General features: G+C 38.9%; 1 protein-coding gene and 1 non-coding gene across 2 annotated transcripts; both read left to right on the plus strand.

Moving 5' to 3' along the window:
* Positions 1-7,941: 7,941 nt before the first annotated feature.
* HIBADH (3-hydroxyisobutyrate dehydrogenase) lies at positions 7,942-116,743 on the plus strand. The gene is made up of 8 exons (XM_040259721.1): positions 7,942-8,149; positions 18,799-18,959; positions 32,339-32,448; positions 35,397-35,518; positions 99,127-99,260; positions 100,895-100,971; positions 107,781-107,937; positions 115,775-116,743. The coding sequence occupies exons 1-8, from the start codon at positions 8,059-8,061 to the stop codon at positions 115,931-115,933; spliced, it is 1,011 nt and encodes a 336-aa protein (XP_040115655.1). The 5' UTR covers positions 7,942-8,058; the 3' UTR covers positions 115,934-116,743.
* Positions 25,234-25,304, plus strand: LOC120878289. Its single transcript, XR_005724498.1, has one exon. It is a non-coding gene; the product is annotated as a small nucleolar RNA SNORD56 (small nucleolar RNA).
* Positions 116,744-144,179: the final 27,436 nt, after the last annotated feature.

Raw genomic sequence — 144,179 nt, forward strand, 5'->3', positions numbered from 1 at the left:
ATTTCTGGCAAGTCACTGGAATCCAGCAACATGGGTGGATTTGGAGAGCATTACCCAAAGTGAAGTAAGTCAGAAAGAGAAAGAAAAATACTTTATGATATATATCACTTATATATGGAATCTAAAAAAAACAGCAAACTTATGAATGTAACAAAAAAGAAGCAGTCTCACAGATACAGAGAGCAAATTAGTGATTAACAGCAGGGTGAAGGAAGGGAGGAGGGGCGATACAAGGGTGGGGAATTAAGTGATACAAACTACTAGGTATAAAATAAGGTACAAGGATATATTGCACAGCACAGGGAATATTGCCAACATTTTAAATATCTATAAATGGAGCAAAACCTGTAAAAATTGTGAGTCACTATGTTGTATACTTGAAACTTATATAATGTTATACACCAACTATACTTCAATAAAAGAAAAAAAATGAAAACAGATGAAGTAAAAATTCCCCGAATTTACTTCCTGCTAATTTCTCCTTTCCTTCACGGGCCACATTTCCTGGGGGGGCGGGGGGTGGGGTGGGGGGAGACAATATTCATTGTCTCTGTCCGTCTGTCATTGTCCCATAGTGTATTGGGAGCTGGCCCTATCATTTCACTGCAAATGTTCTTCTTTACTAAAGGCAGCAATAATTCTTAGTTGCAAAAGCCTACAAAGACTTCTCTGTGCTTATCATATCTCTCACTCGATAAGCACTGGCATTGGAAATATTTTCTTTGAACTGTTCTATTTTAACTTCTCTGACATCTCTCTGTCCTCATTTCCTGTCTTCTCTGGACTCTCCCTCTTGGTCTTTATATGCTCTAACTCTTCTTCCACTCCCTAGCGTGTTCTCAGGATTTTTATCCACTCTAGAAATGTTCAGAAGGACCCCATCTACACTCATGACTTTCATTATCATCTGTTAGCCCATGACTTCCAAATATCTATGTCTAACTTCAACTCTCCATCTGGCCAACTGCCCCTGGACACATCAACTTCAAACTCAAAATAACCCAGTTCTCTATGTGGTGGGAAATGGCACTTTTGTCTAACCAGTCACCCAAGTCAAAACCCTAAGAATCTACCTCGATTATTACTTCTCTCTCTCTCTCTCTTTTTTTTTTTTTTTAGCTGCACCATGCAGCATGTGGGATCTTAGTTCCTCAAAAAAGGATCAAACCTGTGTCCCCTGCAATGAAAGCAAGGAGTTTAGCCACTGCACTGCCAGGGAAGTCCCTTTCTTTCAAATCTCCTCCAGTTTTCAGAAGTAACATTTACTATCAGTTTTACCTCCCAGACGTCCCTCCTACTTGTCCCTTTCTCCCTATGCCCATTGTCATTGTTAGCATGACTAGTTCCTGAACATCTCTCATGTCTTAGATAGCTTTACCTTATAAGGCAGCCGCTATCAATGCTCATTCTGTGGCAGAACTATTTGAGAAAATTAAAAAATAAAGGTAAATGCTCAATGACTCACCCCAGAAATTACTTTTAGTTGCGTCCTGGGCTTTAGTATTTTGGAAAAGTTCTAATATGCATTTGGGACTCCAAACCACAGTTTTATGGTCTTCATAGATGAATTGGACCATACAGAAATAATCTGACAAAGAAATATCAAAATGACTGAAGGCTACCAAAATTATGTCATGGGTCTGTAATTATAGCCTTAAGCAAAACTAAATAAACAAAAGCAAAACCAAAAACCTCTGTTATTTTTGTTATAATTGATATATTGGATATAGAATCAAGGTGATGCACTGCATCTTCAGTCACGAAAGGGTCAATAGGTTATATGAGCACATGACGTGAATATTGGAGAATGCATGACTTGTTCAAAAGGCATTCTGATGCCACTTTTTTAAAAGCAGCTAAGAATGGCTAAGTGACTAACTAAGTTGTGGCCAGTAGGGAAGGGAAATTGTGGAGTGGCTTATAAAGAAGAATTCTGAAAATGACCATCCACCACCATATTCCTTTCCTTTACCTTTTCTCCTCCTTTTCTTTTATGCGGGACCACCAGCAGCCACCTTGGATGGTGAAGTAAGCATGAAGCCAGAAACCAGTGGCAGACAGTAAAACAAAAAGAGGAGTTTTTGATAACTCAAGAGTTGCCATAATGATCCTGGTTTGTCTATGTTTAGACTTCTTTTATGCGATGATTAACCAGACTGCTATCATTTGGCCTCTCTGTTTCATTCAGCTAAACCTGATGATGTTACAATTTTTGAAGGTACCTTTAGGTATCGTTTCTTAGCCAGACTTTACCATTTTCTTGACTGCTTATTTATTGTTGTGGAAAAGAAAGAGAATGAGAGAGGGAGAGAGAAAGAGAGAACCTGGTATTTCAGAGTCATCTGGTAAGAGAGTCAGTATCATTTTATGGTGGAGGTGAGTGAATAAGAAAATAGATTGGAGACAGATGTAAAATGATTAGATAGCCTGGGTCTTTTGGGGGAAAGCTTTTTTTTCCCTCTCTTTCCCAGATTCTGAGGACATGAATGTTAGATCTTTTGTCACATGGATCCCTGAAGCCAAGGTTTTTTTTTTTTTTTTTTTCAGAATATTTTTTTCTCTGTTGTTGAGATTGGGTCATTTCTGCTGTTCTAGCTTCTTGCTCACTGATTCTTTCCTCTATTCTGCTGTAGAGCTCATTTTTTTGAGGGTTTGTTTTTTCTTTCAGTTATTACATTCTTCAACTCTAAAATTTTCATTTATTTCTTTGCTATATCTTCTATTTTCTTTCTTTCTTTTTTTTTTTTACTGTGCTAATGTGCTTACTCACTCAGTCATGTCCGGCTCTTTGCGACCCCATGGGCTGTAATCTGCCGGGCTCCTTTGTCCATGGAGATTCTCCAGGCAAAAATACTGGAGTGTGTTGCCATGCCCTCCTCCAGGGGATCTTCCCAACCCAGGGATCAAACTCAGATCTCCCACGTTGCAGGCAGATTCTTTACCATCAGAGCCAGCAGGGAAGCCTATAAATACTGGAGTGGGTAGCCTATCCCTTCTCAGGGGATCTTCCTGATCCAGGAATTGAACTGGGGTCTCCTGCATTGCAGGTGGATTCTTTACCAGTTGAGCTACCAGGGAAGCTCTTTCCCCCGTCCCCCCATTTAAGGGTATTCTAACTGCTTATTGAAACATTTTTTGATGGCTACTTTAAAATGTTTTTCAAATAATTTTAACTTCTCTGTCACCTTTGTATTGACATTTTCTTTTTATTAGTTTGCAATCTTCCTGGTTCTTGGTATGATGAATAATTCTGATTGAAGCCTGAATGCTTTGGGTATTGTGACACTCTGGATCTTATTTTAATCCCCTCTTTTAGCTGGCTTTCCTGACACTGCTTTGGTGAGGGAATGGAGGGGGGCATTGTCTTTGTTAATGGCAAGTGGGGATAGAAGTCTAGGTTCCATTTTTTGCCTCTGTTGATACCTATTGGGGGGTGGGGCTGGGGCTCCTCATTGCTGTTAAGTGGTAGTGGGAGTTTCAACTCCCCATTGGGCTTCCACTGATATGCCCCTAGCCTAGAAGGGTAGGAGTGTTTCCTAGGTGGCCTCCACTGACACCATGGCAGTGAGGGGTGGCCTCCTTACCTCTGATGGTGGAGGAAGTCCAGTCATTCCACACGGCCCTCTGACTCTTATTGTCAGGTGGGGGAGGAAGGCTCACCACGTGGTTTCCAATGACATCTTGGGGATAGGGGAGAATGTGTGAATGGGTACTTGTTACCATCCAGCAGTGGGAAAAATCCTGGCTCTCTACTTGGCTTTCTCTGAAACACATGAGTAGAGCTGAAGTGTAGAGAGATTGGGCTGTTAAGATGTTGGAGTGTCTCATTATGGCTCTGAAGGTGTGGAAGTTGGTTCCTCACCTGGCCTTTACTGGCATGAGTGCGACTGGGGCCGTAGGTTATTATTATATGGTATTTGTCTGCAGTAGTGTGGTTATTTTCTAAAGGTTTTCTATCTTGCTAGGCTGCCCCTTTTTTTGGCCCTTTGGCTAACAAGAGTAGTCTTTTACTGGGGCATTTGGGTTTGTGCTTCTTGGGGTTTCTGGTTTGGGGATTCTCTAGTACCCAGTAAGTGATATAAAATGCTAAATGAAAATCCAAGAACTTGCCTCTGTGTTCCTATTTGGATCTTGAGGTCTTTAGCTAGTATCCCTTCTTTTTTTCACTTTTCAGAGTCTTCTTATTGTAATGGAGCAAGGACTTGTGTGCCTACTGTGCGGAAAACCAAACTCTGACAGTGAGTGTTTGCAGTAAAGTAAGGGTTTATTTGCTGGGTGCCAAGCAAGGGAAACAGGCAGCTCGTGCTCAAAACACCTGAGCTTCTTGACGGCTTTCAGACAGGGTTTTTAAAGACAGTATTAGGGGAGAGGGCTGTAGAATGCATAATCAGCTTGTGGACCTTCACATCAGTTGATGGTGAGGATGACGTTTCAGGAATCTCAACTTTCTGATTCCAACCAGTCTGGGGTCTACCTGCTTGCAGTTAGCACGTAAGTTACCATCCTCTATCTGGGTGAGGGTCTTAGATTCTATTGAGCAACTCAAAGATATGCATCAGGTTGTTATCAATGTCCCATTAGGAGGGATTCCTGTGATTAATCATTCATTAACTGCTTGAGCCTGCTCTTTAGAACTCAGTGAAGGCCATGGAAACTAAAGACTTTTTTCCTTTCAAATAAGAAATGGGCGACATGCTGGGGCTTTTGTACCTGGGAAGACCCCTCAGGGTCCTCATCAGTTTCAACTCCCCTTTTTCCTCCCCTTTTTCTTTGACACTCCTCAATTTTGAGGGGTACAGGGGCAGAATAAGAAATGGAATAAAGTTCTGGATAGAGAGATTAATTATAGACCTACCAAGGGAATTTGGTTTTAGAGGGACTTCGTTCCAGTATGTTTATTTTAGACGTAATGTCCAGAGTTTTCAGTGGTACTGTGTGGGAGGAAAAGAGAAAAATACATCTACTGCATTTTCCCAGAAGCAGAAGTAAAGATCCTATAATGCACTAAAACACACTTTCAAGCAAAACTACACGGCAGTGACTTAGGGAGAAGTTACAGGGCCTTTCCAGAAAAAATATCAGGAAGGCAATCAAGTAAAGCCAGCCACAGGAGTAACTGTTTTTTCAGATACATTAAGATCTGTAAGCACCTTTAAATAGGAATAGTTACTTTAAAAAATCAAGGTGCTTATGAGAAAACTTCTATGAAAACCTCAGAGCCTTAATTTATGAAGCAACATAGGGCTTTTAAGAAACTATACTAAACTACATGATGTAGGAATATGGAGAAATTATAACTTACCCCTGGGTGCTAGTTGAGCAAAATGAATCAAACTTTCCATGCCATTCAGTCCCTTTTCAAAACCAGCACATTCATTTTTTTTTTTTAATTAAGAAGCCCTCATGTGCAACTTTAGGTCTGCTTCCTCTTCTTTCTGAGTTATTTCTTCTCTTCCTTTTAGTCCTAGGAGAAAGCAGTTCATAAGAGGAGACTTTTGTAAAGAAACATTCATTTTCTGAGAAGAGAGTCCTACAAACAATTTAGAGAAACAAGCACTGTAGCTCACAATAAAAATGACAAAAATCCATCTGATTGGATATAAAATCTCAAGAGGACTGGGATATAAACTTAAGGAGTTGGGAGATCAATTGATATGTGGGCCTGTTTTCTAAATACCTCTGCTATGTAGGCTCACTTAGTTGAAAGGCAGACTGCATGTCAACAATTGGGAAATGGCAACCCACTCCAGTGTTCTTGCCTGGAGAATCCCGGGGACGGGAGAGCCTGGTGGGCTGCTGTCTCTGGGGTCGCACAGAGTCGGACACGACTGAAGCGACTTAGCAGCAGCAGCAGCAGCAGTGCACTAACAGTTGTAGTTCATTGTTTGCAGGAGGTCTATTCAAGCTGAAACCTAAATAAACCAGCAATAGATGATCAGGTATGAAATGTTCCAGAAACTAGTAAGTAGATTTGGGTGGGGACCCAAATCTAGGAGACTGTCCCCATGGCTGAAATAATTTTTTCTTTCCTATCTTCCTCCTTTCCTTGGTTTTGGTTTGTGTGGAGTAGAGGGCTGGAGTGGAGAAAAAGTCAAAGAAAGGAACTGCTTCTCTCTCAGTTACAAATATCTCGCACTCTGTACCAGTTTTTGGAAACACTGCTACCATGCCAAGAACCTGAGAGAGCATACTTGGAAATCATCCAATTCCTTTAGATACTTTGAACTCCTGTTGTGGCTGCAGTGAGGTTAAAAAAAAGTCAAATCTGTTGATTCTGCTACTTAGATCAAAAGGCTGGGTAAAAACAACCTAGGCAAGTGAATAAATAAAATGAATTCAGGGGAGTGGTTTCTATTGCCCTAGTCTATTCTTACTCTCTTTCCTTCTGTATTGTGCAGTGCGCTAAGTTGCTTCGGTCCTGTCCAACTCTTTGTAACCCTATGGACTGTAGCCTGCCAAGCTCCTCTGCCCCTGGAATTCTCCAGACAAGAATACTGGAATGGGTTGCCATGTCCTCCTCCAGGGGATCTTCCTGACCCAGGGATGGAGCCTGTATCTCTTACCTCTCTTGACTTTGCAGGCGGGTTCTTCAATACTAGTGCCACCTGAGAAACTCCTTCCTTCTGTGCTACTTTTTGATAAACAAACAAACAAACAAAACCCCAAAAGCAGCAAGTCTTTGTTTTGGGTGTCCATGGCTCCCAAACCTTCCATGGGGTCAGTGAGGAAGTGAAGCCCTGTAATCATCACCAAAGGTTTCAGAGATTCAAATATGTTCACCAAGCACAGATAGAAGAATGAATAAATCTCCTTTCTGACACACAAACATACTTTCTGCACTTTCATTTGCCTTTCAGTTCAGTTCAGTAGCTCAGTTGTGTCTGACTCTTTGCAACCCCATGGACTGCAGCACTCCAGGCTCCCCAGTACATCACCAATTCCCGGAGCCTATTCAGACTCATGTCCGTCGTGTTGGTGATGCCATCCAACCATCTCACCCTCTGTCATCCCCTTCTCCTCCTGCCTTCAATCCTTCCCAGCATCAGGATCTTTTCCAATGAGTTGGCTTCTTGAACCAGGTGGCCAAAGTATTGGAGTTTCAGCTTCAGCATCAGTCTCTCCAAAGAATATTCAGGACTGATTTCCTTTTCGATTGACTGGTTTGATCTCCTTGCAGGCCAAGGAACTCTCAAGAGTCTTCTCCAACACCACAGTTCAAAAGCATCAATTCTGGCACTCAGCTTTCTTTAAATGAAATGGGTGCAGAATTTTCAAACATTAGAGAAATATATATTCGAGGAGCAAGTTCCTAGCAATTCTATACTTCGAACAAAACAATATTGTTTTCCTACAATTTATCAAATTTACGGGGAAACTATTCGGCAAATTAAAATCAACTGAGTCTGATAAAAATATTGCATTCATAGTAGATTTCTGTGCAATGAATAGACACTAAAAACACAAATGCTAACATCAAGAGGCCCACGTTTTATTGAAGTTAAAAACGGATCACTGTTCTTGGAAAGCATGGGAATTTCTGCTCTTGCTTAAATACTGCAGCAGCTGCCGCGAGCCAAAGTTCTGTCCTTGTCTGCATGGAAGCAACACGTGCATTTACAACTCAAGGGGCAGTTCTGAGGGGCAGGTGTTACAAGGAGGCTCTGAGTGACAGCCACCGCCTCCCACACGCCCTCTGCGTTTTGGTAAACAAGGAGACTCCAACCCGCAGTCCGTAAATGAGGGAGGAACTTGGGGGCGGGGTCAGGGAGCAGGTATGCGCCTTCCTATTGGTGGCTCACAAAGGGCGGAGAGACCTGGGATTTCTGATTGACCTCCTTCCCTGTCTGTAAGATGATTGACGGCGCTTTTCCCGCCGGGCCACGCCTCTCGGCTCCGTGCTCCTCCCCTCGCGGGTAGGTGTCCGCCCCGAGCAGCAGAGCGCGTGCGCATGCGGCCCCACGCCGTAGCGTAGCCCGCCCGTCGTACCACGCACCCTGGCAGTCAGTGGGTGAGCCGGGAGCCGCGGAGGTCACCGTGGGGAGGCGGGGCGGGGGCAGCATGGCAGCCTCCTTACGGCTCCGTGGAGCCGCCTCCGGCCTCCGGTATTGGAGCCGCCGGCAGCCTCCGGCAGTGGCCAGCCTTGCAGCGGGTAAGGACCTCGCTACTTCTTCCCCCGTCCCTCCTCCAGTCGCCCGCTTCTCGCTCGCTGATCGGAAGAGGTTTTTTCACCGGAGACGCTGCGATTAGATCGAGGCTTAAAACCCAATATTTTGGCTGGTTCCAAGGCCTAGGCTTGCGCCGCCAGTGCGTCTCCCAGCTCTCCCCACCTGGATCTGTATGAATAGTGTTTAGCGTCCTTCTGGGACTTAGTAATAGGAAGAGCTTGGGATAAACGGAGGAGTGTTTGGGTCCGATTCGTGCCTCTTTGGAGTTAGGACTTTGAGGACAATTGGAGGGCCCAGCCCCACGGGCGACCCCTTACCCACGCCGGCGACCCCTGTCCTTGCAGCGCTGGCTAGCCTTTCAACGCCCCGGGTGGGCGCGCCGTCTGGCCGCAGGACCTGATTTTTGTTAAACGACCTTAACTGTTTTAGATGTTTTTACACAAATGGAGTCTATACAAACCAGATGATCAGTCTTTCCAGCAAAGTTTTAAGTCACCCTTGTGTGGCCAGGCGGGCTCTTTACCCTTCCCGCCAGCCCCCCAAGTTCTCCGTAACTTTGCCACCTGAAGATGGCACTTCTGTCAATTTATTAACCAGAATACTTTCTGTGTCCTTAAAATTGTGGCCTGAAGCTCTCCTGCTTCCGTCCCCTTCTACCCTCCGTATCATTAAAACTTATGGAAGCTAACCATCGATTTAGGAAGAAAACAGGTTTTTTTAGATCCACAGAGAATTAATAGTCTTTTCATTTTTTCAGAGGAAAGAACCTAAAGCCTCTCGGATAAGTGAATTAAGATATTACAACAGGACCTAGAGAGTAGTCCTTGGTTCTTCCTGATTCCTGCATGTTTCTTCTACAGCAGGATTCCTGTTTAACTGAAAAATTGGTTTGTTCGGACACTGCCATTGTCTTCCTGTAAAAATTTTTAGTTTTGACAGTGCACTGTTTAACACTCTCATACTTGAGAGTTTTGAGAAAGCCTTGGTATTAATTTTTTTCTGATCCTCACTGAATAAAAATGCAGCAGGCTGAGAATTGAGTTCTTAACAGACTCCCTTCTTATACCTCAGTAAAAACCTAAGCAGAAGAGTGGATTTCTTTCTGGTTTGAAAAAAGAAAGCTCCCTGTGATGAGAGAAAACAGATGACTGATACAGAATCACACTAATAAGATACAAACTCACAGAATTTGTCAAACTTGAGTGTAACCACTGCTTGATCTCCATCTATTGAACTACAGACAATGCCTTCCACATTGGAGATATTAAAAAAAAAAAAACAACACTTTCCTGCAATAGTAAATGTAGCACCAGTTTTCAGATGAATGTGTGATTCTTTCAGTTTTGATTAGTCAAAGAAGACAGATGTGCTGTTTAGTGGTTTTACAGGGTGTTCTAATGATATTTTAATGAACCCTTGAATTACCTTTTAGAGTTACAAAAGTTCTTAAAATTCATGGAAGAGGAGTCAGAGCCCTTTGACTATAATGAATGCTTCTCTAGCCTGGAAAGGCCTACCTTGAAACGTTGATAGACTACTTTGGCATATAATGTTGTTTACCCAAATACATTGTAATAATATAGATATATGACAAATTTTGAATTTTTCTTTTTGGTGTGTGTGTGATGATTGTTTAAAATGCTTCAGTATTCTTACTCTGCAATTGTTTTAAATGTTTTTGTTAGTTTACTACAAAAGTGTTAACTTTTTTGATGTTGGAGTCTTAAAAATTACATGCCAATTTGGAGTCTAGAGACATTAAGAAAAACAGCCAAGTTCAAATAGTAACATTATTTAGTGTTCTAAATTCTGTAGACTGTTTGTCTCCATGGTATGTTGAACATGTTTATATCATGTGGAGGGTAATATTATAAAGATCTGTACAGTTATTTACAGTTTGAAAAAAATAAGATCTAGTAGTTACTGGTTAATAGCTTATCTTAATTTTAATATTTAAAGCATTAAAAAGTAAATAGAAAAGTGAGAAGCATTAAACTAGCCATACATTACTATTGCATCACCATTTAATAAAAGTAAGTTTTGTGTCTTATCTTAAAAGGCAATTAAATTTAGTTTCAAACTTCTTTGTACAGACAGAAAAAATTACAGATGTTGACCCTCTACAGCCATTGTGATTCACTAACAAGTACAAGTAAAAATATATTTGTAACAGATCATCTTAAAGTGACAACCTGAGCAAAATTGGAATGGGAAAATTAGCCAGAATTATAGACAGAAATGGGAATACATTTCTTTATTATTGCCGCTGTGTGTGTATGAAATCTGCTTTTAAAACAGCATAACTCCTTGTGTAAATAAGACTAATGGCATTTTTTTTTCTCTTTGCATTAGCTTCTAGGGTTGCACACGAAGCTCTGAGAAGCTGCACATGACCTTGGGACCAAAAGTTGGCCTTAATATTGCATAAGGAAAATACAATTGACCTTTGAACAAAATAGGTTTGAACTGCAAGGGTCAGCTTAAAAATGTTTTTTTTTCAATGAATTTGTACTGCAGTTGGTTTAATCTGCAGATTTGGAACCATGGATGTGGAGGGCCAGCTACAAATTATATTTGGATTTTGTGAGGAACGTCACAAAACCCCCACTTGTTCAGAGGTCAACTGTATTTCTAAAATAACTTGATCCAAATAATAAAGGTCTTTATAGAGTCACTACCCTTAGCCTAGTAATACTTAGCATTAACACAAAAGGAATGCTTATGACATAATATGTGATAAAGTAGGACACCAAGTTGTATATACAACATGTCTCATGATATAATCTAAAAAATGCATTCAGAAGACTGGTAGGGCTATACAAAAAGCTAACTGGTTATTTTTGTATAGTGAAATTAACTTTTTCCCATATGACTTTATTAGTTGTTGTTCAGTTGCTAAGTCATGTCTGACTCTGTGGCCCCATGGACTGTAGCACACCAGGCTCATCTGTCCATGGGATTCTCCAGGCAAAAATACTGGAGTGTTGCCATTTCCTTCTCCAAGGGATCTTCACAACCCAGGGATCTACCCGTGTTTCCTGCATTGGCAGGCAGATTCTTTATCACTGAGCCACTAGGGAAGCACCTTTTTCATATTTTCCAGTTTTCTACAATGAATTACTTTGATGCAAGGAAAAAAAACTTTTAGAAATATAATTAACCTCTTACCAATTTTTGCATTTTTATACTTGGAGTAGCCTGATTTGGGTTGACAGTGTTAACAAGATGTGGGTAATTTTGTCCATGTTCCCTTGGAGAAAGAGGTCGTAACCTATAAATTTACAGCTATCAATTTAGAGATTAACTTTGCCAAATTTTCTGGCTATTTCCTCCTCCTATGTGGTGGTACTGAGAATCACAGAGGTTTGCTGATTAGATACAATTGTTTCTTTAATCTCTATTTCATTTCCTAGTACATGTACGTATTTTTCAGAGCCTCTCTAAATCTTTTACTCAGTGTTACCAGTCTGTGTACAGTCAGTTGCAGAGAGATGGCAGTACATAATTGGTTTAGATAACTTGGAGGTTGACTCTAGGTCTGGGAGGAGAGGATATTGGAGAGTAAACCTGAAATGTTTGTTTAATGGTTGCTATAATACCAATTAAATTAATTCTTTGCTGGATCCATTTTATCATTATCTTTTGTTTTAGCATTGATTTTTATCCCCATTTGATGAAACCTCTCTCTAGTTAGTAATTCGTTCATATAACATTATTAAACAAACTGTGTGCCACCAGGGCACATTTTATTATAGAAGCAGTTATAAAAGTTATTTTACCATATGCACATGGTAAAAACTCAAAAGGTGATAGAATGAAAAGTGAAACTCTGTGCCATCAGTCCAACTCTCTAGCTGTAACTACTGGTTCTTATGTGTCTTACAGAAATTTGAAAGAATTTAATGCATGTGTATTCTTTTTTTCTGACTTCTTACTTCCTTGGTGGCTCATGAGTGAAGAATCTGCCTGCAGTGCAGGAGATGCGGGTTTGATCCCTGTGTCTGGAAGATCACCTGGAGAAGGAAAGGGCAACCCACTCTAGGATTCTTGACTGGGAAATCCCATGGACAGAGAAGCCTGGTGGGCTATAGTCCATGGGATCACAGAAGAGTCAGACACGAATTAGCAACTAAACAGCAATTCCTTTTTTCTCCTCAAACGCTATATATTACTACATATAATGTTCTGAATCTTGCTCTTTTGCCTTAACATATCCTGGAGATTCTTCCCTTATACTTTTAGATAGATATACCATGTTCTTGCAAACATTACATAATATTTCATTGTGTTGATTTTCTATGGAATATTAAGGGCCCTATTAATGTATGCTGCTGCTAAGTCACTTCAGTCGTGTCCGACTCCGTGCAACCCCATAGACGGCAGCCCACCAGGCTCCCCCGTCTCTGGGATTCTCCAGGCAAGAACACTGGAGTGGGTTGCCATTTCCTTCTCCACTGCATGAAAGTGAAAAGTGAAAGTGAAGTCGCTCAGTTGTATCCGACTCATAGCGACCCCATGGACTGCAGCCTACCAGGCTTCTCTGCCCATGGGATTTTCTAGGCAAGAGTACTGGAGTGGGTTGCCATTGCCTTCTCTGCTATTAATGTACAGTTAGTTATATAAATTAAATGTCCTATTAATATGTATTCAGTTCAGTTTCGTTGCTCAGTCATGTCCGACTCTTTGCAACCCCATGGACTGCAGCACACCAGGCCTCCCTGTCCATTGCCATCTCCCGGAGTTTAATCAAACGCATGTCTGTTGAGTTGGTGATGCCATCCAACCATTTCATCCTCTATTGTCCCCTTCTCTTCCCACCCTCAATCTTTCCCAGCATCTGGGTCTTTTCAAATGAGTCAGTTCTTTGTCTCAGGTGGTGAAAATATTGGAGTTTCAGCTTCAACATCAGACCTTCCAATGAAGGACTGATCTCCTTTAAGATGGACTGGTTGGATCTCCTTGCAGTGCAAGGGACTCTCAAGAGTCTTCTCCAACACCACAGTTCAAAAGCATCAATTCTTCAGCACTCAGCTTTCTTTACAGTCCAACTCTCACATCCATACATGACTACTGGAAAAACCCTAGCCTTGACTAGACGGACTTTTGTTGGCAAAGTAATGTCTCTGCTTTTGAATATGCTGTCTAGGTTGGTCATAACTTTCCTTCCAAGGAGTAAGCGTCTTTTAATTTCGTGGCTGCAGTCACCATCTGCAGTACTAGTTATTATATTTTTGTGTTTTTCAGAGTTTATATATAGTAGGAGTCAGCACACTGTGGCCCAACAGCTGGACCTCTGTTCTTGTAAATAAAGCTATATTGGAAAATAAGCACAACCACTTGTTTTTATGTTGTCTATGACTGCTTTAAAACTGTAGTGGATGAGTTGAATAGTTGTGACAGAGGCCTTATGGCCCCAAACTGGAATTGTTTACCCCTCACCCTTTAGGAAGAAGTGTGCTGACCCCTTACATATAGTGTGTATTCCTAGAAATGTAATTACTGTTTCAAAGAGTATACACATTTTAAATTTAAATTTTATAATGAGGTTCAAATGTAGATCTTTTTTTCAAATTGCTGTCTATGGTTGACATAAAATACAATTCTACCGTGTACAAGGGTATATGTTTTTGTCAGTCCTTCCTAACCAGTTGTGCGTTTTATCAGAGAAACACATTTGTCCAGCTGATAGGTGAAAATGATACTACATTGCTTTGTTTGCATTATTCTAATTGTGACAGAAGTTGAACATTTTTTAAAAGTTTTTTTTTTTGGTATATTCTGTTAACTGTCTTTGTGATTTTGGCATACTTTAAAACAATGGGTTATTTAAATTTTTCTTATAGATTTTAAAGTTATTTGCATATAAAGTAAAAGAGCCCTATTTCTGTCTTGTGTTTCAAGTGTTCTTCCTAGTTATTTGTGTTTGGTCATGTTTTTGATTTTTTTTGTATATAGATTTGGTAAGTTTTTCCTCCATGTTTTTTCATGAAAAATTTCAAACATAAAGTATTGAAAGAATAATGCCACAAACATCTATGTACTCTTTGCTTAGTGTCACTAGCTGTTAACCTTTTGCCAGGTTTGCTTTATTTCTTTCCAAACATGTTCATATCCCACCTGTATTATTTGAAAGTAAAATGCAGACGCCATGACACTTTCAACCCTAAATGATTCAGCGTGAATCTCTTAAGAACTGTCTCCTACATAACCAAATTACCACTATCTCAGACAATTAGCGGGCTTCCCTGGTGGCTCAACGGTAGAGAATCTACCTGCCAATGCAGGAGACGTGTGTCCGATCCCTAGATTAGGAAGATGCAAAGATCCCTAGGTCAGTGTTGCAAAAGGAAATGGCAACCCACTCTAGTATTCTTGCTTGGGAAAATTCCATGGACAGTGGAGCCTGGTGGACTACAGTTCATGGGGTTGCAAGGAGTCAGACACGACTTACTTAGTGACTAAACAACAACAAGGCAATTAGAACTTCCCTGGTATCATCCTAATGTACAGCTTATGTATAAAATTTCATAATTTTCCTTAGAATGTCTTAATGCTTCCTTGGCACCTCCCCAATCCAGATCCATCCATGTTTCACATGTTGCATTTGGTTGATATATCACTTGAGTATCTTTGGACTGAGGAATGTTTTCTCTTCGTTGTTTTTTTGTAAACATGTTGACTTTTTAAAAACAGCTTTATTGCAATATAGTTGACCTACAATAAACTACACATATTTAACGTGGAGAGTTTGATGGGTTTCAACATGTGGGAAACCATCATGACAATCAAGATAGTGAACATATCCATTCACCCCTTTCCTGCCGATTTCCTCATACCCCTACATACGCAGGTTTCTATAATTGTACACTCTCACTGGCTAGATAAATCCTAGCTTGACAGTCATTTTTTATTTCAGTCCTTTAAAGATGATGCTCTCCTGTTTTCTCACTCATTTTGATTTCTGACAGTAAATCTGCCTTCATTCTTTGTTCCTCTGTACATAATGTCTTTTTTCTGCTGGTTGCTTTTGAACATTTTGATTATGACATGTCTTGTTGCAGTTTTTTTTTCATGTTTCTCGTGGAGTTCATTGAGCTTGGATGCGTGGGGTTTATGGTTTTCATCAGATTTGGAAATTTTTCCCGTTAGTTCTTCACGTACTTTTCCTGTCCCCACTTTGCGTTCCTGTCCTTTGAGGATTGCAGTTTTGTTGTGTATTTGGCTGGTTGAAGCTGTCTCGGCTCACTGATGTTCTTTTTTTTTTTTAATTCTTTTTTCTCTCTTTGTGTTGTGTTATGGATAGTTTGTTGCTTTGTTTGCAAAGTCTTTTCTTCCACTGTTTCTTCCATTATTACATTATAATGAGGCCTATTACTGTGTCCTTTTATTACTATATTTGAAATATTTTTCATATCTGTATTTTCTATGGCACTGCCCTTTATTAGTTCTGAACTTAACTGTGGACTGAATGTTCGCAGCCCTCCAAAATTCATGTGTTGAAATCCTAATCCCCACTGTGATAGTGTTAGGAGCTGAGGCCTTTGGGAAATATAAGGTTGGAGCCCTCATGAATGGGATTAGTGTCCTAAACAGAGGCAGGAGAGCCTGTATTCTCTCTCTGCTCTCCAGAGATATAAGAAAACGGGTCATCGACAAGCCAGGAAGTGGGCTCTCACAGACACTGAATCTGTGGCCTACCTCATCTTGGACTCCCCCAGGTCCAGGTCTGTTAGAAATGAATGCTTGTCATTTACGCCACACAGTCTATGGTTTGTTTGTTACAGCAGCTAGAATGGACAGTCACTTTTGTATTGGTCCTTCTGCCTCCAGGCTGCTCTTACAGCTTAGTATTTGTACACTGCTGCTGTTCTCTCCTTCTAAAGTATGGGTTTGATCAGGTCATTTATCTCGCTCAGCCCTTTAACTACCTGTTTTAGTCTGTTCGGGCTGCTATAAATAAATACCACAGACTGGGTGGCTTATAAACAACAGAAAACTATTTCTCACAGTTCTGGAGGCTGGGAAGTCCAGAATGAGGGTGTTGGTATATTTAGCGTCAAGTGAGGGTTCAGTTCTTGGTTCAAGGACAGCCACCTTCACTGTGTCCTCACAGGGTGGAAGGGCGCTCCCTCCCTGCGGCCTCTTTTGTAAAGGCATTAATGCCATCCTGAGGGTTCTTGCGTCAGGACCTAATAATCATTGCTTCAAGACCCCACCTCCAAATACCCTCACACTGGAGGTTATTTTTTCAGCCTAGAAATTTGGGGGTTACCAAACAGTCTGTGGTACCACTACTTGCTTACGGAAAGTCAGAGTGTTAGTCGCTCTGTGGTGTCCAACTCCGTGCAACCCCATGGGCTGGAGCCCACCAGGCTCCTCTGTCCATGAGGTTCTCCATGCAGACATACTGGAGTGGGCTGCCAAGAATACAGTCAGATAGTTTGTAGCATACTTCCCAGCCATGTTATGGCTGCATTTATTTCTTTCAGTCTTAATCTTGCTCTTTTGTTTCTGTGTGTGTCCAGTAGGAAGAGTGGATGACAGTTAAAAATGAAGAATCTAGAGTCAGATTGGCTGGATTTGAATCTTGGCATTACAACAACTTGAATCTGCATTTTATTTAAACTAAGTGTCAGGGACCTGAACTGGAAGATAGGCTTAATGATGGGATGTAATGACAGTGCTATATATAAAGTGCTTAGTACAGTGTCTGGCATGTAATAAAATTGCCACAACTATTAACTTTTATTATTCATTTTTGCTTGCCTTCCCTATTTGCTTGCATACACTCAGATGCATACTCATTCCTTTTTGGAACTCCCTTTGTTTCTACTCTCATTCCATTTGAAAGCCTACCCATCCTAAAATACTCAGGTCAAATGCTGTTCTTTTTCAAGTTCTCCTTGAGTATCAGCATTGTTTTTCATACTTTATCTTTTACTTTCATGTTTTAGTGTCTGTGTACCTAGTTGTCTTCTTGTTTTTTAAGCTGGTTGAAAGCAAGGACTGTATGTCATTTATGTCTTTGAACGCATCTGGCATGGTACAAATGATTGCTTCATGTTTATTGAATGTGTAAATAAATCATGGTTCTACTTTGCCATAGTTATTGTTTGCCTTAGAGTGAGTTGCCTGTTAAAATTAACTGCATTTAAATAATAATATTTCTAGTTTCTAATGTTTTTAGTTAAATTATACCTTCTCAAGCTTAATACAGTAGTCAGGCACACTAGTTACTAGTATTTATGAGAGTTCTCTTATAAAGGGTACTTATCAAAATAAAAATAAAATATCAAAATAAAAATTCAGTGAGGAGTCATTTCTCTGTCATTAAACCCCTTGTGAACCAGAAAGTTAGGCACAGGACTCCTGTCATGCCCAGATGTTAAACTCAGCACTGGTAAGGTGGTGATGCACAGGAAGCACTTTATTTCCATTAATGGTAGAGACAGACATGGAGTTCATAGGAATTAAACATGCTTCTGACCCAAGATGACCTCTTTTTCTTAAGCATTAAGGCTTCAAATAATCTGCTTCTAGGAAATCTCATTACATTGAGATTAAGTTGAAGGAAGAGCAGGGATCCTTCAGTTGAGAGGATCTGAAACTTAAAAAGTGTTACTGTGATTAGTCAGTATACACTTTACTAAACACTACACACTTTTAAAACTGGAGTCCTTGAAAGAAAAAGAAATAATAAAGCTGGGAAATGATAGGAGAAAAGGCAAGTGGAATTATTTTGCTTTCTTCTTTCACTGGACTGTGAACTTTTGGAGGGCAAGGACCATACGATAGAACTTCATGCAGTAAACACTTGAATTGAGTAGTAACACTGTCTAATGCGGAGCTTCTCTGCTGTGTTGCAAAAAGCATTGCCTTGAGTTGTATGCCCCAGTGTGATTTCACAAAGTCTTTTATGAAAAGAAAGAAAATCAAAAACTGTCTACAGATTTTGAAGAACAATTTTCTTTTTCTGTGAGTGAAAATGCCTCTTCCCTGAAAGTGCCTGGAGTTGTTAGCCCAAGGTCCTGAGACTGTTACCGTTGTCATGGAAAGCCCATGAAAGTGACCCCTGGACTCACCTAGGACCCCGTTTATAAACTGGTGACTTTTAAGTTGAAATACATTCTTCTGGATTTTATTCAATTGTTTTTTTTATACCATTGGAGGGAGTAGTTTCAATAAATGTGAAGGTGGGAAGCTAAAAAGTGTTTCCATTCTTGGTGCTTGTCCAAGATACAGGTTTTATTGAATACTTCCAGTTTTTTTGTACACATTTTTAAAGAAGATAATCTAGATAAGAGAATTTAGGATACTTCACTTAACGGGCAATGCAAATAGGTACATGGTAACATTATTAAGTTTATTGTTAAAATAGTAAAGGGATGTTGTAGAGGTAGAAAGTAGAAGGGATATTGCTTAAAATTTTATGATTATTCCTAGAGAACTGTATATTCAGAAGTTAGTCTGCCTGTACATTGCGGATATCTTTAAATGATCATTAGCTTAAAACTCTCCTTTAAAAAGTTTTTTGAATAGAAAAATATCAAGATAACAATGACTTATTAATATTGAGTGAATATTTAAAATAAAACGTTGTCTGCTCCTGTTAAAAATAATGTGTTGAAATCAGTGTGTTCTAGGTCAATGGCCTCTAAGACTCCAGTTGGATTCATTGGAGTCGGCAACATGGGGAATCCAATGGCAAAAAATCTCATGAAACATGGCTATCCACTTATTATTTATGATGTGTTCCCTGATGCATGCAAAGAGTTTCTAGATGCAGGTGAACAGGTAAGGCCTTTTCTTAAGTTTCTTTTAAGATATTGATGTTTAAAAATGTTTTTCAGATTTTGATATTTGACATTCAAGTAAATAATAGCTGCTTGGAAGTATACATGATGGATTTATAAAGTTAACTCATTGTTAATTTTATTTCTTTATATGTAAGATTACATATGTATATATTATATAATATGTAAAATACATGTACACACACACACATACACATGGGAGACTGTGTACTAGTAACTAGTAAATTTAGAGGTTCCCCCCCCAAGATATGCAGGAAATTCTTGTACAAGGTGTAGAGTGGCAACTGACAGCTGCATGCAATCCCAGAGCTGGGTGAATACTAAAAAATACTGAGAAAGAAAGAACAAAGTTAAAGAACAAATAAACTTCTAGATAACAGACTTGAAATAAATACTGAGAAGATGCAGTGTGTATGCAAAGAGCAGGTTTAGGTAACTTGTAGGCCGTTTGTAGAACTGGATATCCTCTGTCTCCTTCTCCCTGCGGTTTGTGTGCCAGATGGGGGTGGCTGCAGTGTTGTGTGAGGATGTGTGAGTATCATGTTGGAACTTTTCAGGGTAGGGTTGCAGCTGCTTATGCCCATATAGTCTCTGGATGTTGACAGTGTGCTACCAGTGCAGCAGGCTTACTGATGCTCTTAAGTAGTTTAGGGACTTGGACTTGGAGAGATTTGATCAGTTCTTTGTTCTGGGAAAGGTTGGCTATTGCCATCTTCAAGGGTGGACAGGAGTTCCAAGTTGATATTCAGTCTGGGGTGAATTAATTGTTTTTTTCAGGAGATGAATATTAACTTTTTGGGATAACACATCTATTTGATGTTGGCACTTTCCAATAGTTTACATATTTATTTGTAAAAATAACAATGGTACATAATCTCTAAACAGAGGAAGTATCTATTAAATACAGAATTTAATCAAAGTAACAATAGGAAATTCTTTTGGCATTTTGGAGACTAATGTTCCAGAAGTTTTCATGTGTGTGTGTTTTTATGAAAAATCCCATGAATTCCTCTTCCTCTTCCTACCTCTTCTAGTAATAGAGAGGTAGAAATTGAATGGAAGCTGATTTACCGTGGACTGGCAAAGCAGATGCTTAGGGCCTTTCAGATTGTTTCTAATGCCTTTACTCTTCTCTCTGTTCCTGTAGCACTGAACAGCTTGCGTGTGGAGAACTGAAACATTCATCATCCCTTTGTGAATCTCTTTGCTGCTGCTTCCCAGATTGCTGGAGCTTTCTGATGCTTTGCCTAAATTGCCTCATAGTCTGATTTTTTTGTGTTGCTAATTTTGGGTAGATGTGAAGGAAGGTTACCTTAAGAATAAGACTTATACTTGAATGAAGGAGACATTTACATTTTAAAAGGGAGAGAAAAGAAACAATATTTAATGAGTACCTACTATGTGTCAGGTCTCTTACTAAATATTTTGTACATATTATCTAATTTTATCTTTGCAACAGAAGTATTTTCAGGAAACTGATGCTTGGAGAAGTTAAATAACATCCCCAAGGTTACATGGTGAGTGAATGGCAAGAGCTAGGATCTGAACAAAGGTCTGTCTTTGACTTTGGAGTTTTAACTCTTAATTATATGACATGTAGTCACTAACTAATGAAATTTATGTATGAGACATTTTTAAGTGTATTTGTGGTGTCTTCCTTGATGATTCTGAAATAAGCACCTGTTAACCTGTCTACAACCTAGACTATTAGACAATAAAATGCCTAGATTTCTTTTGGATTAGAGGATGTCAGGGCAATAATGATTATATACCACACCCTACTTAATGTATTGTTCTGTACCCATGAAATTTGTTGAAAGTAAATAGTAGTTATCTATTATGATAGATAATATAGTTAAGTGAGTATATAGTAGGTTGAATAGTAGTCCCCAAAGAAGTAACTTAGAAAACTCTTAAAAGAAAACATGAGGGTAAATCTTTATGACACTGGATTTGGAAAAAGACTTTTAGGTATGATACCAAAGATCATGAGCAACAACAACAACAACAAAAAAGACTTCATCAAAATTAAAACCTTTTGTGCTTCAAAGAACACCAGCAAGAAAGTGAAAAGATAACCCACAAAATGGGATTAAATATCTGCAAATCATGTATCAAGAAATACCTGGAGTAACAGGCAAATTTGGCCTTGGAGTACAGAGTGAAGCAGGGCAAAGGCTAATAGAGTTTTGTCATGAGAACGCACTGGTTATAGCAAACACCCTCTTCCAACAATACAAGAGAAGAGTACACATGGGCATCACCAGATGGTCAATACCAAAATCAGATTGATAATGTTCTTTGCAGCCAAAGATGGAGAAGCTCTATACAGTCAGCAAAAACAAGACCAGGAGCTGACTGTGGGCTCAGATCATGAACTCCTTATTGCCAAATTCAGACTTAAATTGAAGAAAGTAGGGAAAATGACTAGACCATTCAGGTCTGACCTAAATCAAATCCTTTATGATTATACAGTGAAAGTGACAAATAGATTACAGGGATTAGATCTGATAGACAAGAGTGCCTGAAGAACTATGCACGGAGGTTCCTGACATTGTACAGGAGGCAGGGATCAAGACCATCCGCCAAAAAAAGAAATGCAAGATGGCAAAATGGCTGTCTGAGGAGGCCTTACAAATACCTGTGAAAAGAAGAGAAGCAAAAGGCAAAGGAGAAAAGGAAAGATATACCCATTTGAATGCAGAGTTCCAAAGAGCAGCAAGGAGAGATAAGAAAGCCTTTCTCAGTGATCAGTGCAAAGAAATAGAGGAAAACAATAGAATGGGAAAGACTAGAGATCTCTTCAAGAAAATTAGAGATACCAAGGGAACATTTCATGCAAAGATGGGCTCGATAAAGGACAGAAATGGTATGGACCTAATAGAAGCAGAAGATATTAAGAAGAGGTGGCAAGAATACAAAGAACTGTACAAAAAAGATCTTCATGACCCAGATAATCACAATGGCTTGATCACTCTCCTAGAGCTAGACATCCTGGAATGTGAAGTCAAGTAGGCCTTAGGAAGCATCACTACCAACAAAGCTAGTGGAGGTGATGGAATTCCAATTGAGCTGTTTCAAATCCTGAAAGATGGTGCTGTAAAAGTGCTGCACTCAATATACCAGCACATTTGGAAAACTCAGCAGTGGCCACAGGACTGGGAAAGGTCAGTTTTCATTCCAGTCCCAAAGAAAGGCAATGCCAAAGAATGTTCAAACTACCACACAATTGCACTCATCGCACAGCACTAGTAAAATAATGATCAAAATTCTCTCAGCCAGGCTTCAACAGTACATGAACCATGAACTTCCAGATGTTCAAGCTGGGTTTAGAAAAGGCAGAGAAACCAGAGAGCAAATTGTCAACATCTGTTGGACCATAGAAAAAGCAAGAGAGTTCCAGAAAAACATCTATTTCTGCTTTGTTGACTCTGCCAAAGCCTTTGTATGGATCACAACAAACTGTGGAAAATTCTTCAAGAGATGGGAATACCATTCCACCTGACCTGGCTCATGAGAAATCTGTATGTAGGTCAAAAAGCAACAGTTAGAACTGGACATGGAATAACAGACTGCTTCTAAATCAGGAAATGAGTAAATCAAGGCTGTATATCGTCACCCTGCTTATTTAACTTCTTTGCATAGTACATCATACGAAATGCTGGACTGGATGAAGCACAAGCTGGAATCAAGATTGCCAGGAGAAATATCAGTAACCTCAGATATGCAGATGACACCGTCCTTATGGTAGAAAGGGAAGAAGAACTAAAGAGCCTCTTGATGAAAGTGAAAGAGGAGAGTGAAAAAGTTGGCTTAAAACTCAGCATTCAGAAAACTAAGATCAAGGCAGCTGGTCCCATCACTTCATGGCAAATAAAAGAGGAAGCAGTGGCTGACTTTATTTTTGGGGGGTCCAAAATCACTGCAGATGGTGACTGCAGCCATGAAATTAAAAGACTCTTGCTCCTTGGAATAAAAGCTATGAGCAACCTAGGCAGCATATTAAAAAGCAGAGACATTACTTTGCCAGCAAAGGTCTGTCTAGTCAAGGCTGTGGTTTTTCCAGTAGTCATGTACGAATGTGAGAGTTGGAGTATAAAGAAAGCTGAGTGCGAGGAATTGATGCTTTTGAACTGTGGTGTTGGAGAAGACTCTTGAGAGTCCCTTAGACTGCAAGGAGATCAAACCAGTCAATCGTAAAGGAAATCAGTCCTGAATATTCATTGAAAGGACTGATGCTAAGGCTGAAACTCCAATACTTTGGCCACCTGATGCAAAGAACTGACTCATTTGAAAAGACCCTGATGCTGGGAAAGATTGAAGGCAGGAGGAGAAGGGGACGACAGAGGATGAGATGGTTGGATGGCTTCACCGACTCAATGGAGTTGAGTTTGAGTAAACTCCGGTAGTTAGTGATGGACGGGGAGGCCTGGCATGCTGCAGTCCATGGAGTCGCAAAGAGTCGTACACAACTCAGCAACTGAACTGAACTGAAATCATGTATCTGATAAGGACTTGTATCTAGCATGTGTAAAGAAGCCGGGCAACTCAAACAGAAAGCAAGTGACTCAATTAAGTGGGCAATGGATCTGAACAGACATTTCTCCAAAGAAGGTGTTCAGACAGGCAATAAACACATGAAAAGATGCCAGTATCGTTCATCATTAGAGAAATGCAATCAGAATCACAATGAGATTTCCACACCCCCTAGGTTGGCTAGAATCACAAAGTCAGATGACATGTGTGAACAAATTGAACTATCACACACTGCTGATGAGAATGTAATTCTACTCCTAGGTATATGTGAAAGAGAATGAAAACACATGTCCACACAGGAACTTGTGTATGAGTGGCAACATTATTCATTATAGCCAAAAGACAGAAACAACCTAGATGTCCCATCAGTGATAAGAAAAATGTGGTATACCCATACGATGATAAAATTATTCCACCATAAATAGGAATGAGGCAGTGACAGATGAAAATCCAGAACAGAGAAATCTATAGAGACAGAAAGTGGGTTTGTGGTTGCTTAGTGCTGGGTGGGAAAGAGGGAGGCAGGCACAAAAATTATGATGGTTGCACATATCTGCAAATACCCTGGAAACCATCAAATTATACACTTTATGTGGGCAAATTATATATCACAATAAAGTTATTGGAAAAAAAGATAAATGTCCACATTCTAACCCCAGTACTTGTGACAGTGACCTTAATTGGAAACAAGGTCTTTGCAGATGCAGTTGGGTTGTATATCTTGAGATGAGGTCCTCCTGGACTTTGCATGGGCCCTAAAGGCAGTGATGAGCATCCTTATAGAGAGACATGAGGGCAAGCTAGGGCAGGTCCTTGCTGACTTCAGAGTTAATGCTGTAGCAAGCCAAGAAGCAGCCAGGGCTACCAGAAGCTAGGAGAGGCAGAAGAGGCTCTTCCTGTGGAGATAGCGTGGTGGTGCCTACACCTTGATTTCATCCTTCTGGCCTCCAGAGCTGTGAGAAGGTTCTGTGTTTTAAGCCACCATGCTTATGGGAACTTGTTGCGTCTGCCACAGGAAATGGAACCTGGAACATGACTTTACCACTTAGTGTCTGCAATCCCAGGACAGATATTTAGTGTCTCTGTATCTCTGTTTCTTCCTAAGGATAATAATAACAACCTTTCTCAGAGAGCTGGTATAAGGGTTATATGAATTCATATTTGTAAAAAGCTGAAAGTCATGCTTGGCATGGTAAGTACTGTGTGTGTTAGGTCTAAGTTCCTAGAAGCCTTTGTTTCCCCTCTGCTGTGCAGAGCTGTAATTCCTTTTCTAATGCTCTCTATTCACATGACAGTGTCAGAGTCTCTTCTTTGTGAAGAGAAGTTACTTTGATCACTGCAGATTAAGGCTACCTTAGACTCTCCTAGCAAAATAAGGGATAGGACCTTCATTTATTTGCTACTTCGACTGATGTTTCTTGAGTACTTTGTGCTGGGTATGGGTATTATAGCCTAGAACAAAATAGTTTTGCCTTTGGGGACCAGCAGGAGATATTAGATAATCAGATCACACAAATATGTGATTCCAAATTTTGATGTGAAAAGAAAAAGTAGCAGCACCTCAGTTTTCAGTAAAAAACCTGCATTACATTGGTTGAGAGGGCAGTTAGGGCTGTTTGCTGAAGACTAGCGTTGTAGGCAGACAGCTTAAGAACAAACAGGGTTTATCCAGAGAATAATGGAGACAAAGGAGCAGTTTTCTTTAAAAGTGGAAGGCTCTACAATGATGGCAGTATTTTTTGTCAACAACAGTTTACCTAGTGAGTGTTGATCCTTTGAGACTGAGAAAAGCTGAGGGTAGAGGGAAAAAATAATACAAGTGGAACGCTTCCTCTCTAGTTTCTAGAGATTTCTACATTAGGTCAACAAATAGAGATTGAGTACCAGTATGACTCAATTCTCAAGTCCTTCTTTGGAAGGACTGATGTTGAAGCTGAAACTCCAATACTTTGGCCACCTGATGCGAAGAGCTGACTCCTTTGAAAAGACCCTGATGCTGGGAAAGTTTAAGAGCGGGAGGAGAAGGGGACAACAGAGGATGAGATGGTTGGATGGCATCACTGACTCAATAGACATGAGTTTGAGTAAACTCCGGGAGTTGGTGGTGGACAGGGAGGCCTGGCCTGCTGCAGTCCATGGGATTGCAAAGAGTTGGACATGACTGAGTGACTGAACTGAACTGAACCAGTATGTCTAGCAGTCCAGCTAGTGCTGTGGAGAATAAAACAGGTTGAATGTGGCCATGTTTTAGATGTAGGTAGCCAGACTAAAATTAGGAGGGAGTTTCTATTAAAATTGCATTTTGACAATAATGAAGTGCTGAAGCAGGTTTTGAGGGGAAAAAATAATAAGTAACTGTTAAGAGCCATTTCATTTCTGATAGAAAACTACATAAATATTGCTTTTAAGGTTTGCTGACCTGCAAACAGAAATGCTGTAGTCTGGAATGAAAGTCATGTAGACAAGATCTCTCAGACTCCTGAGTAGAAATCAGAGTGTTCTAGGGCATAGGCTGAGTCATTAGATTTCCCTTCTTTGCGTCTTCCTTGAGATACTGACCTATGAGGAAGGAAAGAAGTTGGGTTCTGGGTAGCTGCCCTCCCCAGATTAGTGAATAGTGAAGACACGTCCTAGCTTCATGCCTGCAGCTCCCACCCCTGACCACTGCACGCGGTGGGAAAAGTTCTGTGGATGCTTCACTATAAGGTGGCAAGCCTGGAAGGCAGGCTCCACTTTGCCCACGTTCTATCTCTGCTTCCCCTCAGAGTCTTGACTCTAAGGAGTCCTATGTGTATTGATTGTAACAGCAGTAGAGGGCAGGAGGATGTGAAATTTAGATGACTGAAGGGAGAAGGGTGAAAAGTAAAAAAAGCTTTGGGCCTGAGGGGGAATATTCTGTCGTAAATATCATAAAATGAAAATATTTGTTGATAAATGATTTATGCTGGCAGCTTAAAAACCATTTTGAACAGTGGCAGTGTCATTCAAACAAGTGTGATTTCTTAAGTGTCCTACTTTAAATTTGGATGAATGACTTCTGATATGTTAAAATGGCAGTATTATTTCATAGCTATATTTAGTTTTAAATGTTTGATAAAGGGAAAAGTAAGTTTCATTTTACCACTAAAAGATGAAGATAAGACTTGGGATTAGATGGGAAAATACAGGTGAAAACCTTGAAACGTCTGGCTGTTGTCCACAGTAGTACAATGGATGGATTAAGAATTCAAAAATTCAGAGTATATTTGAGTTGGTGCTTACATTTTAAGGACAGATGTCCCTTTCTTCCCTTAATGTTACTATCTCAAGGGAAGTCCATGAAATGGCAGCCGAAGGAAACATAATTTTTTCCCCTCAAAGTTTGTGGAAAGCATGGCTAGTTGATTTCTAATGTCAGCTGTGCTTTCAGTAGGAAATTTGCGGGGAGAGAAAGTACCGAACTAGACATATCTGGAGGATCAAAAAGCAATCACCTGGTTTTAAAGATCTTTGAACATCTCCTTGAAGAAGTGCTTTTTCAATTTTTAAAAAGCAAAAACTGAGAATTTGTTTTTTCATGTAACTGAAGAGTTGGGGAGTGGTCTGAACCTAAGCATAGTTGAATTTTGGGTACAGATGTAAGCAGATTCATTTCTGTGTCTTGGCTCCCCTTTCTGCAGGCCAGCTCCTCCCTCCCCTCAAGGTGCAAGGTGGCCTCCTGTAGCTCCAGGTGCAGAAGTGCTTTGGATGTGACCACCCTGGAGGGTTTCCTTCCAGCTGTACCTAGCAGTAAAAAACGCTACTGGGTTATGAAGGAAATTTGTACCTTTACATGTTAATGAATTCTGTTTGGACATTTACAACTGGTTTAATACATTATTTGTGGCCATTCCCATTTAAAAAAAAACCTATGCCTTCCTCTTGCAGTAACCCTTTGTTATGTCTTTATTTCTGTTGGAAACTCAGGTTTAACCTGGGCTTCCCTGGTGGCTCAGCTGGTAAAGAATCAGCCTGAAGTGCAGGAGACCCGGGTTCAATCTCTGGGTTGGGAAGATCCCCTGGAGGAGGAAATGGCAACCCACTCTAGTATTCTTCCCTGGGAAATCCCATGGACAGAGGAGCCTGGCGGGCTACAGGTTTAACCCTGAATGCATCTTTGCAACTTAGAGCATCTATTATAAGAATATAATCCTGGTAATCATCAGCCCTTTGGGTTTTAGAAATAATGAATCAATAAATGGTGAATGTAGTGGTTTAAAAGCACAAACCTAGGAACTTGACTGTCTGGTCTCAAATCTCAGCTCTGAGTGACTTTAGACAGATTAACGTCTTTCTATCAATACTTAAAGTGTCTCATAAAATGTCAATAGCAATAGTATCTTCATTTTAGTTCTAGAAAACCTGGCACATAGGAAGTGCTATTATTGCTGCCACTGCTGTTATTACTGTTATGGTTGTTGCTTTAATATCTATACTGTATTTCTCCCAAATTTTCATCCCTAACATCACACATAGAAGTGCACCACTGTCTTGCCTGAGTCACTGAGTCCAGAGCTCCTTGGAAGAGAATTTAGACATGTTTTTAAATCAAAGAATGATGATAAAAGTTAAAACCAAATTAGGAGACAAAGAGGAATTTGACCGCATCCCTGCTTAAAAATATATTCTGCAGAGTCCCTTGTGTCCTGGACACAGAAGATACCAGTTTCTCTTTTTAAGCATTAGTATCAAGGGCATGTGACTTGTGCTTTATTTTCATTTTCATTGTCTAGGAATTTCCTTGGAGATGCCTCCAATCGGTGCCAAAAGTCTTGAGACTTACACATCATTTCTGTGTGAGTTTTCTGGTTGAATGAGGCTTAATTGGATTCTCTCTAAAAACTTGGAAGCCATCTTGTTGTTCCTAGATTATAAGGCTGAACATGTTTGGTTAAGAAAGTCTCTTGGGATCTAATCTGGCATCCACTGAGGTCTCGTTAAATGGGAACTTTAAAAGCCTCTTGCTGAGTGGGCTTCATCATTGTTGACCAGATGTTTCAAGATGTAGGCACAAACCATTTCAGTCAATTTTTTTAAGGGTGGTGCAATTTTGAAGCAACAATATGCTTTTCTACTTGGAAAGATGAAAATACACAGAGTAGCATGTTTAACCAAGGTCAGGTTCATCTTGTTTCTTTGCAAATATCTCTGTCCCACTTAGTTTATTTGGAAGCAGTGCTAAGAGCTTGACTTATGTGACTGTTTTGTCTAGAAAAGACAGCGAGATTTATCTCCTTATGTAAAATAGCTAGGTTAATTGTTGTCTCCTTCCATTGATAATGTAAAAAGGAAACGTAATGTAATGTAAAATGTAAGTAAAAAGGAAAGTAATGTAACTGTAGAAAAAATCCACAGTTACTTCAGATTACTGTGGACCCTGATGCCCGTCATCCCCCACCCCACCACCCAGCAAAGCAGATTTTGTCTTCCATCTGTCCATTCATCTACCCTTTATATTGTACACCTGCCATGGTACTTACTAGCATATGGATGAATCTGATTGCAGAAATGGTTAAAAACTAGATATTTTGAAGGGAATCAATCTCCTGTAATCAGAATTGAGATAATGGAAAAATTGTTGTTGTTTAGTTGCTAAGTTGTGTTTGTTTTGTGACCCCATGGACTGTAGCCTACCAGGCTTCTCTATCCATGGGATTTCCCAGGCAAGAATACCGGAGTGAGTTGCCATTTAGTAAGGTCATCTTAATTCACAGTGGTGTAAGAAGGAGGCAGTTGAAATTGTCAAGAATTTCCGGAATGGGCATGACAGAGCAAAGCCATGGTCCAGAGTCAGCCAGATCCGTGACCACCCACACATGTGGAGGTGCAGAAGAGTCCTGAGCCACTGCAGATGCTCCCTATCCTATCAGTCCTTTTTCACAGAGGCAATACCTTCCTAGAATTTAAATTTACTCATGTGAAAAAATTTCCTTGCCAGAGTTTCCTTTCTACTTTGGAGGTAGAAACCCTTAAAGATAACCCAAGTCAGTTTTCTTATTTTGGAGGTTCAGAAACTGAAGTCAGAGAGGTTAAGTGATTTGCACAAAAGCATGCATGACTTAGTGGCTGAGCTATAACTAAACCCGGGTCTCTGCCTTCTAAATTAGTGTTCCTTTCACTGATCCATGCTGGCTGTCTGTGCTTATCCATTCAATTAGCAAATGTAATTGAAGGGACTCTAATTAGTTTGGCTCCTAAAGGCTTTTGTGGTTAGTGTCAGATTGGCAATAAGGTTTGTTTTTTTCCTGCCAGCTTTTGAGTCGTGGCCAAATTTTGTTAGTCAATTATTTCAGAGTCTTGAAGTCATCACACGGAAGGCAAGATGATTTGAATAACTGGACACACATGTCTGTCTTATCTGTCTAATAAACATGCCTTTTCTGTAGTGCAAATTAGAGACTGTTAAAATGTTCCGAATGTATGTAGTCATTAGATATGGAGCAGTTGTGGCCAGTAGAGTGGTGACATTCCAGCTATCACTATCATCGTGTGTTTTTTCCGGCCCTGTGAGCTTTGACACTACTTTCCTATATAATTGAGGGGTTAGCAGCACTCTGGCAACCCAAGCATCCCTAGAAGCAGGTGCTAAGGATGCAGGGGGCTGATTGGCCACCCCATGCACTTGGCAGTTGTATGAACTGGCAGTGCCAATTCATGAACATGAGAAGCTTGGAGGTGCGAAGTATTCCTGGAGCTAATTGTCAGGGTCCCTGAAGGCACGTCTCAAGGAGCTATCTAGATGGAATTGACTTTCCTTCAGTGGAAGAGACTCAATTCCTAAGAGAAAGTTCGAAGTTGACTCTTAGAGCTCAGGGCTGAGGTCTTAGAATACAGGCCCTGAAAGATCAAGCGAGATGGAGCTGTGACAGAAGGAAAGGCCACTGAAAGGTACGCCACCGTTTTGTCTGTGTTTATTACTTCATTTAAGTAGGGTGAATGGGTGGGGCTCTCTCCATGTAACCCACATTCTTGACACAGTCCAGAAGTAGAGAATTACAGCTCCTACAACCTTTCTTTTTCTTATGTTCTCATCTGACTGAACTTTTTTTTTTTTTTTTGCTTGAATAAACTTGAATTGTTTGCCAGGAAATAGTTGCCTCTTTTCCAATCTCAGTATTTGTTTGAGTGTAGGAATGGTTTTCACCTAACTTAAGTATTTCTTTTGTCTTTGAATGGAAAAAATTTTTTTTCTGGAATGATTTGTGGTAGATCCCTGCTGCTGCTGCTGCTGCTGCTGCTTCTAAGTCGCATCTGACTCTGTGGGACCCCATAGACCCCACCAGGCTCCCCCGTCCCTGGGATTCTCCAGGCAAGAACACTGGAGTGGGTTGCCATTTCCTTATCCAATGCATGAAATGGCAGATCCCTACTATATATCAAAATGTACATGTTGTTGAATGTGCCGCATTGTAGATTTGAAAATACCGTGTTGCCTTTAGAATAAGCGAGACTATCTTTTTTCTTTTCTTTTGGTTTTTAGAGTCTGTGGAGTTTCACTTAATGTTAACACACAAAGTGACAGGATACTTGATTGTCTGAAATTTTGAAGTACAACATAGGAAATTCTGTTAAAACTTCCTTTATGTAGACTTTGATTTAGAAGCTGATGGTCTCCAATGGAAAATTGAAATGTAACTGCTTCTAGTTCATAATATTTAGATTGCACACTGTGTTTGGCTTCTCACTCTTTCCTCAGCTGTACATCAAAGACAAAAAGAAAACGTTTTGTATACTTCCACTGCATGGAAAACAGAGTCATTCCCATTCCCAAGATGCTTATGTGCCAGTTGACATTTCCTTGTAGAAAATACGTTTGTTTCTAATGCATAAGTAAATCATCCTTTGGAGAAACCTTTGATTATCCTCTTGATAATCCTTTGTCTTTTTTTAAAGAGGAAAAAAGGCTTTGGACAGGAACTTATATGACAGGGTGATGGATTCTGTTAAAGGGGAGTTTAGTCAAGAAGTGATTTCCCAGTCTCTTGGCCTCTTTGGTGGCTAACCAGGTGTATCATGGTGTATGAATGCGAGAGAGCAGAGAATGTGGAGGATGTGAGTGAGGGCAGAGACACCCACGCTTGTATGCACGTATGTTCAGCGGATGGACAGAGCAGCTTTCCTGTGTCGTATGTTCATGGTCATCGTTAAAACAGAAGTCAGGGTTGCTGAGAGGGCGTACCTTGATGCCTGTTGGCTTGTCTTCCTTGCATGTGTGGTTTCCACAGGAGTCCTGGCAGCTCACGCTCTCAGACTTTCATGGTGGTCTCAGTCAGCGCAATGCCTGCCTGTCCTTGTTCTGACTTTAGTGAAGAGGCTTAAATTTTTTTTTTTTTCTCTTGAAAATAGAGGCTAGAAGATAGTGGTAATGGGGGCTTGAGAATTTTCTTGGGGATTTTGCTGCTCATTAAATAACTGGTGAATCCTGTACTTCAGCTACCAGCTGTTATACTAGAATGTTTTTCTTAGAGCATCTACCAAGAAGTATGCTGTTTTAAGAGTCCAAGTTGGAAGAATCCATGAGAAGTGTGTCTGTTCCCAGGACTGTTGGGTTTTGCCCTTTTCCCCCTCAACTCACTTCACACTTTTAAAAGTAAACAGTGGATGTGATTCCATAGAAACTGCATCTGTGTGTGTATAAGTGATGGATTCTCTATTTTAGGCAGTAAGGTTTTTTTTTCTGTCATTTGAAAACAAGTATTGGTTTTTATTCACTGTTACTATTACAGGCATGTATAAAAAGTGGGTCCTACTTGTGCTCTAGAAGCATTTGATTTAAATAATGTGCCTTTGCAATTTTTTTTAAAGGTAGTGTCTTCCCCAGCAGATGTAGCTGAAAAAGCTGACAGAATTATCACCATGTTGCCCACCAGCATCAATGCAATAGAAGCTTATTCTGGAGCAAATGGAATTCTAAAGTATGTATTTCTCAACTGTAGATATGTTCTTTCTATGATAGTTTATGAATTTTACATTTGTTAGAACAGTTGTGAAATTATGTTTGTTAAGTCTTCTTGTACTGTTTTCTTATGTCTTAAAAGTGAATAGTGTGGTTTCTTTCTCATTGTAAAGGGTTTATTTTTTCACTGAAGTCAAGTATGTGACTTTTGGCAATGAATTTTTTTTTGCTTCTCTTCCTTTAACTCTTGCGTTAAACTTACACTTTCATTGGTAAGCTGTTTTAAGAGAGTTTTTAAAGCTTGACTTTAAACTGTACACAAGTGGTACAAGCATACTTTTCTTATGGTTTATAGAAATTCAGGAAAAGATTTCTATGAAAAATAAAACCAAACATTGGAAAGAACACTATTATTTAAAATTTATTATGAAATTTAAAGTTACTGTATGTCCTCTGGGTTAGTACATTTGTAGTAAGAACTTTGAGAAGCTGGAATTAAAGATTAGCAGTTGCTCCCTGAATGATATATTACTGAGGCCAGCATTCCCTACCCAGTGCCTGGCTTCAAGAACCTTTTGGTTAATTGGTGCCCGCTGCCAGACCTTTGTGGTTATATTAGGATGGCAATGGTTGAATTCTCAGTTTAGTTTTCTGGTCTTACTGATTCCTGTACCTAACTTGTTTCGTTGTTGAACTATAGCAGAGAGCTAGAACAAATTGGTAGGCTCAGTAGACACATGAAGGGCTGAAAGAAAGGGTTTTAATTTCATGAAGCTGTAATGCATGGAATTTGAGGTTTTGGGAAATGGAATTGCTTTGGAAAACTAGCAAACTTAGAAGCAAAAGACACTTGACTATTAGGCAGAAAACTGATAAGATAAATGTTTAGATTTCAGAGAAGGCTGAAAGACACTCATTTTGGATGAAGCCCTCAGGCCCACAGTGTGTGTGGTCCTGAGGTGACCTAGCTGTGTCCTTACCTAGTCTGTTCCAATTATGGCCCTGCTTTACCTCTCAGGGAAAAGTTACTAAAAACTTTGTGTAGACAAAATCTTATGTTAATTAATATCCTTTATTAGGAATATGGTGGCCACCAACCAGGGTGGTTTTGTCTAGGGAGTGCTTTGAAGGAGTTTGGCTTTACACTGAACTGTAATTTGCTTCTCATGGGTGGTTCTTTATTTTCTCCTGGGTCAGGATCACTTGCCCACACCCAGTTGCATGTGTAGTTCTTGAAATGATTTCCCATTTGGCTAAAGATTTAAGATCTTAAAAATACTAATATCACAGAAGACTGGTAAACTTAATTGTCATGTTTTAGGATATATACATCCTGGAGTGATCTATAATAGAGTATGCTATTTCCTTTCTATGGAACATACTCAGTTACTGCACTTAGACCAGATCAATTCATATGTCAAAAATTGTTGCTTAAAGCATTTTATGTGCTATTTTTTTTTCTGTAGAAAATTTTTTTAATGCTTCTAGCAATGATTTTCTGTTTCCCCTTTAATATTTATATTTATTCAGTTTTAATTTTCCAACCATAGTTATGATTAAATGTCTTGTGTGTTAGTTTATCTGAGGTAAAAACTTTGGGAAGGTTAGCCATAGCCCTGTAAAAAAACTATAATTTAGGTCTGAGTTTCTAAGCCAGTGACAATAGCATAGATTATATACTGTAAGGGAACTCGACAGGATATAGTCTGCATTTAGAGTGCAAACAAAACTATTACTTTAAAGTGAAAGTGAAGGTCACTCAGTCGTGTCCAACTCTTTGCGACCCCGTGGACTATATATTCATGGAATTCTCCAGGCCAGAAACTGGAGTGGGTAGCCTTTCCCTTCTCCAGGGCATCTATCCAACCCAGGTCTCCAGCGTTGCAGGCGGATTCTTTACCAGCTGAGCCACAAGGGAAGCCCTTTACTTTAAGAATGCTTTTTAAATATTGATGTAAAATATGATATATGAAAAGACTGTTTCCCCCTTTTACCAGTATATATATATATAAATTTACCATAAAGAACAAGAAGACTCTTTGAGATTTCTAGGTCCATTCCTATATTTTCCTTAGTATCTGTTTGATGTTTTATTTTATCTTTACAAAGTTATAATTATTAAAGAATATGCCATTCTAAAGCAAATGGCTAAATTTTAATTGCTTATATTTTTTCTACCTAGTGGAAATAAAATGGATATGTGAAATTTGCAGTATGGCTTGTTAAAGACAAGTAAATTACTTTTTAAAGAGACCCAGCTATTTTACAAACAAAAATTTAAATCTTACCAAATAGCCCCTTTAAAGTTAATAGGTGTTTTAAATTGCTTACATCTTAGCTAACCTACATTATTATGGTTAATGTGTATTTCACGTGAAACCAGAATTTATACCATGTAGTTTATTAGGTTACTTTAGTTTGTTTGAAATACTTTGAGTTTACTTTGAACTGTAATTGATCTGAAAGTGAATTTGAGATTTTGAACCAGTTCTAATAATGAGCTTTTTAAAAATATAATTTATTTCTGGCCGCTCTGGCTCTTTGTAACTGTGTAGGCTTTTCTCTAGCTGCAGCAAGCCGAGGCTAACTCTCTAGTTGTGGTGTGCAGGCTTCTCAGTGTGATGGCTTCTCTTGTTGCAGAGCACAGACTCAGTAGTTGTGGCACACGGGCTTAGTTGCTCTGCAGCATATGGGATCCTCCCTGATTAGGAATCTAACCCATGTCTCCTGCATTGGCAGGCGGATGCTCTACCACTGAGCCACGGTGGGGGGTGGGGGGGGGAGTCCCTAACAATGTAACAATGTTTCTGATATTTACATGGGAGACTTCCTTGATATCTGGCAACTTTTAGCAGCTTCTGATTCTATAAGTAGTTGCATGAAATAGTTATTCAGAGTTGTAAACTATATTTTTAAAACTATAACACTGTACTCTTTAAAAAACTATGTTTCTGTTTGTTTACTTAGAAAAGTGAAGAAAGGCTCACTATTAATAGATTCCAGTACTATTGATCCTATGGTTTCAAAAGAACTGGCCAAAGAAGTTGAAAAAATGGGAGCAGTTTTCATGGATGCCCCTGTTTCTGGTGGTAAGTGGTAGCTAAAATAGATGCACACCTATTCAGTTTGTCAGAAGTAACAATTAGACAGTTTTTTGGTACCCAGTATAATCCAATTATTTTTAGAGTTATTGCAGATTCTCAGTTTCCTCATTACAAATAAAAACAAAGCAAAACTGACTTATGTTATTTAGCCCTCTCAAAATACAGTGCTTATTGTAAACTCAGATAAAAGGATGTTACAGCTTTGAAGAGCTGTGAATTTTTGATCCAGATTGCTGTAGGTAGGGCTAGATCAATTGCTAGAAAATTTTAACTTTTCAGAACAGATTCAAGAAATAATTAGCCTGAATAATCTTCTAACTATTAAAGAAACTGAAGAAGTAGCAAAAAAGAGAAAATGATTTCATGAGGAAAATACTAGGCCCAAGTGATTTTACCAAATGTTAACCGAAATTTCAAGGAGCATACCATCTCAACTTTATATGGACTTTCCCAGACAATAGAAAAGAGGAAATGCTTCCCAAATCATTCTGTAAGATGTGTATAACTCTGATAATTAAACCAGTTAGAAACATTATGAGAGAGAAAAACTATAGGTCTACATCAGTCATGAATATAGAAGTAAAAACTTTATAAATTACATTAACAAATGAAATACAACTGTTTATGAACGAGATCAAACACTGCAGCCCAGATTCAGGTTATCTCATGTACGTATAGATAGCTGAATATTACAAAATTTATAAATAAATTTTACCACAATCTCAGAGGACAGGGAGCTAATAAAATTCTAAAAGCTTAATATTATATAAAATACTAATGGATATCTAGGTATTTTAGAATGGCAAGATTATGATTTTCTATAATTTACAAATTTTCCAGAGTTACTGTGTAATCAAATATATATGCATATATATATACATATGTGCATACATATATACACATACATATGTAATTATAGCAATATGGCAGTAGACAATGAAATAGCAATTTTATTCCTATTAAACATGATTGTTGGCTTTGGAATTAAAGAATAATGAAATGTAATAATTTAAATCAGTTTCTTTTTCATAAAGAACCTAGTGGGCTTGTAAAGGAATCTTATATCCCAAACCCTTTTGAGTATAGAAAGTGAAAGTCACTCAGTCGTGTCTGACTCTTTGCGACCCCATGGTCTATACAGGCCATAGAATTCTCTAGGCCAGAATATGGAGTGGGTAGCCTTTCCCTTTTTCAGGGGATCTTCCCAACCCAGGGAGCAAACCCAGGTCTCCTGCATTGTAGGCGGGTTCTTTACCAGCTGAGCCACAAGGGAATCCCAAGAATACTGGAGTGGGTAGCTTGTCCCTTCTCCAGTGGATCTTCCACTAGAAGGAATCCAGCTGGGGTCTTCCACATTACAGGCAGATTCTTTACCAGTGAGCTATCAGGGAAGCCCTTTTAGTACAGGTGGAGGTATAAATAATTTTTAGCCCCTATAATTGTTATATTGAATCATTTAAGTAGGATTTTAGGTGTTAAGATTTATAATGTGGTATGGATCTTTGATTACGAAATACTGATAAGCAATTTTAAGCTTGGTATTGGAATTTATTTATAGAATAGATTCAGTAAATGAATAATTCTTTGTTCTTTGAGTGGTTCTGTAATTTAATTTGAAAATTGATATGGTGGATATTTATTAGTTGATCTTATTGATTGATCTTTTGCTTCAAGAATATAGCCTAAAATTATCATTTGATAACAAAAAATACTAACTTGATTTTTAAATGTTATTTTAACATTTAAAAATAGAGTCTTCTTTGTGATAAAACTTTGAGATTACTCCTCATCCTTATCAAGTTATTTTTATCACAGTTTTTTGGTTTTAGAATATAAAAATGCTGATTTGTCTGATCTGTATTACAGATTGAAAATTTTGTGTAGAGACGGTTTGTGATAATTTGTTGCTTGACACATCATCATTATGAGAGTGGCTAGCATATAATAGAAACTTATGTTTGTCTTCTCATTGTTATTATTTTTATATTTTTAATATAGGTTAAAAATGTCTGCACTTTCTCAGTTAAAATAGAGGGAACTTTCTGTAAGTTAGAGTTAGCAGGTTTAAAAATCATAGTATTTTAACTAAATAAAATTTAGGAAAAGGGACCTGGGAAAAGTCTGGGTTAGGCACCCAAATGGGCTTACAGTTTTACAGAGGTTCTATATTTGTCAGTTTTAAAACAAATATTGAGGTAATTGTAATAAAATCTTTTTAAAAATTCCCCCAATTTTGTCCTCCTCCCCCCACTCTTTGTTTGTTTCTTATCTTAGACTTAAAAAATGCATTTCTGTGTAATTATATAGAGGTGTTACCTACAAATACAGTAGTATTCTGTAAATTAAAATGGGAACACATTGTTCTCCCTATTCTGTGGTTAGCATTTTAAAGAGAACCTTTTTTAAAACCCAGATGAAGAATTTGAAGTTGTACAGATTTTTAAGACAGTGATTTCTTCAGTCCAGCCCCTTCTGCTTTCTGCTAGCTTTTATTCAATTTTATTTGTTTCATATAACTTTAAAAAAAAATCAAAAGCAAATGATGCTTAAACTGTTCTACTTATCCTGAAACCAATGTAAATAACTATTATATGCTTGTACAGTTATCGCTTTGTACCCTAGCTACTACTTTATAAAATATTTTGACGTGCCTCAACCAATTTTGGTGCATACTTTTTTAACTTCTCCAGCCAGGGATCGAACCCTTTCAGTGAAAGCACAGAGTCTTTAACCACGGGACCACCAAGGAAATCCTGATGCTTCCTTTTGAAGCTGTGAAACATGCCTTTATTAAAGCCTATATTACATTATATTTATAGGTGTTGATTCTCTTCTTCCTGTAAAGCTTAATCTTTTTGAGTGCAGAGAGTAGCTTTTTTCCCCAAATTTTTATTAAATATGAATTTATATACAAAATATAAAATTATAAAGGTGCAAGCTATAAGTGCCTATCAGGCCCATGTGTTCCCCCCTTCCAGTTTAAGAAATAAAGCCTTACTATTACCTTTGAAGTTCTTACATGTTTCTCCTACTCTTTGTCCTATCTGGGGTGGGTATTAATACTTAATTTGACCTTTCTGGATATTTAAAAAGAGGGTAACACCAGATCTGAATCATACACCTGATTCTAGGCTAGTGAAGGATTTTAAGTTCTGGAAGTGGAACATTTATGTTAAAGATCAGCTGGAAACGTTGTAGATGATTCACAGATCCAAGGAGGATCATTGGAATTTGGAATTAGATTTGACTGTTTTTAGTAAATACTCTTTAGGCAAGGAAGAAAGGAAATTGGTTAGTTCATATAATTCTACCACCTTTAGTTTCATTTTCTGTTGTACTTCTGTTGATAAGTTGAAAGACCTTCACTTTTAAGTTCCAGAGAGCCTGGAACTTAAATATAAAAGTGAAGGTCTTCATTTTTTTCTTCAGTGGAATGTCTTATACTTAAATTATTGTATTTATATAATCCTTACAGTGTTATATACTGTTTTCTGATCATATATTCTGATATTCTCTTTTATGCTGACGGGACCTTGATTGCAAGGGACATGCTTCATTCTTCCTTTCATGCAATAAACATTTATTGAGTACTTGCTATGTACTAGGTATGTTCTAGATACTAGAGATAGAGCTTTGAAGATACTCAACATATTTTGTCTTATGGAGCTTATGATTTATTTGATCGGAATAGAGAGGATAAACAAGAATAATTTCAATAATAAGTACTATAAAGGAAAAAACACAAAGTAAATAGTTACAGAGACAGACCAAGGGGAGGGCCCTTTTACGTCGAGTGGACAGGGAACCTTCTCTGGGGAAGTGACATTTAAGCAGAGATCTGAACACACAGGTCCTTCAGTGGAGAGAGGTACTCTGTAAGGTAAGAGGTGCTCTGTACCTGTTCTGAGGCATGAACAAACTTGGTATGCTTGTGGAACATTTGTCTTTGTACTGCTAGCACTTAGCAGGTAGTTTCACTCGGAGTTAGTTAAACTGGATCACCTGTATATTGATTCCCTATATGTCTAATGCCATGCCTTTGTTTGACAGTTTGTGTATTACAGTAAAGCTAACCAGGATCTCTGTCTGTTGGCCATGACACTGGCCTCATAAGTATGATGCCCTAATCTGTTTATCTGTCTTGCGTAAATCACATCTTTATGAAACTTGTAATCCTTTAATGTGAAATGTTGTTTAGTGACACCATTTTGGACACATGCATTTTTTTTTTGCAGGGGGTGTGGTCTGCTACCACAGAGTTAATTCCAGTTTGATCAGCTCTCTTGTATAATGAATGCTAGATATAAAGCAAATTAAAAACTATTGTTTGTAATTGATATCTAAATACTGTTCTTTCTGTGCCAAGGGCATAATTATAGCATTTAACTGTACTTGAATAATTGAAGAATAAGATCACTGATTACATAGTATGTCTGTAGGTTTGCACAGAAACCTTGAGTTGAAGTGACTCTGAAATGGCTCTTATAGATACCCCAAGGCTTTCTGTGCTGGCCAGCCTCGTTGATTTGCTAAACTGTATTGCCCTGGTTAGGATTAATGTCAAAATTAAATAATTGAACTTGTGTGTATGTGTTTGTATAACAGTTCCCGACCAGGAAACCAGATTTTATACTCTACTTGGCTGGGTTAAATTTTAGTAATTTGTTTGAGGTATTCTTAGAATATGGAATAGTAAGCACAAGACCTATTAAGGAGTTTCTCTTAGAGTGCTAGACTTGCTTGCTTAATTCTTCAATGAAAGTCTCACATAGACTCCATTATTGTTTTTAAAATCAAATGTGGAAGTCTTGGCCGTTACCGCTCACTGAATTGGATACCTACTGTTTTTCCACTCGACCTGTATCTAATTTATGGTAAAGGGAGCACAAAAACAAAATTTATTTATGTTTTGGCACCTAACACCACACCATTATGGTTAAGGGTCTCTTGGCATTTCCATTAAAACATTTTCTTAGAGAGGTTTATAGCTTGGCAATTTTACTTTGCTTTGGGCTGAAACATTGCTATTTCTGTCCAAAAGCAGATTCTTTTACCAAATTTCATATAACTTAATTTACAGTGGTTTGTAATGTGAGTGTTGGGGGGAAGAGCTCTCATAGGAGGTCTTTGGTGCTCTCATAAGCTGTTTGATTACACAGTAGTATTTTGTACAGTACTCATTGTTGAATTTTAGTCTTACCTCAGTAATATTGTTTTCAATGTTTTAAAATAAGTTGGTTTAACATGATTCAGACAATTCATTTTCATGGGTTCTTTCCTTTAAAGAATTGTGTTATTTGATGATTTTTAGTTCTTTTAAAATGATCAGTTTCTATTTTTTATTATAAAACTTAGAAGTACTTTGTGGCATTGACTTCTGTATCAGAGACTTGGATTATTCTATCTTAAAATGCTAAAGTAAGCCTTTCCTTGGTCTGATTCAATGGTATTTAAAACTTTAGTAGTAACTCAAATAATTAAATTTTTCTTTAACTTGATTTAATGGATAAATCTATTTCTTTAGAAATGACATAAGATTCATCAGTACCAGTATACCCAGAAATGAGTTAATTATGTTATCCATTTACATTTACCCATAATTTTACTTATCATCTTGTATCCGTTAAGTATCCCTTCTGTCTCTGGAGAGTACATTTTGCCTGGGATTTTCTCCAGTTCGCACAAAGTGGTTCAGAGATGTTTGGTAAATAAATTCCAAGGATTTCTTTGAAATTAGTCCCAAAGAAGAGGTGCCATAAAAGCTTCTTTTTACATTCTTTGGCATGTCTGAAACTCCCTTACAACAGTTGTTGTGGAGAGTCCCTATATAAGGTGTTAATGAGTTCTTAACATGTTTAGAAAAGACTGCTGACTCACTGCCCAAGATAACATGGTTGAGGCAGCGTTAATAATTTGTCTCCTAAGAAAATAGAGGAGGAATGGGATAGAGAATGCAGAGTGATCACTTCATTCAGTGTTTGTATTATTACTATCACTTATTGTTGGTAATACAACCTAGTTTATTTCTAAGAATTTATTCTCTTGCAGTTTGCAATTCCCTCATCTCCAAATCTGCAGGCCAGGTTTTAACTACATCTCAATTTCCAGTCAAGTAACTATTACCAGAGTTGCTCTTGCCAGGCTCTATCCTGTGGTGGAGCTGTTCTTTTCACATGGTTTTGTTGGAAAGCGCATGGATAAGGCAGGGGTCCTGCCTTAAGTAATCCTGGGGTATTTTTAATGTCCTTTAATTGCCATTCAGGATGTAAGTCAGACCAGACACAATTGGGTCTGGTCACATAGTTTAGAACTGCCTAGCAGTGTTTATATAAAGATGAAATAGATTTGGTAAAGAAATCTAAGTCTATTAATTATATATAATTTATTTTTCATTAACATCTATTGATTCCTTAGCAGCATGAAATTAATTCCAGTACCCCTGATGTATTATATATCTTTATTTTGTTTTGCTTGTGATCACTGGATAGCTATTGGGGGGAAGTGAGAGGAGGCAATGGAATTAAGAATTTGACAAGGGCTTTGTCGTCACAAACTGTTACCAGATTTATTTGCAGTTTTATAGTTGTCTGATTTTCTTAAAGTTTGATAACATCAGCTGATGAAAAGTATATTACATTGAATACCTTCTCTGTATATATTTGTCATACAATTCTATTTTATTTTACAGTCTTTGGGATATTTTAATTGTGAAAAATTTAAATTTACATGCACATTTCTTGGTAGCCATCCTCCCAACATGGCCAATGAAGGTTTGATAACCAACTCACCATCTCTCTTCTGCGTTAAGTAATTGACCTGAAGGTAGAGAGTTTTTGTTGTTATTTTGTGTTTAGCTTAGGTTATATCCAGCAAGGGAGAGTTATGGACTCTTTTCTAAAAGAGTATTAAGAATTTTAAGATTTGCACCTGACATCTTTTTTTTATATATTAAGTTGTTGACTATTAGTTGTGGTCTTCAGAATGTTTATCCATTGCAGTCTCTAAGACAGCATTGTTCTTATGGAGTTGTGAAACACACTCTGAGGCCAGGCATACAAGTGGTTTTATCATTAATTATGTTTGTTTTCCACTAATTCTTATGTGTGAGGGTAATACTTGTTCTCAAGTGGCCAACATTTTAATGTACTATGTACATATAGTAAAAGTAGAAAAATAATCTTGGCAGACAATTGAAATAGTTAATTTGCTTTTCTAGCCAAGATAGGTTTATAAAACTTTCTTTAAGAAATAAGAGAATTTTTCTTTGCATTAATGCCACATTAACCGTTTACCTTAGGCTATAAAAATTTTCTTGCAGCATTTTTTTCATTAGATAAGCGGCTAGAGGAAGAAGGATAGTTGATTTATTGTAATTGTGAAATATCTGCAGACACTCAGATAGTTGAATTATTTTGACATAAAATCCTGAGAAGAGATGAGATTTTTCTTTAAAAGTAAATGATAATTTTGAGAACGGAATAGAAGCAACAGTATGGTTCTGGCTTTGAGATCTGTAATCTTTAGTAGCAAACATTTAAAAACAGCATTTAGAAATTTTTGATGGTATCTTATGGGCTTTAATTGGGCTGTACTTTTATATTCTTACTAGTACTCGTATAAAATCAACAACTCTTCATGATCGGGCATTTACAACTTAAATCTTACACCCTGCTCTGTTGGGAAATAGATCTGGCAACACTGAGTATTTTGAAGTTAATAGAAATAGCCTACTTTTATGCAGAAAAGTTGCTTTATGTAATATTCAAGGGCTGGTGGACAAGGGTGAGAGTGAGGGTAGGGAGGCTGGGTAGGTGCATGTCGGGGATTGAGAACGCTGACATTGTCCTTCGCCATTTTAGCTGGTAGTTTGGAATAAAACTGCAGAATTAAATTTTTTGGAATCATTACTACCCCAAATGGGAATGTAAACTATATTGAACACAATTTATGTAGCCTGTTAAGAAGTCAACCGAACACTAGTTAATTAGTTTACATTATTACATCACTTCTAGTAGAGACTCAAACTGGTACCGAGTAAGAGGAGCTCTATCAGGTGAGCTGACTGCTGCCCATATGGGGCTTTAAGATAATGATGAGTTTAAATTTCCTCTTAGAGCTAAGTGAGAATAAAACTGGAGGCAATAAATACTCTGGGCCAAAGCCATTAAATGAAAAAGCTGGGAATTCTCCAGCTCTTGACTTAAATTGTTTGTTTATCAGCTGGCGCCTAGTCTGGAGTCAAGAGCTGGAGATTTCTATCTGTGACAGAACTTTGAAACTCTTGCAGGACACTTTCATTTCAACTTAAGGTAACTTGAGTTTATAGCTTTGGCTTTAAAGATTACTAATGATTTACTCATTTCCTTACCATTTAACCAGAGTGGACTTTTTCCCAGGAAGGGATCTGTGTTTATTTAGGGCCTTTGTCTGCGGAGGGATTAAAAGGCAGCCCACCAGCATTGTGAACTTGATGGTAATAAAAGGTCACCAAAACACACCATAAAAACATTCTTACCATGGAATTAATTATACAGTGTAATTTTACAAAGCAGTTCGGTTACTCCATCCCTACACCCCCAGTTCTTAAGTATTTCATCTTTTAAAAATTAGAGCTTTGGTACAGTTTTAGGCTTTTGAAAAAAGAAAAAATGTTTGGCTTCCTTTGATATTTAAACACTAAGGACATTGTCACATGCAGTTAATTGCTTAAAATTTTTAAAGTTTTAAAATAAAAATTAGTTATTATTAAATGGCAGGATGAATAACTTGCTTAGGAGGAAGGTAGAGGAGTCTGAAGGGGTAGTTGGTGTTTTCATAGAATAGCTAGCTCAGTTTCTAAAAATCTAAGCTTCGTTAAAAAAAAATTTTTTTTTCTGTGCCACCAGGTGGCATTACATCCAAACCTGCTTGTGATAAAGGGAGGATTTTAAAATATTCTTTTTTGTTCAGGAGAGGTCATAATACTTTCTCTAGATTTTGTTTTTGAAGTTAGCTTAAAAATACATCTAATAGCAAGGTTGATTAAATGTCACTCTCCAAAGAGTGTTTAGGTGGTTAATACTGAAAGTAAATTAAAACGTTGAGACATTTGCAGAGAATTATTATTATTTTTTTAATAAAATGAACATTTACCAGTTGGATATTTTTTTAAGTTTTGTTTTACTTGTCTAAATCCTGGAGAGAGGATCCTGCCTATAAAAAACCCTCACAAATGTTGCAAAAATCCGCTCGCCCCCCACAATGTGGCAAATCAGTGCCCTCCTCCCCTCAACACCCACCCCAGGCCTTATAAAAGCAGTGTCAGCAGGTTTCACTGTATGGGAATTTTTAAAAAGAGGGAAGGACCTCTGAAACGTGCAAGTTGGTCCTTTTCACAGGCCTAACTATGAGATTCATTAGGCAGTTCACGTTCATGTCTTAAAAGCTGTTTTTGAGAAAGTAAATTCTTGCAGTTTCCTGTACTGATTTTGAGGGAGTCTTTATAGTCTTTTGAGTCAGCCCATTTTAAGAAAGTGATAATGTAAAAGCAGGGAAAAAAAGGCTCATTATAAATTTTAATAAAAAAGATTCTTTCATTAAAATATATTAATGTTCTATTTTTATGAACCCATATATAAGTTAATAAACTCTTCAGAAAAAATTGTATGATACAAGTATTCAGGTGCCGTAATATTTTGTCACAATAAATAAGGTTCAGTGTACATTCTGTTGATTTTTATACTTTTAAAATGTTCACTGTACAGAGAGATGTTTAATGCTTAGCTTTGATTATTTATTAAAATGCTTTATGAAATGTTACTCAGTTTATATTCTCACCTCTTCCTCTGTGGCTTCTTAGTGTGTACAGCCTGATTAAGAAATGTGTATGTTTTCAAAGTAAGTGTTTGGCCTCCCACTTTGATGTTCCTGCTTTTATATAAACACACAGACACACAACATAACCCTCTCCTTCTCTATATTTTGAATAACTTGATTGTAATGTGTGTTGTACTAAAACTAAATACATACAAACCTTCAGGATTATCAGGAAAACTTTGTTTTAAAACCTAGGAAAATTTCATATTTGAAACGACAAAAGGTGTGCATGACACTTAACACTGAATATTTTACTTTTAAACTTGATACAACAGTTTGCTTCTTGGCTTTGTTGTATGCTGATATTTCTCCTTATTTAACATCAAAAAGCTGTAGTGGTTTTTCTTTATAGATTGTGCCTGTGTTCTGGAATTGCCTCCTGCTGTCCATGAATTGCTTCTTGTTTTTTTTTTGTTGTTGTTAGAATTTCTCACCAGGGTTTTTGTGAGCTATGTAGCTAACATTAACGGGGAGGCAGGGAGAAGAATTTGATAACAGTAGGTTGGATTAGTAAAAATTATACTATTTATAATTTTAATTGAGTCAGCCTCCTGGCTCAGTATATCAGTTTTATGTAATAAGAATAAGCACATTCAAATCTTCTGTAATAATATGCATATGTAATTACCTACAATGATTGTTTTTTTATTTATTTCTAAAATACTAAATGACTTATTTTGCTGAAATTCTAGAAATCTACTTTTTCATTAAAAAATGATAGAAAAAAAATCCTTACTCTTAGGGTGTGTGTAATTTAGTAACGAAGCATTAAGATTTTGGCTTCTTTCATTTCAGTTGGAAATAGTATTGGTGTAAGTGAGTGTTGCCATGGGAACCTCCACATAGATATAAAAGGCAAGACTGTCTAACTGGAGGAGGAGGGGCGATGTTCTCAAATACCACTGGCTTAAATGATCTATTTTATGTATATGTTGGGGGTCTAGAGGGAGCTAGGATGAGAAGGGAAGAAAAGTAGTGTAGAAAGTAGACATTTAAAGTTTAAAACCGTGTACTCGTACTTTTGGAGTCTCATAGATGGAAGTGTTTTAAATTTTAAATGGATGAAATGTGATTCCTAATTATTTGTATCATTTGCATATGTTGGGGAGTGTCTGCATATCTTATTTTAAATTGTATTGATGGAACATGTTTAACTTATTTGATTTTAGATAAAATATTTAATTCTGCGAAATTTTCTTGGTTGGAAACTGAGGATTTCAATCTCTGAGATGGCTTTAATTATAAAGTTTATTAAAGAGTGTAACATAATTTTTTTCAGATATCTGAAAAAAAATTTTTTTAACTGTAACTTTGCTGATGAGCAGACAGTTAACGTGGGCTTTCAAAGGGAAACTGACTTTTAGACTTCATAGGATTTTTTTAGATTTTTTAAAATAAAAGAAGTTTTTGCTTTTCTATAAATATGGGTCAAGGAAACAATGATTTACTGTATTTACATGTATAATATTGTATGGTTTTCTAAAAGAATAAAAATAGCAAAAGCAAGCATCAAATCCTTTTATATCCTCAGGAGCACATGTAGCTGCTGACAAATAGGTTTAGAGAACAGCCAGTTTCACTGTTATGTAATGGTTTTTGTTTTTTGCATATTTATGCTACAAAAACCAGTGAAATTGTGCCAAACAGGAGTTAGTGTGGTAAAGTGCAACATTACTATTGCAGTTCTAACACTATGGATTTTGGTTGTCATATATCCGTGTAAAAAAAAGACATTAACCTGACAAAAACTGTTTAAGCTTACCTTTTTAGTCTTTCCAGAGAAAAAGTAAAGCTGCCAAGGTAATAAAACATCCGGAAGTTTTTAAATTAAAAAGGGTAATTTAAATTTTTTTTAAAAGGAGGGGGGAAACCGGAGCAGAAAGAGGGGGGAAAGACCGCACACTGCTCCCCAGGCCTGGCCGAATCGGATGTAAATTAACCAGCAGTGGAAGTGTATTGTTTCCAACTCCACACAAACAATGCTAGCAGCTCCTGGGGGCGGGTGGGTGTTGCGGTAGAGAAGGGGTGTTGAGAAGTGAAATGGAATGCAGAGTTTAGTCGTCAGTGGATTCTGTGGCTTAGAAAACAACGCGGTCGAGAGTAAAGGAGGAGAAAGTATGTTGGCATATAAAATTAATCAAGGGAAACCTTCAAGGGGTGTGAAATAGTTCATAACTCTGAGAGAAGTCTTAGTTGTCAGTACTCTTCATTTATTTTTTTTTTAAGAGATTGCATGAGGCCCTTAAACTGTAAAATGTTCAGCAACCAAAATATACGTCATGCTCACTCTTAGGTGTACTTTTGGCATAGAGTGTCGGCTTACACTTGATTTCTTATACAAAAAGATGAAGAAAAACTGTCTTGGGAAAATAGATAAGAGTGATAAAAAAGTCAAGTTTATTTTAAAAAATACTTAAGAAAATGAAAGGGCAATACCGTCTATGTTGTTTTTCTGTTTCAGTTTGTGTCTGCTACCTCCCTTCCCCCTCTTAGAAAAAATCTGACAATCTTAATGGAGTGAAGCGTAATGAAGTGGAAAGCACATAGCCTTATCAATAAGTAGATTCAAAATATATTTAACCTCCTTAAAATTCATAATACAGAAATTTTTAAAAGGCAGATAATATTGATTAAGTACCTTTGGTGTGTCTGGCTATCATGCTAGGTGGTTTGTGTATTTTAAATCATTTAATCCTTATAGCAACTTCGTGAAATGCAGGCTGTCCTCATTTTTTTTTTAGTGTGAAAGTTGAGGCTCATTTTGGAAGGTCTGATACAACAAGGTGTGATACGGAATTATTATAAGAATTGGCCTGATATAGCAAGAAGACATTTTAGGTAGAGGGTTTTATTATGAAAAGAGTAGTACTTTCAAATTTGGAATTTCTTTGGTTGCTAGAATAACAAAAGGCTTTTTTTTAATTTAAAAAAAATCAGCGAAATACTTTTTCACATTCCATTGATATCACCATTCAGTGACTTCCCCCCTCCCCTTGCCACCCCAATATAGAAGAAATTATTACCCAGCTGAAAAAATGTCGATGATTTAAATCAGTTTTGGTTTTGGTCTTTTATGCTTGAATCTAGTCAATGACAAGAATAAAAGGGACAAGAAAATGCAAAACCAGAAGTGAAAGTCAGAAGTTTTAAACCCTCTAAAATAACTTCCTTGGAAAGAAGATTAAAAGATGCCAGAGGGTATCTTTTTAGCTATGTGGTTGAAGTATGAGTGCACAGAACAGTTTTATAAATGTTCACTCTTTTAACTTGGGTTTTAAAATTTTTATTTTAAAAAATAATTTATTTATTTAAGTGTACTTTTACAACTTTTTAATCACCAAAAATTGGCCTTTACAAAAATAATGTTTAACTGCATGTATACCTTTTTTAGTATGTTTATAGTACTCAACATTAAGCCTTGAGATTAACAGTGTATCAAAGTTTATTGCTCAATAATAATAAAGTACAGTATTTAGTCTAATTTCACATTACAGCTATCATCATGTGTTTTACTGAAAGAATTATAATATATTGGGAGTTAATAGTTTTTATCCTGTCATATTTTTATACCCTCTCAGTATGCACAGTTCTTCAGTCATAATCTGTCCCAACAGCTTTTGCAGAAGGCCTTTAAGAGTTGTGTGTGGTATATGAGTGTGTCTGTCTTTCAGTAGTTTTATTCTGATTATTGAAGGTACATAATTCACATTAGTTAAAAAAATGAGAGAGGCACAAACAAACCCATACTCTTCATAGCTTAAGTATAAAACATAGGTTTCATTGAAAGCTATAGGAAAATATGTTTATTATATTTTACTTTGCCAATTTTTCTTTGAATTTTATAAAGATCAAGTGTGTTAAAATGCGATATGCTAGTATATATTTGGAATACAAACTGGACCTCACCTAATCTCTTTTTTTGCATATACTAAGAGAATTTCAAGTGGGATATGTCTGGTTTCATTCTCATAGATCTAGCTTCAGGCATGATTGGCAGCAGTTTGAAAAGAATGATGAGTGGGCCCTTCTTCCCCTTATCCTGATTTGTTCAACAGGAAAAAAATAAACCAGCATTCTTGTTACTAATAGCTCAGAACACTGAAGAAGAGTATAGTAGTCTTCCCAGGCTATTTTGGAAGTTATATGTGAAGCTTCTTTCATTTCAGTTTGTTCTTATTTTAAGGATTATCCAGTTTTCCCCAGAAATGCTTACGAGATGGATGGCTATGAATATTAAGGATAGAAAAGGCAAAGTAGAGAATACAGGCAAGAATTTTCTGAAAAAAATTTTTTCTTAAGGATATTTTGACCCTGATCTTTATTGGGGTGAAATTCCAAGTGAATAATTATTATTGCTGGTCAGAAAATTGTCCAACTGGATAATGATGAAAACTGAAAGTTAGTCAAATGTTATTTTTCTGTGGTTTTGCTTTCTTTTCCTATTGTTGGTTGTATTGGAAGGGACCTTTAGTGGGTCATCCAATTATGGCAGGGTCAAGATTAGCTTTGCCTGGCTTCAGTCATGTTATCTTTTCTAACCAAAGTGGCCTATGATATTGAGATTCTTCATGGGGAAAAAATGAGCAATTCTTGATCTTCATCTGTGCATCAGTTTTAAGTGGTGATAAGTTTTTGGAAGATGGAGGCTGTGACGTTAAACGAATGAACTGCTGTTATTTAGAAAGTATGCTATCGTGAACATAGGACAGTGTTTTCATAAAGGGGAGGTGATATGGGAAAACTGTAGTAATGAGGTAAGGAATTATATAGAACCTAAAGGAACAATACCTATTCTGTTTTGTTGTTGCAGTGAGAGAACTAGGGCATTTGTATATCTTACCAATTATATGTAGATATAAAGTTAACAACAGGAGCAAAACAGTTTTGAAATAGTAATTTTGACGTCCACCCCTTATTAAGTATATTTGCAGTACAGTTGAGCAACAGAATAAACTTCAAATAAAATTCCAAAATAAGGAATTGTTGACTTTTAAGTTGTCGTGTGTGTCACATGGGCATGAATGTCACAACCGGGGAACAAGTTTTGGGAAAAGATACTGTGAAAATGAGCTGTTTGTGGTTTCACGACCTAACCATTTACTATTTCCCGCTTACTTTCCTTTGAGAATCATAGATGTGTATGTGTGTGGATATGCATCTTTATCTGATAGTTCTCCCTTACCCTGCCAAAGCAAAATTTTAACGCCTAAGAAGTAAGAGGTTATTTTTCTATTATGTGCTCCACATCTTATAGTAAATTAAGCTCTGAATTTTTTTCCATTGGCAACAAAAATGAAGGTGATATACTTTCCTTTTACTTATGCTTGGATTTTAGATGTTCTTGAGTTTTTTATATGATGATACCACAATGTACACAAAGAAAGAAGCAAGCATCTGTTTATAATTTTTCCATATAAACCTTTTTTGAAAAAGAAACGTAAAACTTTTATTTAAAAAAGCTTTTCAATAATTGCTATTTAATTTTATTTACATTTTTATCCTTTCTCCTTAATTTTAATCATAATTTTAAAAACTAATAAAAGTATAAATGTAAAGAATTCAAAAAGTTTAGGATGAAAAATTTATCTAACTGCATCTGGCTTTTTCCTGTGTTTTCGACTGGAATTTCTTAAAGTTCCTTCCTTTTAACTGTGCTTTAAATTAAACCTGAGGAAGGCATTTAATTAACTTTTTCCTTGGACCCCCAAACCAGAGCTTTGACTCTTATTGGTATATATACTCCTATCTGAACACAGATCTTTGAATATGGTGTTTGTGTTCTGAAGGGCTCCTAAATGATTCCCTCTCAGTAATGATCTAAAATGGATGGTATCAATCTCGTACTCTCCTAAGGGGTTCCACACCTAACCTTTGACAGGGATGGTTATGTTCTGTGTGTCCAGTTTGCGCTGTACCCACTCTGTCTCAGATATGCTTGTAAGTGGGCCTAGTTTTTGCTTTGCTTTTCAGTGTTCATTCTGTGTAATTCCTGAAATGAAAAGCTTGTGTGGGAAAGAAGTCCTTGTTTCCTGCCTTTGTTGGTCCTTGTGGGTTCCTAATCTCCTAAGAGCCTTGGGATGTAGATCTGTACATCACAACTAGGGGTGGGTAGTTTTTATGGCGAGGAAGAGGGGGAAAGATAGTATTGAAGCAATTCCTGTCTAGGTCTGCAGAGTGCAGATTGCATTTCTCTTTCAGTGGCGTTAGGTTTATGGCCGTTTTTTTTGGAAAGTGCTGTTAAGTGTTTGGAGACCTTTATCTTCCTCTGTTTTGTTGGAGCAGATGGAGTTGTCCTCTGGTGGTTTTGCTAGGTATGATAAATGTTGTACTAAAACTGCTTGGTGGAAGTTTGATCTGGAAAGATTACTATTTGTTTCAGTTTCCTGAAAATGGAATCTGAGTATTCAAACTGTTGAACACCAAGCCCGCCAGCAGATCAACAATAATAATGCGTGCTTCTCTTTGATGCTTGTGACTTTTCCACCCTCCCTTAAAAAAGAAGGTTTAGGAATAAAAGCTAGAAATGATGATCAGTTTTGTCTGAAGTAAAGTAAGTGGTAAAAATAGTCAAACCTTTCTTCTCAGAGCCTATAGGAAGAGGTGGCTGTATAATGAAGGATTGTCCCTATTTTATAAAAGAAGAATGAATGTGAAGCATTTGTGCCTTTCCCTTGTGTTCACAGAAAAGTTATTCACAAGATAGTGTTGAAGTCTTTTATAGCATAGCTAGCCTTAGTTTTATTGTTAAAAAGACTTCCTTGTGCATGTTTCTAATATTCTAAGAGGCATTTCCCTCTTTGGCCACAACTGTTTTTAGTTTAATTTTGATTAATACAACTAGTAGTGTTTTTAGATAATTGTGTAGTTCTAGCTTTTATGCAGATCTGATCTGTAGTTTATCTACACTGGAAGATACTGGCTACTGGACCTGGCTGCTGAATTGAAATAAATTTTCATTGATTGAATCCTTCTTATAAATAAACTTGTTACTAAAAACGCATAGGAGATTATAACCAAATGACCTGACATTTGAAGACAGTTTCACTGCTGAGGGTCTGAGTTATACCCCTGGTCAGGGGACTAAGATCCCTCAAGCAGTGCAGCACGGCCAAAAAAAAGAAAAAAAAAAAAAAAAAGTGAAGACAGTTTATTCCTTTCTTGGATGATTCTCAAGATTGGCTATGATCAAAACTGGGAGTAAAGTTGAAGCTTCTACTCAGTCTGTGGGGGCAATTTGCAAATTATTATTATCCTCAAATTTCAGTTATTTGCATTAATACTACCTTATATTGATAAAGTTAAAAATAGATTGTAGTTTTTAATCCAAGACTCCCTCTTCCAGCTCTTTTACTTTTTATGTTCTACCTCTTACTTAAGAAGAATCTGAGTATTCAAACTGTTGAATTCATAGTTTCAGTAGTCAGGAATAGCATAGCACAGCATAATAGTAAGAGTATCCACAGTCTTAAGCCCCTCTTTTTACTGATGTTGGGGGAAAGAAGCAGAATACTGGGTGGTTTCAGTGGTATCTGGAGTTCACACAAGTCTTTAACTGTGATTACTGCTTCTGAAGTGGAGGATGCAAAAGGGACTTCCCATCGTGATATACCTGTCGGAAGATTATTGACTCACAGCATCATAGTTTTCCTTTTTCTGAGGTTGCTAGGAGACTCAGAGCTAACGTACCCAGTAGTAATCATTATTTTCCCCAGCGTGCTCTTCCACATGGTTTCCATTCTCATTTGTAGCTTTAACTTAACACATATTTATTTAGTCCCTACTATCTGCTGCTAAGCACTGGTAAAACAGTGGTGAACAGAGACCTGTTTCCCCTATTCTTAGTGCTTAAGATCTATGTGTTTGTGTCATCCTACCAACTATCTCAAATCTTTTTGGGGAGTATGAGTGATAAATATGGACTCAAAGACATGAGTTTTCTTATCACTTCTGTCTCTTTAAAATCTTCCTCTGTGTACTTTTATTCCTGCCTTGTTTTCTATTTTTTACTTATTTTTCATCAGTTTTTTAAAACAAAATGACTCCCATTTCTTCCTAAAGCTTCTGTATAATTGAAGACTGCATCTTAATATTTAAAAAATATTTTACTGCATGTATATGCATATATACACTTGTTAAAAAACAAAATGGGTTTTTTTTTGCAATTTTTTAAGTTTAATGTAATTACTTTTAATATATAATAGATTTATTTTACACTTTAGTTACTACAAAGTATTCTATTATGTGGACAGATTTCTGCTCTTATGAAAAAGTTACTCTGAATATTCTTGAACATAGGTCTTTTCATGTATATGCAAATTTAGCAGAGAAATTCTAAGAAATGGAATTGCTGGGTCAAAGAGTGTGTGTCTTTTCAGTTTTGCTAGACACTGCCAGTCTTTTCACCAAAGGTGTACTTCCACCAACAATGTAGGAAAAGTATCTGTTCACACTCTTGCCAACACTATCTTTACATTTCCTTTTTAATCTGATAGTTTAAAATATCATACTGTGGTTTTTATCTTTTTTTTAAGTTATGAGTTTGAGCATTTTAGGAATGTTCATTGACCTTTTGTTTGTTTTTCTTTTTTCCAGTGATTGCTTCTTCCTGTTCTTTAGGCATGTTTTTATTGGATTCATTCCTTCAGCAGTTATCTGTTGAGTACTTAGAGGGTACTGGGCACTGTGCTAGGCATTGATCTTTTCTAATTGATATGTATGACTGTCAAATGCTCATTCATTTATTCAGCAAATATTTACTGACCATCTACCATGTTTTAAATACTAGTCTAAGTCTGGGAATACATAATTGAGAAAACACACAAGCACTCATATATATACACACTCTTAGGCTATATTTTTAATGAGTGTGAGTATGTGTGGGGAGATAAGTTGTTGTTTTAAGTCACTAAGTTGTGTCCAACTCTTTTGTGACTTCATGGACTATATAGCCTATCAGGCTGTCCTACCATGGGGTTTCCCAGGCAAGAATACTGGAGTGGGTTGCCATTTCCTTCTCCAAGGGATCTTCCCGACCCAGGGATTGAACCCACGACTCCTGCATCGGCAGGCTAATTCTTTACTGTTGAGTCACCAAGGAAGCCCATAGTTGAAAAAGTTGAAAGTTAAGTTGCTCAGTTGTGTCCGACTCTTTGCGACCTTGAGGACTGTAGCCCACCAGGCTCCTCCATCCATGGGATTCTCCAGGCAAGAATACTGGAGTGGGTTGCCATTTCCTTCTCCAGGGGATCTTCCCGACCCAGGGATCGAACCCAGGTCTCCTGCATTGCAGGCAGATGCTTTAACCTCTGAGCCACCAGGGAAGCCACTAAGGAAGCCCATAGGGTGATACGTATTTTGCATATATCTTTTGCCAGTTTGTCCTTTCTTTATTCATTTTGTATATAGTACTTTTTGAAATACAGAAGTTTTGAATTTATATGTAATTGATTTTGTCAGTCTTACCTATGGCTTCTGAGTTTCATGCCCCATTTCTTTTTGTTTTTTGTTTGCCATGCTCCTTGTGGGTTCTTAGTTCCCTGACTAGGGATTGAACCCGGGCCCTCAGCAGGGAAAGTGTGGAGTCCCAACTCGTGGACTGCCAGAAAATTCCCTAAGTCCTTTTTAAAAAGGCCGTTCCTCTCCAAGATTATAACATTTTTAAAACAATTACACATTTTTTCTTTTAGTTATTCTATGATTTCATTTTTTAAAAAATTAAATCTTTGATTCATTTAGAATTGTGTGGGAGAGACAGAAGGTAGAGATGGAGATTACTTTTTTTTGTTGTTGTTAATTCACTTAATGAAAATCCATCTTTTCCCATTAATTTCAAATAGTCTCTCTTGAGCTCTGTGTACTCCTTTATTGATACTTTATTGTTGAGTCTTTCCTAGTAGGACCTTTTAACTTTGTTGCTTTATTTTCCTATCTAGAAGGTTAGTCTTTCACTGGTCTTTGTTCCCTTTCAGAATTGTCCAGACTACTTTTGTCTATTGATTGTTTTGTATAGACACGAGTAGCATTTTATCATGTTCCTCCCAAAACATTCTGTTATTATTTTGATTGGGATTGCACTGAGTTTATGGATGAATTTATAAAGAAATTGATATAGTTACAAAGCTCTTGAAGAGTAAGATTTACACATTATTGATTTCTTCTTTTATGTCTCTTATTAGGATTTTAAAGTTTTCTTTTTGTACACCAAATGTATTTCTTGTGTAATTTATTTCAAAAAGTCTTTTTATCTTTGTTATCTTTGTTGGCAAATATGGAGCCCTTTCTTTTTATATATTTCTAACTTGTTAATAAATATGACAAATATTGATTTCTGTATATTAATTTGAGTTCCACCTCCCTTTTGAGTTCTCTTACTGTTTCAAGTAGTTTTTCAGTTGGTTCTGCTGGGTTTTCCAGTTCTAAAATAATAATTTTGCTTCTTTTCCAAGTTGCAGCTCTCCTTCTTTCTTTTATAACAAATGACACTGGTTGATACTTCCAGAACAGTTTTGAACAGCAGAAGTGTGGTAACAGGCACCCTTGTCATGTCTCTGACATTAATGAGAAGGCTTTTTTGGATTTGATGGTAAATAGAGTGGTAGCTTTTGGTTTGAGGGAGATTGAAAAAAAATTGTTAGGAAAGTATTCCATTACTTTTATTTTAATGGGTGCTTTCATTATTCATTCCCTCAGATGTTTTTTACATTTCTAGTATGGGTCAGACACTTAACTTTGGCACTGGGAAGTGAGCAGTCATAACCAGTACAGTTCCTGCCCTCATGAAATTTATAATCCAGTTGAGGGGAGACAGATGTTGGTCATCTAATCACAGAAAGTGGTACAGTATTCTTACTAGTATGGTACATTGGAGATACCCTGGGCTTATAGAAGTATATAAATAGGGAGATTTTCTTGTTGGAGGAAGTAGCTTCTGATTTGTCATATCTTTGATAAGGAAATGAAGTAACTAGGCACAGGGGAAGAAGATTCCAAGTTGAGGGTGGGTACATTTGCAGGGAAGCACCATGTTGGACAGTGTTGAAGAGAGGGGTCAGGGGTTAACAATCAAGACCTTTTCAGTGATGCTACTCATTTTGTTCTCTATGCTAAGGAGAATGGAAAGCCTTTGAAAGTTTTAAGCAGGGAGGCAGCATGATTGGATTTGGATTTCTAAAGGATCACATAGTTATAGTGTGGAAAATATTAATATTTTAGAGGCAGGGTAAGGGTCAAAACTGGGAGACTAATTGGGAGGCTATTGCAATAGGCCAGACACAGGGGGATGGTACTTTGAGCTAGAGTTGTGGCTGTGGAGTTCGAGAAAATGGCAACCTAATTGATTGTTTATTTGGTTGTTTTCCTAAAAGTATCTTATATTTAGGCATTGCAAAGAGTCAGTGTATAAAATTCACCAAGAATAACTCAGAGGATTGGAGGAAGCCAAGTGGAGGTGCAGCTTTTGAATAAAAAAAATTATGTTTGTCCCAGGAGTTGGTTTTAATTGTTTCTATCCTTGTCCTCTAGTTCTTTCCATCTTTACTCTTTTTGTTTCCTGATCTGGAAATCCAGTCTCTTCATCAGATTTCTGTCCATTCTTCTTAAGCATTTTTTATCCAGCAAATTTTATTGAGCACATCCTCTGTGTTGTGTTTTCTGCTGGGTGCCTGGAAAAGGGATGACTGGGCCCTCAAAGTCATCGTAATATAATAGATGAGGCAGATGTATATTCATAAAACAACATACTGTACTAAATGTAACATACAAAACATGCAAAATAGAGTTATTGATCCTTTTGGGGGCATCTCGTGGTTAGTTTTTTGGAATAGGGGAGGTCTAAATTACATTTTAAAGGATAAACAGAAATCTGCCCCGGGGGGAGAACCGGCAAAGGGAATGTAGCATGTGCAAGGACACTGAAACTTGAAACAGCACAATGTTTTTGCTGAAATATGGCAGTTTGACATTTCTGAATTTTGGTGTTGCTGGTAGTAAACAGAGGGGAAAGTGGCAGGAGATGAGATGGGCCAAATTGGCAAGACATTCACCATGAAGTTTCTTCCAGAATCACTGCATTCAGAAAAGCATTTGTGTTTGACTGGGGAGTAAACAATGTTTTGTTTTTAAAAGCTTATGACTTCGTTTAAAAAATCTTATTATCTAGACTAACAAGTTGTTAGACTGAGTTTCAAGAAAGCAGAAAACATATTTTTTAGGAAATACCATCTTTGAAATTGCCTTACACTATGTAACCTATAAATGCTTGCAGATAGTAAAACTAAATAGTGAAAATGCCTATGTTGTTCACTGGAGGCAGTCAGAACTTGCAGTGGCTCAGTGATATCTGAGTGAGCTGAGAGGGCTCAGGTCCTCACCAGACTTATACTTTAAGGGAGAGACTTGAGGTTTGTGAAGAATCTTAGATGGTAATTTTGATGGTACTCAGTTAATCAGGGTTGTGAAGTGCTTCCACTCAGGAAAGATGAAAGCAAAGCTTATTTAAAAAAAAATTAACCTTAAGTAAGACCATTTGATACCAAAATATGATAGTGTTATCATTTAAGTCACTAACAAAAGGAAAACTACGGCAGTTCTCTTGCAGTATTAGCACTCTTCCTGAGCTGTTTTCTCCTGTTAACCATTTCTCTGTTGCTTGAGAGAGCTATTCAAGCGCTGATACTAGCAGAGTGCCTCAGTGAAAGGCTGGAAATATAATTTCACTTAACTGTTGCTGGTATGTTTTCTAAATGTGATAAGAAGGTACTTTTCTAATTCTAGGTGCTAGTATTACGCCCAGACTTTGAAGAAATTGATATTGCTAGTTTACAGAATTAAGTGAGATCCTTATCTGGTCCTATGAAGGAATTAAGAGATACTTTGAGAATGCTCTGCAGCTGAGGTGTAGATAGAGGTAAAGCTCTAAAGGGATCAGATAGGTGGTAGTTAAGTAATGGCAGATGTTCCTTTTAAAATCTGCAAACCAGAGGTCTATTATGGTTTTTGCTGACTTGGTTCTGTAGGAAACCTCTGATTTGTACCTTATTCTTCTGAAAGAATCATGAAGAAACTATTCAGATGACTGGAGACCAGTATTTTTGCTTTGTAGACGGTTTTGCATACAAAGGAAATTCTAATTTACTGTAGTCTAGCACCAGAATATTTAATTAAGAATGAAAGAGAGTTGGGCATAGTGAAGAGGACAGTAATGTTAGGAATCTGAAGACAAGTTTGAGTTGCATTGTTTCCAGCACCTGTGGTGTAGCTTTGGGAAAATTACTTGACTTCTGTGAGCCTTGACTTTTCTGGGTGTGTATAAAAGTGGTGAGAGTACATATATGCTATTTTGAAGTTTAAGTGAAATATTGTATGAAATGAAAACCTTATTAATTGGTTCATAAAACCATTGAATTTCCAGAGTGAGCATATGCCATTTTATGTCTGTGCTTGCTTTTTATGAAATAAAAATAATGATCAAGAACAGGGTAAAGCAGTAAAAATAGAGAATATAATATGCTTTCATTTTTAAATTTGTTAAATGCTTTTATTTTTTGGCTGTGCCATGCAACTTGTGGCATTAGTTTTCAACTAGGAATTAAACCACCCTCAGCAGTGAAAGTGAGGAATCCTAACCACTGGGCCACCAGGGAATTCCCTATAATTTGCTTTTAGAGTGTTGATTCTTCAGATGTCATTAAGGAAATGTTAGTAATTTCTAGAAGCAAAACTAGAGAATTATAAATTAAATCATCTTATCAGATAACAAGATGATTTTGAGATATATTTTAGAATACTGTATGTTTTATTATATATATTTAAAATACTTATATACTGATGTAAAAATACTGTACAATTGATATTAAAAATACTATATATATATATATATGGTTACCAGAATCTCTTGCCTTGCATTTATCCTGGACCATCTTCCCTTATTTCCTTACTTACTTAGAAAATGAAGCAAAACCAACAAAAAAACACCCTTACTCCCTTGTCTTTAGGCTTTAAACCTGAAGTGCATTTTAAATGTGGTTTGTGCCTGGCCAGCAGTCTCTTCATTCTTTCAGTTTTGCAGTCAATAGTGAATTGTTGTTTTCAGAGTAGAGATCCTAAACATTCCTGTGCTAGAAACATTCCTTGGGGACGGAGGTCCAAATATCATTCTGTCACTCTGCAATATCTGTTTTAGCCAAATTTCTATTGGTATTTGTATCATTGCATGATTCATAAGCAGACATTTACTTAGACCCTCTCCCTCCTGAACTGCCATACTCGGACCATGGAATCTGCTAGTTTGGAAGTATGACTACTTGATATGCTCATCTCTCTCTCTTACCCTCTCACTTGTTTAAAATGTCCAATTTTATAATTGTGTTACTTGGGTGAGACTTTTTGAAATACAGCTTTAGCCCGGTGGGAATCTTTTCTCAGGTATTTTTTGAAAGGATTAGAAATAGTTAAATGCTCTTGAATGCTCACATCCCAAATGATTTTCATATTTTGGTTGGTTAAAAAGAGGTATTAAAAGAGAAAGAAACCAAATTGAAAGGGGAGATGAAAGGGGTGCAGGCAGAGGAGGGGGAGGGTGTGCACGTTTGGGGGGTGCCTGGCTGGGGTGGGTTGTAGGGGAGGGAGGAACGTAGACAAGGCAGTGAGCCCTCCACATGAACTGTACCTGATGAAATTTGTCACTTCTTTCCTTTTCATTTAAAAATGACTATTAGCCAAAGTACCACTGCAGCATTTTTCCTAATAATTTTTTTTTTGGCCCAGTATAACTTCTTATACTAGATTTTCCTTTAGGTCATTAAGATTTAAATTTTATATTTCTAGTAGTAAAATCATCCTTGTCAAGTGTAGGGAGGCTGTAGCTTTAACACCACTTCATGTCTGATTAGAAGGTTTCCTTTTGTAATTAATTTTCCTCTGAGTTCTTTGTGGAGCACAGTAGCCCACTGCAGAGAGGTTAGAATGCTGTGGACTTTGGCTGTTCAGCTTTAATGATACAAGGGAATAGCAAAGCAAGAATAAATGAGGTACTTTTTGGTGAGCACAAAATGTGAACTGACTGTCAGTGTGAGCTTGGTTCTAGGAGCAGTTAGCCAGCAGTAATAGGGCACACTTGAGTAATTGAATTTGCATAACAAGGCTTGCCGAAGAGATCTGACAGGCACAGAGATTTGTCTAGCTAGCGAGCTCCAGATGGACATGACCGCGCAGCAGCTGGGCGGCACGTTGCTCAGCATGGACAGCACCGCCCAGACTGGCAGCTGGACCCTGGCGACGGCAGGGCTGTGGCAGGCCAGCTGGTGGCTTCTGACAGCCCGTGGCCCTGTTGGAGAGCCTTTTCATAATGGCCTGTCAGGGTATGGGACCTGCAGGGACTGGCAGGAGAATGTCACAAGTCGCCAGTGAGGGTTGTTAAGCTGAAGAAATCTGTCCTAGGGAAGTGGAGGTGGTCACCATTGCAGCCCCAGAGCCAATGCCTTCCAGAGCCATTCCCCTCCTTTTCGAAGAGGACAGGCTTGCTTTCTTTCTTTTTTTTAAAAACACATTTGCTCCAGGCTGCGGTCATTCTGAATTATGTCATATTCTTAAAACCTTGAAACCAAGTTGGCCACCTTCCTGAGAGCACATGTTGACTGTCAGTTGAGATGAAAGAGAACATTGTTTTTTATTTTTTCCCCTCTATCTTTGCATACTTGCCACCAGGGCATATTTGTTTGAGGGGGGAGGGAATAGGTGATAGTTTAATAATCTATCTTGGATTTATTGCTTCTAAGAAAAAGCGATATATTTTAAGAATAAGCTGCAGAGAAAATGAGTGAACTGGTATGAGGTCAATTTGTACAGGCCACTCCCTTCCTGTGTCCAGGTGAGCTGCATTTATGTAAAAGAATTATATAATCACCTGTCTTCTTAGATTAGCATGAACATAGAGGAAGGTCAGCTCTGAGCTTGCTATTAATAAAGTTTACATCTGTAGTTTTAAATCAAGATTTTTGGATCTATAACACTTTCACTCTAAAAAATCGTATAACTAGACAATACAATTTTTTTTTTTCAGAGCAGCATAACTCAGAAGCGTTTTTCAATAAAATGAGAAATTTGCTGTTATAAGCCCCAGGCTCTTATACTTTCAGTACAACCAAATTGTAATGAAACAACACAATTCATACTGGAGCACCTTGGGCTTTATGGTAGTAAAAACAGTTCAAAAGGTTACCATTTTAACCTTCAAATAAGCAAAGATACAAAAGTCTGTTTTCAGCCAAGACAGAGGAAATATGAAGCCTCATTGATTGCTGTTGGGGATGGAAATTATTACAACCAATTCAGAGAACAATTTGGCTGGATGCATCAAAAGCTTAAAAAAATTATGTAAAATAATTTATCTAGTAATTCTAAGAATGTATCCCCACAAATTCAGAATGTATATAAAGATTTACCTTTAAGGAATGTACATTTAGTGTTGTTCACAACACTGGTTCTCAGTGTGCTATCCATGGACCCTGGGGGTGGCCATGAGGTCAGTATTATTTTCATACTAATACTAATAATATTGATTTAATACTAATACAGTGCAAAAGGAATTGTGGGTAAAAATGCTGGCCCCCAACATGAATGAAGGCACTGGCATTGTGTTCTTCATTGCCACCTGCATGCAGTTTTACTTAAGAATGGCCTTGAAGCAATACGAATTAAGTCTTGATCTTTGAATACATTAAAAAAAAAATCTGTGTGATAAAATGAAAAGCATGCATAAACACTTCTGCTACAATAGATTGTTTTGAGGAAAAGTTCTTTTGTGATTGAGTTGCCAGATGAACTATCTGCTTTTCCATGGAATATCATTTATATTTAAAAGAATGACTGATAAGATATTTTACAGAAAAAGGACAGATTGAGCCTGTTACTTCAAATATTTGTTGCCAATAATAATATTGGACCTTTCAAGCAAAAATAAGAATTTTAGAAAACCTGCTTCTACAAGCCTGACAGCTTTTTAACACTAAAGACTATTATGAAGAGGTTTGTGGTGCTGTTACAGAGTGTGAGTTTCTAATATTGTATATTGGTAATTTGAAAGATATGCGTAACTCATGGAACCCTTATTTTCCAAGAGATTGTTATATAATGCTACAGAACTATCCTGAGTAAGAGATGCATTCAAAATATAAAGTAGATAGATTTTAATATAACAGACTGAAAAAAGTTCATTGGTAACAATTTTAGATTCCACCCTGCAGCTGGCCTTTAATAAACTACCAGGTTTCAAAGTTTTGGTTTAATATCAAAGAAAAGTATCCACAGTTATCTGAAAAGATTCTTGAAACACTCCCTTTTTCAATTTCATACCCATGTGAAGCCAGCTTTTCTTGATACCAAAACAACATATATTTGCTTCTGCACTCAATCTGGTATGAAAATCCAGCTGCTTTCTAATCAGCTAGATTTAAAGAGATTTGAGAAACTGTAAAACAGTGCTACTATTCTCACTAAATTATTTTTGGCTTTAGGAAGTCTTGTTATTTTTCATAAAAATGTTAACATTGTGTAATGGGTTTATTGTTTTTAAGTGAATTTATAAATAGATACTTACATTTTCTCAATTTTAATTTCTAATGTAGTAAGTACCAATTGATATAATCCACCTAAGCTAAAGGTCCTCAATAACATTTAAGACCAGAAAGTTTAAGAACCGCTGGTTTAAAATAGTGATTACTTGGAAATAGCACAGATGTCCAATAGGAGGGAATTGATTAGATTGCATAATATGCATCAAAATGTTAAATATTTGACATGAAAAAATTTTACAGTATTTTGTTAGGTAAGAAAAGCAGGCTATAAGATAATATATACAATATTCCATTTTTGTAAAAAAATATTATAAGTGTATAATGTTTATATCAAATGTATTCTATAACACTCAGGTATGAAGCAGTCTTCATTGGGAAAGAAGGCAGAAAAAGTTCTAAAAAAGTTGTAAGAATGTCAGAGTGTTTCATGAGATCGTGTTTCCTCCTGGCTTTTGATGAAAACATCTTGTTCTTTTCTAACCAGCTTACCTAACCTGAATGTTTTCCTCTTATTTTAAAAATAAGGACAATAGCTACCTCCTAGGCTAGCTGAAAGCATTAAGTGAGATAATAGTACCTGGCATATGATAATTGTCCCATATATATACTTCCCTCTAATATAACATTTCTCTCAGTTCTAAAATTCTGTATGGTAGCAGTGTGTCCGTGACATTCAGTGACGAGTAAAATATTCCCTTGAAGTCAAAATGGTCCTTTGAAAACAACAGCATTTCAGGTGACTATCATCTTACTTCTGTGAAGAAATTTTTGGACTAATAGCTGTAATACAAAAAGTAAACAGCACCATACACATGCTTTCTGGTAAAGATGGGTATGGGAAACAAGTATTTAATGAGCTGCAGATACCTAAGTCCCCAGCCAGGTACTTTTGTAAAATAGCTGGATGCTTTACAGACATTATTACATTTAATCCTCACAACAGCCCTCATTTTACTGAGGCAGAAATGGTCCAACAGAGATGTTACAGAACATGTCTTTAGTCGTTTGTGAGGGTGGAGTAAATTCAAACCCATGTCTGGCTGACCATGAGGTTTATACTTTGAACCCTATAATATACTGCCTCTGATAAAAGAGAAGTGAATACAACCAGATGAATACAAGAATAAGCCAGCCCTACTCCTCACTCTGGGAGATTCTGAGGTAGGGGAAAACCTGGATTCAGGTTTATAAACTTCATGATCTCTGAGTCTCATTCCCCAGTGTTAAAATAACATATATAAAACACAGTGTCTGATACATCATAATCACTGAGTAAATGGAAGTGAGTTATTATAACTGCATGGCCAAGCCAAAAGTTTGGGTTCCTGACTATAAAATATGAAAAGAAAAAATATCACTATATGTTCATAATCTCTTACTTGAAACTCTAGGAACCATATGAGTTTTATTTTAAATTTTTTAGAAAGACAATACCGTTCACTTACCATATATCATGTAACATCCCTAACAAGGTCCAGGGCCACCCTCAAATACATAATCAAATACATAAATTATTTCTACAGTGAAATATGTGATATTCACACTAAGCATAATAAATGCTATTAATATAAAAGATAAAGACTATGAATATGTAAATAACCTTATGGCAGTTCAGATGAAGTTTTGCTGTCAAATGAGTGAAGAAAATAACCTTTTGCTTTTAGAAGTTTTATAGAACAGAGTTCTAGGGACGGGATTGTGGATTCAGAAAGCACACAATATAATGTTTCAAGAGAATAAAGAAGCCTAGATTTCTTTACCAATTGAGGAACAGATAGTCAGATGATTGTTGTGTTCAAAAGAGACTCTACGTATTAAATCAAAAACAGTAAGTCCTTTTTGCTCCTAATCTCAAATACTAACTATATCCAAGGAGAAAAAAAAAACCACGCATCTCCTCTCATATAAATATACTTCATGTTAAATGTGGGGGACAGAATCAAGTCCAATATTTCATCTGAACGATCTGCCTTTATCAAAGAAACCACAAAAAACCAAATCTTTTTGCCTTGGTCTCTTCTTCCCAGATGTCTTCTTGTAGAATCTCTTTCTTTCTCTCTCTTTTTTAAGTGAGAGTGGAAGATTGATATTCTGGTCTTGGTCTTCACATACTGAAAGTGCAAGTCCCTCAGTTGTGTCCAACTCTGCAACCCCATGCACTATACCAGTCCATGGAATTCTCCAGGCCAGAATACTGAAGTAGCGGTTCCCTTCTTCAGGAGATCTTCCCAACCCAGGGATCGAACCCAGGTCTCCCGCATTGCAGGCAGATTCTTTACTAGCTGAGCCACCAGGGAGCCTTTCAAATACTGAAAAATTTGCAAATACTAAATTCTCTTGAACTGTGAAAGAAACTAACATTATAGGTTATGTTTGGTCATTCCTAAACAGTGGTCTTCAAGCAATTTGCCTTTTGTAAAAGAAGAAGAATTGAGTAATTTTAAAACAAGGAAATTTCAAATGTTGAGAAGATAAGCAATATAGTTACTGGCTGTGCCCGATGGAGTCAGAACTGAGGGAGAATCATAAAACAGCCTATTCTTTATCCCCTATCATCCTCCAGTCCTCACTTTCCTTACTCAGTTTATATTCTGTGATACATGATTAAACATCCCTCTGTTGAATTTATTCCATCCCTGTTCTGCCCTTCATTTGCTCTTGAGGAGCTGAACATGCTTGGAGTAAATGGATGCCCATGTTGGCCTGGTTTCACTTTTAAATTATCACTAATCTCAGGTGGGCCCTTAAGACTGACAGTTTTTCATCTGCTTAGTTCATTCATGCTTTTCATCACCTAAATAATTCTTTCATAGCTTCTCTTCTCTCTTCAGACCTCTAGGACCCTTCCCCAATGTCATCTCATGAGCTTCCTTCTTAACTTTCACTGAGGAAAGAGACAGTCGTCAAAGAACTTGCACGCAATCGCAGCACCGCCTCTACTAACCTCCTGCTCCTTGATGCGTGTCCTCTGCCTTCCCTCCCGCCACAGTGGATGAGCCCTCAGGGCTTTGTCGAAAGCTAACTTCTGTACTTCTGCCCTGATTTCTACCCCTCTTGCTTTCTCCCCAAATAAATCAGAATCTCTAGGAGCTGTTCTTTGCAGTTGGGGTTGAATATAAGCTCCATGAGAGCAGATATTTGTTCTGTTTTGTTTAGTACTTGTAACAGTACCTAACACATAGTAGATATGCATCCATCTATCCATTGTGTTGAATGGATAGATGAGTGAATGAATAAATTTTTCTAGAAAGAAGAAAGATATCAACTATAAGTTCTGAAAAGGACAGAACATACACACCTAATAAATAGGCTTTCCCTGTGCTTTATAATTAGAAGTTCATATCTGTTCACCAAAAAAATATTGGTTGAGTGAGGTTTCTAATGAGTTCCTACAAATATGCTCATTTGAAATTTTTTTCGTAGAATTTGTTTTTTGCAGGTATTTCTAGTTATTTGGATATTTTTTGGTTACTGAGAGCTGAGGTTTTTCTGATATCTGAGTGCTCAAGCCTTTTCATATGGATTTCATTGGTGGCAGTTTCACAAATGAGTGGATCTATTTAAATCCAAACCCCTATTCCTTTTTACCCAGTACTGCTGCTCAGAAGACCTAGCTTAGAGCTCCATCACGTTTTCTCTTCTCTTAAGGAGACAGATTCTATTATGGCCATAATCTAATTGATTGCATTTCTTTTTTCTTTATTTTTTAAGCAAAAAAAAAACAAAAACAGTTTAATTGTGGTTAAAAAAATCTAAAATTAATAAGAGTTGGTAATAGCTTCATTCATTAATTAATCTACCTACCCAACATTTGTTGAACACCCGCTGTGGACAAAACACTAATCCAGACACTGGAGACCTTCTAGATGAGAGAAACAGTAAGGATAAACCTTCAAGTGTAATTTAAATGATATAAAATTACATTAAGGTAAATGTTATAAAAAGAAATTAGATTGTGACAGAGATCTTCATTCAGTTAAAAATGAAGAAATATTCTGTATTGGCTTTGAGTGTAATTCATTACATTTCTTTCCTTAAAATGAGAATAAAAGTGTTTATTTTCATGATACCTCTGTTTCATGAAAAGTCATAGGAGAAAGGCACATATATTTTAATTTGGCTCTGTATCTCTTTTCTCTAAATCCTAATTTATAGAAATGTGGCTATTCAGACTCCTGTGGTTTAGTATGGAAGTAAGCATTAGGGATGAGGGTGAGATGGTTAGGTAGCATCATGGACTCAATGGACATTAATTTGAGCAAACTCTGGGAGATAGTCGAGGACAGAAGAACCTGACATGCTACAGACCGTGAAAAGTGTCAAGTGTGACTGAGCGATTGAACAACAACATAGCAAAGCATTGTGGATTTTCATGGACTGTAACTCAGTGGCATAGTGCTATGTAATAAAACAGTCCCTGAGCGCTGCTTCCTTACCGATGTCAATCAAATAATATTAGGATAATGATACTAACTTCTTTTTTTGGCAGTTGAATTTTTATTTGTAGAACAACCTTAAAATGAAACTCACGTAATTTTTATATGTATGCCCTGGTAAATAGTCTAGAACAAATACCGTTGGTGTGGTTAGTCATTTACTTGGGAAGCTATTGCCAGGGTGGACTCAGAGCTACCAGGGACAGAAAGCACATATGAAAGCTGATTGTAACAATGGAGATACAAAGTAACTCAGCAATATAATAGTGTAAATTAATGAAAGATTACTCCATTTGTAGAAATTTGATGCAGATGTTTCAGGAGAGTATCTTTTGTAAAGCAAGGTACAAGTATTTATCTCTGTTGGTCTTTAGGTCAGAATTTTCCCTGTCACCTCCTGCCTTTTTAAAAGACAGTAAAAGTAGAATTTGTGAAACATTTCTAAATAATGAGTATACAAAGACACCATTTATAGGTGGATCAGTGGTATTATTCTAATTTTTTTTATTTTATTGGACTATAGTTGATTTACAATTTTGTGCTTTATTTTTAATTTCAATTTGTAGGTTCTTCCCTTGAGACTTTGTTCTTTTTTCTCTATTTTTATATTTATATTTAAAAATTTTAACACTATTGTGTTGGTTTCTGCCAACAGTACATCCCTTCCCTACCCCCATCCCATCCCTCCTACTCTTTTTGGCTGAAGCATTTACTTTTATCTAAAAACTATTAGCATAAATCTCCTGAGAACCAAGACATCCTCCTGTACAACTTCAAGACTGCTGTCACATCCAGGAAATTTAACATTGATTCAGTATCATCTACTGTAGAATCCATATTCAGATTTTCTCAGTTACTCCCCAAATAACTGGGCTTTTCCTTTTCTGTGATCCGCATTCTGATAAAGGTTCATGTATTATGTTTGGTTGTCATGTTTCATCAGCCTTCCAAATTTTTCCGTTAAAAAAATCTTTCATGATGTCATTTTTGGAGTCCAGATCAAGTTATCTTATGGAATTTTTCTCATTCTGGGTTTGTTTCCATATTGATATAAGGTTAAACATTTTTGGTTACCATACAGAGCTTGATTTGGAAAAAAAAATAAGTTGGCATTCATTTGTAGAGAATCTTGACTTTTTGCCTTTCTCAGATGCTTTCCTTAGAGTCTCAACCAGGTATAAAGAAGCAGTAGTTGAATTTGTTTGGTTTTTGGTGGGTTTTTTTTTTTTTTTTTTTTTTGTAGATATTGAAAGCCTGGCATATTGTAATGAAGAAAAAAAAATTTTAAGCAAAACTCAGCTGTCCAATTTATGATCTAATGAGCCTTTCGAAAACCTGATGGTAGGGTGTTTGCCCCATAGAAATCTTAAAAGAGCAGCATTAAATATTCTTCTGAAATTCAAAGCTTTCAAATTTGCATCCCATCAAAACTTCCCATTGTGTAAAAGAGAAACAGGCTGAATTGCAGGTGGATTACTGAAATAAAACCAAGAAAGTGAGTATTTTGTACCAGCTCTCTTGTACCTTATGCTCATGGGAGGAAATAGGCATTCCAATATCTGTGTCTTTAGATTATTATTCTGAGCTTATCTCTGGTTTAATTTAGGAACTTGTGTATAAGTAGTAAGAGTTTAACAGTGAACTTTAAAACCAAACTGACATCTTACTGTAGCCCTGGTTTATAATGCTATCTAAGAAAATAAAGCAGATATTTAAAATAACATATATTGAACTTATAAAATCAGGTATCTCCAAAACAATAGTTCTCACAGTTGTAACAAATGTTGATATTTAAGTATTGTCTTCAGCTCTTCCTTTTTCAGAACTCTTGACAACTTTCACTTAGTAAAATTTGCATACCAGATTTTCTTTAAAATACTGTTTTCATCTAAAGATTTGTTTTCTTTATGTTCATACTAAAGAACAGTAGATGTTAATAACAGGAGTAAATTCCCCCCTGCTTTTTTTTTATTGAGGTCAGCAGTGTTTAGATTAATCAGGTTGACATTTCTTGCTGGTGGGTCATGAACTGTTGATAATAGCATTAAATGGTGATTCGCTTGTTGCAGAAGGTACAACTCATTATCCAGCTACTGTATTAAATCATCATGGTACCCCCACATCCATGTGTTCTGTAGAAATAGAAGATGAAGAAGTATATATTTCTTTTGTTTGCATCTTAAATTTATTGGAGGCTTAATCACGTTCTTTATGGAAGCTGCAGCATTGCCACTATTTTAGAGGACTAAAATGCTCTGACTGATTTGGGGCGATAAAGGGGTATAGAATTTTGTAAATAACACTCCCAAAGTTTCTTTTCATATTGTGAACCTTTCTGAAAACTTGTTTGAAGAATGAGTATACCTGGGTAGCAAGTAATAAAAGCAAATGTTTACAGACTTTTAAGTTGGATTTAACTTTAAATTATAGGCATATGAATATTTTTAAAAGATATGTTCATTTTAAGGGAGAGATTATACTTGGAAAGCTTAGTTATATACTATGGGAGTAGATTTCTTGAGAAGTGTCATTGTTATAAAAAACCTCTTTTTTAAGAAAAGGGCTAGATTTTTAAGTAGCTGCTAGTCCGCTGCCTTTTAAGATAAACTTAAGTAGTTTAGTATTCAGTGACTCTGAAGTTACTAGTCTCTTTGAATTTTAAATTCAAATGTTTTATACATATAATATGCACATTAATATACACATGTCCCGTGTGTATATAGACAGTGAATAGTAACATGACTCTTGTATTAATGTTGACTTAGTTTCTAATTGAATAGTATAGAATGAATGAATTCAGTTTCCAGATATTAATAAAACACCACAAAAACCCAGCTCAACAGTCTTATAGATAGGTGCTCAGTAATAATTTAATAATGAATATGTGTCACGTGTGCAGAAACTGAATGTTTTTAACACTTTCTATTTGTGACACAGAATGTATCTTAAGGAGGGATGGTAACAAATATTTCCTTTTATGGGGAAAAAGAATATTAACATTTTCAAAGTAACAGCCTTATTTAGAATAAATAGGTTCTTGCTGACTCAGAGAAACATAGCATTAGAAAATTACAGGCCACTAGAGGTCACTGTTTAGTAATCAACTTTTAATGAACCAGAACAGTCAGGAAAGCCAATAAATTACAGTGTGGGTTTTTCTAATTATGAATTCATATTTAATCCTTCAATGCCAAGTTAACTGTGGCAGTGGTTCTATGTATTTTGCATATGTGGTTATGCTAATATACTATTATATTTCTCAGATGCTGGTCCTCCATCATTAGAGAAGTATTGCCAAAGGCTTTGTTATCTAGTCGTAATTACTAATTACGAGATGTAATTAACTTTGTTACCACCTTCACCCCTTTCATGGAACAGAAAGTTCTTTTGAAAGGAAAGTTTCACTGTAAATGAAAATTACATTTATGTGATCACAGGTGTAATGGTTCTGATCCAGTCCACCCTCTGCCTGTCTAAAATCTCCATGCTTCATTCTTGGTTTCTGTTGATCCCCTCTCTGTTCTCTGCTCTGTCTAACCTGGTTTCTTTCCTCCCTTCTTTGGTTTGCTTTATGTGAATCAGCTGCTTGATTAACTCAGTGACTTTACTCTCCAGCTTTCCAGCCTTGAGTAAGTGAGGAGTAGAATTTGACTCTTAACTGCATATGTTAAAGGAATCCCAGGGTGGGTGACTTGGACCCAGCAAACCTGTGAAGGGAAAACGATATGCATGTGAGCAAGTGTGCTCTGCTGCCACCACTGCTGCTCCAAGCAGATGTCTCTCCTCAACCTGTGCAGCCCAGAATCCATTCAGGAAAAGGCAAATTTCCTTGCTCATGTGATATAAATTTGTTTTCTTCCTTAGAGACTAGGCTGGTTGCCCAGGAGGAGGCATCTTAATCATAGGGAGAAAACCGGAACATGTGTAGATGTGTTTTCTGTTCTTGAAAACAATTTTGTGCATTCTGCCCAGAAACAGGTACATCAGTCCTTTGCTACTCAGACTTCCTCTGCTTCATGTTGCCTTTACTTCCTCTGATGGTAGGCAACTGCTGGGTGCTCGGTATCCATGGGGGATTGGTCTCAGGACCCCCTGAGGATATCAAACTCCTCTGTGCTCAAGTTTCTTATATAAAAGGCATAGGACAGTCGGCCCTCTGTACCTGAGGTTTGGCATTCACAGGTAGGAGGTGCCACCTGTTTTCACTCAGAGTTCTCAGGGTTGCTTCAGTCCACGCAAAGCACATGCCTGATAACATTGTTCACCCAGACCAGCCCCGTCTTCTCAACCTGCCTTTCAAGGCTCTCCACAGTCTGGAGCAAGCTAACTATTCTACTCTTGTTTCTTATTACTTCTCTTCACATGCCTTAACTTCTAGCCAAACTGAACCATTCACGATTTCTTGTGTATTTTATTTGCTCAAGTTTCTATTTCTGTTTAGGCTTTCCTTTGCTACAGTTTCCATCTCTTCCTCATTTCCTATCTGTCAGACAATAAGCCCAACATAGGTGCTACCTTCTGTGATATTCTCCTTCAGTAGTGGTGAGCCTTTCTTTGAACTGCCATAGTAGGTAGGACACTCACTATCCCACCTTGAGCTGTAATGGCTTGTGTACCTGTGTTCTTGCCTCGACTCAATATTGCCTGTACTCAGTATAGAGTCATTGAATAAAATTCTTGGCAAATAAATCAGAAGTCCTAAAATACAAACAGTTCTTTGTTCGGTACAAATAGTTCTTTATTATATCACTTAAGGGAGAGGGAAATGGAAATGTATTTTATACTTTGAAATGATTCTCCTCATATTTGCATAGCTCTATCTTGAAGAGATTGAGAATTTAGTTAAAAAATAACCTTTTGCTTAAACAGCTACAATTTTTTGTGATTTTATAAAAATTTGTAAAAGTAGGAGGATATATGCATTTTGAACTTGAACCAGCTCTTTTCAATTAGACTTTCCAGTGGCTAAATACATATATAAATTCCATATTATTAAAGGAATAAAGAATGTACTTTATTATGATAGAAGCTAACTTGCAGAGTGTTTGTTTATAACAAGGTAAAATAAAGTATTACCTGTTTGAATTTGGAATATACTTTACCTTGGAAACAACATTATCTAGTATATTTAGGTCCTTTTTTCTATCAAATGTAGTCAACACAGGATATTCCTAAATTATGATAAGTATCATGTTTCTGTGGGAAATGATTTCAGAGATTCAGCTTGGAATGCCAGCCAGGATGCCAGCCTTTTTTATTCTTTAAGAAAATCAACTTACTGCTTCTTCCTCCTCTTTCTAGATTGTGGGCTCTAAATTTTCCTGTAGGATTCACTTACTCTTCTAAAATTTCAAGTAGCTCATCTCTGAAGTGTTTTCCTAATTCTATATTTCCATCACAGTTTTTTTACTTTCTGGACCTGCATTTTTATTAATTTAACTCCTTAAGTTCAAACTCTTTTTTTCTAAGTCAGGCTCATCTTTTCTATAAAACAAGTTCTTCCTCTTGATTTCTATGTAAAGTTTCAGAATTTTTAAATTTTAGGTTTAGACTCTGAGAACAGCACTGTCCAACAGAAATATGATGTAAGTCATATGGATAATTTAAAACCTCCTAGTAGTCACATTTAAAAAGTATCTTAAAATACAGGAACAGAATTTAATATTTCATTTAGGCCAGAATATCTAAAATATTAACATTTTTTAAACATGTAATCAATGTAAAAATTATTGATGTATTTTTACATCCTTTTTTTCCATACTAAGTCTTCAAAATCTGGTGTTCATTTTACACCTAAAGTACATTAAGAAAACGATCCCATTTTAAATTGTTTTAAAAAGAATAAAGTGCCTATCACTAAATTTAATGAAGGTAAAAAACTATACACTGAAAACTGTTAACACATTAATGAAAAAAGTTGTGTATGTGTTAGTCACTCGGTTGTATTCTACTCTTTGTGACCCCATGGACTGTAACCTATTAGGCTCCTCTGTCCATGGAGTTCTCTAGGCAAGAATACTGGAGTGGGTAGCTATACTGTTCTCCAGGGGATCTTCCTGACCCAGGGATCAAACCTGGGTCTCCTGCATTGGCAGCAGACACTTCACCGACTGAGCCACCAGGGAAGCCCAGAAGTTGAAGAAGATCCAAATAATTGGATCAATATTCTATGTTGTTCATGGATTGGAATAATTAATATTGTTAAAAATTTCCATATTACCCAAAGCAATCTATAGATTCAGTTTCAGTCAAAATTCTAATAAGTTTCCATAGAAGCAAAACAAGTAATCTTAAAGTTTGATGATGTGGCTGAAACTCCAAAACTTTGGCTACCAGATATGAAGAGCCAATTCATTGGAAAAGACTCTAATGCTGGGAAAGATTGAAGGTAAGAGGAGAAGGGGATGACAGAGGATGGATGGCATCACCAACCCAGTGGACATGTGTTTGAGCAAGCTCTGGGAGATTATGAAGGACAGGGAAGTCTGGCATGCTGCAGTCCACGGGGCTGCAAAGAGTCAGACATGACTGAGCAGCTGAACAGCAGCAAAATTTGTATGGGACCTCAGAAGACCTCCAGTAGCCAGAGTAGTCTCAAGAAGAGCGCAGCTGAACAGCAGCAAAATTTGTATGGGACCTCAGAAGACCTCCAGTAGCCAGAGCAGTCTCAAGAAGAGCACAGCTGAAAGCATCACACTACCTGATTTCAAACTATTACAAAGCTGTGGTAGTCAAAACTGTATGGTATTGCCATAAAAGCCAGACATACAGATCAATGGAATAGAATAGAGGGTCCAGAAATAAACCCATGCATACATGGTCAATTAATATATGACAGAGGAGGCAAGAATATAAAATGGGGGAAAGATAGTCTCCTAAATAAATGATGTTGAGACAGTCACATGCCTAAAAATGAAACTAGACTACTATCTTAACACCATAGACAAAAATTAACTCAAAATGGATTAACCATTTGAATGTAAGAACTAAAACTGTAAAAGTCCTAGAAGAAAACATAGGCAGTAAGCTCCTTGACATCAGTCTTGGTGATTTTTTTTTTTAAAGGATCTGATTCCAAAAGCAAGGCAATAAAAGTAAAAACAAATAAGTAGGACTACATCAAACTAGAAAGTTTCTGCACAGCAAAGGAAGTCATCAGCAAAATGAAAAGGCAATGAGATGGGCATGGAAAAAGTAACCATTACAATGCAGATTTATAGTTGCTTTAACAGTTGTATAAGCAAGTTCCACGATGAGATGATGATATAGTTTGGTTTATATGTATTTATCAGATTGAATAAGTTCAAGGTCAGTTACTTTCCTGAGCTGATGAGTGTTACCATGTATTTTATAGTTGGGTAAGGGTATTTTAAGAAAAAAAGAGTTTTGAAGGTTTGGAGTTGCAAAAGGGCATGGAATATTTAAGGACTATTAAGTGAGAGTCAGTTTCTGGAGTTTTAATTGTTTCAAATTAAAACTGCTTAATATTTTCTGAACAGATTCATACTTTTATACCTTTATGTGTTTGCTTTTGTAGTTCACTTCTCCTAGAATTTCTCTCTTTGCCCAAATCTTTCCCTGCTAGCATATCCTAGTCTTAATCATCTTTCATGGCCCACACTGAACTGATCTTTTTAGTGAAGATTCTCCTACTCTCTTTTCCTAGTTTTATTCCACAAATGAATGTGATGTTTCCTTCTTTGAATTTGGGACATTTTGGCTTTCTTATGGCAGTTGTCTTTGTATTAAGATTAATTTTATAATGGAGTAACCTTTGTTCTGGATCACAAAAATTAACTTGAGCAAGAATTGGATCTTAATTATTTTTTTATACTCTGAAGAACCAAGAGTGAATTCCCTCTATGTAGGAAAAATTCTGTAAGTATTTGATTTGTGTGTAGTAAATATATTTTATGAAATGTAAATCAAAACCACAAAGTAAGTAATCTAGAGATTCCCCAAACCTAATGTTTTCTTTTAGATTATTCTCATGAAAAATATTCATAAATTTGATTGGCTGCTATACCTGGATGAAATTTCTTGATTTCACTTGTAAAAGTAGATGCCATTAAAGCAACATTCTGTTGTAAATTTTTAGTGTAACACAGGTGCTAATGGTAAAGATAAAACCTTTTTTATTAGAGTAAAAGAGTTAAAGATACCTCAGCATAAAAATAACATGGAAATCAATCGTGCCTTTGACATTTAAGGACTTGTTCTGTTTTCTTTTTTTGCATATCTATCTGCTCCTTCTGGCAGTATAGTGAATTAGGTATGTTAAAATAAAACACCTAGGTGCAGGATAAATTACAACAAACATACTTTTAAATGCATTTCAGATACTTCAGAAAATAAGAGAAATCCTCAGTGACCAAATAATTTAATAATACAGGCATATCTCCGAGATATTGCTGGTGCTGTTCCAGACCAGTGCAATAAAGTGAGTCACATGAATTGTTTGGTTTTCCAGTGCATATAAAAGTTATGTTTATAGTATATTGTAGTCTGTTAAGTGAGCAATAGCATTATATCTAAAGAATAATGTGCATATCTTAATTAAAAAATACTTTATTGCTAAAAAAAAGTGCTAACCATCATCTGACAACATAGGGTTGCCAAAAACCTTCAATTTGTTAAAAAAAAAACAAAAACCCTGCAATATCTGAGAAGTGCAATAAGCAAAGCGCAATAAAATAGGATATGCCTGTAACCTGAAGTCAGAGTAATAAATCCAGAAGCTTTGGCTGCCCCAGAGGCAAATGTTGATTTCAGGAACCAGGAGCTTTAGGGATTAATGCTGATGAATGAAGAATCAAAACATAATGGGAAACTAGGCCTTGTGCTCACACCAGTTGGGAAAGCTGACCCCTGCCTCATATTCCCCTACTTCCTAAAAGCCAAAATACCCAGAAGCCGTATCCTCTGGAAAAAGGGTAGTCTGTGGATAATATCCTTGCTGATAAAGTAGATTAAAGACTACTGGAAAAACCACAATATCTATGGTGGTAACCGTGAACTTCCAGATGTTCAAGCTGGATTTAGAAAAGGCAGAGGAACCAGAGATCAAATTGCCAACATTGAAAAAGCAAGAGAGTTCCAGAAAAACATCTATTTATGCTTTATTGACTACGCCAAAGCCTTTGACTTTGTGGATCGCAACAAACTGCGTCCTCAGAAATCTGTATGGAGGTCAAGAAGCAACAGTTGGAACTGGACATGGAACAACAGACTGGTTCCAAATCCGGAAAGGAGTACCTCAAGGCTGTATGTTGTCACCCTGCTTATTATTTAACTTATATGCAGACAATATCATGAGAAATAATGCACTTGGCTGGATGAAGCACAAGCTGGAATCAAGATTGCCAGGAGAAATATCAATAACCTCAGATGTGTAGATGACACCACTCTATGGCAGAAAGTGAAGAACTAAAGAGTCTCATGATGAAAGTGAAAGAGGCAAGTGAAAAAACTGGCTTAAAACCCAACATTCAGAAAAATAAGATCACGGCATCTGATCCCATCACTTCATGGCAAATGGTTGGAGAAACAGTGGAACAGTGAGAGACTATATTTTGGGGGGCTCCAAAATCATTGCAGATGGTGACTGCAGCCTTGAAATTAGAAGATGCTTGCTCCTTGGAAGAAAAGCTGTGACCAACCTAGGCAGCATTTTTAAAAGTAGAGACATTACTTTGCCAACAAAGGTCCGTCTAGTCAAAGCTATGGTTTTTCTAGTAGTCATGTATGGATATGAGAGTTGGACCATAAAGAAGGCTACGCACCTGTGAATTGATGCTTTTGAATTGTGTTATTGGAGAAGGCTCTTGAGAGTCCCTGGACTGCAAGGAGATCTAACCAGTCAATCCTAAAGGAAATCAGTCCTGAATATTCATTGGAGAGACTGATGCTGAAGCTGAAACTCCAACACTTTGACCACCTGATGGGAAGAACTGACTCATTGGAAAAGGCCCTGATGCTGGGAAAGATTGAAGGCAGGAGGAGAAGGGGACGACAGAGGATGAGATAGTTGGATGGCATCACCAACTCAATGGACATGGGTTTGAGTAAGCTCCTGGAGTTGGTGATGGACTGGGAAGCCTGGCATGCTGCAGCCCATGGGGTCGCAAAGAGTCGGACATGATTGAGTGACTGAACTGAACTGACAGTTTGCATAATATATCAGCCTGGCTCTCCCCACCAAATCTTTGTAACAGTAGGTCTGATCTCAGGTATAGTGTTCAAATTTAAGCAACTCACCCAGTTGGGGAAACACTCAAACAGTAAGTTCAGTTTCTGTGTTGGTAAGGCTGGTAGGGCTTGTCAGCCACAGAAAGAATGAAAATCCTCTCTGGAGAAAATCACCCTCAATCCAGACCTCTTGGAATTCACAAGTATTCAGCTTAGTAAATATGAGCTGACAAAAAATATATGTATCTAAAACATAAGGCAAGTTTCCAGCACAAGAATTAACAGGAACAAACAAATCCCTAAAGCTCTTGGTCCTGAAGAGCTACAGATACTAAAACCCCCCAAACAGAATATATATAATTACTATATATAAAACATTTTAAAATGACAAACATAGAATTAAAAATAAATGAACAAGGAATGTGAGAGTATCAAGAAGGACCAACCACTCGAATTTGGAAAAAAATGTTGAAATTTAAGAGTTAATAGATGAGTTAAAGGGCATTTGGGAGGAAGCTGAAGAGAGAATTAGTAAATAGGAAGAGAGATCCAAAGAAATCACCCAAATTATTACAGAAAGACTTGGAGATGAAAAATATGAAAGGAAAGTTAAGAGGCATGAATACATGGATAGAAAAAGTCAAACGTGTCTGATTGGAATTCCCAGATATAATGGGGGGAAATGGTCTAAATGATAATGTCTAAGAATTTCCAAGATTGACATAAATCCACAAAAAACAGGAATCCACGTAACATCCCTCCCCACCCCCAGATCTCCCAGTCTGGATTCAATGACAGCTCGAATTCTGAAACTATGCATGAGTACAAACTAAAAGAGTTCTGAGGAAAGGGTACTTTCACAGTCCAAGGAGCAGAAAGAGAGGCCCCATGAAACAGAGAGGAAGAAATTCTTTATTTTTTTCCCTCCACTTACAGTGGCAGAGCTTATTTAAAGGGTAAGTTTTACTTCTGAAACTGCCATTCTCTTGTGGCAGCAGCAGGCATACAGATTCTTAAAGATCCTAGGAAGGAAATCCATCTGTCTGACCACAGAATCTGTGGTCCAAAGAGTGTGGAAAAATTCCCCTTGCTTTTTACTTTCTTTATTCTTCTGTTCCTGGTACCCAGAGACAGACCTGGTTGTACGAATTGCAGGACTTTATAGCCGGAGGACCAGAATAGGGGGAGGATTGGTAGCGGGGATGGGCTTCCCTGATGGCTCAAGGGAAGAGAATCTTCCTGCCGATACTGGAGACGCAGGAGATGCGGGTTCGATCCCTCAGTTGGGAAGATCCCCTGGAGAAAGAAATAGCAACCCACTCCAGTATTCTTGCCTAGAAAATCCCAAGGACAGAGGAGCCTGGCAGGCTACAGTCCATGGGGTTGCAAAGAGCTGGACACGTTGGAGCATGCATGCACATAGCCAGAGGACCAGAAGAGGGAGAAGACTGGAAGTAGGGGTACTGGAGTGTCAGGGAATGGGCGCTGGCGGGAGTTCACAGGCAGGAAGAGACTCAAGGAAAAGGGATCCCTTAGTGCTGTGTGCACTTTTGGGTCCATCCCAGAGCCACACAGCGTGGACCTCTCCCTAAACAGCATACCAAAAGCTTTAAGAACTTAACTGTAGGGTAGACAGACTGGCCCCTGCTGATGCACACGTAGTACAATTCAAATATCACCACTGAGACTTTGAAAACTGAACTGACATTGAAACCACAGTGCACAAAAAGCCAATAGCAGTTTGCAGATTGACCCTTACCTGGTCAATTATCTGGTAAAGCAAACAGACGAAAACCAAAATGCAATATTCTTCGTAGAATCTGAGTAAGACCGAGTCTCATAGCATATAATATTCCAAATGTCTGTGATATGCTGAAAAGTTGACTTGACATAGAAAGAACCAGGAAAACCTGAAAAATTCTCGAATGAAAAAGACTATCAAGATGCCAACTCTGAGATTACCCAGATGTTTCATATCAAGCAATGACTTTAAAATAGCTATCATAACCACGTTCCAAGAAGTATAGAAATAGAAGCTATAAGAAAGAACCAAATTGAAATTTTATAACTGAAAACTACAATAACCAGAAATTTGAAAAAAAAATCACAGAATGTATTTAAAAGCAGAGTGGATATGACAAAGGTGAGAGTCAGTGAATTTGAAGATAGAAATGACCTGAATGCAAATTACTCATTCTGAACAACAGAGGATAAAAAGACTTCAAACAAGGAACAGAGCTTCAGGACCCTATGAAATACCATCAAAAGGTGTATGTGCCATTGGTGTTTCCAAAGGAGATGAGACAGTGTGGTGTCAAAAAAAAAAAAAGAAGAAAAAAATGACTGAAAGTGCCACAAATTTGACAAAAGAAAATCTTATAAATCCAATAAGTTCAGTGAGCCTGAAACAGGATAAACTCAGAGAGATTAATGCCTAGATATATCATAAACAAACTGCCGAAAACCAGAGAGAAAGAAAATTATCTTGAAAGCAGCCAGAGAAAAATGATGCATTACAGGGAACAGTGATATGAGTGACTTTAGAGAAACCATGAAACCCAGAAGGCAGTGGAACAACATTTTTAGTGCTGAGACCAGAATTCTATATATGGCAAAATATCTTTCAGGAATGAAAGTGCAATAGAGACATTCTCAGCTAACGGAAAACTAAGAGACTTTATCTTCACCAGACCTACTTAAAAAACATACATACTGCACCTAACAAAATAACCTTAAAAATTTATAAAGCAAAAAGGAAGACAACCATAGGGAGAAATTGATAACTGTCCACCATAATAGTGAGACATTCAGTATACCTCTTTTAAGCAATTGATGAACAATTTTTTAAAATGCAGTAATTTGAAAAACACAATTAACAAGTTTGAACGTTATACCTAGAAATTGAAGAAATGTATTTCTTAAAACATATGGACAAAGTATTAAAAATTGACCATGTGTATAAAGCAAGTCTATATAGGAAGTCTCCAACTCCAAAGAATTTATATCTTATAGATTTCATTGTCTAACAACAATGTAATGAGAGATGAATAGCAAAAATAATTTCTGTACATTTGAAATTTAAAACCACATTTCTAAAGAGTTCATGTTCTTTACTCAAAGCAATCATATGAGAGCAAAAGAATAGTACTCAGCAATAAAGAAAAATATTCAACTGGGATGCAGCTAAAGTAGAACTTCTAGGAGAAAGCAAATTCAAATTTTGAATAAATTCTGAAAGTATATTAAAAGGAAGCAAGGTGAGTATAGGAAAGAACTCCTAATTTTTTTTTTTAATTTTCAAAGCAAAAATAAAAACATTTTGAAAAATGAAATGAATTTAACAAGAGCAGAAAACAACCCAGTTTTAAAATGGGCCTAGGACTTGAGTTAGACATTTCTCCAGAGAAGGTATACAAATGGGCAGTAAGCACATGAAAAGGTGTTCAACTTCACTAATTATTAGGGAAATGCAAATGAAAATCACAATGAGATACCATTTCACATTCATTATGATGGCTACCATGGAAAACACAAAATGACAAATGTTAGTGAGAGATTGGGATTGACATCTACACAGTACTGTATATAAAAATAGATAACTAATAAGGACCTACTGTATAGCATAGAGAACTACTCAGTGGTCTGTGGTGACCTAAATGGGGAGGGAATCCGAAAGGAAGGGGATACATGTATGCATATACTGGATTCATTTTGCTGTAGAACAGAAACCAGCACTACGTTGTAAAGCAGCTATATACTCTGAAAAGCATTAATTTTTAAAAAATAAACCACAAACACAAGATGATTTTAGAGATCATATCACAGGGACTTCCCTGGTGGTATAGTAGTTGAAAATATACCTGCCAGTGCATGGGATGCCAGTTTGATCCTGGTCGGGGAACTAAGATTCCCACATGCTGCAGGGCAACTAAGCCCACGAGCTGCAACTGAGCCTGTGGGCTCTGCACACAACTAGAGAAAGCCTGCACGTTGCCATGAAGGCCCAGAGCAACTAATGTGTGCGCGTGTGTGTGTGTGCATGCGCGTATATGTGTGTGTGAGTGTGTGTGTGTGTATGTGTGTGTGTGTCGGACTTCCTTGGTGGTCCAGTGGCTAAGGCTCCAGGCTCCCAATGCTGGGGACCCGAGTTCGATCCCTAGTCAGGAAACCAGATCCCACATGCCACAACTAAAGATTCCGCATGCTGCAACTAAGACCTGGCATAGCTAAATAAATAGTTTTTTAAAAATCAAATCAAACTTTGAGTATTGATTGTTTAAAAAAGCCTGTTTTTGTGTGTTTAAAAAGTAAAGCTAAAAGTGGACAATAATAAGATTTGAGGTGTGCGTGTAGTGAGGGAGTAGTATCCTCTACTACTTAATATTCATTAAGCCAGTGAGTATCCTCTGGCTTAATGCATGCTAAGCTTCAACATTATGTTTGAGAGGAGAATAGAAACACTGAAAACCTTTAGGTAGTATTGGAAAATGTTACAGTTAATTTTTATCTGTAAAATTTTTAAGGACTATCATTAGAAGAAAAGTGATTCATAGATTCCAAAGCCCACTGGTCAGGGAAAAAATCTTAGAAAATGTTTATCAATCCAACAGGAGGCAAGAGAATAGGAAGAAAGCAATTTAAGGAAAAATGAAAGTAAACACAAAAACTATGTTAGGAATAAATCTAATTGTAATACATATAAGCTAGCTAAGTTCATTTTTCTTGAGATTGTCATTTAAAACTTCAGCTGTCTACTCCCTACGAGAGACATATCCAAACATCTTTTTGAAAAAAGGAAAAAGGGAAAAAAGAAAAGAAAGAATTCCCTGGCAACTGTCCAGTGGTTAGGACTCCCGGCTTTCACTGCAGAGGGCCCTGGTTCAATCCCTGGTTGAGGGGAACTAAGATCCCATAGGCTGTGCAGTGCTTAGAAAGTAAGAAATAAAAGCTGTGCAAAAAGATTAAACATAGGGGGAGAGAAAACACTGAGAAAATATTAACCAGAATAGAAATTTCAGATCAGAATTAACAAAAAATAGTAGCTGGATATAGAAAGTTAAAAAGAAATCAGATGATTGAAGTAGCATTTCCTGAGACAGCTTCTGAGAAAACTAATTCTGAGGAGGTTTCTTTTTCTGTATTCAAATAAATTTAAGAAATGATACATTTTTTTGGTCACCCTTTTGGAACTATTCAAGGTGTATGTTTTCATATTAATCTGTTTAACTTTGTTTAAGCCAGTATGTGTTTGACCATAAAGCCTTTAATTAGTTTAAGAGACAGGAGTCAGGGGGTAGGAAATTTATGGGATAACTCTCAAATTGAAAGAAGAGCTTCAAGAACCAGGGTTTTAGTGACTAGAATTGAGCAGCTGCTGCTGCTGAAACACTCTTTATTTGTCTTTATTATCTGCTAGTTTCTGCTATGCTTTTTTGCTTGTCAGACTCATAATCTTTTACTGCAGATACTGTCCATGTGGGCCTTCAGCAATCTTAACTTAGCAACCTAGGACGGGACTTTTGGTTTTGTTGAATTTCCTTGTCCCCATGGACTAGGTACTGTTTCCCTGAGGATGTGGTACCTTTATGGTCTATGAGCACAACCCTTTGGCCAGAGAGGGAGGATTTGTTAATAGAAGGAGAATGGGAAAGCTTACAGGGGCCAGAAACAAAACCATATCACTAAACATCCAATAACATCCTATAGGAGTAGTGTTCTAAGGAAGTGGCCTTAAGAAACACTGCTGGGGATTTCTAGTGTATATTGATAGTGTATACAGATAGTTGGAGAAGGAAATGGCAACCCACTCCAGTATTCTTGCCTAGCAAATCCCATGGACAAAGTCTGAGCCTGGTGGGTGATAGTCTGTAGGATTGCTCATGACTTAGCAACTGAGCACAGGTACAGATAGTAGTAATGTCTTAACTGCAAAAAGATGCACAGAAGAAAGAACCAGTTTGGGGTCTGTGTGAGAGGAAGGTTGGGAGGACAAAACATGCTGAGCTCATTGTTGTTTAGTCGCTCAATCATGTCTGACTCTTTGTGACCCCATGGACTGCAGCATGCCCAGCTTTCCTGTCCTTCACCATCTCCCAGAGCTTGCTCAAACTCATGTCCATTGAGTTGGTGGTACCATCCAACCATCTCGTCCTCTGCCGTCCCCTCCTCCTGCCTTCAATCTTTCCTAGCATCAGGGTCTTTTCCAATGAGTCAGCTCTTCACCTCGGGTGGCCAACTTATTGGAGCTTCAGCTTCAGCATCAGTCCTTCCAATGAAGAACATTCAGGGTTGATTTCCTTTAGGACTGACTGGTTGGATCTCCTGCAGTCCAAGGGACTCTCAAGAGTCTTCTCCAACACCACAGTTCAAAAGCATCAATTCTTCGATGCTCAGCCTTCTTTATGGTCCAACTCTCGCATTCATACATGACTACTGAAAAACCATAGCTTTGACTGTACAGACTTTTGTTGGCAAAGTAATGCATCTGCTTTTTAATACACTGTCTAGGTTTAGCTGAGCTCATTAGACTGGACATTTTTCAGTTGTTGTGTTTTGGACTGGAAGATTTGGGGGCCCAAGGACTGTAACTCTGTCTTGAAGTTGCCTTGCCCAGTGCTGTGGATTGCAGTAGGAGTTCAATAATGCTGAGTGGATATGTGAATTAACTGTGATTAATTTGTCATTTTCACAGATTAGTAAAATTGGAGATGAGATTCATTTTATACAAGAGGGCACTAAAGCCCAAAGTGGTTGATTTGCCCAAAATAGCACTGTTCTGTCAGAACTGGAGCCTGAACATAGGGTCTGGTGTGTCTTCCCAAGGCTGCTGTGTCCCCCTCTGCAGGTTGTCCCCTGCTGAGGAGACCTGAATTAGGGCTGAAATTCAGTTTATTCTCCACATGCCAGACTTGGTGGTCTCACCTCCTTCTGTCTGTTTGGGGGTAAAGCCTTTTTCTGATTTGTTCACCCAAAGGGGCTGCCCTTTTCTGGGTTCTTTTGCCCTGAAGGGTTTTTACAGTTCACACAAAGGCAGATTTAAAACCCTCTTCTTTTGGCCCAAATCTGGTTTCATGATTAGGCAAACCAGATAACCATCACTCTGCTTCCAAGTAGGGTTATCCTGGGATTATTGCCTTCTCCTGAATCTTGAAGGCATTTCACTTTGCTTTATAGTCTCTCCTGTTCCGTGTACCTACCCTTCACTCAACCATGTCAAGACACTAGGTGCTATTTTTATGTGCAATGGCATGTATATACATGGCATGTATAACATACTGGGTTTCCCCCCTATCCCTTGTTTATAGTTTAAGTACCAGTCCACATGGATTTAAAATTACTTGCTTCTTTAATTTAGTCTGTGCTTTTAGTTTAACCAGTTCTTGATCCTAGTTTTTGTGCTTTGATTAGTCTCCTCTTTCATCTTAACTCCTGGGTAATCTCTTAACAGAATTTGTGCATTTTTCTTTGGGGAGGCAATTTGGAATGAGCATAATACTGCAAATTAGAGGACCCTAGTTTTACTCATTTGGCTCAACTATGTACGTTTACGTATTTCCTGTTAACTGTTATGTGTTTTTAAAATAGACATTGTAAGACTAGTATGGCTTTCCTTAGTTTTCTCTGCATAACTGCAGTAATAATTTGTAAAACCCTCTACGTAACTGGATTAATGATTTGTAAAACTCACAGTTAATAGCATATCATTGAAACACTCTGTTCTTTTGCAGTATGTGAGAATATCAGAATTGTTGTTGTTCTGACTAAATCATGTCTGACTCTGTGACTTAGTGGACTGCAGCATGCCAGGCTTCTCTGTCCTTCACTGTCTTCTGGAGCCTGCTCAGACTCATGTCCATTGAGTCAGTGATGTTATCTAACCATCTCATCCTCTGCCACCTGCTTCTCTTGCCCTCAATCTTGCCTAGCATCAGAGTCTTTCCCAGTGAGTCGGCTGTTCGCATCAGGTGGCCAAGTATAGGAGCTTCATCTTCAGCAACAGTCCTTCCAATGAATATTCAGGGTTGATTTCCTTTAGGATTGACTGGTCTGATCTCCTTGCAGTCCAAGGGATTCTCAAGAGTCTCCTCCAGCACCATAATTTGAAAGCACCAGTTCTTCGGCACTCAACCTTCTTGATGGTCCAACTCTCACAAGCATACATGACTACTAGAAAAACCATAGCTTCGACTGTATGAACCTTTGTCAGCAAAGTGATGTCTCTGCTTTTTAGCACATTGTCTAGGTTTGTCACTTCCAATATGGTACTGGAGAAGAGCCGAGAAATAGCTCCAGAAAGAATGAAGAAGCTGGGCCAAAGCAGAAATGATGTTCAGTTGTGAGTGTGACTGGTGGTGAAAGTAATGTCCAGTGCTGTAAAGAACAATATTGCATAGGAACCTGGAAGGTTGGGTCCATGAATCAAGGTATATTGGACGTGGTCAAGCAGGAGATGGCAAGAGTGAACATCGACATTTTAGGAATCAGTGAAATAAAATGGACGGGAATGGACAAATTTAATTCTGATGACCATTATATCTACTACTGTTTGCAAGAACCCCTTAGAAGAAATGGAGTAGCCCTCACAATCAACAAAAGAGCATCAGAATACCACCAGTTAAAAATTATTTTTCTTTGCTTTTTATTTTAATTACTTTACTTATTTAGTATAATTTTAATTGTTATAAATGCATATAACATAAAATTTACCATCTTAACCAAGTTTAAGTGTAAATTTCAGTAGTATTTGCAACCATCATGATCATCAGTCTGCAGAATTCTTTTCATCTTGCAAGACTGAAGCTCCGCACCCATTAAACAGCAACTGCCTATTTCCCTCTTCCCTCAGAAACCCGTCTCCTTCCTGTCAGTGTGAATTTGACTGCTCTGGGTACCTCATACAGCATTTGTGTTTTGGGGACTAGCTTATTTCACTTAGTGTAATGACCTAAACTTTCATTCATGTTGTAGCATGTGTTAGAATTTCTTTTCTTTTTTAAGCTGAACCATACTCCATTGCATGTCTGCACCAATTCTTATTTCCACCAACAGTGTTCAGGGGTTCTAATTTCTCACTTTCTGACCATTGCTTGTTATAGTTCTGTTTTGTCTTAGAGTAGCCATCCAACTGGATGTGAGGTTTCCTTTGGTATTCTTATAGAATAAATTCTGATTCAAATACACTGAGCTAGACCTGGGACTGACAAGTTGACTTTGTACTCGGCATCCGGAACAAAATAAAGTGGCTGGCTGTGAGTGTCGTCAGGAGGTAGTTTGTATTAAGGGGTGAGGAGGGAGAAGGCTGTCATCTATGATAGGATGATGTATATGGCTTATTCTTTACTTTCAGGAAAAAAAAAAAGAGGTAGGGCAAGAAGCATTCCTTCCTGCCATGTTTCATTCTCATGAAACCAGGCGAGTTCTCGCACCACTTAAATGGTCAACATTCACTAGTTGCCTTGACTACATATTTGGTCTCACAGTATTCAGTAAAAGTTTTCTTCTGCAGGTTTTAGTACTTGACCACAAATATAATAATTTTTATTACTTCCTATAGTATTGTTTTTCTACTCAATAAGGAAATAGTAAATGGTATCTAAACCCTGTGTAAACAGCAGTATGTTCTTGATCATCATGCAGATACGATAATTACCCTTTCTTATTCTGATGCTATGCAACATCGAAATGGTGGCAGAAGGGTACTGAAAAGCCAAAGGGCTGGAAAGCATGATAGAGTGGACTGAGACTGGCCTACACTCGGAAGCGCCACCTCTTCAACTGTGCCTGTCCCCCAGTTCCAGAGGCCAGGGTTTCAAGGAATTCCCAGTGGGTCCTGGAGACTGTAATTCCCAGTTAGCTGAGGGTAACTTCTTAGCACGGCTTTCTCTTAATCTTTAGTTTCTATCCTGAGTTGGCTCTGATTTGCTGCCAGGCCTTTAGCTTAGCTTTTTCCTCCTTATTCTCTACTCTCCCTTCTCTATCATTCATCACTTCTTTTACCTTTCCCCAAAGTTAAAACAGAACTCAGGTGAACGGTCAGTTCTCTATAAAATAGAAGGTGGGTGAACATGCTTGTGTTGCTTCTCAAGCAAACTGGAGGAGAAGGGAACCTCAGAGGTTTGTGAAATACAGCAGTGAATGGATTACTCAGAATTTGGCTTGTTAGCCTTGCTATACTTTGTGATTGTTAATGCTGAATGCAAGGAATGTGTAGAAAATGTATGGGGAAGAATCTGACTCCTATCACAGAAAACTGTTGCAAATTATGCTACTTCTAAAGAAAGCAAAACAGAAGGACAAAGGCTACAAGCTGTTTAATACAAGATTTTTTATTTGGCTTTTAAAAGTGATTTTTTTTTTTAAGCTGAAAGACACGTTATCTGCAAGACGGAGTTTTGAAAATCACAATCTCTGAAGACATCATTAACTTTCTCCTTGGGCTCTCCTTGGGCTACAGATATGTAGCTTTTAGGAGCCTAGAGTTTCATAGTAAATCCAACATTATGCACCATCTTGATCTGGGGTGACTGTCAGAGAATTGGTTTTCAAAGTGATTTTCAAAATAAAAGCAAACCATTTCATTCTCTGATTTACCCCCACCCTATAAAAATCCCCACTCTGTGTGATGGCCTCTGTACTGCATTGGTCCTGAGACCAGCCCAGCTCCATGCGGGACGTTCTGTTGCTCTTTCAGCATAAGCAGGTCTATTGTGATATTTATCTGAATTCAAACAAGGCTAATTAAAAGAGCTGCTGACAGTTGTTGTGATCTGACTTTGACTGCAGCTTGATGGTCATTATGGGTAAATAATGAACCAGGTCTGCAAATGTAGCAGCTGCCAACTTGGGATAGAAGAACGGCTATTGCTTCCAATTTAAGGATCTATCGACCGCTTCCCTTCTCCCTGCAGATCTTCTGCAGAAAACTAATGTTTTCTGCTGCCGCGTATTGTGGTTTCAGCTGTTTCAGATAGAGCCTGTAATTTCCTTCTTTAATATTTAACTTAGGACATTATTAGCTTTCAGAGTTAACAACTTTTCTGTTTTGAAGAAGTTCAGCTTTGTCCTTGTGTGTCTATATCTAGCTAACCAGGTGTAGTTTATTTGTATGTGTTTAATTTGTATTATATAGGAAGGAGTCTGAAAGAGCAAGGTGTAGCTTTATGAAGATGTTTCAAAATCCTACATAAATAGTTCTTACTTGTTCTTTTAAGAGAAACATGTCCCTTGCTTTTGTTTTCTTATCGATGGATACCTCCTGCAAAACCTGTTTCAGGTTTTGTTCACTTATTCAGTGACTTATGAAATATTTGATACAAAGCTCCATTTATCAGTTCAGAGGAACTGCAGTGACTTACATTAAAATATGATACTGAATATATTGTCACTGTATCATGAACTTTTCCTTGTACTATTAGCATATCAGAACAGATGCATTAAAGGTAAGAGAGAAACACATTGTGTTCATAGGTTGATATAGTCCCTTGAAGATTTCCCACACATACAACAGGGCATCTGGATTTGAAAGTCACAGTCTAGAATTTAACACCAGCTAGTACTTAACAACACACCCTAGCATTTGTTCACCTGCCATGGAGAAGGCTGTCTGCATTATGTAAAGGCTGAGGAGACACTGGTGCTTTGTGCATAATGCAGCAGAGCTTCAAGATCTTGCTGGGAGGAAATGATCCCAAACATGCCCCTGAAAGACAAGTCTTATTTTGAAAAATAATGATGAAAAATTGCTTATTTCTCCATGTATTTGTGTCTGTGTTTATTGCAGGAAGAACTAAACTGCATTTGTCCAACTCCAGAATAGTGCAGCGACTGTTTCTGCTTTTCCGTTTCCAGCTTAGATAATGCCAGCAATAGTGTTAACAAGGGGTTATGTTATGCTGGCTTATGTTAAACCAGATCACCCCCTAACATGTGCAGAGCCATTCATCTGTGTCACCAAAACCCAAGAGGACATCTGACATGGGCTCTGAAACAGAAACAGTGATCACTTACAAATCAAACATGGCACGCTCTAAACTGATTGTGCACGGCAATCTTTTCTAGAAAGGACAACTAATTGAACATGATAAAGTGTAAAGTTAATTAACACCCTTAAATTTGTTGATTACTTTCACGGGATTATATTGTTCGTTGAGTAGCAGCTTTCTGTCCCAGCTGTCGCCTTTTTCAGCGAATGTCGCTGGTAAACAATAGAGACACCATAACAAGTCGTAAATGGTCCCTGTGACAGCAGCCCCTTGTGAGGCTGCATCTGTAGAAAATGATTAGAACAATTGCATTTTAAAGACGGCTCACATTGCAGCCCGAGTCCCATTGGCCCTCTTCTTGATCTCTTCTGATGGCAGACTGGTTAAAACATTTAAGTTCTTTTGAGTAAATTAAGTGATTTACTACATTTTGCTATATATCAATGAGAATGCTTTGGTGGCAGGATTTTTGCAGTATTGAAGACAAATCTAACTCGATTGTACTCCTTAGATTGCCATCTCTCCCTTCTCTGGTTTTTGAAGATTTCTTTCTAATGGCCATTGGATTGAAAATGACCTCCTTATTTGTGACTTATAAATGGTTATTCTAAGTTGTCTATGCTTGCATAATAGTTTTTTTATTGTGAGCTGAACTCTTGGTTCAGCTTCTCATTAAGGGTAAATTCCATATTTTAGTTCTTTGCTGCTGTGTTAGGCCAAAGCCTTTAACATGTTCAAATTGAGTAGATTTACTTTTTGTTATATTTGAATTTTTTGTAACACCAGGGTAGAAACTGTGTTCAGTATCTTTCCAATGTACTCTTTCATTTGAGTTTCAAATTTAAGTATAGCAAGTGTTTTTATATCACCATTTTCAGGTGGAGCAACCAAGATCGAAAGATGTTGTAAGTGGTCCAAGTGGTGTGACCCTCACTCCAGGTCATTTAACGCAGATCACATGTTCATTTTTCAAGTCTTCATGATAGTGTCTCCATACATGTGTACTTATGTGCATGCATATTTATTCAGCAATAAGTGAGAGTGCCATTATCACACGTGGAGAATCATGCTATTCCAAAGTAAAAACATTGTGTTATTTAATGTTAGAAAACATTGTCTTAGTATTCTTGGTCATTTTATTAATCATTGATTTCTTCTCTGCTTACCTCCTAAAAAGCCAGGGATCATTTATCAGGCACATGCTGGATGCTAAGATTCCAACAGCTCATAATAATAATCTTATCAAGACCCCAGAAAAATCACTGATTAGTATCAGTGCTTTATCAGAGATATCACTAGGAATGTCACAATAATAGAAAAAGGGGGTCATGGTCATTCACTGCTTCTCAGAGTTAACCTGAGATGAATCTTTGTTTAAATCTTTATTTCATTTATTATTTATTTATTTGGCTGCACCGGATCTTAGTTACAGCACTCGTTCCCTGACAAGGGATCGAACCCAGGTCCCCTGCTTTAGGAGTGCAGAGTCTTCTCCAGTGGACCATCAAAGAAGGCCCCTGAGTGTAGAAAGATAAGCAGGAGTTAGTCAGGCAAAGAAGGAGAAGGACATTTCTTAAGAAGGAACGCCCAGGAGAGGCATGGGTGCCTGAAAAGCCATTGCACTGACAGCCGCTGAAAAGGGTTTCCAGCATGCACTGCATAGTGCAGTTTGTTGCAAGGACAGGCGAGGAAACCAGAGAAGTGGATAGAGTTCATTAAAAAGAAAAAAATTCAGAAACCAGTTACAGAGAAAGAAGAGAAACAGAAAGTTACTGCTTCCTGTAACTAAAGAAAAGGGGGAAGATACAGTGAATTATGAAGTTCTCTTTTTTACAGAAACATAAACATTTAAGTACTTCAGAAAAAAGTAGCTTTTCCTTAATGGAAAAGAAACTGTGAGGCTATATAGAAATAGTAAGGAATAGTTATTAATGTCTCTGCTGCTGCTGCTAAGTCCCTTCAGTCATGTCTGACTCTGTGCGACCCCACAGACAGCAGCCCATCAGGCTTCCCTGCCCTGGGATTCTCCAGGCAAGAACACTGGAGTGGGTTGCCATTTCCTTCTCCAATGCATGAAAGTGAAAAGTGAAAGTGAAGTCACTCAGTCATGTCCGACTCTTCGCGACCCCATGGGCTACAGCCCACCAGGCTCCTCCGTCCACGGGACTTTCCAGGCAAAAGTACTGGAGTGGGGTGCCATTGCCTTCTCCGATTAATGTCTCTAGCTATTATATTCATGTTGATGCATGACTTGAGACTTAAGCCCATTTTGGTTCTTCTGTCAAAAAAAAAGTGCCAAAGATTAGGATAAACATAAATATTAGAATGAGGTTATTAATATTGATTTATATTACAGGTACAAGACTAAGGTTAGCCAGAAAAGGTTATAAAGAAGGAACTGAATTTTAGCTCAGTTTACCTTGAAAAAAATTATCACTACTATTTTGTAAAAATATGAAGAACACTGTCCATTACTTTATTTACTATCTCCTGCATAAAGTTCCAAATGATAATATTTTAAGCATGTAACTTAGTTCAAGGAAAAGTTATATTTTCCTTGAGACTGCTTTATTCCTCTCCCAAATAGGATTTGCCCAAAAACAAAACAAAACCTGATATCTGTATTTGAAATTCATTGTGAAATCTTAACGGTTTCATTTTGGTATTTGTTCTTAATTCTCATTTTCAGTTTTCTGTACTAAGCAAGCTCAAATCTGTTGTGAAGAGGGTAGGGTATTATGTGCATTTCGATAACAGGCAGAACTCACTGTATATAAAACAAACAAAATTACATGCTCAAGTTACTTGAAACTGCTCTGAACACAATTTACAAATGGGTTCAGAATACTTGTATTCTTATCAAAGTTTTCATAAGCCTACCCACAGTTGACAGCAAGACCATTACTCTCTGAGATCAATTTCTTATTTGATGTTCACTCTTTCTCTCTCTGAGAATCAGTATTCTTTTGATGATGGAGGTTGAAAAATAGAAGGAAAGGGGGAGTTGGTATTAGGTGGTGATTGTCTTCATCCATCTGACATGTGGTATGTGATGCTACCTTTTGGCATTTACTTCTGAGTATGTGTCTCTTTTTCCTAATTATTTGTTAAACTTTTTGAGAGCAAAGACTATGTTTTATACCTATCATGACCTTACATTTTGGACTTTCTGGAACAGTTGTATTTCAGATTCTCCTGATACCAAAAAAGAGGTCCCAATTTGTCATTTAGAAAATATGCTTACTCCTTGAATCTTTGTACCTAGCACCAAGATCTGTCAAGCTGTTAGAAGGACTGACAGATACTTCCTGCTGATATTTTCTTCTTTGAACTTCTTGCAGTTGTGTGTATACCTCTTCTGTAGCTTGCGTCTAACAGTCTTTTATTATTTATATTTGCATTTGTCTTACCTCTTTTCCTGTCTCCATCCACATGCATCCACACAATGCCACAAACACTAGCTGTCAAACTCCTTGGGTGCAAGGACTGTTTTTTGCCATTCTTGGTTGAGAACTACTGAGGAATGGATTTCAGATGGTCACATTTTTTTATGTCAACTATAAGTAGGAGTAGAAGGAAGGTAAGAAGGAAAGTAGTTTAGATAATGGAGGCTCCCTGTGATACCTTTTTTATAAAGGGGAGGAGTTAACTATAAGTAGGAGTAGAAAGAAGGAAGGTAGTTTAGATAATGGAGGCTCCCTGTGATACCTTTTTTATAAAGGGGAGGGGTGATTTAGGGTCTTGGATTAAAGTGCTTCTCCACTGTAAGGCTGATTGAAATCAAACTGCTACCAAGAGAAGTGATAGATATCTATCACTTTAAAGGAAGGGTAGTCAGCCACCCATTTTGAATGGTTTGGGCCTTTGCCTTTTCATTTGTCCGTACGAATGCATTCAGTTTTTCTGATCCTAGGGTCATAGGAGAGAAACACAGACGACATCATCACAGGAAAGCGTTAGATAAACCATCAAAGGCAACTACAAGTCTTTAGGCTTGTCAGATTTAATTACTGTCGTTACATAAAAAAAATTCATTTTTAAACTCTTTTCTCTAATCTGAAACTTTTAATATATTATTTGCATAAAATGAAACCTGCTTCAGTTTTGTGTGTTAATATGATGGATGTGGGAAAGTGTATGTGTATGAACTTGAGAATCCAAAATTACAGAATTTCAAAAGCTTAAAAGTAACTCAGTGATAATCTTGTCTAATCATCTCACTTTACATGTGAAAAAACTTTCTAGAAGGACAAATGCTTTGCATGTCTATGGGAATGGCTCTTGCATGTACTGTGGTCACTCATTTCCTGGCTCTCCCTTTGCCCCTTTCTCTTTCTGGAACACATACTGTATTTACTAAGCACCTCTTATGGACTGGACACTGGGTATACTGGGTGAATAAGCCAGAGTTGCTACTCTCCTGGAGCTAATTTTAATGTGGGGAATTCAGATCAGAAACAAATAAATAGAGGTGTTAACATAAACAGATGGTAATCAGTGCTGTAAATAAAATTAAATCTGGAAAAGGGGATAGAGAGTGGCTAGGTGCCATTTTAGATGGTTATGTTAGGGAGATAGGGAAGGCCTCTCTAAAGAGGTGAATTTTGAGAAAAAAAAAAACCTGAATGAAATAAAGGAAACAAGTATTAAATACCTAGGAAAAGAACATTCCAAGAAGAAGGACTAGCAAGTGCAAGGCTTTGAGAAGGGAACTTACTTGACCTGCTTCAGGAGCAGAAGGGAGGCCAGGTGGCTGGAAAGCAGTGAGTGCTGAAGAGAATGGTATGAAATGAGCTAGGAGAGGTAGCCAGGGACCACACCATGTACCGCTTTGTAGGACTTTGGATTTTATATTGAGAATGATGGGCCACTTTGGAGGTTGGAGAGGAGGGAGGAACCATGAACTAGATTTATACAGTTGACCCTTGAACACCAGAGGATCTACTTATGTGCAGATTTTTTTCAGTAATAAGTATTTCTGTACTATATGACCCATGATTGGTTGACTCTTTGGATGCAGAGAGCTGGCCATAAATTAGACTCAGATTTTCAACTGCATTGGGTGGGGGTCAGTGCTCCCCATCTCTGTATTATTCAAGGGTCAGCTATATTTTAAAAAGGATCCCTCTGACTGTTGTATGGAGAATAGGCTTTAGAGGCAAGAGCTGAAGAGAGATCAGGTAGGACCTGGCTGTCACAGTAATTCAGGTGAGAGATGGTGATGACTCAACCCAGGTTTAGTGATGGTTAAGGAGAGAGGAGACTGGTTCACAAGTGTATAACAACTTCTTAGGATCGGGAACACATGTTATTCATCTGTCACCCTAGGGCTTAGCACAGGGCTTGATTTTTAGTAGGTTAATTTTGTTGAATGAATAAGACCAAACAAATGCAGCTTTCTTGTCACTTTCCCACATTGTGTTGCTTTTGAAAGATTTTACAAGAGGTCTTCTCTGTAATCTTAATGTCACTGGCTGTGGACTACTTTAGTAGTTCTTAACTCTAACCAGCCTGCTTCCATTATTTATAGAATTGGCTCAAGCCAGCCACTATTTAGCCATAGAGGCTAAAATTATACTAGAGCAGACAGCTTAGATAACCAAATAGGAAAGGACTCAAGATATTATATAGATGAAGAAAAAAACCACTCTGAAAAAGCTATTAATGTTTTCCTCTTTCATACACAGAACCTCAGAGAAGTGAAGTAATTTGTTTATAATTTGTTTATAATAACAACATAACCAGCACATTCCCAAACCAGGTATTTCACCTCTAGATCCTTTACTGTTTGTACCATGCTCATAAATTAATTTACGGAACAACTGTCTGTTGAATGTGATAGATGTGCTGACATAAGCATGACCCAAATGCTCCCCTTGTAAGTGATTTACGGTGTCATGGAGGAATCAGGTCAGAAAATCAAAGGTTTTAATAAGGTGTGTAAATGCTGGAATAAAATTAAGCATAGGGCATATTTCAGTTTTATATATATAATACAATTACTAAAATATAAGGTAAAATACGGAGAAGGCAATGGCACCCCACTGCAGTACTTTTGCCTGGAAAATCCCATGGATGGAGGAGCCTGGTAGGCTGCAGTCCATGGGGTCGCTAGAGTCGGGCACGACTGAGCGACTTCATTTTCACTTTTCACTTTCATGCACTGGAGAAGGAAATGGCAACCCACTCCAGTGTTCTTGCCTGGAGAATCCCAGGGACGGGGGAGCTGGTGGGCTGCTGTCTGTGGGGTCGCACAGAGTTGGACATGACTGAAGCGACTTAGCAGCAGCAGCAGCAAGGTAAAATAAATACTCCCAATAGTCTAGCAGCTGCCTAGTTATATATTCCATATTTTCTTATTTTGGGGAGTGGATTTGATTTAAAATGCATGGCAGAGTAATAAAGTTATTGTTTATTATTCATAGACATAAAAATATATACAATGTCTTCTGAAATCCAGGAGATTGTCTTATACAGCTTTAGAGTTCCAGCTGTCTCTATGTTATTTCAAAACTTGAAATGGTTGCATTTATTTTGGGATAACTTCAGTTCAGTCACTCAGTCATATCTGACTCTTTGTGACCCCATGGACTGCAACACGCCAGGCTTCCCTGTCCATCACCAACTCCCAGAGCTTGCTCAAACTCATGCCCATTGAGTTGGTGATGCCGTCCAACCATCTCATCCTCTGTCGTCCCCTTCTCCTACCTTCAATCTTTCCCAGCATCAGCGTCTTTTCCAGTGAGTCAGTTCTTCACATCAGGTGGCTAAAGTATTGGAGTTTCAGCTTCAGCATCAGTCCTCCCAACGAATATTTAGGACTGATTTCCTTCAGGATTGACTGGTTTGATCTCCTTGCAGTCCAAGGGACTCTCAAGAGTCTTCTCCAACATCACAGTTCAAAAGCATCAATTCTTTGGTGCTCAGCTTTCTTTATAGTCCAACTCTCACATCCATACATGACTACTGGAAAAACTATAACTGACTAGATGGACCAGGTCTTAATTTTGTCATTGCAATAGGACTATGCTTGGTAGTGACATATAGTTAAAGGAATACATGTGGAAAGTCAGAATGTGGTCCCAGGGAATGCCAAAACTGTAGAATTACCCAGTTTGGCCAGACCCTTACATTGGAATATAGATTATGATAAAATTGGAAATAATTACATCACATAATGAGAGAAGAAAAGAGTGGAAATACCACAGACTTACGAATTAAAAGATGAATTATTCTTTCTTTTGTGGTATTCTCTTAAATAACTTATTTCTTCTTTTTGAAATATGTGTTTGAACAAGTGAGAAAGTATACCTGTCAAAAGATTAACCAGCTGAGAACCATTGTCAGCATTAATTTTCCTTTAATAAATGACTCTCTGAAGCTATTTAGCAGCCTGTAATCTAGATACAAAGCTGTTGATCTATGATGGATAGTGCTGGTTTGTTTGTAAGCTTTGACTTAAATCGTCTGCTTAATTTCTCCTGGTCAGATCAACAGGATTTGGAGTAAGGGTGGTTATGTTGTTTGAATTAAAATAGCCATAGAAATTGAGCAAAATGATTGTAAAACATTAATGATCCACCATCTTGGTGAAGTAAATTAGAAACTAACAAAATGACAGTCACTTAAACTTCACCATTATCAGAATGTTCAAATGGCACAGATAAGCTAATTAAAAGCATTTGTTCTAATTGGGTTTTTGTACATAACCAGTTCCATAGTGTATCTGAAAATATTGTGAAATAATGTAATTTAACCATATGTAAGCATCTCAGACTTTCATAGCAAGTGGGCACTTCCTCTTCCAAGATTGTTTGGCTAACATAATGCTGACTTCTCTTCCTTTTAATAATTAGTTAAAAACAGCATGAACTGTAAAACAGAAAGGCTATCAGTTTGTGAAATGTTCACAATTAGAATGAAATAAAGATCTCCTCATTTGGCTTTTTATGTATAAAACCTGTATTTCATTGAATAAATTAAATTTAAAAGTAGGCCATTACTTGCAGCTGTCTAGTCTAATAGCCAGGTTTGATACATAGCACAAATAGTTACAGTTTCTTTATTCCTAGCTATACTATAAATAAGTTGTAAAGGCAGAAATTGTACTAATATAGTTCTTTCACATACTTCCCTGGTTTTGAGCAACAAAACCTAACCTGAAAATTATAAATTAAGATTTTTTTCTAATGCTAAAAGCAATAAATAATACTCTTGGTTTTACTTTATAGTTAATATTAATATAGATGAGTGAAGCTCCCCCCTACTTCCTTTTTAAGACAAGTCTAGGCCATATTTTTTGTGCTGAAGTAGAATTTGCTTCTCCTGTCATTTCCATTAGTGAACATACTTCAGACATTTGAGAGGCTGAGGAGTGGCCAAACCATGGATAAAAGTTTATTTCTTCTTCCCATCATATCACTGGGAATGAACTGCCCAACAGGTGTATAGGTATACCTTGTTACATTGCTCTTTTCAAATATTGGGTTTTTCCATTAAACACAGAATGGGTACACAACAATCCTACTGTATACCACAGGGAACTATGTTCAATATCCTGTGATAAGCCATAATGAGAGAGAATATATATATGTATAACTGAGTCACTTTACAGCAGAAATTAACAAGACATTGTGAATCAACTGTACTTCAACAATAAATCAATTAAATATTTATTTAACAGAAAGAACCAACATTGTGGTAACCTTGACGTGCCAGGTGATACTTAGCATTTTTAACAGTAAAGAATTTTTAAATTGTGTATGCATTGTTTTTATAGACATAATGCTATTGCCCATGTAGTAGAGTACAGACTAGTGTAAATATAAATTTTATATGCACTGAAAAATCTAAATATTCATGTGACTCTCACCTGATTACAATATTCACATTACGGGGGTGACCTGGAACTGAACCCCCAGAATCTTCAAGGTATGGATGCTTGTATAGCAGGAAGAAAAAGAAAAATCAAGTAATAGCTAGAAAGTGCACATCAGAATAATCAGTCTAACTAAGCAATTGTTTTCTTTACCTTAAAAAAGAATCTTTCCATCTGAAATGCCTACTTGTTTATGGGAGAAAAAGACAAGTCCCTCTCTTTGTCGGTCTCATCTGTCAATAGTGTGCAGAGAGGGAGTGAGTGAGCCAGAGACCCCAGATCCAAACCTGGCAGCTGACCCCATGACTATTCCCATGGTGCAGGTACTGGTCAAGGTACAGGTCATCTTTTTCACACACTATTAGTGAATAGGTTTTTCAGGAGAATAAGAGATGCATGGAAATAATAAAATTCACATTTCAAATTCCCATGGTACTCCATGATCCTGCAAAAAACTTGAGATGAATTGAGTTCGACTAAATCTGTGTGTTGCCTTTGGCTTATGAGTAACCCTCTCAATACTTGACAATTAAAATATTCCAGGAGAGATTTATGCCTGATACAAATACAACTTGAAGGCAAGGTTTTTGATTTGGTTTGGAATTTTCTCTGATTTTATAATCTACTTAAACACTTCAAGAAATGTATCCCTCTGCTTCTATCCCTTTACCCCCAAACCATTCAGGTGTGGGAGCTGCTCGGTCGGGGAACCTCACATTTATGGTAGGAGGAGTCGAAGAAGAATTTGCTGCTGCCCAAGAGTTGCTGGGGTGCATGGGCTCCAATGTGGTGTATTGTGGAGCTGTTGGGACAGGGCAGGTAACGTTTTCACATCACTGACACTGATTTGATGATGTAAAATCAGCTAATGTTCCTTCCTTCTTTCCTGACGACAATCTGATTCTGCCTTACTCTGTTCAATCTATGGATTTTTTGTTTGCTCAGGTTTTCTTAAATTAGAAAAAATTAGTTTTCCATCATTCCTACTGGAAGTAAGCAGAGATCAGCCAGTTAATTTAAAAAGATGTCAAAAGTCCCTTCATTTCAGACTTTGACATATTTGCCTCAGCGACCACTGAAATTATCCTTAAAATGGCTTCTGTGTGAAGTGCTCATGTTGTCGGATTCGCTGTTATCCTCCCTCTAACTTTGTAATTGCTGCCACAGCTCTGTTCGTAGTACTGTTGGGTAGAAGTGATGTATGCACTTTAACTTAAAAAAAAACCCACAATTTTCATTAAGAAATGTGATATGTTATTTTTCTGGTCAGATAGAGGTGAATGATCACGTTGAATCTTGAAATCAAACAAGTTGTCCCCTTCCCACCCAATACTCACACTCCTCTTCATGCTTTGTCCTGGTCACTGGTCCTTTTTTTTTTTTTTATCATCATATTCAGGACTATACTATGATCTTTGATACATCTATTGTCTCCATTCCCTTATCCAGTCAGTCTCCAGTTTCTGATTCTAGCTTCAGTGGCTCTCATTGTTCTCTCTCCATTCAGTCCACACATTGCCTGGTCTAGTCTTTCATTGTGTCATGCCTTGTTGACTGCTCACAGGGCCTAGTGGATCTCTGGACACTGGGTTTACCCCTCTGCCAACACTATAGCCAGAACTAATCAAGATGTTTGTGTCCTTGTAGAGTTCCCAGTTCTGACACTTTGTGTCCATCTCTGTTTCCTACCATGTCAAACTCGGACACTCCATTCCAACTCCCGGACACTCTATTCCAGCTTCCGTAGCTCTTGACCCAGTCTTAAACTGTAGCTCTTGACCCAGTCTTAAACTGTCAGACTTCTTCCCATTCCTTAAAACCACTGCCCAGGAATCCATTTCCTTACTGTTCTCAAGAATATCTCATACTATACTCTTAGGTATGAGATATTTACTTTTTCTCCTGGTCTCCTCCTTTCCCTCTCTTACCTATTTAAATCCTGCCTGACCTTCTGAGAGATGGTTTCAGGTTTCACTTCCTTTCTGCTCCTGCCCTCACTGATCTGGTGTCTCTGAACTCCTCCTGTCTCTGCCTACAGCTTCTCCCATGCAATTTGCCACTTAGTTGTGTTTGCTTGTTCACTGCCTTTTCATTCAGTGTGTTACTTACTGTTTCCCCGGTTAGGTTGTCAGCCCCATTCCTGAAGGAACAGTTGTGCCACATCAGTCAGTATTCCCTGTTGTGCCTGCACCCATGGGAGTAACTCGGTGACCTACACTTCACGTTTCTTCCCTGGTGCAAGAGACACCCCCACCAGCTGACACCCCGTCAGCTCTGGGAGCTTGTGTTAGGCTTGGAGGGAGGTTTGCAGCACCAAGTGCCTTTTCCTGCTTGAGAGAATCAACAGTTGAATGCTCTTACTTTTAGAAATATGTAGAATTGGGTGAAGAAATCTTCCTGTGAGTTACGGCTTGAAAATAAATATATTTAATGCGTACTCAATTTGTTTTCAGGCTGCGAAGATCTGCAACAACTTGCTGTTAGCTATTAGTATGATTGGAACTGCTGAAGCTATGAATCTGGGAATCAGGTTTGTTGAATGTACATTTTCATATACTAACAATTTTTACGAGCTTTCCAATTTGATTTTCTGATGTTGAAAACAAATGTTCATGAGAGATAAATGAGTTGATCCAGAAACATTTTGAAAGTATTTCATTATTGAACTTTAATAGACTTTGCTTATTGGACAACCAATAGGACCCTGGAGAGCATGAATACTCTGCCCTAAACCATAAAATGTGTTGTGCTGTATATTTGAAGTTACATTATCCTTTTTATATTGGGAGCTCCATTTCTTCTATTATGTCACAATGCAAGAAACACTTTTACTATAAAATTTAAACAATTTTTGGCAGTGTAGGACAAATTTGTATAAAATACAGTTTTAATGTATAGTGAATTAGGCTACCATGTGACTGGTTTTATGTATTTATTTAAAATATAGTCCCCAGTATCTACACTAAAAGGACTCTTGGTTATTTATTCTCAGGATAAACTGGATGGCATTCATAAGACTGCATAGCATAACTCTTCATTTTAACTTGCCTAGGGTTTTACATTAAGATTTTATATTATCCTTACTTTACATTAAAAATATATCTTTTCATTGAAATAAAATGGCATTCATACTTTGCTGAAATTGATTTAGGAATTAAGTTTTTCCTACGATGGGGATCATCCTTTAGAATGCTTAAGGTTAATGCCTTAATTTTAGTCTTTAATCTTTTGGGTTAGGAATTCTAAATATGATTAATCACCTAATTAATTTTTTGAATGTTTTGTATTTCATGAATATAATATATATTTCTTATTTTAGAAAATGCTTAATGAGAAAGATGCTTTTATTCAAGTGTTTCCTTCACACTTCCCAGAACTGCTTGCCAAATATATTACAAATCAGAGTAGTGTTTCATATCATAGCTTTTGATAAAAGTAATAAAAGAGCCAAAGTACTTGAGATATTTTTTAAAACACAGTAATGGATTCACATTTCCTCTTAATTACCATATCAAGATGCTGTTGTTTTATTGAATTGCCCTTGTCTCAGATGTTAAACTATCTTGACCTATTAAGTTGTCATGTTGTAATTGAGATAAAAGAGGAATTTGCTTTGCATCAGTGCTAATTGGTTTATCAATATCCTGTACCATTTACATTTTAAAATTGAATGTCTGTAAGATGGTAAGGCATATCTGTACAAAGTCTTAATAAAACTGGTAGTATATAGGAAGCTTTTCAGAGTGTTGTGTCTGTAATGTAGCTGGTTTAGGCTATGGGTCACTTATCATAATTGGAAAACTAGTTATTAGTAACTTGTTTTTGTGTCCATTCTTTAGACTAATCTTATGGAGGGAGACAATGTAAATTTCTGGAACCAAATTGCATACAAAATTAATTGGTATTGATAACAGGATTAGAGTATTAATATGCATTTTCAGCTTTAGAATTTTATTTTCATTTTTCTGGATATAAAAGCCTAGGTTACACTATACCAAAATTTCCCTCTATTTTTGCCAATTTATTTTATATTCTGCCTCTTACTTTAAGCATCACTGGATCAGAATGTTCATTAGGCATCTTATAGCATTCCTCAAATGTTTTTCCTAGCAAAACTCTTATTAGGTGATCGTTCTAAAATGAAATGTTTGTACAGTAAGTGCTTATGCAAGTCTAACTCCAAAGGCCAGCTAATAAAGAGCAGTATGAAAATCAGTTGAATCAAATGAATAAAATGTATACATTGGCTACTAGAGTAAGTTTGTTATCAAAGAGAAAAAAAAGTGATAAAATTTCAAACAAGTATTAAGAGCAAAAGCAGTAAATCTTTTCTCTTATCGTTGGCCTTGATTCACTATGATAAAAACAATATTTGGAAAATATTAAGCTTTCAATGTTTAATTTTTCCAAAACTGTATATTACTGTTATTGATCTATATGTGTATAAATAAAATATTTACAAATGTATATACACACACACATATATCTGAATTCAAAGCAGGAATTCATTATTTTTACTTATGTGCTATAATATTAATAATCTGTAAGTTTGTGGTACTCTACATTGTACTAATGAATTATTTTCATAACATTAGGATTTTATCAGTTTATCTTACAGAGATTCTCAGTGGTTTGAAAGTCCTAAAAATGATTGCTTCGGCTATTGTCTTTTCTCCATGGTTTACAGACATGGTTTAAAATGACAGGATTGTTCTCTAACAGAGTATAGAGAGCGACCACGATTTATTGAGCTTTGCAAGGTGAAAGAGAAAATTGGCATCAGCAAGCATAAATTCCCAAGTAGTAAATTCCCCCAAAGTACTATAGCATCAAAGTGGTTCAGCCACATTTATATTCTGTTCACTCTGAAGTGAAAATTTTCTAGAGCATTAATGTCAACATTTACAAATTGAGTCGCTTGTTCCTATGAAGTGATCATTTCTGATTAATTTCATTCTCATAAGGCAGTGTTTTTTTCTGGAACACTGACGTTTCCCTTTTTTAAATAGAATAAAACTATATAGTTTTAAACTCTTATTGACCCTATATGATCTTTTACAGGGAATGTTTATGGATGTCAGTGAAAGTTTAAATGCTATATAAAAAAGTAAAGCATAAAAAGCATTGGTGTACAACATATTTTGAGATTCTTTTTTACTGGACCTTTCTGCCTTCTAATTGGGTTCTATTTAGGACTCAGAGCATAGTTTTATGGTACTAAAAATGCCTTATGTGCCTTAGAGAGATTTTGTTCCCATGCACCACATAAGAATAAGGTTGGTAATGTGTTTTGTTGTTTTGTTTTCATTTTTCTTCTATCAGAAATTGTGTTTTGTTTGGTTTTCTCATAGGTGGTGTAACAAGTTATTTGCATTACCACCAGGGCCCAGGGCCCCATAGCAACAGCCATATTGTCTCCTTCCACCAAAAGAAGCTTAAAACAGTTAAACTTCTGGAAGGCTGTTCAAGATGAAGACTTTCCCACTAGCATAACTTTAGCTTCTTGGCTGCTGCCCTGAGATGGTGTTGTCTTTTCGTTTAAGTGATGACTGAGACCTCTCAGTTGTATACCCTAATAGATAAAACATATGGCCAAAGGTTTATAATAAAGGTTTGACCAAATTTGATGGCTGATTCAGTGACTACCCATATGACCTAGTGAGACTCAGGGTGGTGAGTCTGGGTGCCTGTTGATGACCACATCCCAGCTCTGCCACCCACTTAAACTTTTCTCATCAATAAAATGACAAAAATAATAGTATCTATCCACAGTAATAATAGGATCTACTGTGAAAAGTAAAAGTGTTAGTCACCGAGTCATGTCCAACTCTATGTAACCCATGGACTGTAGCCCTCCAGGCTCCTCTGTTCATGGGGTTTTCCAGGCAAGAATACTGGAGGTAGCCATTCCCTTCCCCAGGAGAACTTCCCAACCTAGGGATTGAACCCGGGTCTCCCACATTGCAGGCAGGTTCTTTACCATCTGAGCTACTAGGGAAGCCATGTAATCTGTTGTGAGGAGTAAATAAATTCACCCATGTCAATCTTTTAAAACAGTTCCTAACACAGAGTAGGTGCTTAATACATGGCAGTTATTGATGTGATGGTGGCAGTTAGTATTTAAATTGTACGTTAACGTTTTTTGCTTCATAATGCTTCTCACTGGCTAGCGTTATATATTTGTTTGTTTGTTTGTTTATTGCCTGTCTTCCCAACTAGAATGCAGGCCCTGTGAGCTTTGTCTGCTCATCCATGGCACATAGTAGGCACTCAGTGAAGGTTTGTCAGGTGAATGAAGAGGAAAGAGGGAGGGAGGTGGGCAAGGCTCTTCCCTCTGCCTTAGGTAAATGTTACTATGTGGATGTCCTAACTGGCCCACTCTTGGAGGGCAGGCACAGCCTCTTGTAGGCTGGCAAGTTTGCATAAATTTGGTGAATAAGGGAATGATTGATTTAAATTGACCTAGTCTTGGATGTTTCATTTCCAGATCGGTTCCTGTGATACACACATCTCAGTTTAGGGACATCATTTGCTGTGTTCTTATATAAACCAGACAGTATAGATACTTAAAGAGACTACAAAGTGAGCAAACTTTTCTGGCCTTTAAAAGCCTTGGTTACAGTGAAGGCAAACACTTGGCTTCCCTTGAATTTTTCTTACAGTTTATACATCATTTTTACTTCTCTCAAAAGTTCATTTAAAATTCTTGTGTTTTAAAGGTGAGTAGATTTGACACAGTGACGTTTATTTGAGTTGCATTATATATGCGGTCAGAGCAATGAATTCATTCTCTGTTTATATCAGAGAACATTCCAGCAATTGTAAAGCCACATGCATGCACGCGCGTACTCTCGAACCACATCCAGTGGCAAGTTATTATGGGGACTGACAGACTGTCATCCTTTTGATGGCTTGAGCTGTATATCTCCTGAACAGCAATGGGGCTCTTATGCAGAAAGTATCATATGTTCCCAGCCAATTTACAGGGAAACAGCAATAACATTTTATCATGGTTGAGAGCCCAGTAGCTGCTTCCTATTAAACTTGCCCTTTCAGATACCTGTCTTGGATTAATTTGTTGATTTCAAATGGAAACTCAGTCTTCTCCAGTGAAGCATGACGTTCTAGGATAGACTCCCTGAATGACAATTACTGTGTATTCTAGCTGGTTGCAGACCATTACAAGCCTTGGGCACAGTGGAAGACAGAGGACTTCAGTAACTGATTTTAATATCATGTCTAATTTTAGCTGTCAGTTATATATATGCCAGTGAAAGAATCCTCAGAAAGATGAAATGCAAAACACTTCTAACTTGCTCTTTTTAATGATACACTTTGCTGTTGGGGGTGGGGGGGATGCCTTGGGGAGGAGCGGAGAGGGAGCAGCCATCTCCTAAAGGGTATCAGCATGGTGGGGAAGCATCAGATTTGAAAAGTGAGCACATAACAACTGTCACCTTGTTTTTTGGTGTGCCCCTCAGGGTGCTTCTAAATAGTAACATGTTCACCAAAGAGAGTTCCATAAATCAGTGCCAGTATTTTTCCTTGAACATTCAAGCAAAATGAAATGTAGGGTTTTACAACAGATAATAAGCTGTGCTCCCATTTGGTGAGTATTATAGACAGAGTATGAATTTCTTTAGCAAGAGCATTGTGAGGCACTGTTGAGTCCAGGCTGGTAAGCAGGGGAGTATCTCTGCTGCTCAGAATGTGATGAGCCATTTTAAAAGAAAATTTAAATTAGGAAGCCTGAATTACATTTCAAATGGAAGGAAAAAGCAGTGTTTTGGGGAGGGGGTCTTTAAAAATATCCCCTGTTCATAGAACAAAATATTTGTGCTTAGAATATATATTTGCAGTTACAGCAAATTAACGAATTGTTCATTTGTGACTTTATTTTTCACAATTGTTCCATAAGTGCATTGTCTTTGGGTCATCTGCTACCATAGAACCCTGATAGCCTGATTATATTTAAAAGAGAAAGAAAGCATCAGTAGCAAATTATACATGTAACAAACTTGGATCTTTATAAAAGAATGAATGAAACTGTTCAGGTTACTTTCCAGCAGAGTACAGTTGAACAGCTGACTTCAATGGAATCTTTATCTGTAACGATCTTTTAGTAAAAACTGCTCATTATAACATGGCCCACTATGTGAATTCATGTAGATGGCATGCCATATTGTATTCCTTGAATCACAATTGCTCCTTGAAAGTCTGATTACATAACATTTGTATTATGTGTTAAGTCCTTACCCATCTGGGTATTAGCCCTCGACCCCACTTGAGCATTTGGAAGAAGGTTTTCCTGGTTGTTATATTCCGCCCTGGAAATAAACAGATATATTTCAACACACAGGTAATAAACAGCATGCTAAAATACACAATTTAACATTTATATGTCTCTTTTTAATCTTTTTTTTTCCTTCTGGAACAGATTAGTTTTAAGGAAAAGCAGAAAGTTTTATTTGAAACTTGATTAAAAGACACTTAGCAAAACAGTGCTTCCCAGACTGCACTAAGATACTTGAAATCAAAGTAGTACAGCATTTTAATTCTTTTTTTTTTTTTCCCTGGGTCCACATTTGAACAGCCGTTTATGCCATCAGCTCAGTGATAGAACAAATGATGTTTCCGCTTGGGCAGGCTTTGTTTTATCAGGATCAGTAACCTTATCAGCAGTTGACCCAGAACTATAATGCATGCCTCTGAATAGATAGCATATGTCACAGCTCTATGCAGACTTGCTTCATAAGCAAGATGGTCTAATGAAGATTTAATAAATAAGGAAAAGTTTACAGCAAGAAATGTCCTCTTTTATAATAATAACTTCTCATAAGCTCATTTTACTGCTCATGACTCATCTCTTGCATTTATTCTCATAAAAGCTAAAAGAATAAACATACACATAAATGATACATAGACTCCCACTTATCTGTCAGTATTTCTTTCTGAAATATATCATTTGCAAGTAAAGACTTTAGATGATCATCTTGGGTTAAGGTTCTTAAGTGACGCATAAATGCGATAATGTCCAAAAGACTAGAAAACCTATGTGTATGATAAGCCAGCAACACTTTTTATGCAATTATATATTGTTTCTTAAAAGCAGGGTAGCACAGGTTTTCTCTCAGTGTAGAGTATCCTGGCTCAGAAGTGTTTCTTCACTAGCTTTTAACACCCTATAATTTAAGATTGGATTCTTCATTCATCCGTCTGCTTTGATTTTTCAAGACATCATAAATGGAAAGAGAAGATGGAGCACCCTCAGACGTAAATAAGTCACACGTGACTTGTACACTTTGACATTTAACACTTCTTTCCTTTGACCTTTGACAGGTTAGGGCTTGACCCAAAACTCTTGGCTAAAATCCTAAATATGAGCTCAGGACGATGTTGGTCAAGTGACACTTATAATCCTGTACCTGGGGTGATGGATGGAGTTCCCTCGGCTAATAACTATCAGGGCGGATTTGGAACAACACTCATGGCGAAGGTATGGGAAATGCAGTGACTGCCCAAGAGAGTGGGGAAATGTTTCATGGTCTGTTCTTCTTCCATCTTTCCCTCCATCATTCTCCACCCACCCACCTTGCCACTACCGCCCTCCCTCCCCAGGGCTTACCACCCCACCCCACCCCCACTCCTCCCTGCTGGTAACAAAGCACACCTCTATCCTGGAAGGCAAGATGACTAAAATAGTGACTCACTCACAGGAAATTAGTTCAAACTTAGCTTGGATAAAAACCCTTATCTTGTTCATTTTTAATCCTAATTTTTAATTCTCATCCTTTTGGATGAGAATAGATTAGGATGTTTCTCTTGTGCTTGGCTTTGTTTGTAATGTGAGTTGGTAAAATTTTGTTCTTCCTATAGTTTATAATCTTATTGTTTAGTCATTTACCAAGTCCTTAGAAATGGGAGCAGTAAGCATTTTCTGATGACTAATAATATAATGTCATTAGATGTACATATCACAGAAGAGAGGATCTCTCTCATGATACTAGATTTCTAAATACATCTTCCTGCTTTAAGAATACATGTTTATGTGTAAAGTCATTTGAAAAGCAAATTATCGGCCTTCTCTCATTTGTGATTTCAACGTTAGAAAATACTTTTTTAGACAAACAGACTTTCAGATTTTTGCGTAGCGTGTTGCCTCGTTCTCAGTCCCCACAACCTTGCCCTTTACTTTTCAACCAAAGTAATAGTACGAACACTTGGATATGGTGCGCAGGTCACCCTCGCCCATTCCCCGTGATGTCCGTGCATTTTGCTTTTCAACTGTGCCTTGACTTTGTCCACTTGCCCTCTCCACCACCTCCAGTGCCTTGGCTGAACCTCAGTTGGATGCTGCCACATCAGCCCTCAACTGGTCTCCTTGCCTTTCATTCTCATCGTCTCCAGTTCATTTTCTATGACATGGCAAAGAGTGGGCTTCCTAAAATGTAAAAACCTGATTATGCCGTCTCTCCTGTTAAGTCTCTTTCGTGGTTTCCAGTTACTTGTAGCTTAAAGTCCGTCTCTGCACGTTTTCTTAAAGGCCTTTGCTCTCCTCCCTGACTCATCTCTGCTTCGCACTCCCCTCTTTTGCTTTAGCCACATGGAACTCATTTGGCCCCTTGTTTTTCCCTCCCTGGCAGCCCTGCGCCTGGTCTGCCCCAGGCCTACCTCAATGCTTCCTCTCCCTGCAGCCCGACCCCTGGCCCATTGTCAGCTCACTGGAAATATTTATTGGGTAAAGCCAGGTTTGAAACTATGTTTCTTATTTTGTGGATTTTGTAGTTTCATTTCTCCTCATGTTTCATTTAAGAAAATACTTATTTTTATGCCAATCTGTACCTTGTATTTCAGCTTGCATATCTTCCACACAGGCTTTTATTGATGTAGTGTGCTGTGTTACTTTCATTGGAGAAAGTAGCTCCTTAAGTGGATTGTTTTCACAAAGCTGCAGGGTCCTTTATTAGGACACAGAAGAGGGAAAGAATCGCATTTCTGCCCAGGTTGCTTTATGTATCTGTGTGAAGTAGGTTGTGACCTGTTAGCTTGTTTGGTTTCTCAAGTACTACTAATGGCTGCAGTTGAAAAAGCAGCTAACAAGTGGCCTGTGAGCAGTGCTGCCTTTATTTTGGGACTCTCAACTGCAGCTGACCTCTGTATCACACCTTTCCGTCCACCATTTGCTCCAGTATCCCTGCCCAGGAAGAATCTATCCCTACTGAGGTCCTTGAAAATTATTTCCTTGATAGTAGAAGATAGCATAAGACAATTCAGTAGTAAAACATATGAACGTTGTTCTCTTTTGCCCTTGTTTTCTCTGTAAAATGCAGTTGTCATTTCTCTTGCAAAGAACCAGACTTCTGAATTTTGCTTAAAATGAGAGAATTTACACAGAAATGCTTTCCTCACCTCAGAGAGCTGTTAGTGAAACACACTATAGATGATGAGACGTGTCGAGAAATTGATAGAGGTTAGAAAAATCCCCATTAATGCTACTGATGAAAGCAATCATACCTGCTTGGGCAGATGAGGCTATTTGTTGTTCAGTCACTAAGTCGTGTCAGACTCTTTGTGACCCCATGGGCTGTAACATGCCAGGCTCCCCTGTCCTTCAGTTTCCCTGATTTTGCTCAAATTCATATCCATTGAGTCAGTGATACTATCTAACTGTCTCATCCTGTACTGCCTCCTCCTCCTTTTGCCTTCAATCTTTCCCAGCATCAGTGTCTTTTCCAGTGAGTTGGCTCTGTGTATCAGGTGGCCAGAATATTGGAACTTCTGCTTCAGCATCAGTCCTTGCAATGAATATTCAGGACTGATTTCCTTTAGGACTGACTAGTTTGACCCCTTGCAGTCCACGGTACTCTCAAGAGTCTTCTCCAACGCCACAACTCGAAAGTATCAATTCTTCAGCACTCAGCCTTATGGTCCAGCTCTCACATCTGTATATGACTACTGGAAAACCATACCTTTGACTATATGGACCTTTGTCAACAAAGTGATGTCTTTGCTTTTAATATGCTGTCTAGGTTTGTCACATCTTTCCTTCCAAGGAGCAAGCGTCTTTTAATATCATGGCTGCATTCACTGTCTGCAGTGATTTTGGAGCCCAGGAAAATAAAATCTGTCACTGTTTCTGTCATTTCCCCATCTGTTTGCCATGAAGTGATGCCATGATCTTAGTTTTTTGAGTGTTGAGTTTTAAGCCAGCTTTTTCACTCTCCTCTTTCACTTTCAAGAGGCTCTTTAGTTCCTCTTCACTTCCTGCCATTAGAGTGGTATCATCTGCATATCTGTCTGAGGTTATTGATATTTCTCCCAGCAATCTTGATTCCAGTTTGTGATTCATCCAGTCCGGCATTTCACACGAAGTACTCTGCATATAAGTTAAATGACTAGGGTGCCAATATACAGCCTTGTTATACTCCTTTCCCAGTTTTGAACCACTCAATCGTTCCATGTTGCTTCTTGACCCATATACAGGTTTCTCTGGAGACAGGTAAGGTGGTCTGGTATTCCCAACTTCTTAAGAATTTTCCACAGTTTGTTGTGATAACACAGTCAAAGGCTTTAGCATAGTCAGTGAAGCAGAAGTAGATGTTTCTCCCTTGCTTTCTCCGTGATCCAGCAAATTTTGGCAATTTGATCTCTGGTTCCTCTGCTTTTCTAAACCTAGCTTATACATCTGGAAGTTCTCAGTCCACATACTACTGAAGCCTAGCTTGAAGGATTTTGAGGATAATCTTAGTAGCATGTGAAATGAGTGCAATTGTATAGTAAATAGTTTGAACATTCTTTGGCATTGGCTTTCTTTGGGATTGGAATGAAAACTGACCTTTTCTAGTCCTATGGCCACTGTTGAGTTTTCCAAATTTGCTGGCATACTGAGCGTAGCAGTTTAACAGCATCATCTTTTAGGATTTGAAATAACTCAGCTAAATTTCCATCACTTCCACTAGCTTTGTTTGTGGTGATGCTTCCTAAGGCCTACTTGATTTCAGATTCCAGGATGTCTGGCTCTAGGTAAGTGATCACACCATTGTGGTTATCTGGGTCATGAAGATCTTTTTTGTGTAATTGTATATATTCTTACCACCTCTTCTTAATCTTTTCTGCTTCTGTTAGGTCCATACCATTTCTGTCCTTTATCTTGCCCATCCTTGCATGAAATGTTCCCTAAATAGCTCCAGTTTTCTTGAAGAGATCTCTTGTCTTTCCCATTCTATTGTTGTCCTCTATTTGCACTGTTCATTTAAGAAGGCCTTCTTACCTCTCTTTGCTATTCTGTGGAACTCTTGATTCAATTGGATATGTATGTGTGCTAAGTTGCTTCAGTCATCTCCAACTCTTTGTGACCCTCTGAACTGTAGCCTGCCAGGCTCCTCTGTCCATGGGATTCTCTAGGCAAGAATACTAGAGTGGGTTGCCATGCCCTCCTCCAGGAAATCTTCTCAATCTAGGAATCAAACTTGTGTCTGTTTTATCTCATGCATTGACAGACAGGTTCTTTACCACTGTCATCACCTGGGAAGCTCTCAGTTGGGTATGTTTCCCTTTCTCCCTTGCCTTTCACTTCTCTTCTTTCCTCAGCTATTTGTAAAGCCTCTTCAGACAACCACTTTGCCTTCTTGCATTTCTTTTTTTGGGGGATGGTTTTGGTTACCACCTCCTATACAGTGTTATGAACTTCCATCCACAGTTCTCAGACCCTCTATGAGATCTAATCTCTTAAATCTATTCGTCACCTTCACTGTATACAATCATAAGTGATTTTATTTATGTCATACCTAAATGGCCTAGTGGCTTTCCCTACTTTCTTCAATTTAAGCCTGAATTTTTTGATAAGGAGCTCATGATCTAAGCCATGATCAGCTCCTGATCTTGTTTTTGCTGACTGTATAGAGCTTCTCCATCTTTGGCTGCAAATAATGTAATCAGTCTTATTTTTATTGACTGTCTGGTGATGTCCATGTGTAGAGTTGTCTCTTGTGTTGCTGGAAAAGGGTGTTTGCTGTAACCAGTGTGTTTCCTTGATAAAACTCTGTTAGCCTTTGCCCTGCTTCATTTTGTAGTCCAAGGCCAAACTTGCCCGTTACTCCAGGTATCTCTTGACTTCCTACTTTTGCATTCCAGTTCCCTATGATGAAAAGGACATCTTTTTTTGGTGTTAGTTCTAGAAGGTCTTGTAGGTCTTCATAGACCTGGTCAACTTCCAACTTCTTCAGCATTAGTAGTTGGGGCATAGACTTGGATTACTGTGGTGTTGAATGGTTTGCCTTGGAAACAAACCAAGATCATTCTGTTGTTTTTGAGATTCCACCCAAGTATTGCACTTTGGACTCTTTTGTTAACCGAAGGCTACTCTATTTCTTCTAAGGGATTTTTGCCCACAGTAGTAGATATAATGGTTATCTGAATTAAATTTGCCCATTCCATCCATTTTAGTTCACTGATTCCTAAAATATTGATGTTTACTCTTGCCAACTCCTGCTTGATCTCGTCCAGTTTGATTGACTCAAGGACCTAACATTCGAAGTGCCTATGCAGTATTGTTCTTTACAGCATCAGACTTTACTTTCACCACCAGGCACATCCACAACTGAGCGTTGTTTCCACTTTGGCCCAGCCGCTTCATTCTTTCTGGAGCTGTTAGTAATTGCTTTCCACTGTTCCCCAGTAGCATGTCGACCTGGGGGACTCCTCCTTCTGTGTCATATCTTTTTTGCCTTTTCATACTGTTCATGGAGTTCTCTCAGCAAGAATACTGGAGTGGTTTGCCATTCCCTCCTCTAGTGGACCACGTTTTGTCAGAACTCTTCACTATGACATGTCCATATTGAGTGGCCCTGCATGGCATGGCTCATAGCTTCATTGAGTTATGCAAGCCCCTTCACCATGACAAGGCCTTAACTTACTAGGAAATATTTTGCTTGACTGCTATTAGATTTCATTGTGTTGGAGATAGTGTTAGTGTGTTCTTAAAGTAGAGGCTTATATGTTCATTTCTGAACATCATAAAATTCTAATATAGGGTGTGTATAAAATCAGAACATAATTAGAACATCCAAAAACTCCTCAACCTAAAAGTCTGTTTCTGATGGCCTCTAAGGAACAACTTATGGAATATCATGACCACTCTTGTTACTTACTTAATGTACCTGTCTCCTTGTAAAATGCAATGACTTGGTCCTTCATTAATTTGTTGAAAACTTTTGCAGTTGTTTTATTTTTTTCCCCTGAACCACCCACTGAGCTCATGAATTCATAAATATTTTTATTTGATTAGTGAAGTGGGGCATTTGTTTGTTTTAAATTACATGTTACAGACTTCAAAGGATGCCTTCTTTTCTTACATTTCAGGACAGAAGAGTTTTATAGACTAAATCACCTTTCTCTTTTTAGAATGTCTGTCCTCTGAGGTAGCAGCCAGCAAAGCTATTTTAGCTTCCTTTTTTTGGTTTTATTAGCTCTTATTTGGGATATTTACTTGCCCATTTGAAAACCTCTAATAGAATTTCCTTCTCAATATTGTTGTGTTCTCCTCAATATGTTATGTTTACTCTAAGTTTTTATATTCTAGTTATATTTCTAGGTTAAAAACTACAGGCAGTCTTTCTATGTAGATTTTCTGTCGTTTTTAAATAAATGCACCTTACAGATATGCAGCAAAATGATACTGACAAGAGGCTTATCTGCTTGTCCGGGTATAAGCAATAATGTAGCTTATTCACCCACATTTATTAAATGTGTGGGCAATAATTAACCTTGTTTTTAGTGGAAGCTATAGACGAGTTTTAGGTTAAGTAGACTTTCCAAATCTATGTGTTTGCATGTGAAATATATAAGTAAGCACAAAATCATGTTAACACCTATAGCATCATACATACCCAAGCAGCTAGAGATTTAACCCATTCTTTAAACTTTTCTTCTTTTTTCTTTGAATCATTTCCTCCTTTGAGTGGATGGTATCCATAATTGCTCATTTATCAAGAATGTTCCTCAAAGAATACAAATGGTCCTGATCTTGCCTCCTTTTTCATTGCTTGTTGACTTTTCTTGATGAGGCAATGAGGATGGTAACAGTAAGAAGGCAATCTAGTTGGTTTTGCCACTTGTGCAGCTCTTGTATAATCACAAATAAGATGAAATGTGGGGAATATTGTTTCAGTTATCCATGCTTTCATTGTCTTCCATTTACCCTACATATTTCAAGGTGGGACAAGATTCTATTCTTAGTAGAAGATATCATTCACCACAGTTTAACTATAAAAAATTTATAATGTTAGCTTTTGTCTATTTTTAAACGACCATAAGTTTTCCAAAATTCTCAGAATGAAGCATTAGCTCTCAGAGATGTTAAAGGGTTGATGTGATGCTGACTGTCCATTGCACTTGAAAGAAAATCCAGCCTTCTCACCAAACATTATAAAGTTTTCTTGTCCCACCTCTGCCCATCCCCAGGTTCATTTCCCTCCGCAGCCCCTTGCTCACTCTAGTTCAGTCTCTTTGGCCTTCTTACTGTTTCTTGAACATCCAAGCTATGCCTCCTGCAGGGCCTTCTCCTTGCTCTTCCACCCACCTGAAACTTTATCCCCCAGCTCTCCAAACAGCTCACTTCCCCCTCACATTCACATCGTAGGTCAAGTGTCTTCACCTCAGGAGGTTTTCCCTAAATATCACGTCAATCAGAACTCTCTTCCTTCCACTCTACCCCTTGCTATGTATGACTTCCTGACCCCTTACCCTGCTTATTTTTCCTCATCACTTGTCATTATCTGGAAGTTCAGCAGTTGTTTTCCTGTCTGTCTTCCACACTGGACATTAAGTTCCTGAGAATAATGACTTGGTTTTATTATGACTACATATCTCCAGCACTTAGAACAGTGTCCAGCGCACAGCATTTTTTAAATATGTGCTAAGAGATTGAATGGATATTTTCATCGTTGATAATTTCGTCATGCTTAATTTCATATTGGGGTTTGTCTTAGGCTTACAGGCTTCTGCAGATGTGAAAAAGCATTTCTCTTTGTGGTCTCATCTGGATAGGAACATACCTGTCCAGAGTCAAAACAGATAGGTTTTGTGGAGGAGTGGAGAGGACACTCCTCCACAAAAGGTTTGTCTCTGGAGCAGTTTTGTAGCTGTAAGATAGCACTTATAAAATATTTATAGACACACACACACACCTATAACTTAACATCATTCTTGTAAGTATCTTATTTTTTCAGATTTCATTTTTTCTTCTTTGAAACCCAAGCATTAGGAACCACAATTCCAAAGTGAGCCTTAACTGCACAGCCTCAATGTATTCCCTCCACCCTTGTTTGATTTAGGATCTGGGATTAGCACAAGACTCTGCCACCAGCACGAAGAGCCCAATCCTTCTGGGCAGTCAAGCCCATCAGATCTACAGGATGATGTGCGCAAAAGGCTACTCAAAAAAAGACTTCTCATCCGTGTTCCAGTTTCTGCGCGAGGAGGAGACATTCTGAATTTGCCTTTTGGCTGTGGACACTGTTGGAAACCAAACTCTCTTGGAGCCACTTATAGCTCACTTCACAAGTAAATGGGCTTAATTAGAGGTCACCTGTCTGCTTTTGATTGTCTAGGTCACAATAAACCCTGGGATTTTTCACCCATTTTTAACTGCTTATTGTTTTTATCTATTTAGCAAACACCTAGTACCTGAATTTTTTTTTTTTTCTTTTCTGCAAGCCACTGATGGTCTCTGCTAGCTAGCCAACTGACCTTTTACAAAAGTTTGATACCTGAGCATCTTCAGCTGAAATGTTGCCTACTTCAATCAGGATATTATTTACTCCACTTTTCACCTTCACAGTTTCACAAATAAGACCAATTTTTTTCAACAGGATAAAACCTATCCTCAAGGAAGGAAAAGAAATTGGTATGAGGAAACGAGTTAGGGAAAGGGAAAGTATAGTGAATTACTCCCTGTATCCCTCAGGAAGTTTGTCCTGGTGGTGGTCTTGCATTCTGAGGTTATGGTTTATTTTCCAAGAGTTGATAAAGCAAGAGAATGCCTTGCTGCATGTTATGTAATTTGGATCCTGTTATAGTATCTCGGTGTGCCCCTCTTGTAACAACTCCCAATACTCAGCAAACTTTTTTTTTTAATATATTTTTGCTTCCTTGTACATTCTTACTACATATTTTTTGACTTCAGAAGAATGACTTCTTTAGAACTGTTTCAGAGCCAATGATATATGCTTTAGATAATTATTACATTATCCTAAATATAACCATATTATTTTGAATTCAAATAAATTTCTATGCTGATAATACTTCTTTGGAGTTTTTGTGTCTTCCTAACCTTTTTGGTGAACAGTCAAATGACCTAACAGATTGGTGTTGTCAACTAATGGGGAGAGGGTGGGACGAGGGGAAGAGAGGGCAGGTCAAAAGGAACTGTGTGTGAACTGGCCAGTGGGCAGCCCCCATCCTCTCCTCTGCCTGCATCCTTAATGAGTCTTTGTTTTCTGGTTCATGGGTGCTATAGGAATTTGGTCTGCAATAGATGTAATTATGTCCCAATAGGCAGCACAGTTGCCTTTTTTCCCCATCACAGCCCCTAGAAATACTCCAGGCCATATACCTAGACACCAGATTTAGCAAAAGTACTTGCTACTTTAATCATTTTTCTGGTGATCAAAAATTCCAGGCATTATTGTAAGTGCTAGGGCTCCTGTGATGAGCAAAACATAAAATCCTTCCCTTCTAGACCATAAATTCTGGTGTCTCTTAGGTGTATATGTGAGGAGGTGTGAGAGACAAGAAATGAATGTGTATGTCAGGTGATAATAAGGACTAAAAGAAAAAATAAAGCTGGGTGAGGGAGATGGATGGGGAGTGTAGGGGTACCTTATTAGGCAGGTAAGGGGAGTGTGGCCTTTGAGCAGAGATAGGAAGGAAGCAAGAGAGCAAGCCATACAGATATCTGGGAAAAGAACATTGTAGGCACAGGAAACAGAAAGTGCAAAGGCCCTGAGTTAGGACAGCATAAGATACATGAGGACTAAGGAGACCAGAATTGTGAAGTGTCATAGATTGAGGGAAACCAGATCGTGTAGGACCTTGGAAGATATGTTGGGATGGTAGCTTTTATTCTGAGTGAAGCGTACCATGTCAGTTAGCAAAAGTGAAAGGTAACCAATACACTGCCACCCCCAAGTTCAGTGGTTTAACAAGCATTTATTATTTTTTAAGGTTCTCAAGGTGGGCAATGTTATTCTTCCGACTGGGCTAACTCATTTGGAGCTGGCAGCTGTGGTTTGGTATCATGTAGCAGGGACAGCTGGAATGATTGAGGCTTCTTTCCACATGCTCACTTATCCTTTGGGAAGATCCAGGTTTGTTGACCTGGTGGCAGAAGGTTCCCAGCGGCAACATACGACAAGTCCCAGAGAACAAGTGTTTTTCAAGCCTCTGCTTGTTTTATGGCTGTATTGTGCCATTGGTTAAAGCAGGTCACCTAGCAAAGCCCTGAGTCAATATGGGAGGGGTTGCATAAGATGTGGACACAGAGAAGGGGGCAGTACGGGACCATTTTGCAAACAACCTAATATCACAGCCAGCACATGAAAGATTTTGGTTTAGAGGGATCCCTCTGGTTGTGGTGTGGAGAACAGACGATTGGGGAAAGGGTGCAAGCAAGGAGACCAGGTAGGCAATGGTAATAATCCAGGTGAGAAATGATGGTGGCTGGGACCAGAATGATGAAGATGGAAGAGGCAAGAAGTGGTCAGATTCTAAACATAAAGATGGATGGGGAGAGAGAAAAGGAGTCAAGGATGATCCAAGCTTGGTGGAGAAGGTGGAAGAAAGGGGTGACCATGTACTATGAGAGCAAGATTGTGGGAGAAGAATTTAGGGAGGGTTGGGAGAGGTATAGGAGAAAAAATCAGGAGTTTATGATAGACATCTAGGTGGATAAAAAGCAGGTCCAAGGACCGAGCCCCGTCTTACTCTAGATTTTAATGGTTGGAACATGAGTCAGAACCAGCAGATGAGACTGAGTGACCAGTAAGGTAGGGAAAAAAATGGGAGCAGTGTTCCAGAAGCCAAATGAAGACTCACTGTAAGGAGAGAATGCGCATTTGTATCAAAAGCTATTGACAAGTTGAGTAATGTAAGGGATGAGAATTAGTCATTTGGATCTGGCAAAATAGAAGTCACTGTTGACTCTGACAAGTGTTTTGGTGGAGTGTTAGAAATAAGATTGGGAATGGGAAAAGAGAAATGAATGGAGACAGATTTCAAGTTTTGCTGTAGAAAGAAAACAGACAAATGGGATAAATACTGGTAGGGAACATGGAGTCAAAGGAAGTTTCATTATATTTTTAGGATGGGAAGTGTTATAGGGTTATGCTGATGGAGGTGAAATGATCACAGAGGGGTAAAGTAATGATGCAAAAAAGAGGATACTTGCTAAGTGATGTCTTTGAGTAGCGAGAGGAGAAATGTAGAGGCATGGATGGAGCTTTGAAAACTAAAAACCAGCATAAAAATCATGTGTCAAACTGCCAGCATCGTATATGAAGGATAGAGTAGTTGTGCAGTTAAATACTGCAATTAAATATAATTAAAAATTATACTTTTTTTTTTTAACAGAATAAATATTAGTGCTGGCAAGGACTTCAGTGACCTATAAGTGTTACCTTTATCAGTCACCTCCTGATCATCAGCTTTCTCATCTACAAAGTTATCAATAGTGTAGCTTAGTATTAAGTGCTCTTTTGGAAACTTGAAACAAAACGTGAGTCAAGGACAATTGCAAGTGTTAATGAGGATGTGGAGGAAGTAGAACCCTCCTAACATTGCTGCCAGGACTGTAAAACGGTGTATCCACTTCGGAAAATGGTTTGGCAGTTCCTTGAAAGGTTAAACATGGAGTTACCACATGATCCAGCAATTCTACTCCTAGAAAGTGCTCAAGAAAAGTTAAAATATACACCTCCATAAAAACCTGTACATGAATGTTTATAGCAACAGTATTCATAATATACAAAAAGTGGAAGTAATCCAAAGATCCCTCAACTGACAATTGCATAAACACATTGTGGTATATCCATACTGTGGAAGACTGGCCATGAAGAGGATGGGGAGTCTGAGAAACCTTGCTCAGGTATTCCATAAATACCTCAAATTCAGTGTATCACACCTGAGCTCCACATCCTCCCCTCTTGACCTGCTCCTTGTTCCTGTCCATCCAGGTTCCCAGGAAACATCCCTGAGGCTCTCTCCTCCACCCATTCTCCAAAGCAGATTCTAAATCTCTCATACCTGCTTCACACCCTCATGGATTCCTGTCTAGAATACTTAGGTTTCTTTGTGGTTACTTCTTTTTTTTCCCAAGAACTTCACAGAGGTATAATTTACATACAATAAAATTTGCTCATTTTAAATGTACGATTTAGTGACCCTTAGTCATCACCACAATCCATCCAGTTTTCCATCACCACCACCCCCAAATCTCATTTTGTCACTTGCCAGTCTCTCCCTCCCCTAACCCCCCAAACTCTAAGCGACCACTCATCTTTCTGACTCTAGACTTGCAGCTGTTTCTTAGCCACCAATCTGGTTCTTCCCCAATTTGTTTTTTCCCCCACTGCAGAAGTGGAAGGCTAAAATTCCCCTACATAGTTAACCTTTTGTGGCTCAGCTGGTAAAGAATCCGCCTGCAAGGGGGGTTCATGTTTGGGAACGCATGTACACCCGTGGTGGATTCATGTCAATGTATGGCAAAACCAATACAGTATTGTAAAGTAAAATAAAGTAAAGATAAAAATTAAAAAAAAAAAAATCCGCCTGCAATTTGGGAGACCTGGGTTGGGAAGATCCCCTGGAGAAGGGAAAGGCTACCCACTCCAGTGTCCTGGCCTGGAGAATTCCATGGACCGTATAGTCTATAGGGTCACAAAGAGTCAGAACTGAGTGACTATCACTTTCACTTTCGCATTAACACCTTTTAGCCTCAAATGCAGCCTGAACCCCTTGGTGTGGTATTCAGGCCTTTCATCCTCTGGCTCCTGTCTTACTTCACCAACACAGTAGCCCTTTGTTTCCTCTATGGCACCCTGTGGGCCCCAGCTTGTGAACCACAGCACTTGCCGGTTCCCAAGCATGCCATGTTTCTCACACCTCAGGACCTTTGCACATGCTGCTTCCTTCACCTGGAATACCCTTCTCCTACACTCCTGACCCACTGGCTCAGGCCCCGTATCATCTAAAAGGCCTTCTTTGGCCACCTCAGGCTGAGTCATTTCCCCTGTTTCTATAGCTCTTTGTTGATCCAGCCTACATCATAGGACTTTCCTCTTACATTATGTTTGCTGGTTTGCTCATCTGTTTTCTAAACAGAGTGTTAGCTCTTTGAGGGCACAGAATGCATCTTATTCAGCTCTGAGTCCCTGTGTTGAGGTCAGCACCTGGCATCAAATAAGAGCTCAATAGAAGACCGAGTGAGTGGAAGCAGCGGCATTGCGTTTGTATTAGGTTAACTGTGATCTGCTTGAACTTTTTCTGGATTCTTCCTTGGTGGATCAAGTTTGTTTTCCTTTGGGTTATAAATGATGCAGTTAGTTAGACACTTGTAGAGTGTGGAACTTTTACAAAGTTCTCTTAGTCAAAAGGTTAGCTTATGATGTTTGACCTAAGAACTTGTGCAATCAAAATACGCATTTTTGGTAGCAAGCTTTAGTCTGATGTTAATGTACTTTAAACATCAACTTGCATGCAGAGAAAGCATGCACATATTCCACCTTATGGAGTACAGCAGTTCCAAATGTGATCTTTTTTATCATGCAGCCTAGACCTTGAGGCATAAGGTGAATTTCATGATAACACAGGTTTGATTTAGTCAAGGGATCCTTGAAGAGTTAGGTATTTCAGAGACTTTTTTGCTATCCTAGTGATCTGAAACCATGATGAGAGAGCATATGCAAGGCCACCGCTGGGTCCATATTTAAGGGAACCCCAAATGGTCTGGGTCTACCCTTGGCCAGTCTTCTTACTGCAGGGATTTTGATCTTGATTTGTTTTCTGAGCACTCTGAAATGTGTGTGATCTATCCACTTCTATGCGGGTTGGGGGAGAAAGGGCAGAGAACGGGGTTGCATTATCCATGTGATAAATCCTACCCGGGCTACTGTCAGAAGCCTGCTGCTGCTCAGGGAAACTTCACAGGTTACCACCAGCCTCAGCCACAGTAACTACCCCCTTGAGCATTCTCAAATGGCCAACCAATGGGGAGTTGTCTGCCTGAGTGGGGTTTTTAGCCATCTTTCAGTTCAGTGCAAGCGGTGGCTTAAAGACATCATAGAGATTTGTAATGTTCCATGCAAGGTGTCAGGCCCATAAACCAGCATGTCTATCGCACCAGTGCACACGGGGAATCATCTCTCGTCAGTGGCAGAGAGATTGAAGATGACCTTTTACTATTTAATTGTATTCATCATTTAATAATTCAAGAATACCTAAAAGGGATGATGACTTCTTCATTCAGACTAGAATTCAACTCTTGGAGAACATTAATAGGAAAATACAGTAAAGCCGAAGCACTTTTCAAGCAGCCTGTAGGGAGTGCCTAAGTGTATTGTTTCCCAAAGTTGCCCCTGGCTGGCAGACAGGAGACCTGGGTCAGCATTCACCTGTCCAGCATCATGGATTCAGTTTCCTTCTCTTTAAAACGAGGGCATTGCACTGATCTCCAGGGTTTGTTTTTGCTCTAAATTTCTGATTCCTCTTAGTTAAGGGTTTAGGAAAATGTAAGGCACGTGCTTCTGACAGTTTTTGGACTCTGTCTGGTCAGGGATTATTTATTGCTCATATAGGCATCTTATTTATTAGGGTTTTTTTATAGCTGGGAATAGATTCGGAGATCAATACATTTTTATTAATGATAGTCCGTCATGCCTGGTAAAGAGATGGCAAGAGAGCTCGTCTAGAATGAGCCCCTTGAATAAACCTGACACACTGAGCTTAGCTCTGAGCTGCATTTTGGCAGGCCTCTCTGTAAAATAATGACATTGGCAGAGGGAAACACTATGGAAACCTTCCTCACAGCCAAACTCATAAAATCAAAGGGCAGATTTGGGGTGTGTTTCTCAGCCTTGGCTGTATATGTAAATCCCATGACTTTTTGAGTGTAGCATTTTATCTTCAAAAGGACAAAATTTGGCATTTGCTGTGGTCATTAAAAATGATAAATGCCTAAAATGCTTGAGAGTTGGGATTCTTATAGGTTAGAACAAATATTGTTTCAGGACCAGACGTTACCCTGCAGTAGAAAACTTCTCACTGAAGTTGTCAAATTGGAAAATAAAAAATCCTCCATTATTTTCCCTATAAGTCAGAGGATATTGGGCATAATTGTTGCCACTTCTCCTTATAAAAATGAATGGTCTGGGCCTTTTGAAGGTAGATGATGACTCCTGACTCCATGAAGAGATAGCTTTGTGCCCTGAAATGGTTAACTTGCCTCCAGATGGTACTTCTCAGCCCCTCTGAGCACAGCTCAGATGATATCAAATTCACTGTTCTTTCACATTTGTTTTGTGCCTGTTGCATTCAATTTTCATTTCATTTATGGCTAGAACTTGAGATATTCTATGGTAATTTTAGACAATTTGAAGCCTTTCTCTAGAAATTTCACATTTGAGTTCCAATCTCAGAGACCTTAAAGAGCAAATGTAGCTTTCATTCCCCTCTCCTCCTTTTAATGACCTTAACCCTGACCCCAAGCCTGCTCTCTATAAGTGCCAAACATGATTCATTCTCCTTGCTTGATTTAGTTTTGCCTCTTTAATGAGCCAAGATGACTAGGGAGACCTGATAGCTTATTTGTGCTAATGTAAGTATGCTCTACTAGTTAACTCCTAACTCATTTATTTGTCTTTTACTCTTGCCTAGAATTGACCCTTTGTCTCAGAGATGAAAAGTCCATATTTTAGACAAGGGAGATGCAAACAGCTAACGTTAACAAGCCAGTCAGGAGACAGACATTATCCAGGAATGAAAGATAAAGCAAACTGCTCAAGAAGGAGAGAGTCTTTGTATTCTGTGCCTCTGCACACAAATATACCATGTTACAGATGACAGTGCAAACGTTCATTCAGAACATAGTTTATTGTGCAGTTATAGCCTAATGCGCTATTTCTCAGAACCAGTTTCCTCTTCTGAGCTGTAGGAGTCATAATGTCTTCAAAAAAATTTCCGTGCTTGAAGCTTTGCTGCATGAATGTCTTATTTCTCCAGCCTATCTAATGTAATTTCTGATCCTGTCTGTGTGTGCAGGAATTTTTTTGACATGGTGTTTAATGTATGCTGATTTTTTTTTTCAATATTGCAGTGGCAGACCTGGGCCATCAAGGACGCTTAGGAAGTGATAAGCACGAACAGACTTTTAAAGAGATTTACGACAGTTTAGTTTCTCTGTTGTCTGCCTCTCCACTTTCAGCCCAACTCATTTGGGTTGGTTGGGGTCTGACAATGTGTTTTTATCCTTGTGAATTTATGCTTGCTTTAGTGTCCAAAAAAAAAACCACTCCACTATTAAAAACTGATATGACTTTGAACAGTGGCTTGATCTCTGATTATGGCCTCTCCCAGCCATCCCATTTAATTTCTGGCTGGTCCAACTAGTGGCGTTAAAAGCTGCCCCTTCTGAGGTTGCCTGTTCCCTGAGTTGCACTGCACTCATAGCAGTTTAGTCTGGCCCCTTTTATAGGTCAGTGACACCCTTGAGCTTGTATACCCGTGTCACCACAAATCTTAAAAGATGCAATTTTCTTGGCAGCTTCATCCTCCTAAGATGAATTGGAGAGCGGGAGTGAAGGACGAGGCTCTAATCTCCGTGTTAGGACCAAGGAGGGCAGACACGCCTGTCCTCCCCATCATGGGCCCCAGGGAGACTGCGGGCTGGAAGGACTCTCTGAAAGAGGGGTTTCTGCAGTGCTACTGCTCACACACTGGCATTTTCAGTTTTTGAAAACAGTCTGTTCTCTTCTCTATCTGGTTGTGCTTCTCTTGGAACAGTACCGATGGCATCCCTCATCCATGGTACAGCTTGGTGTGCTTGTTCTCTTTGGAAGAAATAAAATGAAAACTTCAAAGAAAATTCTTCTCAAGGCAGTCAAAGAGTTATCTAATCTCCAGCTCTTTAGAGTTGGGGAATCTTTTCTTATGTTAGCCCTGTTATGCCAGATGGTTTCCTCTTTAAAAAAAAAAGAAAGAAATCATAAATGAATTCTGCATGGTCAGGTATTGTCATCTTTGCGGAGAATTTTCTTTGCCTAATGTCCTATCTGATGGGCCATTCTATGTATTATATGCTACATAATCTCCACAAACATATACTGTGGTCCATAAAACTGCCATACTGTTTTCAGAAACGAGTAATTCACAAAGTAAACCTGAGACAGTGCTGTTAATAAACACAAATTGCAAACAAGAAGGTAGTAAGTGGAAATAATGCACTCATTTAAGAGTAATAAAGCCTTTGATCTTACTTTGAAGGAAAAAGTCTATGTTTAAACTCCCCATTCAGGGACAGCCAGATGCCCATAAAGAGCAGTGCTTTGCTTTGATAGAAAATCAGTGAGGCCTGCCTAGCAGGTCTGGTTTGTAAACAGATTAGTTAAGGGCTCATCAGGACTGATTTGCATAGGATTCAGCAAGCCCCAGTCACTTTTTCAACCTTAATGAGCAATGCTGTTTCCAGGTTGGAAATTACACCATTTTTTTAAAGCTAGAAATCTTAGGTAATTACTTTGTGGGAAAGGGAAAGAATATTCATATAAAGTGAACACTTTCTGTCCACAGCTAATGGGAAAATGATGACCTAAGACTTGTTTTGCTTGCTCTAAATGAAGGGTATAATGAAGGACGTACGTTATGAGTTTAAAATTAGGTTACAAAAAGGTTTTCCTCTCTTTCTATGTTATTTGAGAGGTAAAGGAGGATTAATCTGAATGATCACAGAAAAGGTAACATTGGACTGCAGACTCAGACCACAGATATTTATTTACCTACCAATGTTTCTGGAGTACCTCCTTAGAGCCAGGCTGTATTCTTTGGACCATGCTTCCTTCCACCAGTGCTCAAGGCAGACAAAAGCCCTGACCCCATGGAGCCTACCTTCCAGAGCCTACCATTATGGAGATATGGGAACAGTAGAGGAAAAAAATTGGGCCAGTTTAAGCACACGTTCTAAATAAAATCTGCTAGTTAGCAGCCCTCCGCTTGAGAGGTGGGCAAGACTGATATTCCCAGAGAGAAAAGATCCTCTGATCAGTATAACTGCACTTTTGGTTTTCAGAAATAATAAGTAATTACCTTGCTATCAGTAATCAAGTATATCTTTTGGAGTGAAGAAATTGTCAAAAGAAAACCTTTGCTTACTCTGATCCTTGAATAGATAACAAATGGGCAGCTCAGTAGAGACAAAGGATAACTTGGAAAATAAACAGTCCCTAAAGAAAATGAAATGATATTGAAAGTTTTCACCTGTGACCTTCCAAAAAGGCAGTGAATTGATGGTGGGCAGTGGTCTATTTCTTTGGCTTGCAGCAGCATCCTTATGCTTATGAGAGATGCTTTTTAAGTCTTGTAAACATTGGCGACAGTAACTTGCTTAGTTGGGAACTTGAGTTTAAATAATAACCTTCAGCCTTTGTGTCTGGCCTTGTCAAGGCCAAGGACCTCAGCCTTACCCTGCTTCCTAATCAGCACACTCCTATAAATGTCACCTTGGAGACATTCCACTCTGAAAAAAAAAAAATAGTCCAGCTCTGGTAAGTGTTAGAAGAGAGGCCGGGGACAATTTCATACTGACTTGGCCAGGACTCCAGGTCCTGTCCAGCTAATTCAGATGGATGGAGGGTGTAAAGGGAGGCCATGCCCTCTGTTTCTCCAGATGGGTTTGATTAGACTGAGGAGGAAGAGAAGGTCTTGTTGAGGTGCCTGCTTGTGAAGACTGCTAGGGAGAGGGTTGCAAGGCAATCCAACTGAGGCCAAGCAAGACACCTGTACTCAGGAAAGCTGGCTCAAGTGCATTCTGTATCTCTCAAGGGAACATATACAGGGCCTTGGAAAGCCTTGCGGTTCCCCCATTCTGGCACCCCCATCCCCCATACACACCCCCACAGTATTCCTTCATAGGAAGAGTCTCCTTCCAGCCTGCCCCTTTCTACATCTCTCTCATCTTCCACGTGGGAATATACCTGACAGCCCCTTCCAGGCAGGTGTGCTTGTCTGAGAGTAACCGTCTACATGAGTACTGATAAGAAGGCTCCAGAAACCTGCTTTTCAGGAGTCTGGGCAATACCTGCATCCTAGACGCCCCACAGTGGGAAGCCAGGCTGTTCCCCTTCTTTCTCCCCCTCTTCTCTATAGACATCACTCTCCAGTTCACTTCTTCCCAGCTCAGGCCAGCCTGAGGCAGACCAGCACGGCTAGTGCCAGAGCAGATGTCCAGATGGAGCTCCACGTGGGCAAGAGCCGTGGTTGTCACGTGGGTCCCAAGCATCCAGTGCGGTGCCTGGCACACAGTATAGACTCACTAAATACTGCATCTGTAGGGAGAATGAATGAATAAATGAGCAAATTGCTGAGAGACCAGTTTTCTGTTAAAGCATCCCCAATTTTTATTAGTAATACTCTGACATTCCCCTTTGTTTGGCTCACCAGGAACAGAGCTGAAGCCAAAGCTCCCATGGGCTCTGCTCTTGTGGGCTCTGAGCAGGAGCGATTGGAGGGAAGGGACTGGCTGCAGTGGGGCTGGTTTGCCCGGTTTCTGGAAGCCTCGGGGTACTGTATGGGTGCTGCCCCATGCCCAGCTCCAGAAGCTCTCCTGAGTTTGAAACAACACTTAGCCCCTGTTTTTAAGGGCCCCAAGGCCAATTCTACGGCACCAGGAAAAGCCCCTCTAAACACCCAGTTACACATGTAGAGCCACTAGCACAGGCTCTGACCTATAGCAGATACTCGGTCAATGTCCCAGAGTGACTTGTGTCTGGATGCTGGCAGGTGAGCACTTCTACTGGACTCACAGGCCCATTAGTTTGAAATGCTGCTTGGCTAATCACCAAGCTTAGGGGACATGGAAACCCATTGTAGCAGAAAATCAGAAGCTTTGCTTAGTCTCTTTTTCCTGGGTTCACATACATGACTGAAATAGCTTTAAAATTCCATCTTTATTTTACAAACTTATAATCTAACTTTTGAAAATAATGATGAAAGCCATCCTTCATTCCACTCATCTTCTGCACCTTTTAACACAGCAACAGTGAGGCAGGGTAGTTGGGCCATAAAGAGATCAGGCCTGAGTTTGAATCCCTGCTTTACTATCTCCTAGTGTGTGGCCTTGGAAAGGTGACAGCCTCCCTCAGTCTCCATTTTCTCATCTTAAAATAAGGATGATAATAGTACCTACCTCATGGGGGTGTTGAAAGTCTTTAAAAAGGCAAGATATGTGCAGTGCATGGCACAGTGCTTTCACAGAGTAGATGCTTTGAGCCGGTCATTTCATTCCTAGGAATGCATCTTAAAGAGACAATGAAACATTTGTTTGTTTCAGTACATAGAGATATATTTATAAGCATACCCCTTCATCTTAGCTTGTTTCATAGTATTGACAAGTCGTTCAGTGCCTTGTCTGTACCATCATCTTCCTCAGGTTCTTTCCAGTCAAGCTTTGCCAGGCCTAGAGTCAGCCGGTAAAGAGGTTTGGCTTTGGAGATGCAAGAAAGGTGTGAAGAGCTACCACAGAACTATAGGAACCTCTGAATGTTCCCTGCTGCTGCTACTAAGTCACTTCAGTAGTGTCTGACTCTCTGCGACCCCATAGATGGCAGCCCACGAGGCTCCCGCATCCCTGGGAATCTCCAGGCAAGAACACTGGAGTGGGTTGCCATTTCCTTCTCCAATGCATGAAAGTGAAGTCACTCAGTCGTGTCCAACCCTCAGCGACCCCATGGACTACAGCCTTCCAGGCTCCTCCATCCGTGGGATTTTCCAGGCAAGAGTACTGGAGTAGGGTGCCATTGCCTTCTCCTCTGAATGTTCCCTACATCTGTTAAATTGTGAATAGAGGCACAGCACAGCCAGTGAAGATCATCCATCCATCTTTGCTTCTAGCTACCTATTATAAGCCTCCTAGTTACTGGAGAGGAAGTACAAATGACTGTATTTAGGCAGACAAATATGATCCTAGAGTAAATGATAGAGCTATGGAAACTAAAACAGAACTACTGTGTGAAGGCAGGAAACACAGGAGTCAGGAATAGGGGAGAAGGGAGCAGTAAAGAGAGGGCTGCCTTTATCTGGCATGATACCCAGCAAGGGGAAGAACAGCGGCCTTGGAGTATGGCAGACTTATACTGGAACACCAGCACTGCCAACAATTAGCATGTTAACGTTACTAAAGTTCGTTTTCTTAACTTTGTAATGGAAAAGCAGTTCAGAGGGCTTTGGGGAGAAATAAATGAGATGAAAGAGTATCTATAAAGCATCTGACCCATGGAAGATAGTCAATACGATTCAGCTCCATTTTCAAATATTTTGTCCAGTTGTCTCCTCAGGAAAACTGTGTAGTGTACAAGGTGCATTGATTTCAGATCCAGAGGACATGATCAATGTAACATCTTTAAAATTATTTTACGTCTCAGATGTGAAAGGTCTGGTTTATATAGTTTGTATACTTTTTCATTATCTTAGTGAAATTTTAAAGCATTTACCCTTGTACCACCTTATCGATTAAAGACCCTGTTATTGATTGATTCAACGAGTTGGTTGAGTAGTGAAGAAGTAGATTAGTAAGGCCAAGAGAAGTAGTTTAAAAATGTGAAATGTGGTGCTTAAGCCTCCAATACGTACTTGTGTTTATCGTCATGGTGAGCTGTGTTCACATGTACATGTACTATATGACTGACAGAGGGCTTTGAAGTTTACTCAAAATCCAACTAGAAAGGCTACTCAGATTAGGGATGGGGGATGGCATAAAGCCTGCTTTTACCCAAATGTCCCATGCAGATAAGCACCAGGATACAGGGAGAATAAGAAACGATCCTCTCAGCTTGAGTCTCCTGGTTTACTTCGTTCTGTCCAAAGTAGTTGCTAAAGTAATTTACAGTTTGGAAAGCTGTGATCACTCTACCTGAAGCACTAAAAGTTCATGGTGAGGCTCCCAGCTTATCACAGGCAGTAAATGCTCACAAACCATAATGGACTAAAAGACCCCTTGCCCAAGATTCTCACCCAGATGATAATACCACCGAGGCAAAGCCCTCTTTCTCCCCCCTTCAGATAAGTAAGTGTGTAGTCTACTGGATTTTTTTAGAGCTCACATATTTATATTATGCTTTTTGATTTCATTAAACCAGCTCCAAGGCTGGCTTTCATATTTTCAGTAACGTACCCCTTTTCTTCCTTGTACTTCCCATCTCACTATTAACCTCTGCTCCAGTGGGGCTTTCTGGTGTTTGAAGAGGATGTGCAGTTTAATCCACCTTGCAGTTAAAACAGGAAAATACGTACACGGAAAATGAAGTTTGCATTCAATCAAGAATTAACCTTCTAGTTTCAATAACAAAACATACATCCCAGACTTAGCGTCAGTGGAAAGCAGCATTGTTGGAAATGAGGCAGCAGGAAGCTTACTTGCTGAGTTTAGACCATATAAGCCTTCATGTTTTCTTGGCTTGTGGGATCTTAGTTCCTCAACCAGGGACTGAACCCAAGTCGTCGTCAGTGAAAGCACGGAATCCTAACCACTCTTAGAATGATTACCAACTTCCATCATACTACCTTCTGGTGAACTCTTAACAGTTTCTTGTAAGTGTCATAAAAATTATTCAAAACCAATCCATTTAGCAAAATGATGGAATTTATTGATGCCAGAGAACAGATTTATTTAAAAACCTAAGACTTCTGTTTTTAAAAAAAATTTTTTTTTAATGATTGCTTCAAATATTATAGTATACTGAAACCTCAGAGGCCCTTGGTCCTGTAGACCATCTATATCCACTCTATTTCTAAATGCAATAGAAAGGAAAAGGAGGGCTAGAAAGTATCACTGGCTTTGCTTCTTTACTGCTTATCTTTTGGACAGGATGGAAATCTGTCTTTGTTGACTTTGATTTAGGTTTTTCTTTCTTCCCAAGTAAGTAACAACAGTTACCTGGCATCTCATTCTTGCGGACCTGGGACCAGCAGGAATGGCATCACCTAGGAGCAGAAGCCCAGCCCCAGCCCAGAGCTGCTGAATCAGAATCTGCATAGCATCCCCAGAGGATTCCTTTCACATTCAGGTCTCATAAAAGCTGGTGTCTGAGTAGGGCTCAGCCCATGCTATGTTAGGGGACACTGTGGTTAGATGTAATTAGTAGGTTTTTAGTTTGAGGAGGTATTCTTTGGGAGTGAAAAACAGACTCCAGAAGCAGAGGATTTACTGATGGGATATACATGCACCTAAGCTGCTGCCTCATAACTTTGTCTTCCTCTTTGCCCATAATGGTCCCTCCCGCATTCTTTGTTCCATCATCACATCTTTTCAACTTCAGCTCATATTGGTGCCTAATTTCCTCTATATTTGCCAGATCAAATTCTCAAGAACTAGAATCTGATTAGCCAGTTCAGTGTTTTGCTCCCAGCCACCCATAAGTCTCTGGCCAGTCTATGGACTGGACTCTTGGATCAGCATGATGGGGGCAAATCATTTAAATAAAGGCTGCCTCTTGCCTGGCAGGCAAGGAAAGAGACCTGAGAGGTGGGCTCCTGACCACCCATCAATCTAATCACAGCTTTTAAGAAACACGAAATTCTGATTGCACCTACCTGCTTCCCAAGGCAAATGTCAGCTTGAGCTAAGATGATAAAAAAACTTTCCTAAATTCATCTATTGCCAGGCCTATTCTAGGGCAGGAAAGAGGGGAAGATGAGTATGAGAAACTGAACATTAATTTTAAGATCTTCTATGGGCCAATTCATTTTAGAGACATGTCATGATAAGGTACAGAACTATGTGCGTGGGAGCCTGGTGAGAGACAGTCCCACTGACTTGAGATTTGCTGGGTGCTTATTCAGAAGACAGACCACCTCCTTACAGCTCTTCAGAGAGCCTAATAGCCTAGCTGACTTTATGAAGCCCTGAAGAGATTGCTGGAGAAAATTTTAATGTTTAAAAATTATTACTGAAGGATTTGAAATCTTTAAGAATTCCAGGAACTTGAGTATTCCAAGAAAAATTGTAAATCCCAGAACCAATATATCAGCCATCTGAGGACCAAAAACTAATAACCCCTTTGACGCTGTAACAGGGTAACCAGACTTCATGGAAGCCCAGTAGCCTTGTTTTACAGGCACTCCCTGGAGCTGGTTACAGGCACTCCCTGGAGCTGGTTACAGGCTCCATAAACGAAGATGATTCTTTCTGCAAGGGCATTTCTCTGCTTGTTGGGCCGCTCTTTTCTCCCAGCTTCTCCCTCCTAGCTCAGTCTGGACCATGGTGGCAGTGGGACTGATCCTGCTTCCTGTGCGTTTTCCCTTCAACCTGTTCCACCCATGTTTGTCCCTGAGGCCTTCCTGGAGTGTAGCCCCAACTTGGACCTGACCCACTCAGCCTTCAGAGTTGCCAGGCAGCCGCAGGCGCTTGGGTCGCCCCAGGCCAGCCTCGGCCCCACCACTGCTCACCTGACTGCAGCCCCTGTCATTCTGAAGGGCCTCCCGCCCCCTCCTCCCGCCCCCTCCTCCCTAGTCCTTGCCTAGAACCTCCTCTGATCTCCATCCACACAAATGCCATCCCCTTTCCAAACAGGTCTCCGATGCTGCCCCTTCAAGCTCCTTCTCCTCCTTCTCTTCTCAGCAGCTATGACTCTCACACATTACTTTCCTTTTGGGCTTTGAGGATTTAAAATTTTAACCTGAGAATGACATTCCTTTCCCGTTGAATCAGAAATCCCTTGTGGGTGGGGACCTTGAACCTCACAGGGAGAGTGCATGGTAGGAAACCAGAGGGATAGAGTAAGGCCTATAGCATCTGGACTCTGATTTCCGTCCAAATTCACACTCCTGGTAGACTTCCTCTCTGTGGCTTGCATGACCTTTGAACAGGCTTCACCTCTCCCAGCTTCAGCTTCCAGATCTGTCAAGACAAGAACTGTACACATCTCACAGGCTTGCTGGAGGATTGCTTCTGAAGCGATGAGTCTCGAGCACCTCCATCAGCTACTGCTCTGGTGGTTACGGGAGGTGCTCAGCAAACGCCAGGCCCTGGTGGTGACAGGAAGTGCTCAGTAAATGCCAGGCCCCGGGCATCTGTGGGACTGGGATGCCTGAGGCTGGGGTTCTTGCCAATTGCCTTCATCTGCTCCTCTGTCGAGGCTTTTATAAGCACTGCTAACAGGCAGGAGGATGTCTGGGTTTGAGTTTCACCTCCTCCTCAACCCCTCACCTTCTGGAGGAGGTGCTAATGAGCAGTGAAATGACCACCAGGTGGGCTGGGAGGGAGGCGGAGGAGGATGCGGCCAAGGAACTTGGATATCCTTCTGCTGGATGCTGGGCTTTGGAATCCATGAGGCCTGACAGGCATCCCTCCCAGAACCCCACACTGAGTCCTATTTGGCACAAAGAGGAGAATAACTGCAGAGTCAGAGCAGTGGTTCTGGTTCCGGAGGAGTTCTGGGAAGGAGCCCAAATGGGGCCTCTTTCCGTCTGGCCCTGCGAGTACGCTCCCAGCCCCCAGCCTCCACCCCAGGCATCGTGGCATTGTAATAGCTGCTCTTTCTGTCGAGCAGATACTATTTTTATTGATCCCCTTCTTGACAGAAATATTCAGCCACAGAATGTTCCTGGCAGGTGGCAGCCTGAGTGCCACTGGCGGTGCACGGACTCGCGTCTTCTGTTCCAGGGCCCTGGCCAGAGCAGGCAGGCTCAGAACTGGCAGCTTCCCAGACACCCAGGAAGGCAGTGAACTTGCTCTGTGTGGGGGTTAGAGTGGAATAGGCTGGGCACCAGTGAGCCTTCCCTTCCCCTCTGTGGTTGGGGGCTGCGGGCGAGTTCCAGGTCTTGAAGGAACTGGTCTTCCCAGGGACAGAGAGATCAGTGGCTCTCAACACCGCTGCACTTGAGAACCACCCCATGGAGGGTTTTTTTTTTAAAAAAAAAACAAAAACAAAAACAAACATAGATGCCCAGACCTGATCTCCAGGGTTTCTTATTGACTTGGTCCTGGGGTGGGCCCTGGGCAACCACATTTTAAAAAAATTCCCCCAGGTGATCCTGATTCGGCCTGGCTAGAGACTTATGATCAGAAATGATCAGCAAAGTCACCATATTATATGAAAGAGCACAGGCCTCGGGGTCCAGCAGATGTGGGGATCCCCCTGGACCACTGATTAGGCACTGGCCCATCATGAAGAGGCCCAGTCTTCCAGGTTTTCGATTTCTTAAATCAGGAAATGGGTGGTAGTGGTGTTGCTCACCCTCCCTTGAAAACTGGTTCTGGTTCTGGAGGAGTTCTGGGAAGGAGCCCAAATGGGGCCTCTTGTATAGTTAATTGAGGGAAGGTGTGAGTAGCTTTGGGATCTTAGCAAAGTATTTCTTTCCCTGTATTTGTAGGCCTACACTTTACAAATAATAGTGTGTTCACTTTACATAAGTTATAAAACTTGCACACACTCTACAGTACCGTGGGCTATACTTCTTTACTCTGTTAGGGTTCCACTGACATTAAATCGGAGATTCTTGATGGGGGCGGGGGGACAGAAACATGCTCCCTCACGAAGACACATGAGAAAGGGGGTGGGGAAGGAGGCATAGTACACTCTGGAAAAATATGAAATGGGCTCGATGCCAAGAGACACTTATGGACTCTGTTTTCCATGTCACCTAAGTGGCTTTCCAGTAGATAGAGAGTATGCCTGACCTCTTCTGTGGAGGGAGATGCTGTACCTTCCCAGGCTGTAGGCTATACAAAATGCTTGAAAAGATAAGTGTGGGACAATGTTATTCACACCTCTACTTTGCTAGATGTGAAAAATATGAGAGACCCCTGGAGAACAATCTCCTAACAAGTCTGTGCTCTTAATGCTCTACACTAGGGTTAGTAAACTACCATCTGTTGGCAGGCAGCCTGTTTATTCTACGGCCAGTGAGCTAAGAATGATTTTTGCATCTTAAACACACACATACAGAATATGCAACAGAAACTTTTTGTGGCCTGCAAAGCCCGACTGTCTGACCCTTTGCAGAATAGTTTGCTACCCCTGCCCTACACAATACTGCTTCTGTAACTACCCTGCCCAGACTAATGCCAAGTAGATGAATCTGACTTATTCTAACATTTTCTGTAAATATTGGATTTGATAGGGCTAGTGTGTTGCAGATTGGATTCCCTAGGAAGCAGACTCTGAGAGGGAATTTGATGAAAAGGATGTTTATTAAGGAATGCCTTTGATATCATCACCTGTTGAAAATGGGAGAGAATAGATAGAGGGAGAAGCCAAGCTGTGAGGCAGACCTGGCAATAGACTCAGCCAGTTCCACAGGCGCTCTGGATGTAGAATATCCCCTTAGAGCGTTCCCAAGTTGGGCTGAGATGTCTGGGCCTTTATACTCCTGTAAGAGTCAGTTATTGGGTATCAGCCACATGGGAGGGGTCAGAACTTGAGCAGGCAGCTCTCTGGAGCTGAGGGCATCCCTGAAGGAACTGACAACTGAAGGCTGCCTTCCAGCCTCTGGAACTGAGGATCTTCTGATGACGGTGGCTTTGGGAGGTGCACTACAGTGTCCACGGCATAGGGCAAACATTCTAGGGCTTTGATGGCAGAATTGTTACAGGTGGGAGTGATTTTTCTAACCTCTTTATACCCTGAAGTACTTAGCATAGTGTCTTGCAAGTAGTATATATTCACTGAGGGGATGGGTCGATGCTTGGATGCAATGAATTTTGTAAGTTTAAGCATAATGACCTTGTCTTCTAGTTCTTTGGCCTTCCTTTTTGGTTCTTTTCTGCTCCCTCTACCCTCCCCTGACCCAGTGCATTTTAACTTTTAAAATCACCTAGTAATAAAATGCTGAGAACAGAGATGTTTAAAAATATGTGTTGGATGAATAAAAAAATGAATCAATTACAGAACATAGTTTTAAATCTAAAATAACTTAAAGTTCTGAGTATTCTAGTGTATTTCATTATAATTTTATTTTTCATGAAACTCTTCCAAAGTCTCTATTTTTAAAAAATTTAAATCTTTATTAAGAAGTAATTTTTGCTTGTAAAAAAAGAAAACAAAGTACATAAAATAAGTCCTCCCTTTCTAATTATATTAACAGCATGTTTTGTGTTCTTACAAATTTTTAAAATGTATATATGATTATTTACTTATATATAGATGTGTTTATTTGTCTAAAAATGGAATTATCATATACATATAATGTATATATATATGTGCTATTTTTCCCCAAAAAGCATATGACAGATATCTTAAGGTTATTATACTAAAGACTGCTGTTTCTTTAGAAAATGCAATGTCCTAGTCATATATGCAGCCCCAAGAATTCAACAAAGGTGATTTGAATTGAATTCGATTTCTAAAGTCTGATCCCCCAGAGCCTTTATTTCTTTTGATCCCCTGGCTTTGGAAGCTTGGTTAGGATGGGGAAAGAACTAGTAAAAACTTGCCTGAGGGAGGGGGCGTAGAAGTGTTGTTAAAATCCTCTTTGAGCCATGGTGGGGGCTGGTACTCACATGAGCAGTGGAGTCTGGCAGATCTTCCTTGCATAAAAAGATGAGGGAATTGTGATAGGAGTAGGATGGATCCCTCCCTGCCAGGCTTAGAAACCCCCAATTGCCTAGGGAGTTCCCTAGGGGCTCAGAATGGTTAAGATTCTGAGCCTTCATTGCCCTGGCCCCAGATCATTCTCTGGTCAGGGAGCTGGCATCCTGTGAGCTGCACGGCATGGCAAAAAAAAAACCTCCGGTTCTCTAAAAAGCATGAATTCTATGGCACTCATCTGTCCATCAGTGTCCAAAAGTTACTAACTGAGGCAGGCTTTATGGAGCATAGAAAACCCACTGTTTCTGAAGCTTCCTTGAGAAGCCAGAAACCATGAAGTTCTATGCCCTGAGGTCCTTGACACCACTGCATTCACCTCCCTAGACCCACTTCTGTTCATCAGGAGCCCTGGAGAGAGACGCACTGTTATAGAATGCCACCTCATCCTCTCTCCTTTCTGAAGGCTATTCTTCAAATTAGCTCAAACAGGAAATGAATAACTCTTATAGACTTGACCTTTGAAAAAGAAACGTTAGATTCTCTTTCCAGTAGCTGGGAAACTGAGCACTAGCAATAGAAGTGTATGTGTGTGTGTGTGTGTGTGTGACTCAAAAGAGGGGTCAGTAGCTGCAGCTCTCACCAATACAAGTGAGGGGACAAAAGGCAAATTAAAATGTTATCTTGTGAACTGGGACCGTAGATCTGACTCAATACAAGCTTTCACCCCTTGACCAAAATTAGACCTTAGCAGGGAAGGTGCAGTATGGTCTTTACTCAGAAAGACATCCGGTTTAATTCTCTCTTGGGCCTTGGTTTGCCAGGCAATAGGCAGTATCATGGGGCTTCCCAGTGGCTCAATGGTAAAGAATCTGCCTGTGATGCGGGAGACGTAAAAGACGCGGGTTCGATCCCTGAGTTGGGAAGATTTCCTGGAGGAGGGCATGGCAACCCACTCCAGTATTCTTGCCTGGAAAGTCCCATGGACAGAGAAGCCTGGCAGGCTACAGTCCATAGGGTGTCAAACAGTCAGACACAACTGAAGCAAGTGAGCATGCATGCGCATGCGCGCGCGCGCCCACACGCGCACACACACGGAATATCAAGCATCAGTTTCTAACTAATAAAATCGGTGGAAGGTAGATGAACCACAAAGAATCCTTGAATGGCTATATACCCCTAAATTTACCCCAGGCAGAAGTGATTCTGCAGTTTTGTTGGTAATTCTTTTGGTATTCAAAGGAACAAAGAACAGCTAATTCAATGATAATAGAGTAAAAATATAAAATAGCTTTAGACTTTTATAAATCAAAGATGTATATTGTGTGATTAAAAGTAAAATTTGCCATTAATTTAAAGTCTGTTTTTCTACTTAAAAAATAACCTGAATAACTTTCCCTGTCATTAAATATTATATGTAATATTTTTAATGGCTGTAGACTAGTCCATTGTATAGCTGCTCTATAATTTATTTAGCTATTTTCCTATTGTTAGACACCTGGATTATTTCCAAATTTTAAAAGTAATAAATACTTCTAATGAGCATTCTTCATACATAATTTTTCTCTGAGGATATATTCCTAGAGGTATAATTGGTAGGTCAAAGGCCCAGTGAAATTAAAAGTTTTTTGATTCTTATTACTAAGCTGCCTTCCATTAAGGCTGTATCTAGTTGCTTTTTAATTGACCAGTATAAGAGCACTGAGACTACATAAACAAGGGTTTTTAACAGGTCTGTGAAAGCTTGAAGCTTGCTGCCCATGCTGCTGTGGTCACATCTGGAGAATTATGCCCAACAGTTCAGGACTGTGTGGAATTCACAGAAGGGAAGTAGTCTGATGAGTTTGTATTAGTCTGGGGAAGCTTCGTGGAGCAGGTGAGGCTTAAGGGAGGCCTTGAAAGCAGGTAATCGACTGGCCCAGAGGTCAAGGAAACAACTGATGTAAAGCAGAGGCCCACCTGTCCCCAATAGGGAGCTGTCGCATGGTTGCTGGAGGAGAAAATGTGCTTCACGCTTCCAAAAGGAGCAGGACGAGGCTGGCTTTAATGGCTGGGTACAATGCAGCCAGCCCATGTTCCTAGATAAAATGGATACCAAGATCGGGACTCCAGAGTAAGGCAAAGACTTCATGCAAGGGACATGTCTATCTCCTCATTTGACCTCCACACTTGATGATTCCTCAGAAATGGAAAGAAATTGGGGCTTTTCTCCTTTTCATTATATTAGGGGGGAAAACACAAAAAAAATCCACCAACCCTGCCGATTTGCTAGATATTCTCGGAAGGATAATAAAAGTGAAACTTTCTTCCTCTTTCAGCAGAATGGAATTAGACTCACCTTGTTACAGATTGTGCTGCTACCAATTAAAAAGAGAGGGAAAAACTCTGCTGAAACGTTCTCCACTTTGCAGCTGCTTTTATTTAATCCATGTAGTTTAAATTCTCCAAGGACCTTAAACTAAATCGACCACCAGATATTGAAAAATAAAACAAACTGTTAATTATAGGGATTGCAAAGAATGTCTTTCCTTTGGTTTAGGAAAGTGGAGAGGATGTTGGATGAGAGCCTCTTCAAAGGTGAGGGAGAAAGATGTTTAGGGAATCTTTCTTTCTCTCCAGGGATTCCAAAGCAAAGATTTGTAAAGACTCTTCAAATAGCCTGGACAGCATTGGCTCTTGTTAAAACAGGTAAGGACCTCATTAGAGATTGATGAAAGGATGCAGTTTCCCCACTGGGAGAAGGTACAAGGAAGCCTGAGCATGGACCCAAGCAGGACTCGCCTGGTGGAGACGACCACCTGCCTCCCCGCTCACCGATGACCAGGACCAGGAGGAGAGAGTATCCTGACACCAGATGTCAGCTGCCAGGGCAGACCCCACTTGCAGGAGCAGGCCTTGTCTGCACCCATTGCTTAAACACAGCCTGGGTCTGCCAGGAAGAAGTTGCTTCTCACGGAGGCAGATTACCTGGGAAGCATCCAACCTGGACAAGGGAAAGGTGCATGCTGGGGACAGTGGTGGGCAGCAGTGCCCTCTCCCTGCCTGCACCCAGGTCCAGCCCATGGGCGGTGGATTTTGAGCTCAATCTCCACCCTGCACGACTTGGATTACAGGGTCATGTCACTGAATTCAAAAGCAGAACTTTGGGAGTCAAGAAATGGAATCTTGGATTTTTAACTTTTTGTTGTCATATGTTAAAGAGTATGAGGTGGTATGGAATGATAGTCACACTGCCCAGGTGACTATAGGTGACTTGTTTTTCCTCTTTGAACTCATCTCCTCTCTGTAAAATGGGGCTAAAAATAAAATACAGCTCAGAAGGTGTGAGGATTAAGTGAAATGATGCTCTTAACCATCTAGCAGGGACCTGCACAGAGGAGGTGCTGGCGAGTTGGGTCTTATTCACACTCCAGAATCCAGAGGAAATGGTACCTGGGTTGGGACCTCCACTGCATTTCAGGGTCAAGGAAAGCTTACAGGGTTCTCATTAAAAGGAAAATGTATTTCTTTTAAAAAATTGTATATGACAAATGCATTCCTTCTGGGCAAATTTATGCCCAATATGAAGTGGGATCCAGAGGTACAGAGGCATGCAGTCGTCTGTAGGACTCCCAGGCCAGGTGAGTATATACTAGAGGAAACCAGGCCCCCGAGCAATGGGTGGGTGGGTGGCTGGATTTTATACTTTTTATTTTATAGCTTGGTGCCCTACTGCTTTGGTTGAGGCCTTCATTTCCTTCATTTTCTCTGCATCAAACATATGTACTTTTGTGATAATTCTGGCCTCTGTGGGAAGCCTGTGAACAATTATGTAGGCATGTATAACTGTATGGTGTCTGTCCCCAGTGTTTCAGGCAGGGGACCTCTCCACTCCACCGGCCTCTGCACACCTGGATTGAGAGCCCTGTGTTTTCATTTTGCCTGATTGAGGGTCTAATCACTGTCCACTAGGTGACCAGCCTCTAGCATGAGTACTGCCCCAGTGCCATGGAGATGCTGACTCAGTTCAACAAGGTAAGTGGAAGGGGAAGCGGCTCATGGCCTAGTCATTTGCAGACGGGCCATCCCTAAGGATACACGGAGCCTCTTGAAAGCCACGGAGCCTCACGTTCTAGGCTGGGCACCTCCAATCGGCTCCTGGGGCCCAGGCTAAAGTTAAATTGCACTGCACAGCATCACAGTAGTGGAGCTCACAGAGCCCCGTATGGTGTAGGCATGTTTCTGCATGGGTACCTTCCCCTTCAGAAGCAGGGAGGGCTGTGATGGTGGGTGCTAAGTCGGGCTTTTGAAGGTCAATCAGAAACCTCTCCTGCTGTCCAGGCAAGGTTTTCACTTTCCCAGCATTTGCCAGGCTTCCTCCCTGTCTCTGCAGCCTGAAGATACTCCTATTTGGCTACAAATATGTCAGCAACCAACATCTTGGAAAAGAATAAATGGGCCAAGTCAGAGTTTGATGCTCTGCCTCTTAAAAGTCACATCCAGTTTGCCAGATGGCAGGAGTGAGAATGCGATTTGATGTGGACAGTTGGCCAAGTCACCCAGAGAGAGGCTCCTCCTCATCATCAGAGCCCTCACCACAGAGTTGTCTCCCAGCTGAGGACCAAGGTCATGTTCCCCTGCAGCCCACATTCCTGTGGATTCTCCCTCCCTGTTTCTTCCGCATCCCTAGAAATCCCGGCTATGCATCATTGGAAATGTGCTACCTAAATATTATGCTCACATTATTCCTTCAGTCCCAAAATGTGTCATTGCTGCTTACTGTACAGAACAGTATCCTTTGCTGTGTATTATGTTGGGGTTTTAATTTAATCAATTTTACTAAGTAATACAACCCCCTCGCTGCCCTGACTTATAATAATTAACGTGGGGCACACAGACACTCCTGCATGTATTCACCTACAGTATTTTTTTGGAATGCTTCTGCAGCATTAGCACACACAGACCAAATTCAGCCTCAAACACAAAACAGGAACAATACTTACCTAAGTTTTGTTCATCTCGGCTGCAGAACCTTGAATGTAATAATTTGGTTGGGTCTACAGATCAGACCTCCTTGGTCCAGGTGATCATAGAGGCTGGGTCACAGACTCTGAGTGTGCTCCTTCATTCAGGGCTTGTACTGTGGATCCACCTCCACCATCTCCACATCGCTCTGTACCTCGAAAAGCTGGCCTCCTGGGGCTGCCTGGCCCCAGGATTCCTGCCCTCCAGCTGCTGGTTTGCTTTGGCCAATGGGAGGCACTGGCAGGAGATCAAAGGGCAGGAGTTGAGAAAGGTCAGGATATTTATCCCACTGGCTCCTTCTTTCCAGGCTACAGTCTAAGATGTCTTAAATCTTGACATCTGCTTCTTGCCTTCAGTCACTATATCTCAGCTATTGCTTCTGCAGTTCTCTTGAAAAAATCTTTTCAAACTGAGCCTTTGATTTCTTTGCAAGACTCTGTTTCCCTCTAACATGCTCTGCAAATTGTAGCTCTGCCAGCAGAAGCCTTCTGTCTCTCTTTAAACTGAGTGTGCTTGTGTCCATCCTCTCAGGAAGAACCAGCATTGTTCCGTACACTATCACAAGAGAAGTGGAAAACTCCTTTTGGTGGAGTTACCGCTTTCTTGTAACAGAGTTAGTTCGCCCTCACCTTCACTGTGCCCAGGCCCAACTACCCTGTGCAAAGTCATTACCTGGCCCATCATGAAAGTTTCTCTGGGTGTTATTCTCTAACCATGTCACAGCAGATTGTATCTTCAAAGATGGATGCAATAATATCTCCCATCCCGCATGCTCTTCTGCAATGTGACCTTGACACTCTTCTCACTGAGAGGTGGAATTTTTCTCTTTCTCTCTCCCTGCTTGGATATGGGTAAGCTCATGGTTGTGTCCACCAATGAAGTGGGGCAGAGGGATTCATTGTGATTTCTGAAACAGGGTCAAAGTCTAGTTGGCTTTGATACGGTCTTCTTGAAATGCTCACTCTGCAAAGGCCCCCTCCTGAGACCTTCCTTTCAGAACTTAGCTAGCAGGATGCGAGAAGCCCAGGTGGTTGGGGAGTGGTCTAGTCAGCATCCCAGTTGAGACACCCTACCATCTATCCCAGCTCAGGCAGCAGACAAGGGAGTGAAGATCCTCCAGTGGGGGAGGTAGATACATGTGGGACGTGGATCCTCCAGTTCCAGCAATTCTAATCCCTCACAGTCCAAATCTTCCTAAATGAGGCCCCAGGCATTACAACACAGAATAACCATCCCCACTGTGACCTTTTCAATACTCGATACCTGGGATCCATGAGCTTACTACATGGTTGTTGCTTTATACCACTAAGTTTAGGGGGGTTTGTTATGCAGTTGTGGTAACTGGACTACATTGTCCACCGCTGTGTGGTTACCTGCTGATGGAAGCCGCTGATTTGTTCAGAAATGCACTGTACCCAAGAACTAAACTTTAAACAACAGTGCCTCTTCACCTCTATTCTAGAAGGAGGGGAGATAACAGAAGTTTAGATTTTTTTCCAAACACTGATTCAGTGATTTGAGAACAAGTATGGGTATTTAAAATCAAAGGATGCTATAAACATTCAGTATACTGCTCAAATTCCAGCGCTACTTTTATAATGTGGGGCTGCAAGTTTTCCTCCCTTTGCAGCAGTTGCCTCTAATCTTGCAGCCATCTGTCCCTGCTCTGATGAAAATAGAACACCCCATGCCTCCTCTCCCTAGTCCCTGCTCAGATTACATGCTTATATTAGGTTGAACTGTATGAAATTGCCATTTTGTAGGTCATAAATGGTTAAATCTTAGTAATTTCATGTGGTTCAACCTAATGTTAACCTCCAACTCCTCGAATACATGTATCACTGAATTGTATTTGTGATCTCAACCTAAATGAGACTTGCTCTCCGCTTCCCTTTCTTGCCCCACTCCAGCTAAACTGGATTATCTTGTATCACATCATCTTGTCCTTTCCTCCAGAGCACCTGTCACAATTTGTAATTATATGTGTGTTTATTATTTAATGTCTAATACCCCAACGAGACTTATGTAAACACCATGAGCACTGCATATCGTTGTTTCCGAGCCCCTCATGCAGGGCCTGGTACCTCATAGCCACTCAATAAATGTCAGCTCAATTAATGTATATACAATGTGGCTCTCTTCACATGTAGACAGTGTTTTTATTCGATTTCCGGAGCATCCTGAAAGCACTGTGGTCCTTGTCATTGTATCTGCAAGCTTCTAGAGCAATGAATGGTTTCTAATCCAATGGTCCATTAGACATGCTTGAAAAGATTTTAGAAAATACTCTGGAGACTGCCTTCCAATCAATCAAACCAAGGTCTCCAAGGAAAAGGGATGAGCCCAGTCATGGCTGGGAAACTGTTTGGGAAGGTAGAGACCCCATCTACAGAGATCTCTATGCTTGGTGCTGCAAAATTATAATGCTTTCTTGCTATTGCCCCAGTGGTAGAGCTTCAGACCTCAATCAGGTAATTTTGTTCTCAGTCCCAGTTGCCTTCTTTGGGCACATTAGATATTGTTACCAACCAGTAAGCTTTTGAGAACCAATCACACTTATTTTGCAAGTACTCTTTTCAGTAATTATACCAAGGAGTGAGTACCCCCAGATCTGCTCCAAATAAACATGAAATCTAAATTGAAAGAGTATGTGCCTCTAAGTGGATTCTTCCACCTCTCCTTCCAACAGTACTCCCATGCTTGGATTAGTCACTAAGTCGTGTCCGACTCTTTTGTGACCCATGGACTGTAGACCTCCAGGTTTCTCTGTCCATGGGATTTCCCAGGCAAGAATGCTGGAGTGGGTTGCCATTTCCTTCTCCAGGAGATCTTCCCGACCCAGGAATTGAACCTGGGTCTCCTGCATTGCAGGCACGTTCTTTACCATCTGAGCCACCTCTTCCTATAGAGAAACTCTCAAGCCATCACATAACTTTCTTTCCCATCTTTC

Source organism: Oryx dammah, unplaced genomic scaffold, assembly GCF_014754425.2.
Source record: "Oryx dammah isolate SB20612 unplaced genomic scaffold, SCBI_Odam_1.1 HiC_scaffold_18, whole genome shotgun sequence".
In the NCBI taxonomy this organism is placed as follows: domain Eukaryota; kingdom Metazoa; phylum Chordata; class Mammalia; order Artiodactyla; family Bovidae; genus Oryx; species Oryx dammah.

Excerpts from the sequence above, each read along its gene's own strand:
- HIBADH (XM_040259721.1), top strand. The coding sequence starts at position 8,059 with ATGGCAGCCTCCTTACGGCTCCGTGGAGCCGCCTCCGGCCTCCGGTAT. Across the intron at positions 8,150-18,798 it reads AGTGGCCAGCCTTGCAGCGG|TGTGTTCTAGGTCAATGGCC; the intron begins GTAAGGACCTCG and ends TGTTGAAATCAG. Across the intron at positions 32,449-35,396 it reads GGAGCAAATGGAATTCTAAA|AAAAGTGAAGAAAGGCTCAC; the intron begins GTATGTATTTCT and ends TTGTTTACTTAG.